The sequence below is a fragment of the Grampus griseus genome (assembly GCF_964374135.1).
Source record: "Grampus griseus genome assembly, chromosome: 7".
Lineage (NCBI taxonomy): Eukaryota > Metazoa > Chordata > Mammalia > Artiodactyla > Delphinidae > Grampus > Grampus griseus.
Genome location: NC_139001.1, coordinates 43760971 through 43905149, shown reverse-complemented (window position 1 = coordinate 43905149; position 144179 = coordinate 43760971). Strand labels below are relative to the sequence as shown.

The 144179-nt window shown below is 38.3% G+C and overlaps 3 protein-coding genes across 7 annotated transcripts in view; 2 read left to right on the top strand and 1 right to left on the bottom strand.

The window, feature by feature from the left end:
- Positions 1-22584: 22584 nt before the first annotated feature.
- LOC309824838 (small membrane A-kinase anchor protein) lies at positions 22585-23309 on the top strand. Its single transcript, XM_082658037.1, has one exon. It carries the CDS (start codon positions 22719-22721, stop codon positions 23004-23006), a length of 288 nt encoding a protein of 95 aa, XP_082514163.1. The 5' UTR covers positions 22585-22718; the 3' UTR covers positions 23007-23309.
- A 4500-nt stretch (positions 23310-27809) lies between these two features.
- Positions 27810-116770, bottom strand: HIBCH (3-hydroxyisobutyryl-CoA hydrolase). 4 transcript variants are annotated; one of them, XM_082657921.1, is made up of 14 exons: positions 116580-116770; positions 108587-108629; positions 95256-95396; positions 94581-94665; positions 91026-91106; positions 86681-86733; positions 66456-66534; positions 57904-58049; positions 55296-55382; positions 50670-50728; positions 49877-49958; positions 35339-35458; positions 31004-31037; positions 27810-28153 (listed from the first exon to the last, which is right to left on the bottom strand). In XM_082657921.1, exons 1-14 carry the CDS (start codon positions 116612-116614, stop codon positions 28038-28040), a joined length of 1161 nt encoding a protein of 386 aa, XP_082514047.1. In that variant the 5' UTR covers positions 116615-116770; the 3' UTR covers positions 27810-28037. The 4 variants fall into 4 exon arrangements, with proteins under 4 accessions (XP_082514047.1, XP_082514048.1, XP_082514049.1 ...); XM_082657922.1 differs by lacking the exon at positions 116580-116770 and adding an exon at positions 111953-112049; XM_082657923.1 differs by lacking the exon at positions 55296-55382.
- A 15936-nt stretch (positions 116771-132706) lies between these two features.
- Positions 132707-144179, top strand: part of INPP1 (inositol polyphosphate-1-phosphatase) — a 25182-nt gene continuing 13709 nt past the window's right edge. The window contains exon 1 of one of the 2 annotated variants that reach the window (XM_082658994.1): positions 132707-132758. The gene's annotated coding sequence lies outside the window, so the exon portion shown is untranslated. Of the gene's footprint in view, positions 132763-144179 lie in introns of both variants that reach the window. The other variant, XM_082658995.1, reaches the window with a different exon arrangement.

The following is a 144179-nucleotide window of genomic DNA, read 5'->3' as shown; positions in this document are numbered from 1 at the left end:
TTTTAAAAGAACCTTGTCAGGATCTTGGATGAATGACCTGTCTTGCACTCAGAGAAATGAGAAATGGCTTGACAAAAAATAATTTTGCTTACCAAATCCTAAAATCTGAAAAAACTTTTCCCTTCTTCCCGTACATATAGCTTTAATAAAAAGCATACTTTATACTGTATATAGAAAAACACGGCCCCCAAAGTTGATATGGGCTAGAATGTAAGGTTCAAGCATGTTTAGGTAGATCACAGATGATAAATATTGAGTTTATGAGAGATACAGGAGTTGCTCAGCTTTTTAATATTCTAATTTATTTGTAAACACTGACCTTCAGGAACCAGTGCTATGGAGCACATCTATCATATCCCCTCAGAAACTTGTTCTTGCTTCTGAATCCTGCATTAATTTAACTCTCATCTGACTCAGCATGAAGCCTTCTTCTTTAAAAAAAAAAAAGAATTAGATATACTATAGTTTTATTGACTTTTTACTTGCTAATTGAGTGCTATCGCCTAGATCTTGTTATGGGTCCAGTGCTATTCTGTCTCTTTGCAAAATGGTTGAGTCTCTTATTAGCATTAAATCTTGGTTTGAAGCAGTAAAATGTATTATATTGAGTTATTAGTTTGACTTTTTTGTAAAAGATATTTCTGATGATAAAAAATAATATATGCATTTGAAAAAAATTGGGAAACAGAGAAGAGCGTAAAGAAAAATTTAAATTACCTATAATCCCACCATCCAAAGAGAAACACTGTTGATGTCTTCCTGTTTTCTATTCTTTTTCAACCATATATATTTTAAAAATTGGAATCATACATGTATATTATAGTCTTATGCTTTTAAAAATTAACTATAAATTCTGAAGACTTGGAAGAATCTAATCTTTGTAAACTTTTCTACTATATTTTAGGAGGCAGATTGTAATATCGTCAATGTTTGGTGTCATTTCTTTAGCTAATGATAATTATACTTAAAATTGTATGATATTACAAGGCAGGCTTATAACAGTCTTGAAAATATTTTCAATGAATGGAAATGTTGTAGGAAATTATTAGTTCGAATAACAAATAGTGAGTACACAGTCTGTTTTTAAACAATATTTTTGTTATTAACAGGCTGAGTTTTTAAATTGTTTTGCTATGGATAAATAAACCATTTGACCAGTAATTTTAAAAGTTAACATGTGAACATTTCCTCATGTTACTAAATATTTTTTAAAGTTATTATTTATTTTTGTATCATGAACTACCCTAAAACTTAATTACTGGGTTTCCCTGGTGGCTCAGTGGTTGGGAGTCTGCCTGCCGATGCAGAGGACACGGCTTCCTGCCCCGGTCCGGGAAGATCCCACATGCCGCGGAGCGGCTGGGCCCGTGAGCCATGGCCGCCGAGCCTGCGCGTCCGGAGCCTGTGCTCCGCAACGGGAGAGGCCACAACAGTGAGAGGCCCGCGTATCGCAAAAAAAAAAAAAATTAATTACTTAAAATAACATAAAATTATTTCACAGTTCCTGTGGATCAGGAATCTGGGTACGGCTTAACTGAGTACCTCTGCTTCAAAGTCTTTCGCAATCATTTTGTCAGTTGGGGCTATAGTCTTTATCTGAAGGCTTAACTGAGGGACAATCCCTTCCTTGCACACTGCCATAGAGAGATTTCCTTCAATTTCTTGCTTTATGGGCCTCTCTGTAGGGCTGCTCACAACACAGCAGTTGGCTTCCATTACAGTGAGAGAATGAATGCAAGACAGAAGTCATGGTTTCTTTGAAACCCAGTCTTGGAAGTGACATCCCATGGCATTTGCTATATTCTTGGTAGAAGTGAGTCATTAGTCCTGTATTTAAGGGGAGGGGATTAAACAAGGCATGGGAATTCCAGCAGGCAGGGATTGTTGAAGGCCATTTTAGAGACTATCTGCTGTAGTTATTAATAGTTCCATAATATTCCAGGATATAGACATATGATAACAAACCTCTTATTGTTGGACATTCAGGTTATTTTCAACTTTTCTTATTATAAAAGGGCTTTCATGAAAATTTTTATGTATAAATATGTGTCTACAACTCTGATTGTTTCTTTAGGATAGATTTCTCAAAGTGCAATATTTGGGTTAGGGCTTTTAACATGAATTGTTATGCTACTGTTGAACCAATTTGCACTACTAACATCTGTATTTGAGTGTCCATTGCACCACGTCCACTTTAAGACAGTTTTTTTGAAGAATGGGTTTGTAAAATAAATTGTTCCATAATTAGGCAGTTTACTTGAATTAGCACATGTCATGAAATGTGGAAGGAAGGCACTGTGATACAGCAGCAAGATCCCTGAAACTAGAATCAAAAGATACGGATTTTAGAACAGGCAGTGCACTTGGTCTCTCATACAATGTCATCAAGGTCACATGCTTCCCCAGGCAGGATATTTAACCTGTTTACATATAGAGTTATACATCAATGTATTTTGTAAAATAAGGAAAAATAATTCCTTTCTGTTGTATAAATTAATTATAAGACACCAGGGAAACAGGAAAAGGGAAAATGCAAATGAGATATGCTCAACAGAAACAGAGGTAGATGGATAATTTACTCTGAAAAGCCCCAGACACTTGGTTATCATTTGTAACTTAGGGCTGTACACGCTGTGTTGCTCTCTTTCTAAGAGGACTGGAATTTTATTTAAAATATCTAGACTTAAATTATTTAAATCAATTAACATTTACTGAGGCCCTTCATTATGCTAGGCATATAGAAGTGAGATACAAAGATAAACAATTACTTATTACCCATCTTCTTTCAGAAAGAGTTTAAGTGGTATGGCCATATTCCTGCCTTTGAGAGTCTAGGCACAGACTTGTAAACAAGCAGAATGAGAAAAGTACAGTGATGGAGATAAATATGTTATGGAAACCCAAGAGAGGGACAGAGTAATATTAGGTAGTGGGAACGCCTTTACACAGAAGTGTACTTGAGATAGACACTTAAGAGTGGGTCAGTTTTTAAAGAGAAGATATCTGTGTGAATAAGGAGGGAAAAAATAAGAAAGCCCTTTTGAAAGAAAAAGCATTTTACAAATGTGATATAGGAGTTTATGGAGTAAGTAATTGGCTTAGTATATAAGGATGAGTGGATCATGATTTTCAAATTATAATGAATTGAGGACTGAGCATTCATTTTTATGTTTTATTAGTTTCATGTTCTGATTTGGGCTCAGATAACCTAGTTTCAGCTACAGGATCTAAAGAATAGTCCAGTTGTAACAAACTAAAAGCAACATTCTGACACCGTTACCCTGTTCCCTCCACCCCTCACTTCCATTTAACAACAGTTGCGTAAGGAACTGCCTTCAGAATTTTACAGAGCTTAATTCATGTGTCATGAGTACAGTTGTGTCATTTAGTTAGGACATGACGTGACTGAGAAATTAGTACAGAATATAATGTTTAAATGTTTTACAGTCTCAGTGGTGATCTAGATCAGGTTTTCTACAACTAGTTCATCAGAAGCTACTTTTCATTTCCTGCAAGTATTTAGATTACAGGGCTGGAGGAATTACTGCAGACTGAATTCAATATCTGTAGTCATAAATAGGAGTGGTCAGGTGAAGCCAGACTTGTACCCAGAGTTAAGCCTGTTTGTTTCCCTTCTCTACCTGGAGGACCTGGTAACTGAGATGAAGCACTGACCCCTGACTTAGATCTGGCGCCCAATTCTAACTCTTTAATTCCCAAATGACCATCAGCATTCTTAGGTTATAATTCTCTTTCCTTAATTATAATCCTAAAACATAATAACTGAAGCACTTAAAATAATAATTTGATGTTAGTAGGTTTAGGGGACAATCTAAGAGAGAGAAGGAAAGGAAATAATACTTACTGAACACTTGAACACCTTCCATGTTCCAAGGCGGTTCTAGGTGCTTCACGTGTAGAAGCTCACAGTTTTTATGATGAACGTCTGAGGTAGATTCCCAGTTTACGGATGAAGTCATACCACACAGCTCTGCTCAGGTTTATTAGAATCTCTTATATCGTCCTTTCATTTATCAATGTTATTTTCTCTGCCTCTCCATTGAGAAAATTTGGCCCCAAATGTGACTTCATGAAGAGGCTCCTGTGACTGCCCTGGTGTTGAGCAGCTGCACACAGCATGTGTTCTGTGTGCCTGAGGACGAAAGCAGCTACTAAGTTTCCAAAGACTGTACAGTGGTGCCCCTGAGGTGACCTTCAGACGGACCAAAATCACATTTGCTGTATTTTCTAGCTTTTACTTTTTTGTATTAAATTTGAGTTCATTTCTGTTTGCCAGTTTAACTGGTGTCATTTGATCCTGTTATGAATTTATAGTCTAGGTCAGTGACTGTCAGTATTACCATTACAAAGTCCTCTGTTTACTGTCCAATTTTCATGGACCCCTACAAGAAGGAAAATATACTCTTAGTATCCAATATTAGAGAACAAATAACGACAAAGCTTCTGTTAGGAACTTCGTTATTTTTATTTTTTTTAATTTTTTTTTATTATTTTTTTTTGCGGTATGCGGGCCTCGCACTGTTGTGGCCTCTCCCGTTGCAGAGCACAGGCTCCGGACGCGCAGGCTCAGCGGCCATGGCTCACGGGCCCAGCCGCTCCGCGGCATGTGGGATCTTCCCGAACCGGGGCACGAACCCGTGTCCCCTGCATCGGCAGGCGGACTCTCAACCACTGCGTCACCAGGGAAGCCCCGTTATTGTTTTTAAATGAACTCAGTTATATTTTTTAATGAATTTGCATTTTAATTAATTGCATCTACATTGAAATTTGAAAGACAGTATATTCATTATGCTTTTAAAGACTATAATGTGGTTTTTATCGATATTATATAGATATTTGCATTAATTCAGGGCTAGGGCCCATTTTAAGGTATAACTTGAGATATAAAATGTCTTAAAATCTGTTTAAAGGCTTAGAAGATTATCTGAAGTAGGACAACAGTAATAAGCATTTTTGTTAATCTAATATTTAAGAAAGACTTTCAGGGATTTAGCAGGCTGTTCATTTCCAGAGCAGATTTTGGAAGTTACTTTTTTTTGCTAGAACTGTATGGTCTGGCCCCCACTCATATTCAAGTTTTGGCTTTTTTTGTGGCACCTTCCCTGGCATATTCCCAGGGAGCTTACAAACCAGGCTCAATCTGATGACACTGTATGCAGGACGGTGGTCCACAGCTCCAAGATGAACTATGGACTGCAGTAAACTGCATCTTCTGTTTGAAAGATCTAATAGAAGACCCTGTAGTGGCTAGACCCATTCCTGAGGGAAGGGTCTATATACTCTTTATATACTCAGTGCTTTGAGACTTCAAAGTAACATTGAGGGAACCAAGTAACTGGGGCTGTCTTTTCTTTACGTATGACTCTGATGTGTATGTATATATGTATGTGTGTTGGGATTTGGGGGAGGGAGTGATGGGAGAAAAGGCATCTTTATATTTTATTTTTGCTGGCAGTGGCATGAATAAATGGCCACTTCACATATTAGGACAAGGGTAAAACTAAGGATCCTTTCTGGGCATCTGCACTAATTATAGCCTGAATAAGTTGTCATCTCATTCTCACTCTATCTCCCTTTGATTTTATTTTGTTAAATAAATTTTGAAAGCACTTATACTGATGGATATTGGTGTTGAACACATAGTAGAAACTCAATAAATACTGGCTAGATGGTTAAGGAACGTTCTCACTGACAGCTCTTTATGTATCTTAAGATTTTAAACTATAGTATAAAATAAATTGATTTTCAGTATTTTTCAAAAGTGTGTTTAAAAAATATTTTATACTTCTGTATCAGCTAGTTACATTGACAAGAGAGCCAAAATACTTTTTTTGGCTAATATCCAGCATTAATGTATCATACCTTCAACTGATAGCCATGGTAACTTTCCAACCTGACTGATGAATAATACAGTCTAAAAATTAACTTAGAAGAGGTCATCCCACATGCTGTCCTAAGAAAACCAATTATATAATCTGCTCAACTACTGACTTGCATTACTAGCTAACATTGTTGAAACTTTATTTCTTCATGATGAATCAACTATCTTATTAGGGGTAATGAAATTATACAAAGCTTATTCTTCAGTGCTATACAGGTTGGGATTATCGTTGCCTTTTTTTAAAGGTCATTTTATTCACATTTCCTTATTAGTTCACATCTATAATTTTATTTATTTATTATTTCCTTACTTATTTATGGCCACGCCACGCGGCTGGCAGGATCTCAGTTTCCCAACAAGGGATTGAACCTAGGCCACAGCAGTGAAAGCGCTGAATCCACCAGGCCACCAGGGAACTCCCTATCATTGCCTTTTAAGATGTCTGTCAAGTGTTTGAATAGCTGCTACCATGAACAGTAGTAGGATAAACTTTTTGTTTGTTTTTGTCTCTGACTTTCCTTTCAGGATCACTCTTCCTTACTCATGATAAATCTCAAGAGGCTTCTGTAGAACAGAAATCACAGAATTAAAATCTGATTAACAAAAATATGGGGTTACCAATGCTGTTCTATCAGGGAAACTGCATCTTTTCTAAGCATGTGATGATGAGTAATTCCATTAGACAGTTACTGGAGCAGTTGATTACATAATGGCATGAATGTATCAGTGTTGTTTTATCCAAGATAGGACCTGAAGGCCAGAGTTGACAGCTAGTCCTAGGTAGTGGTCTCTGGGAGCCTGGGAAGCTCCAAGCCATAATGTGCCTGCTGATGGAGACCAGGTCAAGGACTGGGACAATGAGCAGAGAGTAACAAGAGACCCTGGGAGGAAGCTACACTGGTCTTTGTTTGCCAGAATTAACATCAAAACTAGAAGTGGGGAGGGAGGTTCTATAAATTCAAGAGAGGGAGGATGTTTAACACTTAAATACTATAAGCCATGATCAGATAAAGTATTATTACAGCAACTGTTATTCCCAGAAGAACACTGAATTAGGAATGGGAGCTCCATGCTCACTTTTATGGATATATCCCCCATTTGCTTATCTATTCACCTATTGATAGACATTTGAGTTGTTTCCAGCTTTGGCTGTTGGGAGTAAAGCTGCTCTGGACATTGGTATACCAGTTTTTTGCAGACATGTTTGCATTTGTCTTAAATAAATACCTAGAAATAAAATGGTGGGTTCAGTTCTTTAAAGTGGTTGTACTGTTTTTCACTCACACCAGCAATATATGCATTCCACATCCTCGCCAACACTAGGCATTGCTGGGCTTTTTAATTTTAGCAATCCTAATGAGTGTATAATGGTATTGTTGTGTTTTGTTTTGTTTTTTGGCTGTGTTGGGTCTTCGTTGCTGTGCGCAGGCTTTCTCTAGTTGCAGCAAGCAGGGGCTACTTTTCGTTGCAATGCGTGGGCTTCTCATTGCAGTGGCTTCTCTTGTTGCGGAGCACAGGCTCTAGGCGCGTGGGCTTCAGTAGTTGCAGCATGTGGGCTCAGTAGTTGTGGCATGCGGGCCCTAGAGCACATGAGCTTCAGTAGTTGTGGTGCGTAGGCTCAGTAGTTGCAGTACACAGGCTCAGTCGTTGTGACTTGCAGGCTCTAGAACAGGGGTCCCCAACCCCCGGGCCGCACAGCAGAAGGTGAGCGGCAGGCGAGCGAGCAAAGCTTCATCTGCCGCTCGCCATCGCTCCCCAGTGCTCACATTACCGCCTGAACCTTCTCCCTCCGCCCCGTCCATGGAAAAATTGCCTTCCACGAAACTGGTCCCTGGTGCCAAAAAGGTTGAGGACCGCTGCTCTAGAGCGCAGGCTCAGTAGTTGTGGAGCACGGGCTTAGTTGCTCCACAGCATGTGGGATCTTCCCAGACCAGGGCTCGAACCCATGTCCCCTGCATTGGCAGGCGGATTCTTAACCACTGCACCACCAGGGAAGTCCTGGTATTGTTGTTTTGAAAATACCTTTTTAATTTTTAATTTACATACAGTAAAACTGACTTTATTTTGGTGACTAATTCTCTGAGTTTTGATATATGTATAGATTTGTATAGCCACTATGACAATCAGGATATATAATGGTTCTACCACCCAAAAAAATTCCCTTTTGCTGCCTCTTTGTAGTCACATTCTCCTCTTACCCTAACCCTTAAAAGCCACATGTTATCTGTCCCTATAGTTTTGCCTTTTCCAGAATCATGCATTATGCAATACATAGAATCATGCAACATGAAAGAGTTTTAAGACTGGCATCTTTCAATCAGCATAACACCTTTAAGAGTCATCGATGTTGGTATCAGTATCTTTATTGCTTTCAGCTTTTGGCAATTATGAATAAAACTGTGATAAATATCTGCATAAAGCTTTTTATGTGAACACAAATTTCATTTCTCTGAATACCTAGGTGGGTTGGGTTATATGGTAAGTGGATGTTCCAACTTTATAAGAAAATGCTAAGCTATTTTCCAGAGTGGCTTATTTTGCATTCCCACTAGCAATGTATGAAAGAAAGTTCCAGTTGCTCTGCATACTTACCAGCACTTGGTATTATTTTTTAAAAAATTTTACCCATTTTAATAGATGTACAGATGTACCATATCATGGTTTTACTTTGCATTTTTCTAAGGCCAGTATGTTGAGCATCTTTTCATGTACTTACTTGCCATCCATAGATGATGTCTTGGGTGAAAAGTCTGTACAAATCTTTTGCCCATTTTAAAAATTGGGTTGCTTTCTCACTGTTGACTTTTGATAGTTATTTATTCTAGATTGAAGTCATTTTTTGGGCAAATGATTTGCAAATATTTTTCTCCCCATCTGGGCCTCATCTTTTTATTTCCTTAACTGTGTTCTTCTCAGAGCAAAAGTTCTCAATTTTGATTTAGTCAAGGGTATCAATTTTTTTTTTATGGTTTATGCTTTTGGTGTCGTATCTAGAAACTCTTTGCCAAATCCAATATCATGAATATTTTCTGTATCGTCTTGTAAAAGTCTTATATTTTACATTTAGATCTATGACTCCTTTTGAGTTAATTTTTTGTATAAAGGGTAAGGTATAGATCTTTTTTGGCGGGGGGGGGGGGGGCATGTGGCTGTCCAGTTGTTCTAGTTCCATTTGTTGAAAAAATTACTTTTTCATTGAATTATTTTTGCACATTTGTCAAAAATCAATTGACCGGGCTTCCCTGGTGGTGCAGTGGTTGAGAGTCTGCCTGCTGATGCAGGGGACACGGGTTCATGCCATGGTCCAGGAAGATCCCACGTGCCGCGGAGCGGCTGGGCCTGTGAGCCATGGCCGCTGAGCCTGCGTGTCCGGAGCCTGTGCTCCGCAACGGGAGAGGCCACAACAGTAAGAGGCCCACGTACCGCAAAAAAAAAAAAAAAAAAAAATCAATTGACCATATTTTTGTGGGTCTGTTTTTGGACTCTTATATTCCATAGATTTGTGTGTCTGGCCTTTCACCAATATAGCACTGTCTTGGTTACTGTAGCTTTTAATCATTCTTAAAAGTGGTTAATGTGAGTCTTCCAACTTTGATCTTTCTCAAAATTGTTTTGGCTATTCTCATTTCTTTACATTTCCATATATAGTTTAGAATCAGCATGTTTATATCTATAACAAATCCTGCTGGGATTTTGAATGGAATTTTAGAATCAGTTTGTCAATGTCTACAAAAAAGCCTCCTGGAATTGTGCTCATATATATATATATACACACACACACACACACATATGCTTATATAATATATATAAAAATTGGGGGAGAATTGACATCTTAACAATATTATCTTCGAGATCATGAACACTATCTGTTTATTTAGTTTCTTTTTCTCAGTAACAATTTGTATTATTTACATACTGCATATACAACCTACAATGTAGTTTTCTTTCATTTTATTAAATGTATCCCTAAGTGTTCATATTTTTTATACTATTGCAAATGGCACTAACTTCATCTTTCAATTACTAAGTATACAGAAGTACAGTTGATTTTTATATATTAATTTTGTATCATGAGACCTTGCTAAAATTATTTATTAGTTCTAGTAATTTTTTCATATATAATCCTTAGGATTTTTTACATATACAGTCTTGTCATCTGCAAGTAAAGGCAGTTTTTTTTTTCTGACGACCTTTATACTCTGTATTTCTTTCTTCCCTCTAGAACAATATTAAATAAAAATTGTGAAATAGAAATTGTGAGAATAAACATTGTTGCCTAGTTCCTATCATAGAAAAAGTTGTTCAGTCTTTCACCATTACACTTAACATTAGTTTGAGGAAGTCTCTCCTATTGCTAGTTTGCTGAGAATTTTTATCATGAATGGTTGTTTTATCAAATTTTTTTTGCATCTATTGAGATGATCATCTGGTGTTCTTTTTTATATTAACAGTGAATTATATGTATTGAGTTTTGAATGTTACATTCAAAATTTACATTGCATTCTGGTATAAATCCCACTTGGTCATGATGTAGTAACCATTTTATATATGCCGGATTCAATTTGCCATTTAAAAAAATGATATCTGGGTCTGTGTTCACGAGGGATATTGGCTTGTAGAGTGTTCTTTTCTTGAACTGTCTTTGCTTGGGGAAATCCTGACTTCATATAGAATGGATTTGGAATCCTCTTCCTCTATTTTCTGGAGTTTGGGTAAGATTGGTATTATTTCTTTCTGAAAAGTTTGAAAGAATTTAGAGCTTTAGAGCTGCCATTTGAGCCTGGAGTTTTCTTCTTGGAAAGGTTTGGAAAGGTTTAAGGTACAAATCCAATTTCTTTCATTGATATACAGCTATCAGACTTTCTGTTTTCTCTTGTGCCAGTTTTGGTAATTTGGTATGTATAAAGTTGTTCATAATATTCCCTTCTTGGTCTTTTAATGTATATGGAATCTGTAGTAATGTCCTTTTTCCTACACACATCTTGGTTCTGTGTGTCCTCTCATTTTTCTTGATCAGACTAGATAGAGACTTATCTATTTTATTAGATCTTTTTAAGGAACCACCATTGGTTCCATTGATTTTTCTCCATTATTGGCCGTTTTCCTTTGCTTTGTTTTCTGCTCTCATCTACATTATTCCCTTCCTTCTACTTTGGGTTTAATTTACTTTTCTTTTTCTAGCTTTTTAAGGTGAAAGCTTAGATCACCGATTTAATCCTTTCTTCTTTTCTGTCACAAGAATTTAAATCTATCAATATCCCTCTAAACTTTAATGATGCATTTAAAAATTTTTGATATGTTGTGGTTTCTATTATTTGGTTGAAAATATATGTTAATTTCCTTGTGATTTCTTCTTTGCCCCATGGGTTATTTAAAGATGTGATATTTAGTTTCCAAGTATTTGGGGTGTTCCTGGATATTTTATTATTTTTATTATTTTTTATTTTTTATTTAATTCTGTGGTGGTTGGAAAATATAAGATTCCAAGCTTTTGAAATCTGTTGAGATCATCGTGTAGTCTGTCTTGGTGAATGTTCTATATGCATTTTATAAGAATATGTATCCTACAGTTGTTGGGAATAGTCTTCTATAAATGACATTTACCTCAAGTGACATCATAGTGTTGTTCAAAACTTGAATTCCTTATTTTTTCCTTTGAATATTCTATCCGTTACGGAGAGAGTAATGTTTATTTCTGCCTTTAATTCTGTCAGTTTTTCCTTAATGTATTTTGAAGCTCTGTTATTAGTTACATATACATTTATGATTATCATGTCTTCTCCTGACTGACACATAAAATGTCCCTATTTCTGGTAATACTAATGGTCTCTGAAGTCTGCGTTGTCTGATAGTCATACAGCCACAGCAACTTTTTATACTTCTTGTTTGCATTGTATGTCTTTTCCAACCCTCTTGTTTGCAACCTGTATATTTGTATTTAAAGTATATCTCTTATAGGTAGCATATAGCTGGATTTTTTTAATAGACTTTCTTTTTTAGAGCAGTTTTAGATTCACAGCAAAACTGAGCAGGGAGTACAGTTACCCCCTTCCCACTCCCCTCGCCCCCTCCAACACACAAGCCTCACCCACTATCAACATCCCACTCCAGAGTGTTATAGTCAATGAACCTACACTGACATATGATCACTCAAAGTCTGTAGTTTACATTAGGGTTCATTCTTGGTGTTGTACATTCTGTGGGTTTTGACAATTGTATAATGGCACGTATCCACCACTGTAGTATAATACAGAGTAGTTCACCACCCTAAAAATTCTATGTGTCCACCTATTCAACCTTCCCTCCTCTCTAACCCCTGGTAACCCCTGGGCTTTTTACTGTCTCCATAGTTTTGACTTTTCCAGAATGTCATACAGTTGTAAAGCTTGGCTTCTCTGGCTTAGTAATATGCATTTACGGTTCTTCCTTTTCTTTTCATGGCTTGATAACTCATTTCTTTTTAGCACTGAATAATATTCCATTGTCTGGATAGACCACTGTTCATCCATTCACCTCCTGAAGGACATCTTGGTTGCTTCCAATTTCTGCAATTATGAATAAAACTGCCATAAATATCCATATATAAGTTTTTGTGTGAACATAGTTTTTCAACTCATTTGGGTAAATACCAGGGAGTGTGATTGCTGGATCATATGGCAGGAGTATGTTTAGTTTTGTAAGAAACTGCCAAACTGTCTCTCACAGTGGCTGTACAATTTTGCATTCCCGCCAGCAATGAATGAGTTCTGTTGCTCCACATCCTCATTAGCATTTTGCGTTGTCAGTGTTTTGGATTTTTGCCATTCATATAGGTTGTAGTGGTATCGCAATGTCATTTAAAAATGCAACTCCCTAATGATATATGATGTTAAATATTTTTTTCACATGCTTATTTGCCATCAGTATGTCTTCTCTGGTGAGGTGTTTGTTCAGATCTGGTGTCCATTTTTTAACCAGGTTGTTTTCTTATTGTTGTTTTAAAGACTCCTTTGTGTATTTTGGATAAACAATCCTTTATCAGATATGCTTTTGCAAATATCTTTTCCCAGTCTGCCTCCCAGTCTGTGGCTTGTCTTTTCATTTTCTGGGCAGTGTCTTACACAGAGCAGAAGTTTTTAATTTTGACAAAGTCCAATTTATCAATTATTTCTTTCATGAATCATGCCTTTGATGTTGTATCTAAAAGGTCATTGCCAAACCCAAGGTCATTTAGATTTCTCTAGATTTAACTCCTGGGTGTTATCTTCTAAGAGTCTTATGGTCTGCTTTATATTTAGGTCTATGATTCACTTTAATTTCTGGGAAAGGTGTTAGGTCTGTCTAGATTTTTTTTTTTTAATATGTGAATGTCCAGCTGTTCCAGCACATATTGAAAAGGCTGTCTTTACTCCATTGTATTATCTTTGCTCCTTTGTCAAAGATCAGTTGACTGCATTTGTGTGGGTTGGATCTTATTTAACTAGTCTGCCTTTTTTTTTTTTTTTTTGCGGTACAGTCTGCCTTTTAATTGAAATTTTTAGTCCATTTTTTTTCAAGTAATTTTTGATATCTATGGGTTTAAGTCAGCCACTTTGCTGATTTCTAATTGTCCCATTTTTTTTTCCTTCCCATGTTCATCCTTTCCTGCCTTCTTCTGGGTTAAATGTATCTAATGCCTCATTGTTTTTAAGTCATACTTACATTATCTTTTTAGTTGTTTCTCTGTTAAGTTCTTTAAAATCATTTTCCCCCTTTTTCAGATTGGCTATGTCTATAGATGTTCAAGCTCACTAATCTTTCTTCTCCAATGCCAAACAGCCCACACAGTGAGTTTTTCATTTTAGTTCTTGAATTTACTTTTTGTGTGTTTTGTTACAATTTCCATTTCTCTGCTGAGATTCTCTATTTGTTCACTCTATGATTTTTCCTTTATGTCCTTGAACTTATTTAAATAGCTGCTTTACAGTTCTACTGAGTTCTCTTAACTACCAAGTGCTAGGTCATTTGGGGATCTGTTTCTAGTAACTTTTTTTTTTCTTGAACTTGGGGCACATTTTCCTGCTTCTTTGCATTATTAGTAATTTTTTATTGTATGACAGACATTGTGGATATTACTTCCCATAGGAATTTGGATTATGCCATCTTCCTTTGAATGGTATTGAATTTTATTCTTTGTTAGAATGGAACTGTTTGTTTGAACTTAGCCCAGTATGGCCTGTGGGCTGGCTGCCTGTTTTCGTAAATTAGGTTTTATTGGAACATAAAAACCATTGCCCATTTGTTTACGTATTAGCTATGGCTGGCTCTGCACTACAACAGACCTGAGTAGTATAACATAGACCATGTGGCTCAGAAACCTAAATTATATATTAGCTAGCCCATTAACAAAAAGTTTTGTCAACCTCTGCTCTAAAGTTCACTCCTAAAGTGGTCTCAAATTTCTTTTTTGTTGTTGGATATTGTCTTTTTTTAAAGTTTTTATTTTATATTGGAGTATAGTTAATTAACACTGTATTAGTTTCAGGTGTACAGCAGAGTGATTCAGTTATATATATACATGTATCTATTCAGTTGTACATATACATATATCTATATCCCTTGAAGAGGAACTAAAGGTCCTTGACTTTGTTTCATGGCTAAGCTATTATTATTTTGTCTTGCTTGACTGTTTTCCTTTGTTTCTGCATTTGCTCTTTGGCACTTGGGGAAGGCCTAGGAGGCTAAAGCTTTTCTATAAACTAGAGGCCAAGGACACACGGGTCTGTCCCTAGGAAGGCCCTGCAGGGTCCTGCTCGGCTTCAGTGAGACCCCATGCAAATTTCTGCCTCCCTTCCAGCTCCTTTTACTCTTGAACTCCTTTGCAATTTCACCTGCTTCAGTATCTCAGCCTCTTCCTCTGTAGCACAGCAGAATTGCCCCTCTGCTTGAATCAGATTCTCAGGCAGAATCTCAAGATGATCAGTTGTGGGGTTTAACATCATGTGTTTCCCTTCTTTTGGGGATCAGAATCCTGTGCTGTTGTTCAATGTCTGAAAATAGCTGCCCACATATATTTTGTCCAGGTTTAAAGTTATTTTTGGTGTGAGGGCAAATCTGGCACTACTTTTATCATGGTAAGATAAAGCTGCTTTTGCAAAACCAAAGATCTTAGAAAACACAGAATGTTCTCATGATTCTCCTCATGGACTTTTGTCTGACATTCATTGCATTCTAATCATTTTCAGGTTAACTAAGTCCAGTTCCCTTAACAATCCCTCATAGTACAAAACAGATACTACGTTAAGTCATTACATGTTAGAGGTGCACAACCAGGCCAGTTCCTGTCTTCTAGGAGTTCAGTCTAGTAAACCAGATACATCACACACATCTCTTATGCCCTTTTTGAAATGCATCTCTGGAGCATATAGCAAAGGCATATAGAACTTAAGGTAATCAGAAGCAGAGAGCTGGATTTCCTTTCCAACCCTCCATATCATCCTTATAAGTAGTAGAGGTGGGGAAGGAGTATATTATGGGAGAAATTGGATAAAACTTAAATCTAAAAAATACTTAGTACTGACTTGAACAAAGGTCACCTTTTTGGACTTCTTATCAACTATTAAGAAATAAATTAAATGCATGCTACTTTTTACCTTAAGATCAGTAGTTTCAGAAATAATCAATGGAGTTTCATTTCATGAATTTTTACAGCTGTTTTTGGTCCAAAAACTACGATATAGTCAGGGATCACAACCTCATTTATAGAGTCTTTGCCTGCACTTTCTTATGGCTAGGCCTCCCTCCAGTGAAGTTTGTACTGTTTTACTTACCCTTAAGTCTTATCTTAGATAAGTTCATTCAGTGACAACATTCCATTGGGAAGTTTGGAAGGTACATCACAAGCATTGTACCCTATTGACTGTCCAAACATCAAACAATAAGATATTTAGGGGGAGAAACTTTTAAGCTAATTTCAAATTAATCTAAGCTTTTCATAATATTTGGTTGGTTATCTATTTTATATATAGTAGTGTATATGTCAATCCCAAACTCCCAATTTATCCCCCCCCCACCTTTCCCTTTTGGTAACCATAAGTTTGTTTTCTGTGAGTTTGTTTCTGTTTTGTAAATAAGTTCATTTGTATCATTTTTCTTTTTTAGATTCCACATACAAGTGATGTCATATGATGTTTGTCTTTTTCTGTCTGACTTACCTCACTTAGTATGATAATCTCCAGGTCCATCCATGTTGCTGCAAATGGCATTATTTCATTCTTTTCAATGGCTGAGTAATATTCCATTGTATATATGTACCACATCTTTTTTATCCATTCATATGTCGATGAACATTTAGGTTGCTTCCATGTCTTGGCTACTGTAAACAGAGCTGTAGTGAACACTGGGGTGCATGTATCCTTTGGAACCATGTTTTTCTCCAGATATATGCCCAGGAGTAGAATTGCTGGATCACATGGTAGCTCTGTTTTTAGTTTTTTAAAGAAATGCCATACTGTTCTCTGTAGTGTCTGCACCAATTTACATTCCCACCAACAGCGTAGGAGTGTTCCTTTTTCTCCACACTCTCTCCAGCATCCGTTATTTGTAGACTTTTTGGTGATGGCCATTCTGACTGGTGTGAGAGACATCTCATTATAGTTTTGATTTGCATTTCTCTAATAATTAGCTATGTGGACCATCTTTTCATATGTCTCTTAGCCATCTGTATGTCTTCTTTGGAGGAATGTCTATTTAGGTCTTATGCCCATTTTTTGACTGGGTTGTCTGTTTCTTTGACATTGAGCTGCACGAGCAGTTTGTATATTTTGGAGAGTAATCCCTTGTCAGTTGCATTGTTTGCAAATATTTTCTCCCATTCTGAGGACTGTCTTTTTGTTTTGTTTATCGTTTCCTTTGCTGTGCAAAAGCTTGAGTTTAATTAGGTCCCATTTGTTTATTTTTGTTTTTATTTCTGTTATTCTAGGAGACAGATCAAAAAAGATCTTGCTTTAATTTATGTCAAAGACTGTTCTGCCTATGTTTTCCTCTAGGAGTTTTATATTATCAGGTCTTACATTTAGGTCTTTAATCCATTTTGAATTTATTTTTGTGTATGGTGTTAATGTTCTAATTTCATTCTTCTACATGTAACTGTCCAGTCTTCCCAGCACCACTTATTGAAGAGGATGTCTTTCCTCCACTGTATAGTCTTGCCTCCTTTGTTGTAGATTGATTGACCATAGGTGCATGGGTTTATTTCTAGGCTTTCTATCCTGTTCCATTGATCTATATTTCTGTTTTTCTGTCAGTACCATACTGTTTTGATGACTGTAGCTTTGTAGGATAGTCTGAAGTCAGGGAGCCTGATTTTCCTCCAGCTCCGTTTTTCTTTCTCAATTGCTTTGGCTATTCGGGGTCTTTTGTGTCCCATACAAATTGTGAAATTATTTGATCTGGTTCTATGAAAAATGCCATTTGTAATTTGATATGGATTGCACTAAATCTTTAGATTGCCTTGGAAAGTATAGTCATTTTTGACAATATTGATTCTTCCAATCCAAAAACATGGTCCATCTGTTTGTGTCATCTTCTATTTCTTTCATTAGTATCTTATAGTTTTCTGAGTACAGGTCTTCTGCCTCCTTAGGTAGGTTTACTCCTAGGTATTTTATTCTTTTGATGCAATGGCCAATGGGATTGTTTTCTTAATTTCTCCTTCTTGTCTTTTATTGTTAGTGTATAAGAATGCAAGAGATTTCTGCGTATTCATTTTGTAACCTGCAATTTAACCAGATTCATTGATGAGCTCTCGTAGTCTTCTGGTAGCATCTTTAGGATTTTCTATGTATAGTATCATGTCATCGGCTAACAGTGACAATTTTATTTCTTCTTTTCCAATTTGCATTCCTTTTATTTTCTTTTCCTTCTCTGACTGCTGTAGCTGGGACTTCCAAAATACTATGTTGAATAGAAGTGGCCAGAGTAGACATCCTTGTCTTGTTCCTGATCTTAGAGGAAATGCTTTCAGCTTTTCATGATTGAGTATGATGTTAGCTGTAGGTTTGTCATATACGGCCTTTATTATGTTGAGGTACATTCCCTCTATGCCCACTTTTTGGAGAGTTTTTATCATAACTGGGTTTTGAATTTTGTCAAAAGCTTTTTCTGCATCTGTTGAGATGATCATATGGTTTTTATTCTTCAGTTTGTTAATATGGTGTATCACATTGATTGATTAGCATATATTGAAGAATCCTTGCATCCCTGGGATAATCCCACTTGATTATGGTGTATGATCCTTTTAATGTGTTGTTGGATTCTGTTTGCTAGTATTTTGTTGCAGATTTTTGCATCAGTGATATTCACCTGTAATTTTCTTTTTTGTGTGATATCTTTGTCTGGTTTTGGTATCAGGGTGATGGTGGCCAAGTAGAATGAGCTTGGGAGTGTTCCTTCCTCTGCAGTTTTCTGGAAGAGTTACAGAAAGACAGGTGTTAACTCTTCTCTAAAAGTTTGATAGAATTCACCTGTGAAGCCACCTGGTTCTGGACTTTTTTGATTGTTGGGAGTTTTTTAATCACAGTTTCAATTTCAGTACTTGTGATTGGTCTATTCATATTTTCTGTTTCTTCCTGGTTCAGTCTTAGAAGATTGTTACCTTCTTAAGAATTTGTCCAGGGAACTTCCCTGGTGGTCCAGTGGTGAAGACTCCATGCTTCCAATGCAGCGGGGTACAGGTTCGATCCCTGGTCAGGGAACTAAGAGCCCACATGATGTGGGGCATGGCCAAAACTTTTTTAAAAAGAGAGAAAAAAAAATTGTCCAGTTCTTCTAGATTGTCCATTTTATTGGCATATAGTTACTTGTAGCAGTCACTTATTATCTATTGTATATCTGTGGTGTCTGTTGTAACCTCTCCTTTTTCATTTCTAATTTTATTGATTTGAGCTCTCTCCCTTTTTTTCTTGGTGAATCTGGCTAAAGGTTTATCAATTTTATCTTTTCAGAGAACCAGCTTTTAGTTTCATTGATTTTTTCATTGTTTTCTTTGTTTCTATTTATTTCTGCTCTTTGTTTCTATTTATTTCTGCTCTGATTTTTATTTCTTTCTTTCTACTAACTTTGGGTTTTGTTTATTCTTCTCTAGTTGCTTTATGTGTAAGGTTAGGTGGTTTATTTGTTTCCTGACATAAGATTGTATTGCTATATAAACTTCCCTCTTAGAACTGCTTTTGCTGCGTTCCATAGGTTTTGGATCGTTGTGCTTTTACTTTCATTTTTCTCTAGGTATTTTTTGATTTTCTCTTTGATTTCTTCAGTGATCCATTGATTGTTTAGTAGCATATTGTTTAGCCTCCGTGTGTTTGTGTTTTTTAAGGGTTTTTTCTTGTAGTTTATTTCTAATCTAATAGTGTTGTGGTTGGAAAGGATGCTTGATATGATTTCAGTTTTCCAAAATTTACTGAGGTTTGCTTTGTGGCCCAGCATGGATCAATCCTGGAGAATGATCCATGTGCACTGGGAAAGAATGTGTATTCTGCTGCTTTTGGATGGAATGCTCTATAAATATCAATTAAGTCCATCTGGTCTAATGTGTTATTTAAGGCATTTGTTTCCTTATTGATTTTCTGTCTGATCTGTCCATTGATGACAGTGGGGTATGAAAATTCCCCCACTATTATTGTGTTACTGTTGATTTCTTCTTTTATGGCTGTTCCTATTTGCCTTATATACTGAGGTGCTCCTATGTTGGGTGCATATATATTTACACTTGTTATATCTTCTTGGATTGATCCCTTGATCATTATGTAGTGTCCTTCCTTATCGTTTGTAAGTCTTTATTTTAAAGTCTATTTTGTCTGAGTATTGTTACTCCAGCTTTCTTTTGATTCCCATATGCATAGAATACCTTTTTCCATCTCCTCACTTTCAGTCTGTTTGTGTCCCTAGGTCTGAAGTGGGTCTCTTGTAGACAGCTTATATACAGGTCTTGTTTTTGTATCCATTCAGCCAGTCTATGTCTTTTGGTTGGAGCATTTAATCCATTTACATTTAAGGTAATTATCGATATGTGTGTTCTTATGGCCATTTTGTTAATTGTGTTGGATTTGTTTTTGTAGGTCTTTTTTTCTCCCCTTCTTTTGTTCTTTTGTGATTTGGTGACTATCTTTAATGTTGTGTTTGGATCTCTTTTTCTTTTTCTGTGTGTGTATATCTATCATAGATTTTCGGTTTGCGGTTACCATGAGGTTTTGATATAGCACTCTCTATATAAATAAGATTGTTTTAAGTTGCTGGTCTTTTAATATCAAATGCATTTTTAATATCCTGCATTTGTACTCTTCTCATGATTGCTGGTTTTGATATCATATTTGTGTTGGATGATTTCCTACCTTTACTGTGTGTTTGCCTTTACCGGTGAGCTTTTCCATTTGTAGTTTTCTTGTTTCTAGTTGTAGTCTTTTTTTTTTTTTTTCTGCCTTGATAAGTTCCTTTAGCATTTGTTGCAAAGCTGGTCTGACAGTGCTGAATTCTTTTAGCTTTTGCTTGTCTGTAAAGCTTTTGATTTCTCTGTCGAATCTGAATGAGAGCCTTGCTGGCTGTTCTTGGTTGTAGGTTCTTCCCTTTCATCAGTTTGAATATAATCATGCCACTCCCTTCTGTCCTGCAGAGTTTCTGCTGATAAATCAGCTTGTAGCCTTATGGGTATTGCCTTGTATGTTATTTGTTGCTTTTCACTTGTTTCAATATTTTATCTTTGATTTCCACCATTCTGTCTTCTAGCTCACTTATCCATTCTTCTGCCTCATTCTGCTACTGATTTCTTCTAGTGTATTTTTCCTCTCAGTTATTGTATTGTTCATCTCTGTTTGTTCTTTAGTAGATCTTCTAGCTCTTTATTATACATTTCTTGTATCTTCTTGTTCTGTGCCTCTATTCTTTTGCCAAGACTTTGGATCATCTTTACTATCATTACTCTGAATTCTTTTTTTGGGTAGATTGCCTATCTTCACTTCCTTTAGTTGTTCTTCTGGGCTTTTTTCTTGATCCTTTGTATGGGAATTTTCCTTTGTCATTGTGTCTTTCTGTGATTGCAGTTTCCACTCCACAAGCTGCAGGGTTGTAGTTCCTCTTGTTCCTGCTGTCTGCCCCCTGGTGGATGAGGCTGGTCTAAGAGGCTTGTGCAGGCTTCCTGGTGGGAGGAACTGGGTCTTGTCCCTCTGGTGGTCAGGGCCATGTCAAGGGGTGTGTCTGGCAGGCAGCTATGGGCTCAGGAAGACTTTAGGCAGCCCATCTGCTGATGGGCTGTCTTCCCATCCTGTTGGTTGTTTGGCCTGAGGCTTCCCCATACTGGAGCCTGCAGCCTGTTGAGTGGGGCCAGGTCTTGGTGAGAAAGTGGGGGCCTCCAGGAGGGCTCACACTGAGTACTCCCCAGAACTACCACCACCACCAGTGTCTTTGTCCCCACAGTGAGCCAGAGCCGCCCCCCCCCTTGCCTCCACAGGAGACCCTCCAATACCAGCAGGTAGGTCTGGTCCAGGATCCTGTGGGGCCACTGCTTTTTCCACTGGATCCTGGTGCACATGAGACCTTGTGTACACCCTTCCAAGAGTGGAGTTTCTTTTTCTGCCTGTCCTGTCGAATTCCTGTGATCACACCCCACTGGCCTTCAAAGCCAGATGCTCTGGGGGCTCCTCCTCCTGATGCCAGACCCCCAGGCTGGGGGTTCTGGTGTAGGGCTCATGACTTTCACTCCTGTGGGAGAACCTCTGCGAGATAATTATTTTCTAGTTCGTGGGTCACCCACCTGGCAGATATGGGAGTTGATTTTATTGCAAGTGCACCCTTTCTACCGTCTCATTGTGGCTTCTTCGTTTTTGTGTGTAAGATATCTTTTTTGGTAGCTTCCAGTGTTTTTCTGTTGATGGTCATTCAGCAATTGTGATTTTGGTGTTTTTGTGAGACGAGGTGAGCTCACGTCATTCTACTCCACCATCTTGTCCTTGCTTCATAATTTCGTAATATCTAATTTAGAAGGAAAAATAGGTGGCTTTGCCATGTCTAACTTGTGTTGTTTAGAGTTGGCCCTAGTGTAAAGAAAGACCATCATTCGGTCCTACTCTTTGAGTTTTAAATGTGTGACCAAGGGACGCAGGCTCATGATGTTTGAGGCAGGAGCAAATTTTGATATGCTTGTTTCCCTCAACAGTATAGATCAGAGTCAGTCAGTCAGAAAATATTTACTCCAAAGGGCCAGAGTAAATATTTTAGGCTTGCAAACCACACAGTCTCTGTCACAACTAAACTCTGCCACTAAAGCATGAAAGTAGCCATAGACAATACGTAACAAATGAGCATGCCTATGTTCAAATAAACTATATTTGAAAAAACAGGCAGCTAGAATTTGGCCCGAAGGCTACAGTTTGCTGAGCCCTGGTGTACATAAATAAATCCAAGGTAGCAAAAGTTTGTTGTCAGTTTTATAAAATTTGCCTGATCTTGAAAAGACATTTTCCTATTTCTAAATGCCATTTTTAGATGATTATCTTTTCTTTCTATTAAGATAAAGCTGTTGTTACCTTACATTTCCTCCAAGTGATGAAAGTGGTAAAGATTTGTTTCTACTTGCTACCTAATCGTACAGTAGTTTGCATTCTATGACTTCAAAATGAAACTTCCCTTCTCTTGACAGATAAACTATATGTGAAGATTGGTGAAAGGGAACATTGATTTCTGAAGTAGCCTGGAGAGGAAAAGCACTGCTCAATATCAAGTGGACAAATGCTTGGTGTTTTCCAAAGACGCTGTTGAAGTAGTCTTTGCTACTGCTTTCCTTGACTCAGTCAAAGCTCTTCATAACATGGGCTGCATGAAATCAAAGCAAACTTTCCCATTTCCCACCACACTCGAGAGTGAGAAGAGGCATGAAAGTGAAGAAAACTTTATGCCTGAAGAGAGACTTCTACTCAGGATGCCTTCTCTAGTTAATGTCAAAGAGGAAGTGAAGGCACCCCTAGGGCCTGAAATTGTGGTCTTTGAATTTGCACACCGCCTGTCCCAGGAAATCTTGAGTGATGCCTTGCAGCAGTGGGCTGGCAACCACCTCAAGTACTATGACATCCCATATATTGAGAGTGAGGGGCCTTGACGCTGTGTGTAGGATGATGACACTTTCTCCAACTGTGGATAAAGTTGGTGCTAGTTTAAATACATGAAACAACAGCAAAAACTGGTGTGAATAAATACAAATAACTCCATCTGGGTGTAAAGAAAAATATTTCGATAGCCATCAAGAGTCTAAGAATACTAAAATGAAGTGTTTTAAGCAGTTCTACATTAACAGCCATTTCTATCTGCTTGGTCTTGGATTTTAGTCATTAAAGGGTTAAATGTAAGTCCTCTGGTGCCACAGTAATCAGCTGTGTCACACCACTTCCAGAGGCAACAATGCCATCACCAAAGAAATAAGAATTTTTAAAATTCTTTAAAGAATTTAATTTATTTAAAACCTGTGTTTTCAAAATGGTCATTTTAAAGACATTCTTTTAAAATATTTGTCAATTTATACAAAAAAAAAACCAAGATCTGAAAAGGATTTTCTTGAAATGCCTGGGCAAGGGAATTGCCTGGGCACTCAAGCCATAGCTGTTAACAGTGGGTCTTGTTTGCCAAAATCTTTTGAGTCAAGGATCCCTCCCCTTCTTAACACAAATGACCAAGCATTAGAAAGCAACCCATGTGGAAGAGGTCCACCGTGAACTATGTCCTTAATAAGATATTTACTTTTGTAGATGAAAAGCATAACCATCACCTTGAACCTCAGCGCCCTAACTAATCACACCTGTTACTGGATGACTCAGGCTTTGCATATAAGCATCTTAACAATATACAATTTACAGAAGTCATGACAATGTTTATTGCATTGAATTAGGTAGCCCAGTGATATTACTATACAAGGAAACAAGCAGGGGAGCTTTTATAAACAGCAATCCAGAAAACTGTAAAGTAATAGAAGCCCTAGTTGGCAAGGTGGAAAGAAGAACCTGGTCTCAGTGCTGCGTGTATGTTAAGCTTTACTGTCTCACAGATGCAAGGGGCTGGTACATGGGCAATCACCATTCAGATTACTGTGGGACCAGATTCTGCATAAGAATTTATAGTTATTACAAAAGATCAAATACTCTTCCAAAGGGAATACTCATGTGTATTTTTAATGGTAACAAAGCCCATGGGGCATTTATAGCCATATACTATACTATTTTCATAAATTTGGCTACTTTTTTAGGAAGCCTTTTTTTTTTTTTTTAAGTACTGTTTAAGATCAATGGTAACAGAAAATTCAGGAAAGGGGGAAGAAGGTACTAGAAGATGTAACTTGTAAGATAATTGAGACTGAATCTTTACAAGTATCTTTTCATCAAGATTTGCCACACATTGAGTTTAACTGGAATAGGAATTATTTAAGCCCATGCAATTAGATCCTTTTATTAAGATACAACAGACCCTTGTCATTGAAATCTAAAGAAAGGCAGAAAAAGGCTTGTGACCTCTAATGACATAAATGTGTATGACCTTATAAGCAGGCAGAATTGCTACCTCTAATTTTAGCAGTTTTACTCTGAAACCCACAATCAAATAGACTGAATTCTCCAAGGTAAATTGGCAAAGAAAATTCTTTTGAAGTAAGTGGTGTGCCACTTTTCAGGTGCCTTTGGACAACTGGTCATTTAACTTTCACCTAATCCCAGGGTTTGTACTGTCCTGTTGTACTTACAATCTAGCAACTTTACAAAATAGAAAACCTACCACCCCTGTTTATACAAGGATCTGAAGTTACAAGGCTAAGAACAGAAAGTTTCCAAAAAGTGCAAAACATATTTCCAGCTCATGAAGAAAAATTTAGGTTTATGAGTGCTTATACTAATGACTCAGACAAAAGCCTAGATGTTGCCGTTTTTCATTCATTTTATATTTTACATCAGGTACTTTTGCTGCAAGGTCACTGCTGTTTAAAAGATATAAGTAAGTATATAAGATAATACATATTACGGTGAGAACACAAAGCCATATAAAAGCAGCGCATCACACTAAATTTTTCAGCATACATAGGGACATAGACTAGTAGGCTTTGATTATATCTAAATATTTTGATCTCAGGTTCCTCCTTTGCCCTGGGCCTCTATTTTCTAGGGGTAAAATACAGGCAGGCCTGCCAGACCCGTATCTAAGGGTCTAATCTCTGTTGCCACCCTCTCTGATACTATGGCAATAGGGTTTTGTCACTGAGCACCACCCCTTTGTCCCTGACTCACTTTAACAGTATAGTATCTTGTGACATACAGACACTTACGGAGACGTATGCTGTATAATATGTCAAACCATGGACACGGAACTACAAAGGCTTGCATAATCAGTGAGTTAGTGGATAAACCAAGTTGGGGGCAGGCAGGAAAGAGCTGGATCAACAAATATACTGCGTATGATTGTTATCAAGATATAGTTTGGCCTAGATGACAAGATAAATGAGAACATCTTTGATACGATAATTCAACTTCTTACATACCTTCATCTTTAAATATTGGATTTACTTCATTTTGAAGGTCTTTCATGAACAAAGAGTAGAAGGGCTGCTTGAGAAGGAAGGAGAACAGAAGACTGAAAGAATTATTAGCTACTGGAATGGGAAACATTTGTTCCAACTTAGATCACAAACACGGAAGAAATAAGAATAGTGGCCAAATTATAAGGGAAAAGAAAATGGGGAAAAGAGGGCCCAAGAAACAACACTCACGTCAGGCTCCAATAACAAGTTTCCAGTGTTTTCATCTGAGGGGAAGGACACAGTAGCCAAGTTCCGTTCCGTTCTTTACCACGCTCACATGTGCCCAACCACTGAATCTTCTCCCTCAAGAACATCCAGTAGAGGGGCAGATGAGTGCCACCAGCATGACAAAGAACCTGCAGGGGGCAACTCTGGAAGCAGCAGATTAGCAGAGAGAAATGTGCTGATTCCTCATTTAAGAAAACTCGCATAACCCCACACATGTGCTTCACTGCTCCCTTCCCAGTTCAGTGTCTTTTGAAAGCTAGTTATTACCTTTCAGTCACAGGCCTTTGACCTGACAGTTCTCCACTTTCCATTGCCTTATCAGTTCTTTGCAAACTACCTATGGTTATTAGCACTTAAAGCACAATTTTGAAGGGGATAAAAATTATCTTAGTCCCAAAGGAATCATTTGTGTCAAACTGCCTTATAAGTATTAAAAAGAGACATGTTGAATGAAGTAGATGACACTCATATATCTTACTCAGTATCACTGGCATTGTATGAGATGGGGGAACTATACTTTTGTAATTATATAGTTTGAGAAATCAAAAGTTAGAGACAAATTATAAATAATGTCAAGGAACAGTAATTTAAAAACAAAGTTCTAACAAATAAATTGTTTGCTTAATCATAATGCCCCCATCCTGTATTTGTGTGACCAAACTGGACATGTCTTCCTTGGAGCAGTGGGCACAGGCTCAGATGTATTCCCTACATCTTACTTGGCAAAACACAACTTTTGTTAGCAAATCTCTTCATTGTAAGACTTAGCTATGAAATGGTATATTTTTTCCCAAATATTTTTGTGAAAACATTTTTCCTAACTGTTCAATAAAAGTCTAGTTGCAATTAACTAGTTATGAGTCCTTATTTAATTGAAGCAAGCAAATGCTTTTCACCATTGTGTGATTTCAAATTTTTTAACATAAAGGACTTAACATTTTCTGCATTTCTAGCAAATACAAAGAAAATAAAAGTCCATTTACACAAGTATTTTCTTAGATCATTCACATTCACATTTAGAAGCTTTAAGAATATAAATGTAAACATGTTCATTATCATGGCATCTTTTTTCCAAATATGTTCCTAATTTTGGGGGGAAGAAAAATGCTTCATGTTAAGTATATTGAGAACAGAAAATTTAAAGCAATTCCTTCTGGACTGCAATTTCCTCATCTATGAGAAGGGTGCAGGATATAATCTTTGATGTCTTTTCCGGTTCTGCCTGCTTTTCATTCTTTCACAAAACTAAAGTTCTCTTAGTTTCTGAGGGGTTTGGAATTATGGAAAAATTGTACCAAGCTATAAAGTAAATCATAAGCTGATCTTTAATTTAAAAATAATTCTTACCTAGACATTAATGTTCCAAGTCTGGAACATCCACAGTTGTGTACCTTAAAAAAACTTATTTTGTCAACAGCACCAATTACTGAAGGTACTTCTATTTTGAACAGAAGTCCTCTTGTTTTCAAGTCCTTCTCCTGATTTGAACTGTGTAAGAACAAATTACTGTTATCACACAAAAGTCTGATGTAAATTGCAGAAGGCAGAGTGTCTCTATCTTAAGAGATTAGAGTTTTCTAATGCCTCATTCTGCCAGATTAGCAAATACTCTAAACAACAAGAAATAATGCTTTTACTTTCCCCATAGGAAGAGATTCTGGTTAACTTCAGAAAAAGCCAAGGCTGAGTCAATAATACTGGAAAGACAACCTCATAATAAGCTTTCCTCTTTGCCTGAGATTTCTATCATTATAAAAGGAACACTTCAGCTACAGAAACTCATAATTATTTTAAAACAGATTTATATATGGAGAAAATTCTATGAAGTGTTAACACAGTATCCAAAAAAATTTCAGTTTTTATTTTTTATAACCTATACATAAGTTTACTTAATCAACATTAAAAACCAATACCCTAAGCCAAAACATAAAGTTCCCATTTCCATTAGATATACTAACTCAAGAATCTAAGACCTTCAAATTTTCCCATCTTTTAAAATAGGGCTGGCAACATTTTTCTGAAAAGGACCAGACAGTAAATATTTTAGGCTTTGCAGGCCTTATAATCTCTACTGCAACTACTCAAAGCAGCCACAGATATGTCAACAGATGAGTAAAGCCATGTTCCCATAAAGTTTTATTTATGGACAATGATATTTGAATTTCATGTAATTTTCACATGCCACACAATACTGGTCTTTGATTTCTTTCTCCAACCATTTAAAAATGCAGAAACCATTCTTAGCTGAGGGATATATGAAAAAAAAAAAAAGGCAGCAGGTTGGCTTTGGCCCATGTGCCATAGTTTGCCAACTCTGCTCCAAAATAATACTTTAAAAATCCAGTCTCTTCAAAATTTCAAATCATTACTTCCCAGAGATTTGAAGTGATTATTCAAAGCTTCATCAGTAACTTCTTTTAGATCAGCTGGTTTCCACTTCGGACTCTGGTCTTTATCTATTAAAACTGTCAAGACATAAGAAACGTTAGTATTCTCTTTGGTTATTACCAGATTTTAATTACTGAATTGACACAAACTACCTTGGACTAGGCATATTTTTCTATAGCACATCTTTTTCTGCAAAGTTGAAATTTTTGTATGTGTCCCTTTTTCTTTTTCCCCTTAAATTAAGCCCTCACAGATTGGATGATGACCTCACCTGCTAAGCCTGATGTCTCTAGCTTGAATACAGTCTGCTGAACTAATCCAGTGGTTTAAGCCTTAGAACTCTTTTTTCTTTTTCTAATAATATAATAAATGAAATCTCTCTTTAGCTCTTTATAAAAGAGGTAAAACCAGAGTTGGTGTGGCTTAAAGGTAAGGCAGGAGAGTGGGTAGGGCCCAGATCTGTCTTCTAACCTCCTCCACATTGAACTGAGAGGAAACTTACTTGAGGTACAGGGAAAGGGACTTTATACATAATTAAATGTGGATACAACTGTTTTGCTGAATCTTCTAGTTCACACTGAATTAAAATACCAGACCACCTTCAGGTTATCATGAGAAGCTCTGCTTCTCTTATTTCAGTGTAGTCATCACTTGGTGTAGCCACACAGTATCCCCACAGGATTTTAAGTATGAGGCAATCAATCCATAACCTCCTTTAAAAAGGGAGGAGAATGTCAATTTCCTGGTTGTGATAGTATACTACAGTTATACAAATGTTACCATTTGGGAAACTGGGTGAGGGGTATGCAGGATCTCTCCATATTATTTTTTACACTGCATTTGAATCTACAATTATCTCAAAAAATTAAAAACAAAAAAGAAAGAGAACGGGGCTGTACCTAGTCTGGCTGTGGTAAGGAATTTCAGCCATGCTTAAAATGTGCGTAATTCTTGTGGGGAATTAAAGTATTTAAACATACAAAGCCTACACTGAATCTTAAAAAATGAGTTAATCACTAAAAGGCAAAATAGTTAAAGAAGCAATCTGGGAACCAAAGGCAGTAGGCTGCCTCAGAAGGTAGAGGGAAGGGGGCTTTATGCATAATTAAATGTGGATACTGGAGGTTCTCAAGGTTTGGCTGCCTAACTATAGGATTCCAGTGTCAGATCAGTGGTGATACTGAACACTGATGTTATGATCCCTGCCAGTTTGAAAGTTTTACATTCCCTGGACAAAGTAAATAAAAACAATCCTGGAACATTCTTTCTACAAGAATCTCTTCCCTAAAAGCCCTCTGGGTCAATGCTATCTACCTCCTTGACAGTCCACTGAAGGTCAAATGGAAGGAGAATATTAATCAAATTTGCATGTTATTTAATTTCAAACTAACAAAATTTTTATTCTAGCATAGATAAAACAAGTTCTTGCCGTGTAGACAACTCAGGTTTTTCAGGTTTCATGAGGCACCCACTCAAATTCCAGTTGGTAGCTCTCTAGCTCTTCTGAGATAATCCTTTAAAAATTTTTTTCCTGTAAATTCTTCTAAAGGAAGAAGTTTATTCTAGATGTTAAAAGTAAGAAGTTTTTACAGCCATTCTCCTAATTTGATAGTTTATTTTATCTAATTCGGTAACATACTTTATAATTAGTAAATTGTAGCAAACATTTGGTTATGTAAGAACATCTTGACAGTTTTACCCAGAATAGATACTGCTTTCTGAATAAAGAGGTTATGCTGAAAGATGAGGGTACATACTTTCTCTTCATTAAAAAGTAGCTTGATAAGCACCTGGGCTATGAATCAGAACTTTGGTGCTGCTTGGTTTCAGCTCTTTTTCCATAAAATAATTGACAGGATATCTAAAAGACAATACCTCTCTTTTCTAAGTTTAAGAAGGGCTGCTGTAACATATAATGAATGAATACTTTAGCAACATAATCCAAGTAGCACACAGGTCCTCCTAATATCAGAGGTCTAAGCTCTGATCCACATGCAGCAAGAATTTGCAGGGAATTAGTAGGATGAATGCATGTTTTCTATAAAACATAGCCATTTCCTCTGACTCAACTCCACGTGTCCTCTGAAAGGATTTGTTTCTTTCTTATACTATATCATGCCAGAAATGAAGAGAATTCTACCACAGTGACCAGTGTTTATTGAAGCTTACAGCTCAGAGAGCATAACCTTTTATTCAGATAAAGTATATCTAGAGTCTGTACTATATTAAAGTGATAAATAAAAACATAAGAAAATTAGATATGTAAAATACAAGCAGAGTGAAAGAACTCATTTTATACAACATAAATGACAGCTACTATTTATAGGCATATGGACTTATACACAAAAAGAAATGGTTGCAGATTTGCTAGGAACAAAAAAATCAACTACTTCACTAGCTTTTTCTTAATATTCTTACTTTGAAGATGATAAGCAAAAATAGAAATTAATAATAGTAGCATATGTTACTAATTATGCCATGTTTTTTTCTCAATGTCAATGTTTAACTGCTAGGTTCAGGCAAAGAGGTGGATGGTAGGGTCCAACACAGCTGGGATTTTAGAGGGGACTTCAGGCCTTTCTGCAGGAGAATAAACGTACCTTGCAAAGGCTTCAGCAGCAGAATTAATTTACAAACTCATGCTGCACTTAGCAGAGGGAGTCCATGTGACTGTAGGAGAATGATTACCTCTTATATATACATTAGGGAGCGGTGGCCACATTACTGGAATTTTTTAAACAATACTGGTTTCAAAGACTGGTCTTCCCTCATATGCCAGTTGGTAATATTCAAAAAAACACTTTGCAATTTTTATAAAAGTTTGATTTTCACTAATCAAACAACCATCATCTTTTTTTTTTCTTTAACAGTATCTGCTCAAAAATCCTATCTCCATAATAGCCAGGAAGGAAACAACTGTCACTTACCTGCCCTAACACCTTCATGAAAGTCATGGCCTCTCTGAAAGAAAATCAAGATTAAATGCAGAATTTCTGGGCATCTTCATTCCTGATCATCTCCTCTCTTCCAGCCACTTTAGCCCCCACTCCGTGGCCACACCCTGAGCCATGACATTCAGAGACTGGACCACCTCTGAGAACCCACTCTGATCACCTCCTCCTTTTCTTATTTGCTCAAATATCTCCGCTGCTACAAATCCCTGATTTAACTGAGCTCCACTGATCTACGCGACTTTCTCACCATTTGTTCTGGCTTCACTCTGCTCTTCATCCAGCCCAGTCTCCCCAGTTCATTAATGCGGTCATTTTTTTTTTCTTGAAAACGCCCTTATCTCCCTCAAGCCTTTCCCCCCACCCTTTATTCTATCTTGGCAAAATCTCAGCACCAGCTGAACCCTACTATTTACCTCTGCCTGTGTTCGAGCAGCTAAAATCTTATTGCAGAAAAATCATACAACTGTGACTGGCTTCGTTTAAAATTCATGATCACAAATCTCAAACAGGCATGAAAAACTGCCTCACAATCCATGTTCTCTTCCCCAATGCAAGATAATGACTTCAACTGTCTTCTGTCCCCTCAACCTCTTCCCCTAGCAAGTTCTACTCTTTACACTATATTCTCCAGCTAATGAGTTAACCTTCTACTTTATTTTAAAAGAAGAAAAAAAGATGCCCTAAGACAGAACATTCTCTTCTTCCCACCAAAACATCTGCAGCCCAACTACAGCCATCTGCACATGCCTTCCCTTTCCCGTCTAAGGAGGAAGGGACCCACCCCTGCCAAAGGCCAATCCTCCCCTGCCTTCCCATTCATATGCCCTCTTCTCAAGGACTAAGCCTGAGAAGGTCACCTGTCTCTCTTTTCCTGCCATCATCAATGTAGGCAGTATAACTTAGTGGTTGAGTGCATGCAGTTCAAACGTCCTGGGTTCACCTCCTGGCTCTACTACACAGTAACTATGTGACCTTGGGCTAGTAATTTCTCTAACTCCCAGTTTCCTTATATGAAATGGTAATATCAACACATCCATCCTAAGATTATCTTAATCCACATTCCAGCACAGCATCTGACACACAGTAAGTGTTCAGTAAATGTTAACTATTATTAGTATCATCAACATAATCCTTTTTCCCTATTGGCTCATTCCCAATCATTTACAAACATGTTCTAGTATCTTCCAAAGGAAATCTCACTTGATTCCACAGTCCCAGCTTCTACCCTATTTCTGTTTCAAGAAGAAAGGGTTGTGCACACAGTCTTCAATTCTTCACATCCCATTTACTCACTTCCCCTCCAGCTTACGACACTGCAACTTCTGCCTCCACACACCCCTGAGATGGCTTGCCAAAATCATCTGTAACTTCAGTATTGCCAAACGCAAAGCATGCCTTTATCCTCGTCTACTAGAGGCTCTGGCAGTGTTCCCTCCTCCTTGAAACACTCCTCTCCTGCTTTCATGACACCATGCTCTCCTGGTTCTCCCACCTCTGTCCATTTTCTCTTCCACTGCTCATTTTCCTTCTATATGATCTTATCCACTCGAAACTCAACACATCAGTGCCTGAGTGATCAATTCTGTTAAAAATAAGATCCTGTCCCTCCTCTGCTCAGAAAACATCCAGTGCCTTCCCATTTTACTCAGAACAAAAGCCAAAGTCTTATAAAGACCTCCACGGCCATGTATGCTCTGCACAGCCCTTCCCTATGCTGTCCGCTCTGACCTCCTTTCTTTCTCACTCCCCGACCACCCCTGCCCCACTCCATCAGCAAGGCCCCACTGCAGTTTCTAGAACAGGAAGGCCACCCCTCACCTCAGAGCTCTGTACGTCAGGTGCCCTCCAGATAGTGCATGGCTCGCTCCCGCACTTCTTTCAGGTTTTCACTCAAAGAACATCATCTCAGTGAGGTTTTCTCTGGTCTTCCTATCTACAAGTTCAACTCCTGTCCCCCTGTATTCCATACCCTCCTTCCTGATTTACTTGTGCTCCTTAGCACCTGTAATAATATACTACATATTTTACAAATTTATCTGTTTATAGTCTATCTCCCCCACTATAAAGTAAGTTCCAGGAGGGCAGGGATGTCTCTGTTTTGTTTACCTACATATTAGTGCCTAGCACATGGTAAGCACTCTTATTTGTTAAGTAAATAAATCTCCAAAGTGTTCTTTTTTTTAATTGGCGTTAATGTCTCTCAGACTTAAATCTCTAACCCACACCTCTAAGTTCCAACTCCTAAATGTGTTCTTTCCTTCATATCCATCAAGGCCTATCAATTCTATCTCCTACATTTGTCTCAAATCCATTTACTTCTCTCCACTGCCACTCTAGTCTAAGCCACTACTATTCTGCACCTGGATTACTGCAGTAAACTCATATCTGATCTCTACATCCACTCTGAATCCTCTCCCCAACTCCATCATCATTCAGTAGCAATAATTACCTTCCTAAAACCAAATCACCCCCTGCTGAAACCCACGAGGCTTTTCAACATTCTCATTTCTCACCCTTCAGGTCACTGATGAGCTGACATCTCAAAGATGTCTTCCTGGACCTACTTATTTAAAGCTTTCCCTTTGCTTCCCCCATTCCCTCTTGTCCTCACATCATTCTATCACCAACCCTGTAGGTTTCCTCTACAGCACTTACCACAATTTGTAATTATTTTACTTATTTTGTTTACTTGTTCTTTATAGTCTCAGGAGGCTATAAATCCCATGAGAACAAGGACATACAACAGCATAATACTTAGCACAGTGCCTGGCACATAGCGAAACATATTTGCTGAGAGAATGAAGGAAGGAGGGACTCAATCAATCCAGGCAGTACACTAAATGTACAGTGAAAAACAGGGACTGGGTGAAGTGTACTGGGTAGGGGTCAGGAGCGTGACCATCTGGTTTCACACGCCATGTCTCTGCCACTTAACAGATGCACCACCTTAGGCGGGTTACTTTACTTTTCTATGCCACTGTTTCCTCATCTGTAAAGTGGAAACAATAATAGTACCTGCCTTCTACAGACAGTGTAATATTTAACTGAGAGAATGCATGTAAAGTGCCTAGCATAGTACCTACTCATAATAAACAAAAGACCTCAGCTGCCATTTACATCCTATGGAGTGACCTCAATATATGACTAATAGAGCTTAATTTATGGTTGGATGAACTATTTTGAATATCTTCACTATTTCAGGACATCGAAGACCATTAGGTATGTCTGCTTTCCAGTTATTAAACATAATATTTCCTTTAGGCCATGAACGTATTAATCTAAGGGTCCTCTACACATAACACAAAAGAGATAATTCTGCTTTAAAAGAGTTTATCTGGGGACTCCCCTGGTGGTCCACCAGGTAAGACTCTGTGCTCCCAATGCAGGGGGCCTGTGTTTGATCCCTGGTGAGGGTACTAGATCCCACGTGCATGCTGCAACTGAAGAGTTTGCATGCCGCAACTGAGTGTCCACATGCTGCAACTAATAAGTCTGCATGCCGCAACTAAAAGATCCCACATGCCGCAACAAAGACCCGGCACAGCCTAAATAAATAAATAATTTTTTTTTTTTTTTTTTTTAGAGTTTATCTGGGGGGGCTTCCCTGGTGGCACAGTGGTTGACAGTCCACCTGCCGATGCAGGGGACATGGGTTTGTGCCCCCGTCCGGGAGGATCCCACATGCCGCGGAGTGGCTGGGCCCGTGGGCCATGGCCGCTGGGCCTGTGTGTCCGGAGCCTGTGCTCCACAACGGGAGAGACCGCAACAGTGAGAGGCCCACGTACCACAGAAAATAAAAAAAAAAATTAAAAAAAAGACTTCATCTGTAAGAATAAATCAGTATGGCTCTGAAATATTTCATGAAATCAATAATATTCTATGTGATTATTGCCTATTTTAAGTGTATCTATAATGGTATTTTCAATGCTAATCTATTAATTAAAACATATAAAAGACTAATAACTTCTCTTTGTGCATTTAGATTTAGAGAATTTATGCTTCTTGCCCAAGGTCAGAGACTATGCCTGTAAAATGGTTAAAATTTCTATTCTGAATTTCACATGAGGTTAGAGTCCTTCTTACAATTACATGCAAAAGTAACTGCTGTTTCATAAAAGCTTATTAACAATCTGTGAGCAATATTCCCACGTGCCTTAAGCTAACTGGCCTGTTGTATTTTCATAGAGTCGATTTATAGATAGTTTCAATTTTCTTGTTTATAAATTTTCTATATTTTACATGCTTTACAGTGAACATATATGACTTTCATAACTAGAAAATGACAATACTTCAAAGAAAAATTCTTACCATACAAGCTTGACTCAGCCGATATTCCATAGTTAATACTTCCTGCAAGGTCTTGGAAGACCCCTCCATGAGTTGCCTTAGTGTGATCTTTAGGGATGTTGGAGACATTTTATTAATTACCTATTAGAGAAAAAATTTACTAGTTTTAGCCCAATAGTTCCTTTCCTGCTTATGATAAACTAGCTGAGTTTTGATATAAATCATATTAAAATTTGCTCCTTAACAATACTTTCATACAACAAAGTCTCATAAAAATAAGATTATGCCTTAGCCTAATCCTGCCAAAGCACCAAACAAAATTTTCTAATCAGGTACAACAAAACAGATCATTCTGCAAGTGGAAGAAATCCTATATCCATAACTGAAGTAATAAAGTACATCGACATTTTGTAGCCTGCCTGACATAAATTATCATCTCAACTACGTAATAAGCAAGCAGTGATTAGGCCTAAATAAAACTAATACACATCTCACAAAGCACTAATGTATCAGAGGACAGACATTTCACTTTCTAATATAAAGAAAGTGAAAGAGTAGAAATACAGTAGCTCCTCCTTCCCACTTTGTGACTCTAGAAAAGTGTCTGAACTATAGTCTTCACCTAAACATAAATCCACTTACCTTGGAAGTAAAGAGAGAGACAATAATTCAAGGTATTGTGACGTGGTCTTCTCTAGTACTTAAATATTTGATAAAATAAGAAATATAGGCCTGACTCCTTGGCTACAGTGCTATGCCACCTCCTTCTGAATTTAAAGATGTTATTACTGATGTTCCAATACATGTGTATGGCTGTGAATGCAACAGCTGCTGCAGGAGGTCCCATTACACACGTATAAATCTGAGGCCTGCCCCTTCCTTTGTAATTGCAATATATAGTTTGCAGGCATGTTGTTGAGCGACTGTCTCAAAGGTATGAATTTCACTTTTTGAGTTCAAAGAACTCTCCCCACATCAAGATTCCAGGTTCTCTGTATCATCCTCAAGTCTGGCAACAGATTCAGAGAACAGACTGAGAGGGTAGGGCAGTATCTTACCAAGCAGTTGCCAGAGCTTAAATACATGACTACTGTACAGGAAAAGTTGAGGGAAGATCAGTACCCTACCTACAGCCACAATGCTGAAGAGAAGATGAGAAGGAGAGAGAAACAATTAAGTCTTTTATGAATCTAGTTCATATTCGCAGGAACTCATGCTTCTGCCCTCAGTGCTGTATGGACACGATCCCACTCAATGCCCTGACAGCGCTCCTACTCCATGTTCTCACCTTTCTGGGTGCAGGCCACGAGGATGATGGCACCCTGCAGCAGTCCACATACTGTGCTGGGGGCCCATCCTTTCCATAGCCAAGTAGGTAATGCGTCCATTTCATTTCCAAACCCAGTAGTTTTCTATGGTCAGAGCAATGCTCATGTTATCACAATGAAGATCTAGAAGAACTTCATTCACAATGCTAAAAGGTGTACTTCAGGGAGGGACACAGCTACCTTCTATCTTTTCTGGTCTGCAAAAACAATGAAGCTACAATTCCCTTTCCAACAGGGCTGCGGTGTGCAAGCTCACAATTACGCACCTCACTCAGTACTACTGTTATGATTAACTGCCTGTGTCCTCAATTCTTAGTTTGGTACTTTATGTGCCATCTAGACACAAAACTCTGTCTCTCACCATACTTCCTCACCTGGCTACCAACTAATTTCATAAGAAAGGCCACTTAAGGTCCCCAGTTGTGCTTGTGCCATATACACAAACTAGAAAAAAAAATGGGAAGAAAATTTCATTACAAAGGCTCCGTTGGTTCAGACATTTCATGAAATATTAAAAGATGTTTTCATAAGACAGATAATAGAAGAAGAAACTGTAGTCTCCAACCACTCAATATGCTGGCACTTCAGCACAGAGGCTAAGGTTTTGGACTCCAGAGTGAGACAGCTCTGAGGTGGAATCTCAGCTCCGCTGCCTCCTACATGATTTTTTTTTTTTTTTTTTTTTTTAATTTTGCGGTAAGCGGGCCTCTCACTGTTGTGGCCTCTCCCGTTGCAGAGCAAAGGCTCCGGACGCGCAGGCTCAGCGGCCATGGCTCACGGGCCCAGCCGCTCCGCGGCATGTGGGATCTTCCCAGACCGGGGCACGAACCCGTGTCCCCTGCATCAGCAGGCGGACTCTCAACCACTGCGCCACCAGGGAAGCCCCCTCCTACATGATTGACCTTAGTTTCCTCATTTGTGAAATGAAGATGATAAATATTACCCACTTCATAAATGGCATGGCAATACAGGATAGTGCAACGTGTCAGAAAGCAAGCAAATCAAGGAAGGGAAGGAATTGAGCACATTTTCCTTAGCTCTCAGGCAAGTATGTTCACACATATGCACATTTTACAAATGAGGAAACCAGACTCATGAATTTGTCCAAGGTCACACAGAGCAGGAATCCAAACCTAAGCCAGCCAGCTCCAAAGCCTACCTCCTCATACTATATGAGGCTATAAAAGTAGTCAAGAAGGTCAAAGGCTGAAGAAACGTCAAAAAGAACAAAGATGGAGGAGAGGACATTGTGTCAGGTGAAGAAGTGAATAAAAACTTTTTTGTGGGGACTTCCCTGGTGGCTCAGTGGTTAAGAATCTTCCTGCCAATGCAGGGGACATGGGTTCGAGCCTTGGTCCAGGAAGATCCCACATGCTGCGAAGCAACTAAGCCCGTGTGCCACAACTGCTGGGCCTGCACTCTAGAGCATGCGAGCCACAACTACTGAAGCCCACGAGCCACACTACTGAAGCCCACGCGCCTAGAGCCCATGCTCCACAACACGAGAAGCCACTGCAACGAAGAGGAGCCCCCGCTCTCAGCAACTAGAGAAAGCCCACGTGGCAACGAAGACCCAATGAAGCCAAAAATAAATAAATAAAAAATAAATAAATTTATTTATTAAAAAAACCTTGTTTGTGTAATTTCAATGGCAAAGAGGAAGACAAAGTCAGGAGAGTAGCTTGAGGAAAAACAGAGTCAAGGGAAGGCTTTTTTGTAAGGCTAGGAAAGCTTTGAAAATGATAGAAGAAAATATGCCACTAACTCAAGAAGGTAAAATTGAAGATACTGAAAGAGGGAGATGGCTGATGCAATTAGTTCCTAGAGTAGGCAGAAAAGGATGAAATAAGACCACAGATGGGGATGTTTCCCTTGACAAGGAAGTGGGACATATTAGAGCAGTGGTCCCCAACCCTTTTGGCACCAGGGACTGGCTTCGTGGAAGACAATTTTTCCACGACGGGGTGGGGGGGATGTTCAGGCAGTAACACCAAGGATGGGGGGATGATGGAAGGCGGCAGATGAAGCTTCGCTGGCTCGCCCGCCGCTCACCTCCTGCTGTGTGGCCCGGTTCCTAACAGGCCGAGGACTGGTACCAGTCAGCAGCCCAGGGCTTTGGGACCCCCGTGTTAGAGGAATCAAAGAAGGGATGATGGAAGAGCATTAAAGGAGCTAACATAGCTTCATTCATGATAAAGGGAACACAGACTGTTTTGGAAATTTTGATAATGATTAGGACTTGGATCTTTAGCTAAGCCAGAAATGTGTATGGATACAACCCTGCACCCACACATACAACTAACTGAATGGACACATTTCTGCGTATTAGAGGAACACTGGTCAGTGTTCTAACCAATTTATCTGACCCTTTGAAGATTAGTTGTCTCCTGTATATCAAATAGCCAACTTCTTTTTTCCTTTATTTTTATCAAATGATTCACATTCTCATCTCAATTCAACAATATTACTGAGCATGTATTATGCATTAGACACTTCAGGGGAGACAATAATCAACAGCACACGGTCCTTGCACTCTAAGCATTATAAGCACTATAATCACTGCCTTTTGGGTAAGAATCCTAGGAACCCTTCTTTTGGTTAAGTTTTATTTATTAAGTCCTAGGAAATTTGCCACAAAAGGAAAACTCAGGATAATGCCGCTCACCCTCTCCTCAGGAGTGCCAGAACACTCGACAATATACAGTCTGACATGAATTATCAAGAGAAAAACAGTATTCAGCAAGCCTACTGATTACAATTAGAAAACTTCTACCAAGTGGACTCAGAGTTGACTCAAGGGCTATAACAACTATTTCTCTGATTCACTAAGTGATCTTAGAAAATGATCTCTTGAGTTCTTTCCTTTATAAAAAAGGGTATCATGTATAACATTCTTTAAAAGTCTAGGCTCTGCCAGTTTTAATCTCAAAAGAAGGAACACTAACAGGAATTCAAGTAAATTTAGATCATTTTACTTTTTAAAAATGCAATAAAAGGGCTTCCCTGGTGGCGCAGTGGTTGAGCATCCGCCTGCCATTGCAGGGGACACGGGTTCGTGCCCCGGTCCAGGAAGATCCCACATGCCGCGGAGCGGCTGGGCCCGTGAGCCATGGCCGCTGAGCCTGCGTGTCTGGAGCCTGTGCTCCGCAACGGGAGAGGCCACAACAGTGAGAGGCCCACATACCGCAAAAAAAAAAAAAAAAAAAAAATGCAATAAAAAATAGAGCTGATACTGACTTACATTACATACAGGGTAAAGACAATGAACAGGAAATGAGAGCTTAAGAAGCTAATTAAAGGCAACAAATTAGCTTATTCTTCATCTAACTCAAAAGAATACATAAAGTATAGGAAAAATACAAATGGGTGTAATTTTACTCTCCTCTGAAAAATGGCTACAGCATATTTCCAATCTATTAATATATTATGAGATGAACTTTCTAATCATTCCATTAAAAAACCAAATTCACTATGTGTAAAAACTTCGTTGAACCGTTAAAAATGCCGTCAAGATAAAAGTTTAAGTAAGCCACAGACAGTAACCACTTAAGAAGTGTTCAATGTACATTACAGAGGTCAGAGGAGAAGGATAAATCATTTGCTCATATTATACTATAGAAAATTATTTAATTTGAATAGCTGATACTTTAAAATACTTGCAAGGCACAAGAGAAATAAATCAGTGCAAAACAGGTCAAAACAAATTATTTGAAAGCATGTAGAAAACAATTTTGAGTAGAAACAATGTTTTCTACGAGGGCAAATGACACTTAGAAAATAAAAAACTAAGGAATACTATAATCAGAAACACTTTATACGGTTGGATTTTTAACTTAAGAAAAATCTAAAATAGTATATCCAATCACTTTTTAAAAAGGCCGTTAAGAACATAAACATAGTTAAAACAACAGATCTCAAAAGCCCAAAATAACAAACTCCTGTTCTACATTATAGTTGGTTAATGTAAAGAGTTTGTAATGAAATCTCTCATTTATGGACCGTTATGGATCTGCCCCAGATCTTCAGGACATCTTCTCCACATTTTGAACAGAAAATTTCTGTTCAATAAATGCCACCATTAAGATAGAAAAAAGGCCAGTAACAGATAGGAGGAAGATATATGTAGTACATGTACTGGATAAAGGAATTAGCAGAAGATAGAAATAATTCCTACAAACTAACAGTAATAATAAAAAAGATTTAATAGGCACTTCGCAAGGAAGGATACCACAGCCAATAAAGGTATGAATTGATGCTCAACCCCATTAGTCATCATGGATGCAAATTAAAACCACTATGCAATGCTATTTTACATACACCAGAATGACGAATATGAAAAAGACAGATAATATCAAGTGCTGGTGAGAATGTAGAGCAACTTAGTATCCAATGTAAATTTGTACAACCATATTGGAAAACTTTTTGACAGTAACTACTAAGATCAATGTACATGTTTTAAATTAAACAGAGGCCATCTAACTGAGATGCCCTTAATGCTTTAGTAGACTGTAAGCAAATCAAAATCTAAGCCTGTAATGCCTCAAGGTTAAAAATCGAAACCTAAGGACAGCCAATCATAAATAGCCAATTAGCCTTTCCCAACTAAAGCAACTGCTTAAGCTACAGCCAATCAATATTTCCTTGCTTTGCTTCCACCTCCTCTGCATAAAAGGCTTCCCCTAAGCTCATATCAGTAGAGCTTTTCTTACCACTTCTGCTTTGGTGCTGCCTGATTTAGATCAATTTTTGCTCAAAAAAACTATCAAAATTTTTTTTTTTTTTTTTTGCGGTACACGGGCCTCTCACTGTTGTGGCCTCTCCCATTGCGGAGCACAGGCTCCGGACGCGCAGGCTCAGCGGCCATGGCTCACGGGCCCAGCCGCTCCATGTCATGCAGGATCTTCCCGGACCGGGGCACGAACCCGTGTCCCCTGCATCGGCAGGCGGACTCTCAACCACTGTGCCACCAAGGAAGCCCTATCAAAATTCTTAATATGCTTTAGTGTATCTTTTAACAACATGTGATGACTTTGCAGTACTACTCCTGGGTATATACAGAAATCCATATCTTTGTTAACAAAAGACACAGACAAAATTGTTCATAGCAGCATTATTTCTAACAGTAAAAACCTACAAACAACCCCAAATGTCCACGAACAGTAGAAATAAATAAATAAAATGTGATATATCACACCATGGAATAACTTAAAGCAATGAAAACAAACCACTGCTACATACAACACTGGTGAACCTCACAAATACAATGCTGAGCAAAAGACAGACAGACAGAAAACTGATTTTATATATAACTCAAAACAAAATCTATGGTGTTAAAAATCAGTATATGGTTAGCCTAGGGAGAGGTAGTGACTGGGATGGGACTCAATAAGACATATCGAGTGCCTAATTTATTCTGGGTGTTCCTTATGTTTATGTTGTAAAAATTTTTCAGCTATACATTATAACTTTCCTGTACTTCAAAAAACAATGAATTCTTAAAATACATACACACTCAGAAAAAAATTCACTGAATTCAAGCTCTTTAGTTTAACATAAGGCTCCTCACAGTCTGGTTGCAATCATCTTTTTGGCCGTATTTTCTGACACTTTACTCCTTGTTCCCAGCTCTGCATTCTCCTAACATTTGTCCTTTGAGTATGTGCTTTGTTCTGTCTGATATACCCTTTGCCACTTGACAACTCATTCCCATCTTTAATTCTCTGCTCAGAGGTCTCCTCTGTGAAGCCTTTAAGACTCCTTCCTTCATTTTCTGGACACCCACAATAATTTGTGCAAGCCTCTAGCTTAGTAGCACTTACCGTATTTTGTTTATGTGTCTATTCCACTGGATTGTGAACTCCCTCTGAGAACAGGTACTGAATTTTCACTTTTGAAACTCAGTGGCAGCACAGCACCTTACCCATTCATTCATCATACCTACCATGTGAAATGCTCTGTGACAGGTGTCTGGAAATACAGGAGTAAGCAAGCTTCTCAGCAGCTTATAGTCTGCTGTAGATGGCACTCAATAGAGCAAAAAGACAGGAGCAGTAGAGAGAAAAGGACACATAATGGGGATAGGGACAAGCAGGTAGAGGTCTTTATGGAATAACACTGTCATTTCTATGGTGTTCAACACTGCCACTAAATACCCGAAGCTTTGTTGTGCTGTTTTAAGGCTTAAAAGGGAACTATTTCTTAGCATTTGTCCTTGGGATTGAATGAAATTAAGTAGAAGGTAGAATTTAAGCCACAGTAAATCACATCATCTGTTATTTTAAAACCAAGCGGCATAAGCCCCTGTTATATCCTGTCTGTTAAACAGGTCTTTGATTTTTTTAACTAGTTTATATCAACTGTAGTTAAGAGTTATGTTTTGCTATGAATTGTGAATATTTTTCTAAATAATCATCTTATACATTATGCACTTATATCTATAAATCTTTTCCAGAAATGTTCAGATTGACCAAAAATACAATAGAAACACAAAATACCTAAACGAGTTGGTCTACTTCACCGAATACTGCAGCTTCACAGACATATTTTTGTTTTTAAATATTTTTTCACCATTCTGGAGGGTCATATTGTTTTAAAGAAATGTGCACTAATATTTCTTTCCTCTTATAAAAGGCTTAGAACCAGTCCAAGAAGAGTGCTTTTTGCAACCTTAAGATTTTCCCGGTAATTTCTTAAAAGCATTAACAATTAAAAAAAAATGTAAAGACAGTATCTAAAGATGCAGGTACTCCTGTTTGATGATATCCTAAATGTTCATGATAGCACTTAAGGGTCACTAAGCTCCATCAGTGGACTGGAAACTGTTTTCTCTTCCTGTCTACATAGATGGATGTATTTTCCCCTTAAGGTTTATTGTACTCTTTCCCAAAGGAACAATGCATCCATCAACACTGCCATTCAGTTACTCTTATTAATAGCAATTAACTGCACAGTGTAATAGGTACCTTCAGCAAATATAATGCCCACTTCTACAGGTCAAACTGTTTTTTAAACATAATTTGGCATATCATTTTATTTTTTAAATAATTAGTTTTACTGAGATGTAATTTACATATGATAAAATTCACTCATTTTAAGTGCATAGGTCCATAAATTTTGATAGATGTATACAGTTGTACAACTACCCCACAATCAAGATCTAGAACATTTCCATCACCCCAAAGAGTTCTACTTCCCTCAGTTCTATCCCTGGGCAGCTGATTTGTTTTCTGGGCCTACAGTTTCGCCTTTTCCAGAATTTCATAAAAATAAAATCACACAGTAGGTAGTCCTTGTGTCTGCCTTCTTTCACTTGGCATAATGCTTCTGAGATTCATCCAAGCTGTTTAATGTATCAGCTCATCCCTTCTTATAGCTGAGTATAATATTCTACTGTATGAATATACCACAATCTGTTTACTCATTCAATTAGGGATCAGATTGTTTCCAGTTTGGGGCTATTATAAAGTTACTATGGACATGTGAGTAAAGCACCTGTGTGGACAAAAGTTTACATTTTTCTTGGGTAAATCCCTAGAAGTGGGATTGTTGGATCTTACAGTAAGTGTACATTTAACTTTATAAGAAACTGCCAAACTGCGTTCCTGCCAGCAATATGCAAGTTGTAAGTGCTACACATCTTTACCAACATTTGGTGTTGGTACTGTCAACCTTTTAAATCTCAGCCACTCTAATGGATGCACAGCAACATCTCACTGTGGTTTTAATTTGCCTTTTCCTAAAGATTAAAGATCTTGAGCATTTTTTCATGTGCTTCCTGGCCATTCATGTATCTTCTTCGGTGACATGTCTAGATTTCCCATTTTTAGTTGTGCTGTTTACATTCTTATATTGTATATGTGGTGGATTAAAGTCCTGTTATCAGATACATGTTTTACAAATACTTCCTCCCAATCTGTTGCTTCCTCATTTTTCTGATAGTGTCTTTCAAAGAGGAAAAGTGTTTAATTATAATAAAGATTTATCAATTTTTTTCTTCTGCAGTTCCAGCTTTTTGCATTAAAAAGAAAATCTTAGTTAGCCCAAGGTCACCAAGATTTTCTCCTATGTTTTCCTTTAGAGTGGTATAGTTTTAGTGCTTACATTTAAGTTCATAATACATTTTGAATTGCATATAGTGTGAAGGAGCTCAAAGCATGTCACCCCAAGATAACGCCATGTTGTCATATTGATTATTTTGAGTTAAAGGCACCTGGGAAACAATAGGTGTAAGAAGGGCACTCTGACCCTCCTTTTCTTCCTGAAAGCAGGAGATACAACCCCCATGTGAAAGGTACCCTCCCTGTGCCAGGAGGAAGGAAGCCATTCTGATCACCAGAGATAGGGAATTTGGGGCCAAGAAATCTGTACAAACTAACCTTCTTAAATTAACCCTTATCTTCCTAGTTACTTCTTCACCATTTACTACTCCTAGCCAAAAGTTATTTGCCTTGTCAATTCTTAACAAATTTATTGTTTCTTTGTCTAAAAGGTATACAAGCTTCCTGCTCTGGTCATTCTTCAGGTTTTCATTCTCTTGCACAGACAGCCATATACATGTAAAAATTTAATAAAATTTGTATACTCTTCTCCTGTTAATCTATGTCAGTTTGATTCTTAGGCCCAGCCAGAGAACCTAAGAGAAGAGAGAATTTTTTTCTCTCCTACAAGGGCAAGGTAAGAGTCAATAACTTTTTTTTTCCTTGCATATGGATATCCAATTGTTCCAGAACCATTTGTTGGAAAGACTATCTTTTCCCCACTGAATTACCTTGGGAGTTCAGAGCAAGTATTACTCTAGTATTAATTTACGCCCACTACTAAAATGTAAATCTTCTGGCTGATGGGAATATGAACACTTCCCAGACCTGTGTGAGACTTGCTAACTGTTCAGACTATTGCTTTCCTGTGACTCTTTCCCTGCTCTTGCGGAGTTTTACCCATAACACGTACAGATCAATATTCTGGAAACTCCTGCAGGAAGAAAGCTGAGTCAATCTTAGGGCTCTCTTGTTTGTTTCCCTTCTCTCAGGAATCACATGTGCTGCCTGCATTGTCCAATGTCTACAAATACTTGTTTCATACGTTTTGTCCAGTTTTCTAGTCGTTTACAGCAGAACAATTCCTGTAGCAATTTTCTTGAATATCGGTCACTTTATTTTTAAATAGTACAGTATACAGGTAATTCTCAAAGCTTACAGAAAGATTAGTAATCTTTTAAGTTTAATTTCTCGTTTTAATACTTTGCTGCTCCTCTTTCTTAAAATCTATGCCCTGGTTATCTTTCTTAGTTTTCCTATTTTTCCTCCAATTTTTCAGTGCATGAATTCTTTATAGAGGCCTGTCATAGTCTTGTATGTTAACTTCTTCAAGTAAAAACTGAGTTTCATTTACTCTTCATGAAATGAGCATTTTAAAATAAAAAAATACATAAATCTCACATTAGTGATTAGAAAGAAGAAATCCCAAAAAATCTAATAAGAGTTTTCTAGTACTGGAAAAGCAAAGTATACACCCTCTCTCTAAGCCTTTAACACAGCAGGATATCCTACATCAATAACAAGAAAACACCTAAAAGACAAGTCAAAAGCAGCACTGGTTTCCCTGGCCATTTGCTCAGGACCACCTCCCTGGACACTAATTTGACTCACTGCTCTCTGCTCTTGTTTCTCTGCCTCTCTGGGCCGTGGACTTCATTCCCCAGCCCTCCTAAGGACTGGTGACCCATTTAAATTCCTTCCTTGGATTAGTATCCTTGCTGAGAGTTGAGGCAAGGGAGGTCGTCTCAACCGCTTCTAACCATGATTCCTTTGATTACTGACATCACTTGTAATTCTGGAAAAGAAATACTTCTCTCATTGGCCCTGAAGAACCTTCTGTACTTTGGCAAGCTTGCTAGTCTCATTACCAGAAAAGGGAGATTGAAACAGGAGAGCACTTCCTACAAGTCAACAACAACAACAAAAAACTCAATTAAAAAATGAGCAAAGAACTTAAACATATCTCCAAAGAAAATATAAATGGCCAATCAGCATATGCAAAGATGTTTAATATCACCAACCATTAGGGAAATGAAAATTAAAACCACAATGAGGGAATTCCCTGGTGGTCCAGTGGTTAGGACTCCACGCTTTCACTGCCAAGGGCACGGGTTCAATCTCTGGTAAGGGAACTAAGATCCTGCAAGCCGCGTGGCGTGGCCAAAAAACAAAAACAAAAAAAACCCACAATGAGCTATCACCCCCCCAGCCATTAGGATGGCTTTTTTTTTTTTCTTTTAAAGACAGAAAATAACAAGTTCCAGAAAAACTGGAACCTCTGTGCACTGCTGTCAGTGGGAACATAAAATGGTGCATCTGCTATGGAAAAGAGTGTGGAAGTCCTCAACACATTACAAATAGAATTACCATGTGATGCAGCAATTCCACTTCTGAGTATGTATTCAAAGAATGAAAGCAGATATTTGTAAACCCATGTTCATAGCAGTGATATTAACAAGACCTAAAAGGTAGAAGCAACCCAAATGCCCATCAACAGATGGATGGATAAATAAAATGTGGCATAAACATACAATGGAATATTATTGAGCCTTAAAAAAAATGAAATTCTGGTACCTGCTACAACATGGGTGAAACCTGAAACATCATGGTTAAGTGAAATAAGCTAGTCACAATAGGAAAAATGCTGTATGATTCCACCTATGCAAGCTGTCCATTGTAGTCAAATCTACAGAAAAGGAAAGCAGAATGGTGGTTGCCAGAGACTGGGAGGAGAAGGAAATAGGGAGTTACTGTTTAATGGGTATAAAGTTTCAGTTATGCAAGTTGAAAATATTCTGGAGACTGATTGCACAACAACGTGAATATACTTAACAATACTGAAATATACACTTTAAAATGGTTCGGATGTTGTTTTACATTACATGTATTTGACCACAATACACACACACACACACACACACACACACACACACACACACACACACACACACACACACACACGAATACCGCAGTGGGAGTCTTTGGTTAAGGTTTCTCTAATACAGGCTACCCATCAGGGCATTTAAATAGCCCATTAGTTTACATGGATTGCTTGGCACCATGAACAACCTACACCAAAAGAGTGATTAAAAGGAGATTTGATGAATTCCAACCCACAGCATTATTTAAAAAAAGAAAAAAAAAAGTGTATTGGAACTTAGGAGGAAAATCTAAGAAAGGACATTAGAAGCCATAAAATAAGGTATTACGAAAATTCCATCAGTTGTAAAGATGGAACTTCTTTACAACTTCCCCATATTTGTCAGTATTTTTAGCCCGTATGTTATCCTATAGTGACTGGCAGTTAAAAATCTAAAGAAAGGATTAAAGAAAAACTGTATGTTTTTATTTAATGATAAGCAAGTATGTTGAAAAGATTAGGTCCTTCCCGATGGACAATCCTAGAGAGAAAGGAACCCCTAAGACATGGAGTAGATGGTTGCAACTTCAAACATCAATACAGACTAGATCATTGGGACCTGCAGAAGGAAGACAGGAATCCCTGAAGAGTCCACAGGGTCAGGAGCAATCCTTGAGGTTTACTGACACAAGTGTTAGAATCTTCTTTAAAAGTTGTTCAAACATGTGATCTGCAAACCTGTCACTGAAGCACTAACAACTGTCTTCTCCTTCAGGGTTGTTTCTTGGTGTGTGTTTCTGGCTGACATAATTAAAAGAAGCCCTATTTCTAAGTCTCTGTCAGGGAAGCCTCAGTGGGAATTTCTGATCCCCACATCACGTTACTCCCAGCAGATACTAATACTGTGGAGCCACGTTCATTCAACAGAGCAGGTCAACTGAATAAAAATGAAAATCGGTCCTTCCACTGAGGGTGCTTATGCTGGTCCTAGCTGTGATGGGTGGCTTGCCAAGTACCCTCTTCTGAATGCAGAATAAACATATCGCCAGAGAAATGGGAGGAAAACTGCAAGACCATCTGAGTCCTATCCCTCAGTTTTGGGGTAGGCCAGTGGTTTTAAAATAATATGGTTAGTTGCTTATCTGTACTGCTTTTATCGTATTCAATATATAGCCTATGAGGTAATGTGCTGCATGACTATTTTCAAATGAAATTGCTAAGTGCATACTTAACCCTATTGCTGAAAAAACAAACAAACAAACAAACAGGAATGCTGGTTTCTATATTGCTCTGAAAACAAGAGAACCAACTTTCAAGTCAGAATCCTTGAAATATAAAATGGTTATCTACATTTATGCAAACATTCCTGAAACAGTAACATTACTTTTGTGAGTTAGGGAAATATATGGCTGGTCTACTTACTCTAATTTATGCCTATCCTTGAAAGTTAACAGAATTCCAATACTAAATAAGATCCTAAGAGACAAATTAATATTCCCTTAAGAATGAGGAAATGTTTCCATCTTCACAGGTAAGATTTAATTTAAATTTTTTGTCAGTAAGTTACCTGACAACTGAAATGCTATAACTATACCTGTAAATTGAAAAATACTACCAGATAAAGAGAAACCACCTTTTCTTTCTAGTAAAAGGAAACATACATTTTCTTTCCTTTGTCTAGAAGTCTAAAGTACCCCAAGTTTCACAGTCACATGATAGTTCCATGAATGTCAGTATCCAATATGCACTCATTTACACAAAAACCGCTTTTCTTCCACTGTTACCAGTTGAGTCATGTTGAAGAAAGATCAAAGTGTACCTAACACTGAGAAACACTGCTTAGGACTTGGCTATGGCTGTAGATGGAGCCTCTTGTTAGTTTAGAAAGGATCACTTTCTTATTAAACCTACTGCTAAAAAGACCATATACTGATGTGTTGCACATTAAATAGAACTTACAGACTAATGTCACAACTGCAATATATTATAAGGTGACTGTTCTCCATTGATCCAACCCTTCTAATAAAAACACCCCTGAACATTTCTCCCTCAAGACAAGGAGGACTACTGGAGATGAAGCATGCTTATGAAGTCCTTCTCTGTTATAGTCAAAAAGACCTAAAAACAGCTTAGCTTTGTTATCAATATCCAGCAGGTAGACAAGGCATTTGGGTTTAGGTAAAGGTTTTGTGGAACTACTTTCTGGAGCTCAACTGAGTTCAAAAAAAAAACTGTGCAGTGGGCTATGTCACCATCACGGAGCTCTGACACCCCTCAGAGGCTTCCCTATCACAAGAATTCACCACTCTCATGGCGGAAACAATCTATACATTACCTTCAACTGCTCTAGGGCAAAAGATGAACCATCTTGCTGTAAATTTTCAATAATCTGTTCCACAGTATTGGCTGAGAACCAACTATGAAAGAAAAGGAAACATAAGATTTCAACAATGTGTAAGTGATTTCTTCTTTCCATGATAGCAATGAGTCTAAACACAGGCTTCCCCTAAACCCTATTTCAAGAATGAAAAAATTTCCAACCTATATTACAGGATTATGAAATAGAATATTGTTTCTCTGGGTATTTGCAGTCTACCTTCACTAATGGGAAATAAAGCTTACATTTTCTCTTCTGCTTTCTTGCATCTATCATACATAAGTAAATGATGTCTTAACTGTCAAAAACTGATGCTTCTAAAACGTAATGATAGTTGCCTTATTTTCCAACAGTTTTTCTCCTCTTGTTGTGTTTAAGTCAGTCTGTCAGTCTCTCAAATCATTGCACAAAACCTTTTGCTGATCAGCTTGATAAGACCTTCAGAGAAGATGACTTTACAATGATAAAAGATAAGTTAACTCAATTGTTATTTTCTACACTCTCTTCCCCATTAACGAAATGTTTTGCACTAAAATGAATCAGCATGATAGATTACTTAAATTTAATGAGTTTATTTCCCCCTGAAGGAGTGGGCAGGAAGCTTTCAAAGGTAACTAAAAAAAAACACTGCGTTATCTGATCTCAGAATTTGGTGCATTCTCAAACACAGCACAATTACAGCGTCAGTAGTAAATTCAATTTAATATAGTCTTTCCAAAGGAACATATAATTGACACCTCTCTTTAAGTACCTGTTTATTTTGTCCATGTGTTCCTCAAGTATAAAAGACTTGTCTTGATCAATCTTGGACTGTTTGAAAATAAAAACCTTTAATTAATTTGATGCAACTCAAATCTTAAAAATTCTTAAAATTTTCACCATATTTAATGATGTATTTTGTGGCAGATTGCAACTTTCACTCAAATTACATCCAGTCTCATAAATAACTACTACCATATGTTCAAAATTCAGACACTATGTATTATTCCAGAATAGCTCTTAAAACTATCAACAGCAAAAAATGTTCTTGTATTTTTATTTGTATGCCATTATATATTATTATGTCATCATTAAAGTGTGTCAATGAATTTAAGGATTTCAAGGTGTTAGACCTGCGCGGTCTCCTAGGAGTTTCGACTCGCCCAGGAAACAACAAGAGTCGGAAGTCGATGCAAAACGCAAGAGGTTTATTGAAGGCCGGTGCACCGGGGTTCCTTGGTCCTCACGCAGGAGGTCGAAGAAGGAACCCTTTTGGGCGCGAATATGTCAGTTTTATAGGTTCCCACTTCCCCGTATGTAAATTATAGATTTGGTTGTGTTCTCCTGCTGATTGGTCCCGGCTTAGGCTCGGACCAGAGAGGGAACTTGTCCCCAGCTGCCTGATTGGTCTTTGACAGACACCTTTTTTACATTTTGTTATCTCCCTCCTTCTCGGAAGGGGGCCGGACATCCTGGAAATTCACCCATTGTCTAAGAAGCCCCTATTGTCTGGAGAGTTCTTAATCATTAGCTGGAACAATGTCCCTCGAGTCCCACAAAGGGACCTAAGAAGTCATCCTGCCCCAATTTCTGTCTGATATAGAAATCCCGACCACATCCCCGATATCCCCGCAGCACTGATCTCCAGGGGGAAAAAAAAACACTACAATGTGTAAGCGATTTCTTCTTTCCATGACAGCAATGAGTCTAAACACAGGCTTATATCCCCGATATCCCCACAGCACTGACCTCCAGGGGAAAAAAAACACTACCTCAGAAAAGAACTCATAAGTGCTTGAACAACTATAATTAGGATTAAAAAAAAATTTTTTTGAACCAAAAATCAGCCCTCTCGTGTTTATAGTTCTAGCTAATCCCCCTTGAGTTAATCTCTTCTCACACAGTGCAGTTTTGAGTCCCCTCACAATCCAGGTCCTTCTTATGTACAAATTCCAGTTTATCAAGGTCATTCTTAAAGTGTGGTACATGTACCTTAGCTGCAGACGTGGCTGAATCATAGCAAAGTACAACAAGGTTCCGCATACCCTTGTTTTGGATACAATGCTTTTAATAACAGGCCTAACTCTAGGTTAGTTTGGGGGCAGTCCTATTATGCTGTGATTGACACTGGGCAGTTAAAACTTTTTTAAAACTGGTGCCATTGTAGGCTACATTTCTCCCCTCCTGTACTTATGAATTTGGTACCTTGGACTGAAATACAATTACCTCTATTGTGATACTGTGATTTAAAATAAAAAATATGTATTTGGTCTCCGTCCATATATTTGGCCTTTTGTTCCAGGCTCACAGCTCCCAAAAACCCATGAAAATCTCTAAGTAGATCACCTTTTGTTATAATATATGGTCTTTCGTCTTTGGTTCCTGAAATAAAGGTGAAATGGCTGTCTTTTGTTATTCACAACAAGCCCCTTTCAATCACACCTTTGTTTGTTACTGAGGTGACTATAGGAAAGCCCTAAGGATGGGGGCTGGTTGCCAGGGGAACCAACCAAGGGAAGTTGCAGTGCCATACTCCACTATCTAATCCCACACCTCCCCCATCTCCACCTCCAGTGAGGCGGAAAGGGCTGGAGGTTGAGTTCGATCACCAATGTCAATGATTTAATCAATCGTGCCTACATAATGAAGCTGTCATAAAAACTCCGAAGGATGGGGTTTGGAGAGTTTCTAGGTTAATGAACATGCAGGGAGAGTGAGTGGCTCACCCCAACTTCATGGGGACAGAAGCTCCTGGGCTTGAGGGCCCTCTGGACCCCACCCTATGTATCTCTTCATCAAGCTGTGCATTCGTATCCTTCATAATAAACCAATGAATGTTAAGTGTTTCCCTGAGATCTGTGAGTCATTCTAGCAAATTATCAAACCCAAGGAGGGGGTCATGAGAACCTCAATTTATTGCCAGTCAGTGAGAAGTACAGGTGACAACCTGGGATTTGTGACTGGTGTGTAAAGCAGGGTCCAACTTGTGGGACTGGGCCCGTTAAGTTGTGGGATCTGATGCAAACCTCAGGTAGACAGTGTCAGCATTGAAAGGAATCACAAGACACCCAGCTTGTGTCGTGGAGAACTGCCTGATGTGTGGAAAACCAACAACGTCTGGAGTCAGGAGTGTTGTGAATGTGGTAGTAGTGAGAAGGAAAGGAAAACACATGGAGGGTTTCCCAACACATCTATCAAATTTCACATTTTTACTATTAAACAGATCACTCTGAACTTGGTTTTTTTTTTCACAAACATGTTTACCTAATTTAACTTAGTTTCTTAGTTTCAAATCAGTCTGATCAAAACACCATCAACATTCTCATCCAAATCACTGAGGAAAACACTGACTAAGAGAAGGCCAAGACGGCTTCACTTACAGCCTAATACCCAAACATTTAACAGAACTCCTTGGGAAGGCGCCTCAACCCCCCCACGCTATAATCCATCCCACGTTTACCCAATTTGACAACGTAAGAGACTGTCAGATGCTTTGACAAAATCTGATGAAATGCTCACATGCTCTGTATTCATATTCATACACTAACTATTCAGGGCCCATGAATCTGTACTCACGTTCTTCTGTTCTGGGTAATTTTGTCAGGGGGCGGTTACCATTTCTCTAAATATTTCCTCTCCTCTGTTACAAATTCCTAACAGGTTTGGACGTCCTGGAATAATACCAAGTTTTCTTTTCTCTCCATTTTCCACCTTATTATCCTCTTAGAGTCTTCCTCATCCATCAATTTTAATCTAAGCTGTTGTGAGGTTTTCCCCCATTTCGCTGTCACATTTTAAATTTCTTTTTAGTCTTTAACTATTTCTCTTTGTAACATCTGTTCTTATTTCACAGATGAAATATTTTCCTCTTATCTGAAGATAAAAAAAAAAACCAAACCTATAATTGTTAGGGTTCCTTCTTCTCCTTGCACTGCCTACTTCCTTCAAGTACATTCTTTATTTTAGCCAATCTCCGGTTTTTAATGCCTGGCAATCCTTGTTATTCTATGTGAAGCACTAAAATTAGGAAGCTTTGTGTGTAATGTCAATTGCAGTTATGGGACTATCAATTGTCTGATGCATTATGAGATGATCAGGCCTGGATGTTTTTTTCATAGAGGGGTGCTCGAATGTCAATAGCTACAGGTTTTCTTTTGCTTCTAATGAACTGCTTGGGAGTAGGATGGTGCTACTGACTCAATGTTTGTGCCCCCACAAAATTCATGTTGAAATCTTAATCCCAATGTGATAGTATCTGGGGGTGAGGCCTTTGGGAGGTAATTTAGTCAAAAGGATGGAGCCCTCAGGATGGGATTAGCACCCTTATAAGCAGAGACCTGAGAGAGCTCACTTTCTCTCTCTGCTATGTGAGGACACAGCAGGAAGGCATTCATCTGCAAAACAGGAAGAGGTTCCTCACCAGGAACCTAATAGGCTGGCACCTTGATCTTGGACCTTCCAGCCTCCAGAACTGTGAGAAATTTCTGCTGTTTAAGCCACCAAGCCTACGGTATTTTTGTTATGGCTGCCCAAACTTAGATAGATGGTACGTAAGAGTTCTGGAAACCAACTAGGAAAAGAGGCCAAAATTCTTCCCATTTAATATGTTCTGCCTCTTTTCAGTAGAGCACCTCACCTATCCCTGCCCTTAGCCAGCGAGGCCTGTCAAAGGGAGCTGACACCCTACAAAGAGTCTACAGAAAGAACTGGCTTATTTCTTATTGGCTTCCCCCACTGAGTTCGGTGTTCTCAGGTCTAAAGTAGTTGCCCTCATCATTCCACTTTCAAGCTTCCAAAATCCTGACATCTCATGCCTGCCACTGTCTCCTTTTCTGTTCTATTTCTCTTTGTGGATTCCTGCCTTTCTTATTCCTTTCCTACAATTTTAGTGGGGTTTCAGGAGGGAGCATATATGGCATCTAACATGTTTAACTAGAAGCCATGTAGCATTTTTATAGATTCTTGGCTCTTAAAAGAGAATTTAAGTTAGACAACAAAAGGAATTAAAAGAAAACACTGCATTGTATGTTATTATATTTTGATATAGACCAGAGTTTCACTTTAGCAGCTCCACAAATAGCATCAACACTGAACCTCCATTACACAAATGTCACAGTGTGTTGTAAAAAGCCCTTGCAAGGGCCAACCACAAGGCTATGCACTGAAATTCACCAGCAATGAGAAAACAAGCTGTGTAGTTGCATGTAAAGAAGTCATCTTCTCAGATGGCCATCCTAATGATTGTGAAGCACTGATACTCCCAACAAGCTTTAAAGTAAATAAATCCCAGTACATTTATTTATATCCACAAACTATAATATTCACCAACTGCTAATTTTTCAGTCACTTCCCCTTCCCCATGAATTAAAATCTGAGGTTAGAATACTGACAAGATTACCTTTGCATGGTAAGTTTCTAAGACATCTGCAATATTTTCTTTCGAAGGAGATTTCAGGGCTAACAAATCTTCTTCTAACATGCCCAACTATGGGGGGGGAAAAGGAAAACATTTAAAACACCACAGCAACACAGAATTTTTTTTCTTTAGAAATCTTATATTCTTTTTAAAAATCCTTGTCTTAAAATTATGATGCTCTCCCTTCAGCTGAATCAATGAAGGCAATTTTCACTGAAGTTGAAGGCACACACATTCCCATAAAGTAAATGCTGCCTTACAAGGAATGGATAAATACAAAAGAAATTGAAGAGGAGAAATAGAGACATTCATCTTTGTTTCCCTCTAGCTATTGAGCACTTGAAATGTAGTGCTGCAACTAAAGATCCCAATTATAAATTTTATTTTAATTAACTTTAACGAAAATTGCCACATGTGACTAATGGCTACTATAGTCAATGCACAGGTCTATAATATAGCCACACTTAACTCTTGTATGGCTATTAGCATAACTGACACCATCTTGGGCCCATACAGTTCCTCCTGTCCTTCCACTAACCCTTCCCAGGACTGTACTGTGTGGTAAATCACTTCTCTGTCATCAAGGGCTTTGTATCAATAGTTAATAGACATTGTTTAATATTCATTAGGACCAAGTGGCCTCCATGCTCTGTTAGTCCCCAAACAATGATGAAGACTCTCACTGACGTATGTATTCCCAGTGCCCAAGAGACGAGTTACCCATTCATAAATCCCAATTTAGGAATGCATGTCCTGTTTCCAAGCACATATCCCCATACCCGAAGGTCAACTATAAAACTATCCCAGTGGCCCCTCAGCAGTGCAGAGTGCAGTTGCGAATGCTGCCAGATCACTGTGCACCCAATGCCACCCTGAGCATAAGTGACCCTCTAACAGACTGATCCACTGATTATATGGAGCCGCCTGCCTCATTTTTTGGTCTCAAGATACCTTCTCAGTTCAGTGGGTACTTTTCGTTCCCTCTGTCCTCCAACAGCTTTTCCCTATATCCCTCATATACCTCTTCCTACACTCAGCCAATTGGACTTTTTACTGTTTCTAAAACACAGCTAATGCTTTCCTACCCCTATGGGGCTTGCTCATTAAAGTCTCCTCTATCCAGAAAAACTTCTCCTGACAATACTTATCTTAAGGCCCAGCTGAACTGCAACCTCTATGAGAAAACTTCCAGTCCTTTCTTATAAGCAAGCTCTTCCTTCAATGGATTCAATGCGTTGAATCCTTTCTTTGTATTCTGTTTGTACACTTTCCATACTTTACTCTGTCAGATGATACAGATGGTTTTTTATCTTTTGTACCCACCTCTAGCCCCATTCCCAATGTGTATTATTCATTTCTGTTATGCACTACAGGCCCTGTAAATGGTAGGCTATGCACTGCATGTATTACTGGGCAATCTGACTAAGAGAGGAAAGGGCTGTGGATCAGCTCTCTCGCCCATCCTTAACCAAATTCCACTATAATCAAGGGCAAATAATGGAGTGCCCATGTTTGCTTCCTGTTACAGCTCAAGGGAAGAATGAGACAGCCACCTACTCAATGTGACCAAGGATGACCATAAAGATCTAAAAAAGAGAAATATCTGAAAATTCAGGCAAATGTGATGGAAGGCCCTCGTAACAGTGTTAAGGGGACAACTTTCAACTTTGTATACTTTATACATTTTAATAGCATTCCTTCCCCTATCCCATAACACCCCTACCTCAAGATCAGAAATCCATGGGTTTCCTGGGAAACTGACTTTATCCCACAGTTCCAGGGATGGAGCACATTAGCTAGGATAGATTAGCCAGTGTATTCCACCCACCCATGTGGTTCAGGCACAAGCCAGTCCAATAAGACTGAGCTAAGCCAGCTGAAGCAGAAAAATCCCAAATCTCTTGCTGGGAGTTCTAAGGCAAAACCACCTTGAACTGGCCCTTCTGTTACATTTAACACAATGACTTTCAACTGCTATGATAAAACTGCCGTCCTCAACGTGGATATGAGAAAACTGGGGCTAAAGAGGATAAATTCAAGCTAAGATTTAAAACCAGGCTGTCCATCTGCACATCCTTTGCCACTGTGCTATCCTGGGCTAAGAAAACTGACCGTGCTGTTTAAGAAAAATGTTTTAAGACCAAGGTAAGTAATATGTGTCCCTTACAACAGATACCCTTCAGAAGAGTTTTTAAGACCATATTTTACAAACTTTTAAATGCACTAGGGAAACTAACAAAAGAATCTTTCAAAAATATCTTTATAAAAGCCTATTTTTTTATACATAAATTCAGATTTTTATATATTAGACTTTCTTAAAATATTACTTTTTTTTTTACACAGACTATAATTATTCATTAAAAAATATTCACTGAAGGTACCAGGCAAAACAGCCCTGGATCCAGATATAATTATTTCCATTTTGCATATGAGGAAATGAGGATTGGAGAGCTTACCCAGGGTCACACAGCTTTAAGGTTACATGTAGGGTTCAGACCCATGTAGACCAAAGCCTGTAATCTCAACCACTCATACTGCCTCCCCATGAGCTATTCCAAACAACACAAAATGCAATCATCCAGGTAATTACCTTTTCAGAATCTACAAAGTGTGTAGCAATTCCTGCTGCATACACATCTCTTCCTTTCAGCCTGAATCCTGTTAATGCAAGGAAGCACCCAAGTTTTCCTTGAAGACGTGGCAAGAAATAACCTCCACCCACATCAGGGAATAGCCCTGTAATTAAAAACAAAAAGAGACAATGATTCAAATGAAAAAGATAAATTCAGCTCTCTTTACTTGAGATCAAAGAGCCATTTTTCTCTGGAGTCTGACTCTACAGTAAAAATATTATTACTATACCACAGTACTACAACGTACTACACAATGCAATCAATGTCACAAAAGACTTGCTATAAATCGTGCTAACTTAATTGGGGTACTTTTCAAATTTTTCATGTTTCATTTCTATAGAACTCAATAAAGGATATGATGGCACAATGTTCTGGATATAACTACTTGATAAATATTACTTAAATTACTCATCTCTACTACTACTTTTTAAGAGTCTCCAATGTAGGTAAAGACTGAAACAATATTTTCTTTCCAAATGATAAGCACAGGAAAAAATATATGTAATCTAAGGCTATTATGTGATAAATTATTATTACCATTTAATCAATGTCCAAACAGTCAATTATCTAATATTCAAGATACTTAAAGTGATGTGATAACCATTAGTCCTACTAAATGAACAAGTTTGTACCTAATTAAATCACTTGCACTTACTCTTAACCATGAGTATTTTTTAAATTCCCTTATTCTCTCTACCGGCAACAACTAAAAATAGCATATATGCAAATACTTGCCAGTACACTACTTTTTGGTGTTCAAGAGCTCCTTAAACAATTGTGACCCTCTAGGTTTATAATCCACCTATCTATTTGAAAATTGCTTCAATTAATTCAGATAAAAATAGAAGCATTCAAATTCTTCCCAGTTCTACTTGTCAAAAAGTTCCTAGGGGGCTCCCCTGGTGGTGCAGTGGTTGAGAGTCCGCCTGCCGATGCAGGGGACGCAGGTTCGTGCCCCGGTCCAGGAAGATCCCACATGCCGTGGAGCGGCTGGGCCCGTGAGCCATGGCCGCTGAGCCTGCGCGTCTGGAGCCTGTGCTTCGCAACGGGAGAGGCCACAACAGTGAGAGGCCCGCATACCGAAAAAAATAAATAAATTAATTAATTAATTAAAAAAAAAAAACTAACACCCTAACTAAAATAAATAAATAAAATTAATAAATAAATAAAATAAATTAATTAATTAATTAAAAAAAAAACTAACACACTAACTAACATCAAGGCCCCTGAGCCTGCGCGTCTGGAGCCTGTGCTCCGCAACGGGAGAGGCCACAACAGTGAGAGGCCCGCATACCGAAAAAAATAAATAAATTAATTAATTAATTAAAAAAAAAAAACTAACACACTAACTAACATCAAGGCCCCTGACCACTTTTTCAATTACATCTCTTACTACTCACTCACTATACTCCAGCCACTCTGGTCATCTTTCTGTTCCTCAATATCCATTCCTACCTGCTGCTGAACCTCAGGAGCACTCTGCCCAAGTGAAAACACTTCTGTGTGTTCCAGGGCCCCACATTCTCCCTCTTCGCCCTTTGCCTCAATGGCTGCTTCTTTCCAGTTCCCCTTACTGGCTCCACCTCCCTTGCTGGACCTGTGCCCACTGCTGTGCCTAGGCCTCATCTGAGGCTCTCCGATACCCCACACACGCATTTCCTTAGCTCTTATAGCTTTAGATAATATCTATATGCAGATCAGTCCCGGTTAGGGATGGAATTGTGTCCCAAATGGTGTCCCAAAATTCTTAAGCTGAAGTCCTAACCCCACAATGTGACAATTTGGAGAAAAGGACCTCTAAAGAGGTAATTAAGGTTAAGTGAGGTTATAAGAGTGGGGGCCTTATCTAATAGGACTGGTGTCCTTGTAAGAGGAAGAGACACTGAGGGCACACACAGAGGAAAGGCCATGTGAGTACAGAGAGAAGGCAGCTGTCTACAAGCCAAGGACAGGGGCCCTGGGTGAAACCAAACCTGCCAATACCTTGATGTTGGACTTCCAGCTTCCAGGACTGGGAGAAATAAATGTTGTTTAAGCTACCCAGTCTTGGTATTTTGTTATGGCAGCCCTAGCAGACCAATACAGTCCCAAATCTGTCTATCTAGTTATGCCTTTTTCCCTTGAATACAAACTCTCAAATCTGCATTCTAGATTTAGCCACATAGATAATAAGCATCCCAGATACACCATGGCAAAAACACAACTCCTGATTCTCATCCCTCCAACCATACTGTTCCTTCCCTAATTGGCCTCATCCACCTAGTAGCACTACCTAAACACCTTGGAGTTATTCCTGATTCATTATATCAGCAAGCAAGTTAACTCCAAAACATTTTCTAAATCTATCCACTCTATTCCAACTCTATAGCTCCATATTACTCCAAGCTTAAAATTATCTCTCTCTAGACCTGTGCTATCCAACAGAATTTTCTATGATGATGAAAATGTTCTATAATCTATGCTGCCACTAACCAGATGTGGCTATTAAACACTGTGCAACTGAGGAACTGAATTTATTTAAATTTAATTTATATTAAGTAGCCATCTGTGGTTAGTGGCTACAGTATCAGACAGCAGAGCTCTAGATTAATGTAATGACCTCCTAACAAGCCTCTCTACTCTTGCACCCCCTACAATCCATTATCCTTAAAGCAGCCAGAATGATGGCATTAAAATGTAAACCAGACCATGCCACTCCCTGCTTTAAACTCTCCCACAGTTTCCCATAATGTTTAGGTTTAAATCCAAACTCTTCACCAGAGGTCCCTGTGTACCTCTTGAAGAGCACAGTATAACACTCCTGCCCTTGATTCAGATAGTTGACTCTATGTGGTTTCTTGAACCGGTAAAGCTTTATTCTTGCTTTAGACTAACTTCTTAACACCACAGTGTTCTGTTCTAAGATATTAATATAGCTCCTTCCCTCTTGTCATTCAAATCTCAACCTAAAGGACATCTCCTTGGAAAACCTCTTTAACCATCTAATCTAAAGTAGCCATCCAGGAGAATTACACTTTGGGTAAGATGGAGTAAGAGGGACTAAATTTACTCTCCTACTTGAAATAACTATAGAAAATATACGAAATATCAGTTTTCAACAAACTGGACCATCAGGGAATAAAGGTAATTGATCTGTGACTATCTGAAAACAAGTGAGGTAAACTCTACAAAGGTCCAGCTTAAAGCCTTGAGAGAATGTCCAGGCCCAGAACAGCCCTTGATTTGAGGGGAATAAAGCTAAGAATCCAGGGAGACTGAGGCAGACAGAATTCCCACAAGAGAGTACCAGAGAGGAGAGAGCTGCGCGGACAGGAAACTCTGGAGATCTGCAGAGTGTCTCCCTTAAGTCCTCAGCTTGGTACTGATCAGTACACGTGTATGAAGAAACTGCCTGAGGTTATGGAAAGAACCACAGGAAAGGATTATAGAGAACAGTACTGGGAACCTACACGGGGCTGAGAATAGTGCCTGTTCCCACCAATCAGACTGTGAGAACTCAGGATTCGTGGGGGCACTGAGTAGAAGGCAAAGAAGGGTCTCATTTCAGTAGTAGGAAATAATTAGCCCTAGCCTGAGCACTGCTCCAACATTGCATCTAAAAAAAATAATAATAATAAATAAAAAAAAAACCTAAAAGACCTGAAAGGAACAAACTGTTTCCAAGTAACATAACCTCATCCCAGAAGCAAGCTCAAGAATATTTATAAGAATATAGATCTTCCTCAATTTACATTGGGGTTACATCCTGATAAATCCATCACAAATCATAAGTTGAAAATACCATAAGACAAAAATGCATTTAATACACCTAACTTCCAAACATCATAGCTTAGCCTAGCCTATCTTAAATGTGCTCAGAACACTTACATTAGCCTAAAGTTGGGCAAGATCATCTAACACAAGGCCTATTTTATAATAAAGTGCTGAATATCTCATATAATTTATTGACTGTTATGCTAAAAGTGAAAAACAAAAAGGTTCTAAGTATCAGTTATTTACCCTTGTGATTGTGTGGCTGCATAGGAGCTATGGCTTGCTGCCACTGCCCAGCATCACATGAGAGTATGGTACCGGATATGGCCAGCCAAAGAAAAGGTCAAAATTCAAAGTACAGTTTCTACTACATGTATATTGCTTTTGCACCATTGTAAAATCATAAAATCAAAAAATTGTAAGTCAGACCACCATAAGTTGGGAACCATCTATACAAAAATATCCAGCACTCAACAAAGTAAAACTTAAACAATGTCTAGAATCCAGTTAAAAATTACCAGAAATCTAAAAAAGCAAGAAATTGCCACCCATGATGACATGATAAAACAATCAATCAAAATTGATCCAGAACTGTTGCAGAGACGTGGAAAAACCTAGAGACTGTCATTCGGAGTAAAGTAAGTCAGAAAGAGAAAAACAAATATCGTATATCAACACATATATGTGGAATCTAGAAAAATGGTATAGATGATCTTACTTGCAAAGCAGAAATAGAGACACAGATGTAGAGAACAAACGTATGGACACCAAGGCGGAAAAGGTGGGGGGGATGAATTGGGAGATTGGGATTGACATATATACACTATTATGTATAAAATAGATAACTAATGAGGACCTACTGTATAGCACAGGGAACTCTACTCAGTGCTCTGTGGTGACAGAAATGGGCAGGAAATACAAACAAGAAGGGTCATATATATACATATGGCTGATTCACTTTGCTGTACAGCAGAAATTGACACAGCAGTGTAAAGCAACTATACGCCAGTAAAAAAAAAAAAATAACAAAAAAACCCGAAAGTGACAGCAAGGTGTGGGGAAGGCAGGGACCAACAGGCTCTCTCGAGCTCCTTCCTGGCCTTTGATCCTGGCGTTAGCAATCGTGCCTGTCACTTGTTTGTGCTCTTTGCCACCACTGGTGTGTTTGAATAAAGTTTGAAATGTTGTAACATTATCTATAAAGACAAATAAAACAAAACAAAAAAACAAAATGAGAAAAACTGACCCAGAACTGACATAAACATAAAAATTAGCAAACAAGGACATCAACATATACCATATGTTCAAAAAGTTAAGTAAAAGCAAATAAGAGGGGTTTCCCTGGTGGCGCAGTGGTTAAGAATCCGCCTGCCAATGCAAGGGACACATGTTCGAGCCCTGGCCTGGGAAGATCCACATGCCGAGGAGCAACTAAGCCCATGAGCCACAACTACTGAGCCTGCACTCTAGAGCCCACAAGCCACAAACTCTGAGCCCACATGCCACAACTACTGAAGTCCATGTGCCTAGAGCCCGTGCTCCACAACAAGAGAAGCCACTGCAATGAGAAGCCCACACACCGCAATGAAGAGTAGCCTCCACTCTCTGCAACTAGAGAAAGCTGACGCGCAGCAACAAAGACCCAAACACAGCCAAAAATAAATCAATAAAATAAATAAATTTTTAAAAATAAAAAATAATATATATTTTTAAAAAGACCCAAATGATACTACTATAGATGAAAACTAAGATGAATGTATAAGCTAAAAAATACCTGAATGGGATTAAGGGCAGTTTTGACTTTGCAAAAGAAAGGATTAGCAAACTTGAAAACACATGAATAGCAAATATCTAAAATAAAAAAAAGAAATAAAAAAAATCAACAATACATGAGTGAGCTTAACAAAAGTTTAAATGGAGTTCCTGAAAAGGAAATGGGGGGGACAGAAAAATATCTGAAGAAATCATGTCAAAATTTCCAAATCTGACAAAAACTATAAACCTAACTAGCCCAATAAACACAATCGTAAGAAACAGGAAGAAAGCTACAAAAAGGTACGTCATAATCAAGGGATCAAGGCACACCAAAACAAGTGATCAGCAGAAAATCTTAAGAGCAGCCAGAGAAAGTAAAAAAGAAAAAAAAAAAAAAAAAGACACTTATTTACAGAGGAACGAAGATAAGGGTAAGAGCAGATTTCTCATGGAAAACAACATAAATGAGATGGTGTAGCAAAATCTTTAAAGTACTGACATTTAAACATCAGAATAGAATTCTATACCTGGGTCTCATATCAATGACCTCAGGTTTCACCTTAGGAGACTAGAGAAAGGAGATAAAACTTCAAGTAAGTAGAAGGAAGTAATAAATATCAGAGCAGAAATCAATAAAACAGAAAATCAAAAAACTTCTTTTGAGATCAATTAATAAACCTCTAATTAGAGTGATCAGAAAAAAAAAGAGAAGACAAATTACTAATATCAAGAATGAGAGGGCTTCCCTGGTGGCGCAGTGGTTGAGAGTCCGCCTGCCGATGCAGGGGACATGGGCTCATGCCCCGGTCCAGGAAGATCCCACATACCGCGGAGCGGCTGGGCCCATAAGCCATGGCCGCTGAGCCTGCGCATCCGGAGCCTGTGCTCCGCAACGGGAGAGGCCACAACAGTGAGAGGCCCGCATACCGCAAAAAAAAAAAAAGAATGAGAGAGGGACTTTCCTGGCAGTCCAGTGGTTAAAACTCCACGCTCCCAATGCAGGGGGCACAGGTTTGATCCCTGGTCAGGGAACTAAGATCCCAAATGCTGCATGGCATGACCAAAAAAAAAGGATGAGAGAGCCAGGTATTACTATAGATTCTACAGATACTAAAAAGATAATAAGGAAATGAATTTTATGCTAATAAATGGACAAACTCCTTAAAAGACCCAAATTACTAAAGTTTGTGCAAAAAAACCCAGATAACTTGAATAGCCTACATCTATTAAAGATTTTGAATTTGTAGTTAAAAACCTCTCCACAAAGAAAACTCTAGGCCTAGATGGCTTCACTGGTGAATTCTACCAAACACATGAAAAAAAAGAAAAAAAAGAATCAATTCTACCTGAACTTTTCCAGAAATGAACCCAGCATTACCCAGATACCAAAATGAAGCAATCAAAATGATGTTACCAGAAAACTACGGACCAATATCCCTCATGAACATAGATGCAAAAATTCCAAATAAAATTTTTGTGTATCAAACCCAACACCATATAAAAAGTAGGACACATCATACTAGAGTGAGATTTATTCCAGCAAAGCAGGGTTACTTTAATGTTAAAAAACCAATCAAAGTAATCCTCACTTAACAAACTAAAAAAGAAAAACCAATGATCATCTCAACACATGCTTAAAAAAATTACAAAATCCAAAGTCCATTCCTAATAAAACCCCTCAGAAATCTAGGAACAGAAGGAAAGTTCCTCATCCTGATAAGGAGCACCTATGAAAAACTTATACCTAATATCGTACTTAATTGGTGAAGGACTGAATGTTTTCCCCCTAAGATCCCAAACAAGGCAAGAAGGCCCACTCTCAACGTATCTGTTCAACATTGTATTGGAGGTTCTACCCAGTGGAATAAGGCAAGAAAAAATAAAAAGTATCCAGATGGGAAAGAAAAAAGTAAAATGTACTTTATTTGTAAACAACATAATTATCTATTTAGAAAATCCAATTCAATCTACAAAAAATCTACTAGAACTAATAAGTTAGTTTATCAAGTTTGCAGGATACAAAGTTCAAAACTCAATTATATTTCTATATATTGATAACCAACATCAGAACTAGATTTTAAAAATATCATTTATAATATCATTGAATAATATGAAATACTTAAGGAAAAATCTGACAAAAGATGTATAAGAAACTGAAAACTACAAAACATGGCTTAGGGAAATTAAAGAAGACCTAAATAAATGGAAAGATATACCTTGCTCACAGGTGTGAAGACTCAACATTGTTAAGATATCAATTCTCCCTAAATTGATAGATCCTAGACAATCCAAATAAAAATTCTAACAGGCCTTTTTGTTGAAACTTACAAAATCACTCTAAAATTCACATAGAAATACAAAGGATCTATAGAGCCAAAACAACTTGAAAGTAAAAAAAAGAACAAAATTAGAGGATTATCATTACTTGAACAAGACTTACTATAAAGCAACAGTAATCAAGACAGTGTGGTGTTGGCACCAAGATCAGCACATACAAAGGTGCAAAGGCAATCAGTGGAGAAATAGTAGCTTTTTCCAAAAAATGATGTGGGAATGATTTTATCTCCCTATGCAAAAAACTTTGATCTATACCTTTGATCCATACCTCTCACCACATACAAAAGTTAACTCAAAATGGAGCATAGATCTGAATGCAAGATATTTCCTCTAATAATCTTTCATCTAAAATTAAAGACATGTACAGCAGAAATTAACACAACATTGTAAATCAACTATACTTCAATAAGAATAAATAAATAAAATCGACTACAGTGCGCTAGTGTCTCCAGTTTAAATATGCTTGCCTTTGTGTTTTCAGATACAAGTATGAACTAATATAAACTTTTAGGTATCTTCCTATTATAATTTATTTTTAAAAGTTCTTTCATACAAGATTCCATCAATTCCTTCACTAACTGTAATCTGAAATGTATCAAAAGACGATAATTGTAAAAGTAATTATGAAAAATTTGGTTTTTTTTTTTTTTTTTTTTTTTTTTACCTATTGCTGTTTCTGGCATTGCAAAAAGAGACTTTTCAGTAGCCACTCGGAATAGCCCATGAACTGAGAGACCAACTCCCTAGGGAAAAGGCAAAAAATTGTTTTAAAAATACTGCGGGCATTAAAAAAAAAACCTCACATTCACAAACATTATAAACCAAGTAAATTATATCATATACAAAGATATACATAATATATATTATATATAATTCTTCATAAAGAATTTCTTTAAAGGAATTTCAGGAGATAGACGGGAGGGAAACCCTAAACCACACAATTTCAGAAGAACTTTCTGGGTGAAAAGTACATGGGTATCCCTGATATCTGGAACAGATTTGTTTTAGCTAAAATGTTTTTGATTAGTATCCTGTGTTATGCTTCAGGTCCTCTTCCCCAATTACCTCTTATTTCAAACTAGATGCAGCATTATAGAATACTGACTCTTCCCAGAACCACTGAGTATTCTTAGTGGAACCAATCATCAAAAAAGCATAACCAAGCTATTCTAGCAAATTTAAGTAGCCTTAAATAGAATATTAACACATTTTATTTATTCACATAGTTCATCAAATAAAATTAGCAACATCATTTTTCTCAGATACAACACTTAGTAACTATTCAACTCTTAAAAATCCATTACTAAACACAAGTTACAAAATAAAAAAATTTGGCTGAAAGTCTGTTTCTGACTTGTTGAATGTCACTGAAAATGACAAACTTAACAGTCATCTCTGAATCAACAGATACATTTGAATAAAATAAGAGGTATACATGTGTTTACAAAGTATCCAAGTTTGTCTGCGCTCACATTGTGACATACATTTCCTATGTTATGTTTTTCACATTATTCAGAACTTCTATTAGATTGTTTAGTGCATGTAGCCTGTACAACACAGAGAACAAAGCAAACAGAAATAGCTGGAGAGAGAAAAACAGGCAAATGCACTACTCAAACTTGCCTTAAGCCCACACTTGCAGTTCAATTTTCAGGAAGACAAGCTATGTTGCGTTTTTGTCTTTGGAATCCCATTTGTTCCCTGCACTTGTCTCTTAACTGCTCCCTTCTCTTTTCTGGATCTGTTTGGGTGAGTGCCTGTTCTTTTCAATTAAAAATGTCTCTTCACCACATTTTCAGTTAGAACCAGACCCAGATTCTGTCATGATTCAGCATCACACAATAGCTGTCTTAGGCCTTTGGCCTCTAATAAATTCATCCCAATACTGCTGTGTGCTTTTTCCTAACACTGCTCTCCCTGATAGTCATTCCCATTCTATCTTCTGGAACCCTCATTCCTTTGCAAAAGAACCACTAACAGCCCAAATTCTCTACAGAGGGCCCTCCCTACCCCCTAAATTCAAGAAAGAAAGAAATTTATAAGCCCTGTACTCTTTCATGTAGAAGCTATAGATCCCATATTCATTGATTCAGTTATTTTGTTTCAGCCATGGCTGATAAAATAATGAACAAAGTCAAAGACTTCAAAATTTTAGTAAGAAGTTATTAATGAAAAGCTTTCCAAATAAGAGGTCATTGACACCAGTACCATTAGGAGCCAATTTAAAATGCCTTTCAATTAAGATGAAATGAAGACCGGGAAAATTCAAGCCACCTGACTTGGAGATACTAAGGACATAAATACTGATCCACGTTGAAAGGGGTGTAGCACTCTCATGGCAGATTCATATCTAATTTTTGTATCTTATATAAAAGAATCCATTATAGGTTGCTTATATTAAATCCCCCTTGAAATTTCCAAAATTTACCATTACATACTATTAACCATTAATCATAGCAGATACTCCTTTGCTAGACTAAAAAGGCTTCAGTCTTCAAGTTTTATTATATTAACAACCGGTTATACAGATTCATTCCCCAAATGTAAAATTTATTCCAATTCCTAACTCTCCTCAAATACTCTCCCTGCATCCTACCCAACCCAGCAGTCAAATTTCATTTATCACATAATTATAAATCTCTGTAGCATTTGACACTGGCTCACTCTCTACTTCAGGAAACACCTGACTTGGCTTTGAGACACTACACTCTCCTGGTTTTCCTTCTAACTCATTAGTTGTTCTTTCTCTTCTCCCTGACATCAAAATGTTGATCCGCCCCAATGATCAGATATCATCCCTCTACTCCACTTCACCTGTACTCTGTTCTTTCTATACATTCCCCAGGTGATCTCTTCCAAGAGCCCCAAGATTTTAAGCACTGTAACATTAACGACAAATTATTTTCCCACCCCTGATTTCTCTAGAATTTTATATCTAGCTGTTTACTTAACATCTCCACCTAAACATCTAATATGTATCTCAATGTTCATGCATCACAAGTAAACCTCTTGATTTCTCTTTGAACATACTGCTCCCTCAGTCTTTTCCATCTCAGCAAATAGCACCATCATTCACCCAGCTGCTCAGGTCAAAAATTTCAGCATCATCCTTTCTTTCTGATCTTACAATCTAATCTATGAACCTTTTTTTCCTTTTTTTGCACAAGCTCCAGACGCACAGGCTCAGCGGCCATGGCTCACGGACCTAGCCGCTCCGCGGCATGTGGGATCCTCCCGGACCGGGGCACGAACCCGTGTCTCCTGCATCGGCAGGCGGACTCTCAACCACTGCGCCACCAGGGAAGCCCTATGAATCTGTCTTGATAGCACTAACTTCAAAATATATCTTGGATTGAGCCACTTCATCACCACGGTTGCAACCCTAGGTGAAGTCACTATCATCTCTTGCCTGGGTTAGTCTCTCTTGCTTCTGTTTTTGCCACATCCATCCTCTGCACAACAGCCAAGTAAACTTATTAAATGTAAATCAGTTCATGTCATTCTCCTGCCCAAAACTCTCCAGTGACTCCCCATCCCATTAAAATATTACTGAAATTCCTCATCCTGGCTGATAAGGCCCTACGTGATCTGGTCCCTTTCTATCTCCCTGATCTTATGGTCTACCATTCTCCACTTTCCTCACTTTCACTCTTGTCAGCCACACTGGCTTTTTTTTTTTTTTTTCCTCTTAACTGACATATAATATACAATTGAAAGTACACAAATATTACAAACAGCTAGCACACAGGTCCAGTGAATTATCCCAAAATGAACACATCCTTGTAACCAAAACCCAGATAAAAATTATCAGAAATTCTTTTACGCACCCTGTCAGCCACTACTCCCTCACCATCCTTCAGGTAACTACTATCCTGACTTCTAACAAAATGAGATTAACTTTTTCAGGTTTTGATCTTGATATAAATAGAGCCATAGAGTATTATTTATTTGACTTCAGTCAATATTACGTTTGCAAGATTTATTCATGTGTGTAGCAATAATTTCTTTCATTGTACAGCATTGCTTTGTATGAATAAACTATTTTCATTCTACTGTGAATAGCTAGTTAGGTTTTTCAGTTTGGGGCTACTGCAAATAACGATTCAATGACCATTCTTACACATGTCTTTTGGGGCATAAGTACATACATTTTGGTTGGGTTGTAAAACTGTTGGGTCAGAGTATTAATTCAATCAACTTTAAAAGATGAGATCAAACAATTTTCCAAAGCAGTCATACCAATTTCTACTCCAGCAGCAATATGAGTTTGTATTCCATATCTTCACCAATGCTTGAAATTGTCTTTCACATTTTAGCCATTCTATACAGATGGCCAACAGGCGCATGAAAATATGCTCAACATCACTAATTATTAGAGAAATGAAATCAAAACTACCATGAGGTATCACCTCACACCAGTCAGAATGGCCATCATGAAAAAGTCTATGAATAATAAATGCTGGAGAGGGTGTGGAGAAAATGGAACCCTTATACACTGTTGGTGGGAATGTAAATTGGTTCAAACACTACAGAGAACAGATGGAGGTTCCTTAAAAAACTAAAAATAGAGTTACCATATGATCCAGCAATTCCACTTCTGGGCATATATCCGGAAAAGACAAAAACTCTAATTCAAAAAGGTACATACACCCCAATGTTCAAAGCAGCATTATTTACAATAGCCAAGACATGGTAGCAACCTGAATGTCCATCAACAGATGAATGGATAAAGATGTGGTATATATATATACAATAGAATACTACCCAGCCATAAAAAAGAATGAAATGCCATTTGTAGAAACATGGATGGACCTAGAGATTATCATTCTAAGTGAAGTGAGACAGAGAAAGACAAATATCATACATCACTTACATATGAAATCTAAAAAAAAATACGAATAAATTTATTTACAAAACAGAAACAGACTCACATAGAAAACATTTTAGCCATTCTAGTGAGTATATGTTAGTATTTCATTGTGGTTTCAGTTTTCCTTTTCTTGCTGATTAATGCAATTGAGTGCTTTGTCATGTTTTGGTCATCTGCATATTCTCTTTATGAAATGTCTAATCTATTGCTCATTTTTCCATTGGACTTTCTTATTGATAGGTAGAAATTCTTTCTACATCCTTCATATGGTTTCTTGTCAAATATATGTATAGTCAGCCCTCCATATTCATGGCTCCTCATCTGCAGATTCAACTAACCACAGACCAAAAATATTTTCTAAAAAGTTCCAAAAAACAAAACTGGAATATGCCGCATACCAACACCTATTTACATAGCATTTACACCGTTTACAACTACTTACATAGCATTTACACTGTGTTAGATATTGTAAGTAATCTAGGGATGATTGAAAATATATGGGAGGATGTGCGTATGTTACATGCAAATACTATGCTATTTTATACAATGGACTTGAGCATCCTTGGGTTTTAACATCGGATGGGGGTCCTGGAACTAATCCCCTGCTGAGAACGAGGGACTGTATTCCAAATACCTATTTTCCAGTCTGTGGCTCGCCTTTTCACTCTCTTAATGATGTCTTGGAATGAATAGAGCTTCTTAATTTTAGCACAATCGAATCGGTTATTTTTGTTTATGGTACATTTAGTGTAATCCATTTAGTGTAATTTAAGTAATCCTTCCATACCCACAAAGCGTAGCAGAAACATGTTCCAAACATTCAGGATTTTCTGTCTATTATTGATTACTAGCTTAATTCCATTGGGGCCAGAGAACAGTCTGTAAGATTAATCCTTTGGAATATGCTGAGACTAACTCTATGGCCAATTTTGGTAAATGTTCCATGCACACATGAATTGAACATGAAATCTACAGTTACTGAGTCCATGTTAATTGGATTGTTTATTGGACCATGTTCAAACCATGTGCATGCATGTAAAATGTATGTGTATATATGTACATATACTGTTTATGTCTCTGCTTCATCTGTCATTGAAAGAAGTATGTTCAAATCTTCTCCTAGGATTGTGGTTTTGTCTATTTCCCCTTTAAGGGCTTTCTACTTTTTTGCAAGATTAAACATTTTTAAATGTTTGAAAATATCACACCAGTAGAGTTATTTCACAGAGGCAGAGGTTTGTTCCCATTGTTTCTCAGTGTAATACTGTACATTATGAAACTCATTAAGCAATTCTGTTCAGCTTCATATTGCTATAAATTGAGAGTTTTAGACAAGCATTTATAAAATATCTTTCTATAGCTGATTAGAGTCAATAAAATTACTTTCAGGATCTGACTACACTGAACTTAAGAAGGTGAAAAGCTGAATAGCTTTCAACAGACTGAACTAAGCCCTATCTGCTAAGAGAATAAGAACCGAAATTGAGGGCTTGCTGAACTGGGCCCCAAAATGTTACACATTAGAAGTTAGGGTGGCCTGGATTCAAATGCTCAGCTTCAAATACTCCCATTCCTGACGGGATTGAGATGATCTGGGATTGCTAGTGCCCTTAGCCTAGGTTCCTACTAGAAACGATGGTAGGAAGATTACGCCATATCAGGGCTCAAATAATACTCAAGTAGAAATAACTCAATTAGAAATAACCAGTGCTCAATTAGAAATAATCTGACATAAGACCACATGACTAAAGCCTAAGAGAAAAAATACACAACAGAAAGATTCACAGGACATACAAATTTTGATTTGTCATATCTGTTTATTATAACTATGAAATGTCCTATATCAAGTAAAAGCTTTTGCCATAGTACCTTATTTGATATTAAAATAGCTGCATCAGTTATTTTAGCGTTGATAAACACTTTTTCTATTATCTTACATTTAATCCTTCTGTGCCTTATAGTTATGGTGTCTCAAGCATTCCGACATTGTTTTTTACTTGGATTATTATTAAACAATCTTCATTGCAGTACTGTACTGATACTGTGAAGATAAAGTAAAATGAATCTGACCCATATTTATAATCTAGTACAGAGAATATTAATATGGATAAGCATAAGTAACTGAACATATGAATGCAGTCAAACTCGTATCCTACTTGTTTAAAGTTTGGCATTCTTAAATGCAAAACTCAGGCGATCTAAGACTTTTTTTTTTTAATTAAGAGACTAGAGCCAGATGAGTTTTCACTGTTCAACAAAGGAAAAAGGCTGGTATAGCTTTAAGGCTTTTAAAGAAGATCTCATTATAATTACTTAAAAAGCACAATTAAATCCTTCAAAATGCAAATATGCTTATCAGTAACTAGAAATGAGTATCACTTCTATATTTCCAGATAATATTACTATTCTAGACAAAAAGCACATTTTAAAAAATTGATAATTATACAGATTTTTAAAGTTAATTTAATATATAGTCCATTACTCCATGATTTATACTAATGGCAAGATTAATCCCCCAACACAAAAACAAAAACACATGTAGAACAATTTAATTTGGTGCCTGAAAAAGAAATGTTCCAGATAATAATACATCAGTGTTAAATTCCCTGATTTTGGTGTCTTATTCTTAAGTAATACACACTGAAAAATTTAGCAATAAAGAATTATCATGTCTTCAACTTTCAAATGGTTCAGAAAAAAATTATCCATAGACACATGTGGGAGAGAAGAAGAGAAAATAAAACAAATCGGAAATAATAGGGAATGTGGATGAAGGATACACTGGAGTTCTCTGTACTATATTACTAATTGAAATTGTTTCACAATAGTCTTTTTGAGCCAAATGAAAATAAAAATAAATGTTCCAGAGTAACCAGCGCCAACAACCACAGTAAAGAAAACAAACTCAGAAAGGCATACAATGGGGTGATGTGACAAATGCTCACACAAAGAGTCATGAATTTAAATTCTAATCAGAGAGAATGAGTAAGCGCCTGTCCAGAATGAACACTGCATCTCAGTATCAGTGAGTACATGAGAGTCTTCTCTCACCATCATTCAAGATTATAAATGGTTCTTTGAAATTAGGTATATATTTCTGTTAGAAATTCAAATAGATTTTCATCACACATTATGTCACTATGGTATAAAAGTTAATATCATAATCATAAAATAAGTTTCATAATGTATCTCTGGGACCACATGCCTTAGATTAGCAGCCTACCCAGTAAAAACAGTTATTTTTATTATGCTTCTCACATTAATATTAACAGACTAATATTGCATATTAATAGTATTAACATACCGATTACATAATATTAATGTTTTTTGTTTTTTCGGTACGCGGGCCTCTCACTGTCATGGCCTCTCCCGTTGCGGAGCACAGGCTCCGGACACGCAGGCCCAGCAGCCATGGCTCACAGGCCTAGCTGTTCCGCGGCATGTGGGATCTTCCCAGACCGGGGCACGAACCCGTGTCCCCTGCATCAGCAGGCGGACTCTCAACCACTGCGCCACCAGGGAAGCCCTATTAATGTATTCTGATAGACTACAGAGAGCATTTACATTATCCTGCTTTGGATTCATATAATTCATGTTATTTTTGGACAAAAATTATATTCAGCAGAAACAAATAATTGCAGTAGAAATATTTAATTTATTTATGAATTAACAGTCTACCATCCTTGGAGGTACAGTTTTACTTTAAACAGAAATATCAGAGAGATATTTGAAAACTGCTGAGAGTAAATCTTAAAAGTTATATGAAAAAAATTGTTTTCAAATATGTGTAGTGATGAGTGTTAACTTATGGTTTCACAACATATACATACATCAAATCATTATGTTGTCACCTAAAACATTATATGTCAATTATACCTCAATTTTTAAAAAAGCCAGTGAGCAGAAATATAATTCTGGTACATCATACATTAAAACATAAATTAGAGGGCTTCCCTGGTGGCGCAGTGGTTAAGAATCCGCCTGCCAATGCAGGGGACACGGGTTCGAGCCCTGGCCCAGGAAAATCCCACAGGCTGTGGAGCAACGAAGCCCGTGCGCCACAACTACTGAGCCTGTGCTCTAGAGCCCGCAAGGCACAACTACTGAAGCCCACACACTGCAACTACTGAGCCCACGTGCCTAGAGCCCGTGCTCTGCAACAAAGAAGCCACCGCAATAAGAAGCCAGTGCACCACAACGAGAGTAGCCCGCGCAGCAATAAAGACCCAACACAGCCCGAACGCAGCCATAAATTAATTAATTAATTAAAAAAACAAAACATAAATTAGAAATAACTCTTACGTACCTCCTGGATTCCTGCTCAAGGTTTTTGCCTAAATAAGCACATTCCCCCAATATATTATAACATACCACATATTATATTTTAAATGTCTATTATATTTATTTTTTTGAATTTTATTTTTATACAGCAGGTTCTTATTAGTTACCTATTTTATACAGATTAGTGTGTATGTCAATCCCAATCATATTTAATAGATGTTTAAAAAGAGAAGTTCTAAGAAACCACTGCCTTATATCATATATTCAAACAAGAAGAACTATTATAACAGGAGTACTCTTAATTGACCTCAGATTTACCAACAATTTCCCTTAACTCTGTAAAACTAATATCTATATTAACTAGCATCCTGAAAGCTACTCTCTGGCTACTTTTTTTATATATAAATTTATTTATTTTATTTTTGGCTGCATTGGGTCTTTGGGCAAGCAGGGGCTACTCTTCGTTGCGGTGCCCACGGGCTTCTCATTGCAGTGGCTTCTCTTGTTACGGAGCATGGGCTCTAGAGCACAGGCTCAGTAGTTGTGGCACACGGGCTTAGTCACATTGCATGGCATGTGGGATCTTCCCGGACCAGGGCTCAAACCCGTGTCCCCTGCATTGGCAGGTGGATTCTCAACCACTGTGCCACCAGGGAAGCCTTCTGGCTACTTTTTGATATACCTGATACTTCTCTGATCTGTTGAGTTCAGAGTTTACCAAACGTCAGTCATAAATAAAGAGTTATTTCATGAGAACCAAGTTGAATACTCTGGAAAAGTATGAAAAAGCTAAGTTACTAAAAAATTTTGGTATAGGGCAAAGACAGTATTTCAAGTGACTATTCTTCATAATAACATTTATTGTTATTCTGAAACTATTATACACATTAGGACAAAGCAAATTTGTCACAATCTTAATATTATTTTTTTTAAATAAAGATTTTCAACATACATGAGAAGAAAGTTACAAATATCAAAGAAGTAAGAATCTAAATTTGAATAGGAAGTACTGAACTCAGGATCTAGGACCTATTTTCTCTTAAAAATAAAACACATATTCTTAGTTCTCTTCAAAAAGGCCTATAAACAATTACCAACTTAACTAGTGCCCAGGTTATTATTGCTAACCATCATTTCCTACTAAAAGTAACCAGGGCTGCCTTGGAAAAACACCCTATTTTAGGTCTGTTGAATAAAATGTACAAAACAAACCTGGAATATGGTTCTTTGCCACAAAGCAAAGAAACTCTCAAAGATTTCTGGGGCACAAAAGCCAACTTGAAGGTTCCCATGACAAGTCCACTCTTCTGGTTTGCCCCTCTGGGCCCCCCTTTTTCAATGTCTTTTATAGGTTCCTTGTTCTGCCTCTGGCCAATAAACATTTTTGTGTATTCCATTCTGGACTTACTTTGGTTGTCACTCTATTTCTGTCACATTTCCTTGCATTATCTTTTCTACTGACCAATTTTCAATACAAGTTTCTCTGCTATAACATGATGAGTTACTGAAAAAAATCCTCAGGCTCTACAAAATTGCACAGAGCTTATAAGAAAAATAGAGTTTCGGCAGTCCGCTCAAAACCTATGCAACTTTGTATTCTGAGTGCTAACAGAAAGAATAAATGGTCGCAGGCCAGGGACTTGATTAGGAGCACCAGCTCAATATGAACAGAGAATGCCAGTGCAGATATTTAAAATGCACAACAATAAAGTGGAAAGAATGGCAATACTTTAATCAGAGCAGAACTGGCACATGCTGAGACAAAGCAGTGTAAGTGCAGCTATAAGCCAGTGGGACCGCCATTAAACACCAAGTGCCAAGAGCTGAGGGTTCACCTTACGGTGGAGGTCCACCCAGAAACAGGCATTTGTTTGTGTGGGTTTTTTTTTTTTAATTTTCTTAAAATACAGACAAGAGAATGCCTATTCACAGTACAGCAACTGAGGTAATTAAGCACTCTTTTCCTGTCTAGATGATTATATATCTACTGCCACTATCCTATCTCCCCTTGCCTAGAAAAAAACTGTATATGAATCAATATAATTTTTGCATTATCTTAACATCATTTTCCCATTTACCAATCACTTATGAGCTAATTCATGTTGCAGAAGCACACACTTTGGAGCATACTGTGCCTCTGTAAGTCCTAAAGTTATACTTCCTGCCCAAGCAGCACCCTGAGTTCCAGATGTGCATAACCGACAAAACACTTTTGTTCAGACAAAACACTCCCACGTGGATAAGGCCACAGGTATTTCACACCTAACAAATTAAACTCATCTCCCTTCACTCTCCCCAACCCACTCCCCAGCCACACTTTCTCCCGAATCTTAAGTAAACAGTCCACCATTCATCCCACTGCCCAGTCTAGAAACCTGGAAGTCATCCTTGCCTCCTTCTCCCCTTTCTCTCTCACATCCAATACATCATCAAATCCCACCAAGTCTCCTCCTAAGTAACTCCGTTAAATCTATCTAATTTCCGCCCCCCTTCATAATCTCCATGCTAGTTCAAAATCACCATAATCTCCCACCTGGAACCCTGCAAGAGCTTCCTGAATAATCTCTTTACAACCAATCCTAACCTCCCTACAACCTGTTCCTCCCACAAGGGAGTTCTCTGTCTAAAATGCACCATTCAAGCCATTTTCCTGGCTAAAAGCACTTTAAAATGGCTCTCCCTGGGCTTCCCTGGTGGCGCAGTGGTTGGGAGTCCACCTGCCAATGCAGGGGACACGGGTTCGTGCCCCGGTCCGGGAAGATCCCACATGCCGCGGAGAGGCTAGGCCCGTGAGTCATGGCCGCTGAGTCTGCATGTCCGGAGCCTGTGCTCCGCAACAGGAGAGGCCACAACAGTGAGAGGCCTGCGTACCGCAAAAAAAAAAGGCTCTCCCTCTTGATCTCAGGATAAACAACTTATGTCTAAGAGGACTGATCTGGCTTCTTGCTTACCTCTCTAACCTCAGAACTGAACCGCTATCTCCTTCATACTCCCAAATCTAGGCACACTTAACTTTCCCAAACATGAATTCTCTCATCTTCACATAGACTATTATCTTCTCACTCACACACTATTCTTCTACACTGCATCAACCCCTTAACACGCCTGTACCAACCATAGCGCATTCCTCCACTATCCCACCTTGTTTGTCCCTGGCTGATTCCTCTTTAAGTCTCAGCTTAAATAAAACTTCCTCCAGGGTGCTTTCCCTACACCATCTCCATCACTAAAGTACTCAGACATACCCACACAGTTGAGGCCGGTACTCTTATGTATTCCCAGACAACTCTGTACCTGCCTCACAAGACAGTAAGGTCCATAAGGAAAGAAAATATATCTATCTTGCTCACTATTCTATCCCTAGAGCCTAACCAGTATCTAGTACATAGCAGACATCCAGTACTTTTTGCTGGTTGGGTGAAATAGCTGATAACAACCTCATATTATTGCTAAAATCATAATGAACGTCTAGTTAGTCTCAAATCTCCTACCTCCATATATCCTTAAGAGAATGAGCTCATTTTATGGGCAAAAGGAGCTCCTCTGCCCCTTTCTTCTCTGTGAAATAATCTGATGCCTCCTCAATAAGACACAGAGCCCTCTAGACCACAAATCATCCAACCCAACATAGTGGGGATAAAATGGAGGCAGGATGAGAATGGCACAGAGGAAAGGTGCCTGTCACTTGACCAAGAACCTAGGGTGCTTTCACATTTAAAAAGGAAATGAACCAAAAACCTGACCAATATGCCCACAGGAAATGGCCAAGGAAATGGAAAAGAACTCCCTGTAGATCTGAGAATCTGCAAGTCTGTGAAAGTTGCCCAGAATACCCACACTCCTGGAAAGTAAACGTTCTACTTCCCAGAAATCAATACCTTAAAATGGGGATGGAGGTGGGGCAGGGGCAGGCAGTAAAGCCAAGTTCCTGGTTAGTAAATGGAAGCACTTTCCGATTCTCTACTTAGATATGTTTGGGCTAAAAGCCAGGGTTAAAATAGTAGAGGCAAGGAGAGAATAAAGGGCTCTATCTAGTAAGACAGACAAGAGATGAGATGCAGTTAAACAGCATAGGAACATTTGTTAAAGGGTAATCCACTGTGTACTGAAAAATAGAACCCAATGCTTACCTATGAAAAAGGCTCACTGAGAAACTAAATAACCCTAAAAATCTATTATGAGAAATTCTGCAACTAAAAGCAACCCTTACTCTCCCCTAATAAAGCAGAAGGAAATCTAAGTAGAGAGAATCCCATGGGGGAAAGGGAGGCACCTTCCTTTCTCTATCAAGAAAAAGATCTCCATCCAGGCTTGGAGAAATGCCAACAGTGAACACAACTGAAAATGAATGCACATAAGTACATATTCTGAACACTTAGAAATCCAAGGGAAATTTCTTCTCTATTCTTCCTTTCACAGATCCTGCCGTGTTATTAATCTTCAGTCTTAAAGGAGGCTCTTTTTCATATCTTATTTTTTGGCCACGCCACGGGATCTTAGTTCCCTGACCAGGGATCTAACCTGGACCCTGGCAGTGAAAGCACCAAGTCCTAACCACTGTAACCGCCAGGGAATTCCCCATATCCTTTTTTATTTGATTATTCTTCCTCTCTTAATATATTTTATTGCTTTCTCCACAACACAACTTTGCCTGTCAGTATAGTCCTTTTATTTTTAGTTCCCAGGGCAACTGCACTGCAGTACCTTCCTTTAGTCTCTGACTGATCAACCTTTTTATTTTCTTTTTTTTTTTTTAAGATTTTTTTGATGTGGATCATTTTTAAAGTCTTCATTGAATTTGTTGCAATATTGCTTCTGTTTTACGTTTTGGTTTTTTGACTGGGTGGCACGTGGGATCCTAGCTCCCCGACCAGGGATCAAACCCGCACCCCCTGCATTGGAAGGCAAATTCTTAATCACTAGACTGCCAGGGAAGTCCCTGACTGATCATCCTTTATCTTTGCACATTTGCTTCAGGTCTAGTTTCATCACAGTTAACAACTGGCTGCTTCCACCTTAAACCGACAAAGAACAAATAAGAATCAGAGGTTCAATGCATACCTGTCTCATATTCATGTATCTGAAATCAAGTAACCTTGATCTACACAAGCAGCCTTAGCAGTAAGAATGTCTACCATTCTTATTAGACAAAAACACTGTAAGGAAAGAAAATTACAGGACAATATTCCTGATGAACACAGATGGAAAAATCCTTAACAACATATCAGGAAACTGAATTCAACAATACATTAAAAGGATCATATACCATGATCAAGTAGGATTTACTCCTGAGATGCAAGAATGGTTCAACGTATGTGAAATCAACGTGATGCACCACATTAACAAAATGAAGGATAAAAATCATATGATCATCTCAATAGATGCAGAAAAAGCATTTGATGAAATTCAACATTCTTTTATGATAAAAATCCTCAACAAACTAGGTATAGATGGAATGTACCTCAACATAATAAAGTCCATATATGACAAGCCCACAGCTAACATCATACTCAACAGTGAAAAGCTGAATGCTTTTCCTCTATGATCAGAAGTAAGACAAGGATGCCCACTCTCACCACTTTTATTCACCACAGAAAGTCCTAGCCAGAGCAATTTGGCAAGAAGAATAAATAAAAGGATCAAAATCAGAAAGGAAGTAAAACTATCTGAAGATGACATGATATTATATATAGGAAACCCTAAAGATGCCACAAAAAAAGTGTTAAAAACTAGTAAACAAATTCAGTAAAGTTGCAGGATACAAAATTAATACACAAAAATCAGTTGTGTTTCTGTACACAAATAACTTTCAGAGAGAGAAATTAAGAAAACAATCCCATTTACAACTGGATCAAAAAGAATAAAATACCTAAGAATAAATTTAACCAAGGAGGTGAAAGAGCTATACACTCACAACTCTAAGACATTGATGAAAGAAACTGAAGAAGACACATATTATGGAAAGATATTCTGTGCTCACTGATCGGATGAATATTGTTTAAATGTCCATATTACCCAAAGCAATCTACAAACTCAATGTAATCTCTGTCAAAATTCCAATGGCATTTTTCACAGATACAGAATAATCAAGACCTCAAATAGCCAAAGAAACTTTGAGAAAGAAAAACAAAGCTGGAAGCATCAAACTTCCTGACTTCAAATCATATTATAAAGCTACAGTCATCAAAACACTATGGTATTGGCATAAAAACAGACACATAGACCAGTGGAACCAAAAAAAAAAAATAGAGAGAGAGAATGCACCCCAAAATAAAACTACACAATACAGTCAATTAATTTTCAACAAAGGAGTCAAGAATATACAATGGGGAAAGGACTATCTCTTCAATAAATGGTGTTGGGAAAACCAGATATCCACACGGAAAAAAATGAAACTAAACCTCACTTTATACACAAAAACCAGCTCAAAATGGATTAGACTTGAATGTAAGACCTGAAATCATAAAACTCCTAGAAGAAAACATAAGGAATAAGCTCCTTCATACTGGTCTTGGCAATGATTTGGGGGATTGACACCAAATGCAAAGGCAAAAAAGCAAAAATAAACGTGAACTGTATCAAATAGAAGCTTCTACACAGCAAAGGAAATCATCAACAAATGAAAAGGCAACCTATGACATGGGAGAAAATATCTGCAAACCATATAACTGATCAGGGGTTAATATCCAAAATACACTCAGCCCTCCATACCCACAGATTTAACCAACTGTGAATTCAAAATATTGAGAAAAAAACTCCAGAAAGTTCCGAAAAGCAAGATTTGAATTTTGCTGTGCAACAGCAACTATTTACATTGTATTTTCACAGCATTTACACCGTATAAGTAACCTAGAGATGATTTAAAGTATATTGGAGGATATGCATAGGTTATATGCAAATACTACATCATTTTGTAGTAATTCTTCTCATAAGAACATGTCTCAGTGACATTAATTGTGGCTAAACTCAATCTGATTCAGTAGCTCCCATGTAACTGAGCACTAGTCAGTTTTCCACGTGGCTGGTTTGTATCCCAAAAAGTCGTTTGGAGATTGTATATGCTCACTGTTTCCAATCCAGTTCCCACTCCTTCTCTATTCATTAGAGTATACCCCTTCTAAAGTATGCCTTAAAACTTTTAATTTTCCATTATATTGATCATAAAACCCTTTTGCTTGCAGCATCTTTAGGACACTTTGAGAAACACAAAAACAATACCATATTGTAAACGTATTTTGAGTTGGCTTGGGGGAGCTAATTTTGTTTCTACTGTAAAATGCATTGGTGGGAAGAGAAAAGGGAGGAAGGGAGAGAGGAAGGGACAAAGAAAGGGAAGAAGGAAAAGGAAAGAAACGTAAAAGTTTTTTAAATCCAATTCAATTGGGAGGGAAATGTAGGCAGTACTACACATACAGAATAAAAATAAGGATTTTTTCTGTTCTATATCTACTTAAAATTAATTTTAACTTTTAAAGCAAATTTGCCTTTCCGTTATATATTAACTTGAGAAAATATGACTAGATTTTTAAAATAAAGGGTAAAGGAAATTAAAATTCTTCCTTTTTAGGAAACAATGAACTATTCTTTCAAATTGCTATTCAAAAAATTTTTCGTCTCTTTCAAAAACATTGTAATGACATAATCTTACATACTTTTAATTAACCAAGTGGACAACAACTCAGAAACATTTTTATTTTACTGTATACCAAAATATCAAGTAAACATTTGAATTTCTGAAATCTAAAACATAATAGAATTTAGTTATCCCCTCTACAAAGTGCTGTGTTACTCTTCATGGTAAACAACAAGAGACAGTAAAACTGTCATTTTCATTGCTGGAAAAATATTTTTTTCCATAATAAAAAAGAAAAAATAAAATTAAATAAAAATCAAGCTCTATGGCGCCATCTTTTGGATTGTTCAAGTTTTCTTATAATTCTTTCTTATAAGAAACAATTCATTGATCAGAATCAAGATAAAGACAGAGACAAAACTATTTGGCTACCTTTTCGTAAGCTATATTTGCCCTATTTTAGTCTCATACTTTTATATTAGGATTTAAAACGTATCCATAAAACAATTACCTATAATACTAAAATTCTACTAAAAATTCTGAAAATAAAGGCCTTTTGAATTAACAAACTGCATGTTCTCAACACTTTATGGCAGTGGTTCCTAAAGTGAGGCACCCCCACTATCATGAGCATCATCAACATCATCTGGGAACTTTTAGAAATGCAAATTCTTAGGCCACAATTCAAACTGACTAAACTGGAACTGGGGGGGTGAGAGGAGTCAGCCTTTTTTTTTTAAGTCCATCTTTATTTATTTATTTATTTTTTATATTTATTTTTGGCTGTGTTGGGTCTTTGTTGCTGCGCACGGGCTTTCTCTAGTTGCGGTGAGCGAGAGCTACTCTTCATTGTGGTGCGCGGGGTTCTCATTGAAGTGTCTTCTCTTGTTGTGGAGCGTGGGCTCTAGGCACGTGGGCTTCAGTAGTTGCAGCATGTGGGCCCTAGAGCACACAGCTTCAGTAGTTGCAGCGCGTGGGCTCTAGAGCGCAGGCTCCGCAATTGTGGTGCACGTGCTTAGTTGCTCTGCGGCATGTGGGATCTTCCCGGCCCAGGGATCAAACCCGTGTCCCCAGCATTAGCAAGTGGATTCTTAACCACTGCACCACCAGCGAAGTCCCGACTCTGCCTTTTAACAAGCTCTTGGATTCTGATACAAACTAACCTGGGAGAACCACTGCCTTCCAGCCCTTGGATTTTGATATGAGCTAACCTGTGAGAACCACTGCCTTTTTGAAAAAGGTCCACAGCTAACACTGAACTATACACTAGTTGGGAATTGCTAGTAAGTTCAGCAGTTCCTAACCTTAGTTTCATATTGGGATTACAAGGGAGCTTTAAAAATACCCGAGTCCTGCTCTAATATGTGGTTAATGGTTCAGGAGGTAAGTAAAGCCTGGGCACCAGGATTTCTGAAAGACTCTCAAATGATTCTAAAATGCAGCCAAGGTTGAGAGCCAAAGATCTAGAGGCTTACATTTTCAAAAGCTAGAGTTCACTGAGTCTTATATTAAGCAACGTTTGTAAATGAGACATGAAAAGTTAGTCTTCAAAACCAAGATACATATAAAATCCCATTACAAGGGGCTTCCCTGGTGGCACAGTGGTTGAGAGTCCGCCTGACGATGCAGGGGACACGGGTTCGTGCCCCGGTCCGGGAAGATCCCACATGCTGCGGAGCGGCTGGGCCTGTGAGCCACGGCTGCTGAGCCTGCGCTTCCGGAGCCTGTGCTCCGCAATGGGAGAGGCCACAACAGTGAGAGGCCCGCGTTCCGCAAAAAAAAAAAAAAAAAAAAAAAAATTAAAAATAAAAAAAAAAAATAATAAAAAAAATCCCATTACAAGAAAAAAGAACTGATTCACTTCCAGTCTGTAAATTTTACTCCTTCAAAGGCTACAAAAATGTTTTTTAAAGCAGAGTTTTTTAAATAAACAATTTATTAAATATATACTGTGCATTCCCTAGTTGTTATGAGCATGCTAAAAAAAGAGTAGTCCTCACCTTTATAGACCATCTAATATACTTGGGCATATTTCATAATAACTGACAATAAAGAATAAATGCCAAATTTGGAGTAAAGATTGAATGCACTGAGTCAATGAAGGAAAAAAATCACACCTAATCATAGTGGTATTTAAGACTGTTAAAAAATATAGGGTAGAACTTTCAGTCTTTAAAGATGAATTAGATGTAGAGTACATATGGGGAGTTGCAGGTGGCAGACCTGATAGAAGAAAAGACACATAGGTTTTTTTTTTTTTTTTTTTTTTTTTTAGGGGCAGGGCTGACAAGGTAATATAAAAGAACCTTTCTCACTGAGGGGCTCGTCATCTGAACCAGAGATCACTGCAAAAGACTTAACTATTTTCTCAGTTTTTCCAAGCATGGTATATAACTGGTACCACTCTAGAATCACAGGGCAGAAATATGAATGCAGTTAATTCATTACATACAATCGATGTCTTGGGCACTAGTTCCCACTTAACATGACTCAATCACTTGGAGGACTTATTAAAACACATACTACTGGGCTCCACCCTTAGAGTTTGACTAATGTTTGTTCTCATCATTTTTATCCTTGTCCTTTCTTGGTGAGAGTTTCTCAAGTTTGTCCTCCACAGACACAAGTTCATTAACTGTAATATGAAATTCAACTCCTTCTTATCTATGACCTTCAAAGTGGAATGTCAGGTTCTGCTATTGCATTTTAGTTGCCAGTCATCCTTCCTATGTTGCCTGTTCCCCCTTGTAACCTGCTGCCCTTTCATCTAAGCTTGTTGTCTACTTATGGGCTGTCTTTCCTATTTCATTGGAGCCACATCATTTTACATGTTATTAAGTATGCCCAATGTTTTTTTGTTTGTTTTCATTTTTTTCTGGTTCCTTTCACATTCACAGGGGGCTCTTCCTTCAAAGCTTCAGATTATGTTCCTTCCTTTCGTTCTGCAGAATTTTTTCAGGGAGCTCTTATTTTTCCCATCTTAGCACTTCATTGACAAAGAAAGCACAATCAACTCACGCTCAGTACCTGCCACAAGCTGAGAGGTACAGACTGCCCTTGATCCTGCTCCTAACCACAGGTGCTCATGGAAGCCCTTTCCCAAAATGATGTGCAGGATCTAAGCAGTTCTGATGGATAGGGTGTGTGGGATTAACAGATGCAAACTATTATGTGCAGAATGGATAAACAACAAGGTCCCACTGTATAGCACAGGGAACTGTATTCAATATCCTGTCATAAACCGTAAGGGAAAAGAATATGAAAAAGAATATATATATATATGTATAACTGAATCACTTCGCTGTATAGCAGAAATTAACACAATATTGTAAATCAACTATACTTCAATAAAACAAACTCAAAAAGAAAGATCTAAGCAATTCCAAGTGCCCAAGAGACTTCATCTAGTGTGTGGTTTTCCTAGAAAGAGGGGGACATCTCCCAATGACTAAATGTTTGAAATACTTAACAAGTTCAATCTTTGAAATTCCACCCTTCAGCTTCCTACTACCTTCTTCAATCCTACCTCTTCCTGCCATGAAGACCTATTCTGACCTCTCACTTCTTTAAAGGCTTGTCTTTGTTGTAGCCAGTGCCACACATTGGAACACTTTTTCTGTAATTATTTCACGTTCTCTCCAACTCCCTATAAAACTATTCAAAGCCAGTGAAATCTAAGATTTATTTATTTTGCATCTGTGCTATTACAAAGATTTGTCAACTGATAGAAATGCACTTTCAGAGAACTTCAAAAAGTATCCAAACACTTTCACTAAAGTGAGATTTTGTGCAGTAGATATAACTTAGGAACCACATCTCCACTATTCAGAGTCTAAAAAACCCTCAACATTCCAGTTTCTTTTCTGAAGCTGTTGAAAGCAATCTGTTTACTTATAAGTAGAAAAAGGGCTCTACATAAGAAAAAAAAGAATCAGTTTTGTTAGTTAAGAAAGCTTACTAATTCAAGAAGCTGAAATAGCATAGAATATAATTAAGAACGTATTTTTTTGGGTGAAGCAAATATTATATCCCAAACCTGCAAAGCTCCAAACATGATTTGTTGCAACTGCTATTGTATTACATTCATTGTCTCACTTCTGTTTAATAATTAACTTATTTTTAATATAGCTCACATAACAATGATAAGAGTAAACAGTCTACTTACCCCACCCATTGTAATTCCATGAATAAGTGCAATATATGGTTTCTGGCAAGAATCTAAAAGAAACAGAGCTATAATTAGTTACAATGCTTAAAATACATTTTATTTTTCCAAAAATAACATGTTACATGAACTCTGAGTATTTTCCCTAAGAAATTTTTGCAAGAAATATCAAAGTAGACTAAATATATGGCTTATAAAATATGTTCTTTTTAAAACATCAGTCCATACACAATCCTGATCATCTATTCATTATTATGAAAAACTCAACACCTCAATTTGAAACAGATGAAAGCCTATATAACTCAACTATTGAGAAAAACAATATTTGCCTTATAAGCCACTGATGTTTATGTAACACAGTTGTATTTTAAAGAACATAATTTGTCTTCTATACATCTAAAGAAGTATCTGGATACAAAGAGAAGTGCAGCATACAGGAAAAAGCAAGGACTGGGAGTTAAAAGACCCAAATTTTAGTCTCAGGTTTGTCATTAACTGGCAATTCAACTATATTTAATATATATACTGGCATTAGATGCTTATATACTGGCAATTCAATATATATACGTGTATACACATATACGCATGTAAGTTATACGTATATATGCCTATCATACATGTGTATATCATGTATATAATATATAGATAAGTTTCCCTATCTATTAAATGATGAGACTTGCCTCGGAAGTTCCTTCCAGCTCAAAAATCCTGTAAACTTTTACTCAGTTCCTTTCCCTCTGAAGAGGAAGTTGCGCACAACATAATATAAATCACCGTACTTCTATTACAGCTTGTTGCAAATATAACTTCCTTACCAAAAACCAATATAAAAGTACAGTTTTGATCCATCTAGCAATTCTATAAATATTCCCAATCTGCCAAATGAGCCACTGAAGTACAATTCTAATTTAACATTCACAAGGACTTCCACAGCCCTCAATTTTTAACTATAATTCCCTAGAAACAATGGAAACAAATATCTCTATTGATTGGAGTAGACATGCATACAAATATACCATTTCAGCTACAGATACATATATTTTAGATATGAAATATCAGAAGCTAATTGATGCAGGAACACAAAGCCAGAATCTGTCAAATTCCTTAACGACTAAAATATGTCATTACAATGTATAGAGATTATATCTGGAAGGCTTTCTCTCTGTATATTAACATTTTACCAAACTCTTCTCAAACTGCTTAGAGGTTTTCGCCCCTCTCCTTTTATTTAGTATAGAACTGCACTAATATAGTAGCCAATAGCCAAATGTAGTTATTTAGATTATAATTAATTACCATTAAACAAAGGTAAAATTCAGTTTACTGATCACAGTAGCCCCATTTCAAATGCTCATGAGCCATGTGTGGCTAGTAGTGATCATATTGCACAGCACAGAAACAGAATACTTTTATCATTACAGAAAGTACTATTGGACAGCGCTGGTATGAATTTTTAGAATGAATAAAACATCCTAAGTAAAACCTGATCTGTAGAATTATGGACTCAAAGAAATGAGAGCTCTCCATTCAATGTGGCTCACTGAGTTAAACTGGGAAACAGCCTCGTCTCCCCACTCCTACCTCAAAGACATAAAAATTCTAGAGAAAAATTTTTTTGTCAACGTATATCCAAGTTCAAAGCCAAACAAGGGAAATCCTCAGGTGCCAGAAACAAATAAACTCAGAGGTAATAGCTGTGTGGAAGCTACAGCCAAAGATTATGAGTGAGTGTGTGTGTGTGTATCTGTTCTGAGTCAGGAATAACATGGGCCACACATAACATGCTATGAGTTAATACCTGCATAAAGCCTCACAGTAGGAAGAGCTATATGATTTGTAAAACATAGCTAGGAAAACTCTATCTGCTGATCCTAAAACTCAGTAAGCTCCTACCCATGAGAGGAAGAGAAAAAGTCAGAAAAGTGGATGCTTAAGCACTGGACCACTACAACTGAACAAACAAAAGAAAATACCCCTAACAAATTTGGAATAGAAGTAACATCTGTAACTTGGTAAAAAGTGTCTATAAAATGATTATATACTAAAGAATGAAATTTTAAAAGCTCCCATGGACATCAGAAATAAGACAACACCACAATCATTCAGCATTATAATAGAGGTCCTAGCCAAAATATAACAAGAAAAGTCATAAGTATACAGACTGGAAAGAGATGAAAAAAATTACGTGTAGATGGTAGAATTACCAATGTAGAAAAGCCAAGAGAACCTACAGAAACATCATTAGAACTGATAATAAATTTCAGCAGGGTTGCTGGATGTAAGAACAAAATACTAAAATCAAAAGCATTTCTACATGCTAGAAATAGTCAATTAGAAAATGTAATAAGAAAAATTACTATTAAATGTAGTAACAAAAAAATAAGCTGTCTAAAAATAACACTTAAAAAATCTTTCTTTTTCTTTATGGAGAAAATTATAAAACATTATGAAAGGACATGAAAGTCAATCTGATGAAAATGTTCTAAAACAGATTAATGGCGATGACTGCATAAGCTTATTAAATATCAAAATAATTTTAAAATTCATTTGAATTTTTAAAAACCAAAAAAAAAATTCATTTGAAAAATCGAAAGTCCAAGAGTAGCCAAGAAAATCTTGAAAGAAAACAAGGGTAACTTGTCCTATCAGAGAGAGACATATCTTAAAGCTATAATAATTTTGACACTGTAGTTTTACCATATGTACAGACAAATAGGCCAATGAACAAAGTTGCCCAGAAACAGACCCGGTCACATATAAGAACTTGATATATGATAGAAGTATCATTAAAACCAGTGAGGAAAACAAGGACTATTCAATCAAAGGCATTACAACTTCTGGCTTTCTAGCTGAAAAGTAAAAGTTAGATGATGTCACATGCAAAAAAATTCCAAGCACTTTAAAGACGTAGAGTATAAAGAAACAAACTATTAAAAGAAAATATAAAAGAACATCTTAAAACCCTTCATGTTATTAAGCATTTTTAAAATGCAAATAGCAGAAATCATAAAGGAAAAGAATACATTTCATCTCAAACAAAAACTTGTATATACCAAAAGATAAAGTAGCAGACTGAGAGACGTGTATTTATAATATATATGATCTACAAAAGTGAAGAATCAGAATACATAAAGACCTATAAAATCAGTAAGAAAAAGACAATCCAAAAGAAAGATAAACAAAGGATGAAACTGAAAAGAAAATATAAATGATTAACATAAACACCTTCTACTTTACCTGCGTCCAATGAAGTACAAATTAAAACCACAATAAGATATAAAGCATGCAAAGTTTAAAAACAAAAAATGATAGAAAGGACATGTAGAAAATAAAGTCTTATACTTTAGAGAAGAATTTGGAAACACACTGAAGATACATAAACTCTATGATCCATCCATTCGACTTCTATTATTTCTAGAAATTTTTGCACATGGGCACTAAGGGTGTACATATAAGGGTGTAAGAATCTGTATTAGTAAAAAGCTGAAATAATCTAAAATAACCACTAATATAGAACAGATTAAGTAATATGGGATAATTGAATAATATAAGAACAGTTACATTCCATGTTATCAAAAACTTATGGAATGGTATATACAGTAAGAAAGTACTTATGCAACTTTCAAAAACATAAAGTAATACTACTTTTGTTCATAAATATGTAGTAAAAATATAAAGTACAGTCTAACTGGATGTGCTAAAAACTAATGACAATGGTTGCTTCTGAGGAGGGATACTGGTTGCTTCTGGAGAGAGAAAGAAATGGCACTGAAGCAAGCAATGAAGTAGACTGAACAATAATTTTAAAACTCATAGTATTCTATTTAATTTAAATAAATTTCAAAACATCAAGCAAAAATAAAATATAGTGGTCTATTCATTCCGGGCTGGTGGGTACACAAGTATTTATTATATTATTCCCTGTAATTTAACATTTGAAACACATGCTTGATAAATGTAACTACTGTGTCACTTCCAATGAAATCTGGAATGATGACAATAAAGAAATTTCATCCCAGAGTTCCTCAAGAATTCAGAAATGACACTTCATTTTATAGAGAAAACTGGCACCCAAGCTTTTTGTTTTCCAAGAAAGCCAACCATATGATCAGAATCCATGTTTCCATATTGATTATATGGCAAATAGTAGTTAAGTATACCCTATTTAATAATCAAGTATGAATTGTTCTGGAATGAGCAGTCAGACTACTTTAATCAAGTTTATTCCTGGCACAAAGTATATAAAAGATTAAACAAGAGTGTCTGTTGATTACATTTTAACAATTCATACTGTGCAGCTTATGCCTTGATTCTATTTTCAAAGCTCTCAGCAGAGCACACATACCAATAGCATTGTTCAGCATATATTCTTCTCTGAAGAAATCTTGAGCTATCTTCTGATTTGCCTTTCTAGCTTCTGAGATCACTACAATAAAAAAAGAAAAAAGAAGGATTACAAATCACAAAAAGTGTTTTCCAGTCAATACAGTCAAATAGAAAAATTTTAAATAATGTGATAGTAAGTACCAGGGGGAAAGTCTAGAATGGTTTGTTAAGGTTCTGAAGTCACCTATGCCACGGACATACTATAGTTAGCCTCAAATCCATAGTCCAATGTCAAAACTTCAAGGCAAAAATTCTTATTCAGAACTTCTTACAAAGTGTTATACTTAACTTATAAGTTACATATTGGTACAAAATGCATTTTCTTTTGACTATTTTCTGTAGCACCTAAATGAATGTTTGCTGGATACATGTTTCCTTTGGTAATATATCTTAACACAAAGTACATTATACATATACACACAAAGAAATATATGCACATGTGCATGCACACACACACAGAGTTCTATATATTCCATCTAGTTAAATACTTCTGCCACATTCATTTCACCATGGAACATTTGCTGAGCATCTACCAGGTACCACACACTGTTTTCAGTGCTGTAGATAACAAGACAGCAATATAAGACGGCTGCCCTGGAGTTCAGACTATAAGACAGACTACTGAGCTACACTCCTTGTGTCATGCCCACTCTAAGGTTGGGGTGCCGTGGGAATGTGAGCATAAGAGATGTAATTAAAAGAAGCCTTCCCAGGGACTTCCCTGGCAGTCCAGTGGTTAGGACTCTATGCTTCCACTGCAGGGGCCACAGGTTCGATCTCTGGTCAGGGAACTAAGATCCTGCATGGCACACGATGCACCCCCAAAAAAAATAATTAAAAAAAAAAAAAGGCTTCCCAGAAGAGAGAACTCTGAGCCAAATGTGAACAACAGGTAAGGATTTCCTAAATGTGAAAAGTTCTGAAAAGTGAAAAGTTCTGAGTAGAGAAAGGAGTACCTACAAAGGCACACAGGCAAGAAAGAATAAAATTAAAAAATAAGTAGTTTTAAAAGACTAAAGGCGAATGGTAAAAGGTGAGGCTAAAAAGGTAAATGAGACAGTAATATCCTTATTTATTAATATCAATGGAAATATAACCTCTCAAAGATATTGCTACAGCATACAAATGCCTGTCTTCATAAGCAGGTGCTCAGTAAATATCTTGATAATAAATAACAATCAAATGGTTTCATTTCTGTTGCAATTTTCTATTATCCAGAGTTCCACAGTCCAATCTACTATACTCCTACTATAGTCAATGTCAAAACCACCATCAAACCTCTCTTCCATACACTTCAAGCTCATATGCTTTTCTTGTCTAAGTCCTATGACAATTACCTACTAAAATACAAATTAAATATATAATATATACATTTACTTCTTTTATGGGAAAGAGTTACATAAAAATTGTTGACTATTAATAGATTTTTAGACTGACTTCAGAACTCTGATATAGCTTCCTTCAAAATGTTCCAACCAAATATTGACTTTTTTTCTTGGTTTTTAAAAAAAAAGGTTTGGGGAATTCCTGGGTGGTCCAGTGGTTAGGACTCAGTGCTTTCACTGCCGTGGCCCAGGTTCAGGCCCTGGTTGGGGAACTAAGATCCTGCAAGCCACATGGGGTGGCCAAATAAATAAATATTTTAAAAATAAAAAAAGGTTTGATATCTAGTTTTGTCATTCTGAGGCTTTCACCGATAAAACCCCTAAAACCCTCATCTATTATCTTTCATTTCTCCCCAATACTAAAAGAAAAGGAGCGTAAATTGCACTGCCTGTGGAATAAATCTCTTTTATCTCAGAAATCTTCTGAGATTTCCTTCTAATCTTATTCTAACCAATCAGTTCCATATAAATTAAATGATGTTTAGTAACATCATTTAAAAATTTTTTGTCAGGGCTTCCCTGGTGGCGCAGTGGTTGGGAATCTGCCTGGCAATGCAGGGGACATGGGTTTGGGCCCTGGTCTGGGAAGATCCCACATGCAGCTAATCCCATGTGCCACAACTACTGAGCCTGCGCTATAAAGCCCATGAGCCACAATTACTGGAGCCCTTGAGCCTAGAGCCTGTTCTCTGCAACAAGGGAAGCCACCACGATGAGGAGCCCGCGCACTGCAACGAAGAGTAGCCCCCCGCTCACCACAACTAGAGAAAGCCCGTGGGCAGCACTGAAGACCCAAGACAGCCAAAAATAAAATAAATAAATTACAAAAAAAATTTTATTTTTCAGAGTGCCCACTTACTGTCTTGGACTATGATGTTTAAAAGAAACTAAATTTCCTAGAATTGAAATCTGTTGCTTATACATGTGAACTAGAATAATTCTAGAATTTTTAACTGTATTTCCAAACAGTAATGTAAAGTTAGGCCTATATGCAAAAATAGCTCACAGTCAGAAGAAGCTAAAATCAATACATAAGGCTCTGCCCATCTGCAAACTGACAAGATCAAAAGCCCAGCTCTTGAGGAAAGATTAATTCCAGGCTGAAAAACAATGTTTTAAAAATATTTAAGTAGTGGGCAAAACAAATTCATAAAACGATTCAGTTAACAAGTCAGTCGAAGCAACTGAAAATTTTAAAGTGAAATTTTAAAACTCAGTTATTTTAAATTTAATAGATATTTGAAATTATGTCCTGAATCAAGTTTGTTTCTTCCTATTTCAAATGTAATGGTTTACATAAGATTATAAATATGGTAAATAGATCAACCTGAACATTATCATCTTAACACAATACAAAAAATATAAAAAAAAAAAAACACAAAGAAAAAAACCATCCCAGGAACCTACCAATTCCATAAGAAACAAAACTCAAAATGTTTTCAGTATATATAAATACTGAAAAGTTTTCAGTATATATAAAATACTGACAACCAGTGGTAATAACATTTCTTCTCTCTTTTACCTTGTTTTTAATAGTTAAATATGTACAGATTGACCTAAATAATTAGAAAGATAAGGAGAATTAATCTTTTTATTTATCTCAGCATGTTAATTTAAACACACAAAAAATATTGATAATATAATAGGATAAATACTACAATTAAGTGCATTCTTGCTTTGGGATGATGAACAATAGGAAAGCACAAAGTCATGGAAATACGTGAGAGCATGTCATGTTTGGAGAATGGCAAGTCACTCAACATGGCCAGGTTGTCAGGCTTATGTGATAAACAATTGCTTAATAACAGCTATTCTAAAATAAAAAGCAGAATCACATACCATAACTGGACATTTTGTTCAGGATGATTCAGGGAAAGAGACAAGATACCTGAAGGGCACGTATGTAGTTAAAAAAAAAAAACAGCTGCTATTCTCATTTTTCTATTAACTACAAGAGGTAAGTCTTTAAATGTTTTCTTTTTCTAAGCTAACCACACTAAAAATGTATTAACAGTTTAACAAAAAACAATTCTAGAAAGTAAAGCAAAGTACCACAAAAATTTGCTAATACCTTATCAGTTTTATTGGGGGACAAAAGCATTTAGGTGAGAAGGGAAAAAAGTTTTTACCTCTGATATCACCTCCAGCACAGAAAGCCTTTCCACCAGCTCCCTTTATGATGATCAGGAAAGTTTCCGGATCTTGTTCCCACTTCTATCCAAATGTAAAAGAAGATGGTATAAGCATATCATAAATACAAACTCATTAATGATATATCCACATGCACATAAACACATGTGTATATATAGACGTATGTGGATATGTACAAAGCATAAGGCATAAGCTTTATAAAACATATCCAGAAGAATGGATCCCAACTTCATTTTCTTTTCTGACATAAATTAGAGGCTATCCCAACAAAGTTGCTACATGAGTGCATTCTGTGATCCAAGTTTGATGAGGGCAACTGAAATCTTTGCCACGACAACTTTGAGACCAAGGTGAAAAAATATGGGCCTAATATATCGTCAGGTTGGAAAAATAAAATAAAGAGGGGCAGAACATAAGAAGAAACTTGGAGCCTTGTGAAAGTGGAAGAGGCTGTCTTCTGAGGCAGTGAACTCCCTGTCAGTAGGGGTGCTCCAGGAAAACCACTTAGGAAAGCGCTGAGGACTCTATAAGCGATGGGGCTTGGGCGCTGATCCCAGACAGCCAAGTGAGTCTATGGGAGAGCATATCAGAAATATTCTCTAAGGACGTACTTTCAGAAGGATCCATGTGATTGCTTTAAGAAAATTACAAACCTTCAGCTGTGGATAAATCTGCCGAATCATGCTGAGATTCAGTGCATTTAGGAACTTTGGTCTGTTTAGTGTTATCACTCCTGCACAACCTTTTCTTTCCAATAGGACTTCTGCTGCTGCATCTGTGTGCTTAGACATTCTCTGTGTAAACAAAGAATAAACTTTAGGAAAAAATTCATTAAGTTTTTGTCACAAGTCAACAACAAAACATATATTAAATGCAAATCTTTCACACAATGTTAAGGTTGGCTAATCGAATGGATAACTCAGCACATCTGACAAAGTTTTCTAAAGTTATTTGGACTCTGTAGATAGACAATTCCAAAGCAAACTACATATACCTCTTAAATCTCTTAATTTTTATTTCTGAGTGAACTTAGTCAACTGATTTAAAATAGAACCCAGTCCATGGGACTTCCCTGGTGGCGCAGTGGTTCAGAATCCATCTGCCAATGCAGGGGACATGGGTTCGATCCCTGGTCTGGGAAGATCCCACATGCCACGGAGCAACTAAGCCCGTATGCCACAACTACTGAGCCCGTGTGCCACAACTACTGAAGCCCGGGCGTGCCTAGAACCCGTGCTCCGCTACAAGTAAAGCCACCGCAATGAGAAGCCCGCACACTGCAACAAAGAGTAGCCCTCGCTCGCCACAACTAGAGAAGGCCCTCGCACAGCAACGAAGACCCAACGCAGCCAAAAATAAATTAATTTAAAAATTTGTTTCTAAAAAAATAAAAATAACATAGAACCCAGTCCTAGAATTTCTTGGACTATGAAATACTCCTAAATCTTTATTACTGTATACCAAGCTTATGTTAGGTACTTGGAAATCAAAGATGAATAGAGAGGGCAAATAATTCTGACTACAATAGCTACCAACAACTTGGGGGAAAGAAAGGTGATATTTGAGCTAGGCCTTGATATATGCCAAGAAAAAGAGGGGTGAAAATCCTGGAGAGTAACACATTCTAAAACATGAACAGTGAATATCTGGAAATGTTAAGATGTTAAACATGAGTGGAATAAAGGCTGATTGAGAAAATGAGTGATAGGAAAGTAGGCAGAATAAGTAGTTTAAGGCCAGATTATAGAATGAGCTTACAAAAGCATATACTTGTGAAGAACTTGTCTATACAGTTCTTAGGGCCTCACGCACCATGGTGAGTGAGGCAAGGGGCATATTTTGGAGTGGCTTATTTTGCTCCCCTTCAATACTCAGTGGTTCTACTTCCTTGATTAAACCCTTACTCATATGAAAAGACAGATGATAGACTAAAAAGCTGTACTTTTCAGATACCTACATCATTCTAAATTTTAAAGTAAAACAGATTTCATATTATACAAACATGTTACACACAAGTATTAATAAACTTTCATCTCTCCATACTAACTAAATTTCTTTTTTGCTTGAACCAAGTCAGATTTGCCAGCCCCCCCAAAAAAACCACAAAAAGTTTCATGACTGTTTCCACTGAACAACTTCACATAAATTATCACCTAATATCAGAGACAATCCTTTAAAACTCTATTATTTGGTTTCAGCTCAGAGATGTTGAGAGCTGAAAAGATGCGTCTCCTGACCTTGTAACAAGAAAAAAAGGTGAACAGACTGAAAATTAATGGCTTTGGTGAACTCAGAGACAGGAGGTCACAGGGCAAACAACCCCGTAATAAAATCTGGAGAGACAGGTGCCTTCAGGGAGATGGAGGACCAGTATATTTGCTTAGCTCAGGCAGAAGCCCTAAGGAAGATTAACTAGAATGTTTAATGACTTGCTAGAGGTCAAGTGTGGGCAAGTGTGATAGTGTGGAGCTCCTGGGGGTGGCAGGTGTCACAGTCATGGGGGAAGCTCCCATTCTTGCTGGCTTTTCCTCCTGGAACCCAAGCAGGTTCTCCCAGGGAAGACTGGAGAAAGCTCCCCCGTGTGGTGCTGGCTGGGGGAGGGAAACAGCAGGCACAACTAAAGCCTTTCCCCTCATCTTCCACACAGAACAAAAGGCTAAATCTTCATGGGAGAGAGAGCCTTCAAAGCTGGTAGCATAGGGTTCTGGTGGAGGCCCAACACAGTGGGGAAATGGGATGGAGGCCTATAAAAGAAGACCCTTAATCCCAAGGGAGAAGCACTTCAAAACCATAGCCTACTGACCTTAGTGTTTACCAATCACAGCTGGAGAAAAGGAACAGGGGACAAAGGAAAAGGGGGGAAAAAAGGCAGCCCACCCCCAGAGAAGGGACAGGAACACTTATGAGGGCCACACCCCTGGACTCTGGTTCACAGTGCCTTCCATACATTAAGGATTAATGGGATACAACACCAAAAGCATGATCCACAAAAGAAAACATTGATAAACTGAATTTCATCATATTTAAAACTTCTGCTCTGCAAAAGATAAAGTGAACGAAAAGACAAACCAGAAATTAGAAGAAAATACTTGCCTATCACATATCTGATAAAGAATTTGCATACAAAATATACAGCTGACACTTGAACAACACAGATTTGAACTGTGCAGGTCCACTTACACTCAAATGTTTTTCAATAGTAAATACTATAGTACTACATGATCCCCAGCTGGTTAAATCCACAGGTGCAGAGAAGGAACCTCAGTTGTAGAGGGCTGATTATAAAATTATACTCGGATTTTTCAACTCCACAGAAAATCAGTGACCCTAACCCCCACCTTGCTCAAGGGTCAACTGTATAAAAAACTCTTAAAACTCAATAAGAAAACAAACAACCCAATATTAAAATGGGCAAAAAAAAAACTGAAGAGCTTCAAGGAAAATATAGGAATGGCAAAAAAACACATGAAATGCTCAACATCATTTCTCATTAGGAAAATGCAATTTAAAACCACAATAAGCTACCACTACATACATATTAAAATGGCTAAAATCCAAAAACAGACAATAACACGTTGCCAAGGATGCAGAACAACAGGAACACTCGTTCTTCGTTGGTGGAATTGCAAAATGGTACAGCCACTACAGAAGATAATTTGGTAAACTTGTATAAAGTTACACATGGACTTACCATAAAACCCAGCTATCATACCCTTAGATATTTACCCAAGTGAATTAAAAACTTATGTTCACACAAAAACCTGTACACAAACAGGTGTAGCAGTTTTATTCTTACTCACTAAAACCTGAAGGCAACCAAGATGCTCTTCAACAGGGAAATGAATAAACTGTGGTATATCCAAACAATGGAATACTATTCAGTGATAAGGACTACGTTATCAGTTCATGCAACAGCACAGGTGAATCTTAAATGCGTTTTGCCAAGTGAAAGAATGCAGACACAAAAGCCTATATATTGTATGATTCCATTCATATGATGTTCTGTAGAAAACAAAACTATAGGGGCATAACAAAGGTCAGTGTTGGGGAGCAGGCGAAGTGACTGCCTACAGAGGGGAAGGACAGCAGAAGTTTTAGGGGGATGGGGCTGTTCTGCATGGACTTTGGGTAATGAATGCATGATTTATGCATCTGTCAAAACCCAAAGAAATGTACAGAGAGTGAATCTGAATGTATACAAACTATATATATTTTTTAAAAATCACCCAGTGTCAGGGGATTCCAACATGGAATGCAGACTGTGGCAAATAAATGTAACCAAACCACACACGTATGACAAGCACACTGAAGTGAAATCGTGAGGATGGTGGCAGGAAAGCTGACCTAAGTAACTTTAGAAAACAGTCATTTGATTGCAAGCTGTAAGGAAATATACAAAAAAACCTGTATGTCAACCAATGCTCTAGTTAGTAAATTTGTTCGAAACTGCTTTGCATGTATACTGAGGTTAAGCAAGTAATGTGGACTTCCCTGGTGGTCCAGTGGTTAAGAATCTGCCTGCCAATGCAGGGGACACAGGTTCAAGCCCTGGTCTGGGAAGATCCCACATGCCGTGGAGCAACTAAGCCTGTGTGCCACAACTACTGACCCTGTACTCTAGAGCCCACGAGCCACAGCTACTGATGCCCGTGCGCCCTAGAGCCCACGCACTGCAACTACTGAGCCCACGCTCCGCAACTACTTAAGCCCATGCCCTCTAGGGCCCGCGTGCCGCAACTACTGAGCCCGTGTGCTGCAACTACCGAGCCCATGTGCTGCAACTACCGAGCCCGTGTGCTGCAACTACCGAAGCCCATGCACCTAGAACCCCGTGCTCCACAACAAGAGAAGCCACCACAATGAGAAGCCCGTGCACCGCAACAAAGAGTAGCCCCCACTCGCCGCAACTAGAGAAAGCCCACGCGCAGCAATGAAGACCCAACACAGCCAAAGATAAATAATTTTTTTTTAAAAAGGTACATACTGTATTTTAAAAATTTAAAAAAAAACAAGTAATGGAGGGTGGTCAGTGAGAACCAGGCTCTCACTGGTCAGGAGGAGAGTTAGAGACAAGCAAGAAGGGAAGGCTAGAATGAAGCCTGCCCTGTGGTACTGGATTAAAGTCAGAGACAGCAGTATGAACATGTTTTCTTAATATATATTGAGGATATATATTAATATAACAGAGGATAAACACAGAAACACATCGCTATTTATGTATACATTATCGCTATTTATGTATACATTATCGCTATTTATGTATACATGGGACAGTAAACAGTATACAGCATATGTATTCTACTACAGATATATACATTACTGTAGTTCTATCCCCAAGAGAAAACCGTGACACTCCAGTAGCAAGGGGCATTCCCAGACTCAGATCTTGATTTCTAAATGCAATTTTCCAATAAAGGCAACCAGAGCTCCTTGGAGAAATGGCTGATTCCAGAGCCAGAGATCATCTTCCAGTATCAGAAAGTAGTAATTTTCAATTTATAAAAAATTGAAAATTAAAAGGAAAAGGTCATATCAAAGGGACACAAGAAGCCAAAATGAAGGAATTCCTAATGGTCAAAGTTGAAACAATGTGAGTAACAGAATAAGTAATGTGCTGTTCAATTATAACCCAAAGAATAAAATAAATATCCACGAGTCCACACGATATATACAACTGAATAAATCAATGGGGGAGATGAGATGATCTTACCCACAAAAGAATTCAAAATAATTTATGTAGAAATCCCCCTTCCAGGAGGTAAAGCTTAGCCCCCTCACCGTCTGACTGTGGGCTGAACTTACTGACATGCTTCCAAAGAACAGAGTAGAAAAGGGAAAAATGGTAACTTTAGAGAGGAGAAACCCAACAAACACCACCTTAACCACATGATAAAGGTCAGCATCACCAGCTGTGTCATGAGGATGTCATGTACTCCCTAAGGCATATGTCAAAACCCACAGATACTCCCTGATATGCGATGAGAAGGGGCTTTTCCTTTGTGATATTCTCTCCAGAAACCTTTTAACCACAGGCTAGTCATCAAAAAAAAAAAGAAAAAACAGAACAACAACAACAAAAAACAGACACAAGCCCAGATTAGAGGCTATTCTGCAGGCTACTTGGCCAGTGTTCCTCCAAACTGCCAAGGTCATGAAAAATAAGGAAAGACTGATAAACTGTCACAGACCAGAAGAAACTAAGAAGACATGACAAAGAAATGCCATGTGGTATCCTGGATTGGATTTTGGAACAGAAAATTGATGGAAAAACTGGTGAAATCCAAAAAGTATAAAGTTAATACTAATATAGCAATGTTCTTAATTTTGACAAATGTAACATGATAACTGTATTTCTTTGCTAGGGCTATCACAACAAAGTACCACAAACTACGCTTAGGCTTAAACAGAAAGTTATTGTCTCAGTTCTGGAGGCTAGAAGTCTGAGATCAAGGTGTCAGCAGGACCACACTCTCTCTGAAGGCGCTAGGGGAGGGTTCTGTTTCAGGCCTCTCTCCTAGCTTCTGATAATTCCTTGACTTGTTGCAGCATAACTGCAATATTCACACGGCATTCTCCATGTATATATGTCTCCAAATTTTCCCTTTATATAAGGATAAATTATATTGAATTACCCCAGTAATTCCTACTTCAGTACGACCTCATCTTAACTAATTACATCTGCAATGAGCTGACTGGCTGTAGGGAGAAACCATCTACCATGGGTCCTGAGGCTTCCCTGCACTTTACTGCTGTGTATTTCATGGATCCAAGGGCCTGAATGCTCTTCACCTGGGTCATTTTTCAGGACTGTATTTGCTGCGAGAAACTTTGAAGAAAATGTAAAGTCTCCCTCCGAGACAGAGAGCAGGCTTGCTTACAGTGTGTTACAAACCGGCAGGTTCCCCATTCAGTACTGCTGTCCTGTAGTGCAACCCACTGCATATGAATGCATTCATTTGGGCCTTCTGTCACCCCTGTGGGAGCAAGGGAACCAATACAAACCTGAAGCTCAATGCTGCTAATTGGGTAACTAATAATGATGTCCTTTGTCTCTAACTCAAGGGTTGCATATCTTTTGCCAGCATCCATGGAATAGTAACAAGCTAACTACTAACTTGTTATTGGGGTAAAATCCTATCCCAGACCCAACGTTGTCTAGCCAGACCGAAAGCCCTTCACTTGCCCCATTCCGATCATAGCCCTCACCCTCCCTTCAAAAGTAACAACTGTCTTGGTTTTTATGATAAACACAAAGTGTACATCCATAAACATCATCTATCCATTTTTTTTAAATGGATATATCTTTCAAGTCTTTTAAAATCTAAAGGTTCTGCCTCCATTCCTTTCTTTTCTTCACAATTCGTTGAAAAAAACCAGGCCTTTTAACCTATAGAGTTTCCTAGTACGGATTTTGCCGATTGCACACTCATCCTACCCACTTATTTTTAACAGCTGTTCATTCTTAGATATCAATTTAATCAGTCCCCTACTGATTAGCACTGGGTAATTTACAATTTTTGCTATTACAATGGATGCAGGAATATCTTTAAGCATCGACTTTCCAGCACTTAGGTGAAGTATTTTTGCAGGACATTTACAGAGGGTCAGACTTTGAGCAAAGAATATTACATAATCGTCTGTTAAAAGCCACTAGAGGGACTACCCTGGCAGTTCAGTGGTTAAGATGCCACACTTCCACTCCAAGGGGTGCGGGTTCCATCCCTGGTGTGGAACTAGGATCCCTCATGCCACCCAGCATGGCCAAAAAAAAAGCCACTAGAATGGTAAAATTAATGAACAAAGGATCTTTTTTCCCCCACCTGAAAAGTTCATGGCCTTCTTAAAACCTGAAAACAACTATTGGTGCATTAATCAAAAACATTCACGCAGGGCTTCCCTGGTGGCGCAGTGGTTGGGAGTCCGCCTGCCGATGCGGGGGGCACGGGTTCGTGCCCCGGTCTGGGAGGACCCCACGTGCCACGGAGCGGCTGGGCCCGTGAGCCATGGTCGCTGGGCCTGCGCGTCCGGAGCCTGTGCTCTGCGGCGGGAGAGGCCGCAGCAGTGAGAGGCCCGCGTACCGCAAAAAAAAAAAAAAAAAAAAAAAATTCACGCAAAAGAGCAGAAGGGAAAAAGATGAAGTCTGCAGTATTAGTGTCATTTATGTATGTTAATTAATTCTGCAGAAAAAAATCTCTTTTCCAAAAATATCATGAACATTTAGTTAAAACCTAGAAAAGGCTTCTATGAAGAGAAATTTCTCATATTAGGAAAGATTACAGAGACTAGAGTCAGAAATGAACTTCTCATACAACCCAAATTTGGAGGTGGGGGGGTGGGACAGAAGGGGTAAGGAGAACATCCATTCAATGCATATATGTGAAGGAAACTTGCTAAAATGCATGGACACCATCAACACACAGCCCTGTGCTGAATTGAATGCATGAAGTCTGCCAAAATAATATCCCTGAGACAAAAATAACTTAGAGGACTTCCCTGGTGGTGCAGTGGTTAAGAATCCACCTGCCAATGCAGGGGACACGGGTTCGAGCCCTGATCCGGGAAGATTCCACATGCCACAGAGCAACTAAGCCCATGCGCCACAACTACTGAGCCTGCCCTCTAGACTCCATGAGCCACAACTACTGAGCCCGCGAGCCACAACTACTGAAGCCCGCATGCTCTAGGGCCCGTGCTCTGCAACAGAAGCCACCGCAATGAGAAGCCCATGCACTACAACAAAGAGTAGCCCCCACTCACCGCAACTAGAGAAAGCCCGCACACAGCAACGAAGACCCAACGCAGCCAAAAATAAATAAATTTTAAAAATAAATAAAATAACTTAGAACATCCACTCTGCTGGAATATGGAACTATTCTGGCAAAATCCATAGTAGCAATATTTCCTAAAGTGTGCAAAGAGATGTTTATTGCATCTATGTTGAAGGAGAAAATGGCCCATGGTTAAATAAGCTTGGGAAAAACTTAAACCAATATAAAGTTTAATTCCTATAAGACTTTTCAGTCTTTAATAGGCAAATACGCAATGTAAACTTTTAAAATACAATGAGCAGCATAGTTCTCACTTGATTAAAGAACTTTTTATTTTTCATGGAACAGCTATCTCTTGGGACTTGTATTTTTCAGGTTACATTTTGGAAAACACAGTCAGAGACTTCACAAACATTGAGAGAAATAAGCCTTTCCTCTGAGGAAAATCAAGTGCGTGACACATAGCAGGTATCCAAAAAATGTTTAATAAGCTGAATGAATAATCCTTCATTCTACTAATGCAGTCCTGCTGTAACACAAGCCTAAAATAAGCTTCACACTGTGGATACCCAAATCCCAATCTCAAGCACATACCTTTCACTATATGTGACATTCACTGCCACTGAACTAAGTAACAACTGAAAGACATACCCAGGGAAATATCCTAACTTTTGCAGAATATGATTTATTTTGACATGTCATCCATTTCCAGCCAATATTAAAGAATGCCATTAAATTTAAATTATTATAACACAAATATGACACCAAAGCACAATATAAGTACGATTCATAGGATCAAAAACCATTTAATAAATGCTGATTACTCAAGCTTCACTCAATCCTTCCTGATTTCAAACTGGGTCAGTAAATTCGTCCATATGGAAATGGTTTATAGAGAATCTCTCAAACTGTCCTCAGCTGTGCTCTAGCTCCCACATTCTGTGATATCAGCTACTTCCCATCTTCAATTATTACCTCTAAACAGCTGGCTCAAACCTGCATCTATACCTTTATTTTCCAGAAGCCCAGGCCCTTATTCCAAATGCCTGCTACAATTACAGGAGTACCTACGTGGCACCCCAAACTCAACTTGTTAAAAACCAAATTTACCAAGAAATTTCTCTCCAACAAATCTGTCTCTCCTCCTCTGTTCCCTACATCAGGTAAAGGTATCACCATTTTCTCAGTCAACCAAGCACAAAATGTTGGTGTTGATTCCTAACTGTTCTCCTCACGTCTCTGCCAACAACTTGAAGTAGTTACCAAATACCAGAGAAACTAGTTCTAAAATGATTCTATCCATTACTTTCTACTCTCATTGCCCTAGCCATATGGCATTATTATAATTTTCCTTTTCGGCAGATTTCCAGAATTTTTGCCAGACGGTTTATCCTTCACACCGCGTTCAGAGAAATTTTGCTAAAGCCCAATTCTAATCTTGTTAATCCCATTCAAAAATGTTCCATGACTCGCCATTAATTTCAAAAACATCCAACTTTTCTTGACATGGCCTTCAAGTCTCTCCACATCTGATCCCAGGTAAACTCTCCAGACCCACCATTGCACAGCACTCCTTACAATGGAGACTCAGAAAGCCGAGTGTAGCCTCCATTCTCCTATCTCACAGCTCTTGCCACAGGAATAAACATATTGCATAATACAAAGAAAACAGATTTTGGAGTCAGATGGACTCAAACATTAGTTTTGCCACTCACTACTACTATACACCCTCAGACAAGCTAGTCTCAGAGCCTCAACTACTGTGTTTACAAAATGGAGATAAAAGAATCACATTTAGCGTTACTATATGAACTCTCACTACTTCCCATCTCTACCTATTGAAACCCTAATCATGCTTCAAGGCCCAGATCAAATAAATGACTGTGCTCCAGTAAGCTTTCACTGGTTACAAAGTCGACATCAGTCAAGTTCTTTGCATATACAAAGCAAGCACTTAATGTATGTCTGTTCAAAAGGCATAGATTATAAATTGGTTGATATTGATTCTAGATCATCTGCACATACAGAATATGAATATGATTGCTGTCATGAAATGACATGTGCAGTTTCAGTTCATGCAGTCCAACCAGTATACCTTCATACTGAAAAGAACTACTTTCTGATGGAAAAAAGTCTTCTCCATGTCCAGGTCAAAATTATATGGAAAAAATGAGCTTCTGCATATTAAATTAAACGCTGTGTAAGAGTTTTAAACATTATGGAAAAAGAAAAAAAATTTTTCTATGAATATTTTTGTTGTAAAAATATGTCATGTAAAAATATGTCATGTAAAAATATGTCAGCCTATGACATATAAAATCAGCCTATGAATATAAAGGAGACTTCATTAATAGGTCCTACTAGCTTGCATTAGCTTGACAAACTATCTGCAGAAATGCAGAACTTTTGCCTCCTTTCCAGGTTCAGGTCCATCTAATATCTTTGAAGGGTCACAAGGAATGTCACACTACTATCACAAGTCAGTCCTATCCATTTCTCATAACGCTGCCTACAGTTCTGCCATCAATGGCATATTTCCATCACTCCGCTATGAAGTAAAAAAGTCTCTTGCTCTATCAGCTCTCTTAGAAGGGTCACAGGAGGAATTCTTGGGGTACAACTTCTCAATCTCTGAAGCACATGTAAAAGCCAACATTGGGAGCTAGAACCATTCAGTCTTCAGGCCCTGATGAGAGTCCAGTTTACCTTCCTTTCTTCAATGTGGTTTATGCCCCAGGTCACACAGCCCCATGGAATCTGGACTGTCATGTCTTTCTATTCCACTTGTGCGCATATCTAAATATGAATCTAAATATGAACAATAACATTGTTCTAAGTTCTTTTTCCAGGAAATTCCTCAGCTCCCATGTATATCAGCTGACTAAAATAAATAAGGGTAAGATATTCCAGTTTTCATATGCCCATCTCTGTGTAGGCTGAACTGAGAAACACTATGCAATAGTTACTTAGTGTTCACTCTGCCACAGGATGTAGAGTGCAGTAGGTAGTCTATGGAGCCAGATAACCTGGATTCAAATCCCACCTCCTGTTTACCAGATGTGTGACACTGGGGCATACTACTTAGCCTCTCTGTCCCTTAAATTCTGATCCATTAAATAGGGATAAGACCATAACCCCCTTACCCAAACCCCTTGGGTCCAGATGCATTTCAGAATTCAGAAAATTTTCTAGATTTTGGAAAGGTAACACAGTACATATTACAAAGTATATAAAACATCCTAAGTGGAGGCTGGTTCAGTACACTGTAACCAAATGCTTTACTACTTCTGCACCAAACCATGAGTATTAAACACTAGTTAGGATATGGACAAAAAGAGTTTCACAAGTATGTTCAGATCATATTTTGCCATCAAATGCATTTACCACAAACTAACCCCAAACCAAACACAAACTTATGATTTTGAGGTTTCAGAATTGCAGATAAAGGACCTGTAGTATCTGCTCTGTAAGACTATGAGAATCAACTGAGCTAATACTTAGAATAGCACCTGGCATAATACCATAAGTGCTGTATCTGAGTGACTTGTCCTTTTTACATGCAAGGTACTTGTCAGGCTGCATGAGAGTGTCTTTTTTTTTGACTATACAACTCTTTTATTGAAAGCACTTAACAGAAACACTGTTGAGAAACGCTAAACCAAGAAATTTCTGAATTATCGTACAATAACATGATTCTATAATGATATCCAGGCCATTGTTCTAATCCTTTAGGGACCACATTCACATCTCGGTATCAGACTTTAAGTCTACTGTCTCAGAAATTTGCCCAGGGAGTAAGAGATGCAGGTAAATGCTTACAAATTTTTAGTATTGTAGACTTGAATTCTAAAATATATAAGAAGAGACACAGAGAGACTTATGCTGTTACTGACATTATTACCATTTATGGGTAAAATACAATTTTTCTGACCATAGGAATGAAAAATTTTAGACTTTACGTTAATATTTTGCTCTGACTTTACTGAAGTTTTGAAATAAAAGTAAGTTGTTTGGCAAACTTACGGTTACCAGGGGGTACGGGGGGGAGGGATAGATTGGGAGATTGGGATTGACACATATACACCACTATATATAAACTAGATAAGTAATAAGGACCTACTGCATAGATGAGGGTGTCTTAGTCCGTTCAGGCTGCTATAACAAAAATACCACAGACTGGGTAACTTATACAACATTTAATTCTGGAGGCTGGGAAGTCAAGATCAAGACGTCTGCAGAGGGCTTCCCTGACGGCACAGTGGTTGAGAGTCCGCCTGCCGATGCAGGGACACAGGTTCGTGCCCCAGTCCGGGAAGATCCCACATACCGCGGAGCGGCTGGGCCCATAAGCCATGGCCGCTGAGCCTGCGCATCCGGAGCCTGTGCTCCGCAATGGGAGAGGCCACAACAGTGAGAGGCCCGCGTACCGCAAAAAAAAAAAAAGAAAAGAAAAGAAAAGAAAAGAAAAAAACACGTCTGCAGATTCAGTGTCTGGTTAAGTCCAATTTCCCAGTTCATAGATGGCTGTCTACTCGCTGCATCCTCCCTCAGAAGGCAGAAAAGGTGAGGGATTTCTCTGGTGTCTCTTTTATAAAGGCACTGATCCCACTCATGAGAGCTCTGCCTTCCTGACCCAATCACCTCTTAAAGGCCCCACCTCCAAATATCAACACACTGGCAATTAGATTTCAACATATGAATTTCAGGGGGACACATTCAATCTGTAGCAAAGATACAGAAAAATGAATAAAAATCATTTCTTCCTTGCAGTGTGATCAACTAATACCATCTAAGCTTTGGAATGGTACTACTAGTACAATAGTAGCTAACATGTATAAGATGATTATTATATGCCAAGCACTATGCTAGATTTTTTAATGAATTATTTATTATTCATAAGCACTCTAAGATGGATACTATTATCCCCATTTTTTATATATCAAAAAAGGAGGCTGAAAGAGACCAAGTAATCTGCCCAAGATTAAGTAGCGGACCCATTATTTAAACCCAGGCATTCTGACTTGAAGATCCATCCTCTTATCCATAACCTATGCCACCTCCAACAAGTTGTATGAGTCAAGTTTTGACACTATAAAATTGGAAACCAAAGTGTACCAAGATCAATGAAATCTGCCAGTATTTCTCTACTTCCCTAAGAACATTTTAAATTGCACATTACAATCTAATAATGCCAGCAAAACAAAGTCCAAACTTACCAAATGCTGCAGTATGATATTAGTCCTTTTGGATGAATTAAACCTGAAACAAATGTAGAATACAATGAACACAGTAATGTGGGTAGTCATGTTTCACTGTATAAATACTACATTCCCTTTTGTTTGCTTTAGCTTCTTTGAAAAGTTATTAAAACAAAAAGTATTTTTTAAAAAAGTTTAATTCTCATGCATTGTGGTAGGAACACAGAATGGTACAGCCACTTTGAAAGAAAATCTGGCAGTTTCTTACAAAACTAAACATACGCTTCTACCATATGACCCAGCAACTGCACTCCTTGGTATTTACCCAAAGTAGTTGAAAACTTATGTCCACCTACACATGAATGTTTATGGTAGCTTTATTCATAATAGCCCAAATGTGGAAGTAACCAAGAGGTCCTTCAATAGCTGAATGGATAAACAAACTGTGGTACATCTATACAATGAAATATTACTCAGCAATAAAAAGAAACAAGCTATCTTTCCACAAAAAAAAAAAAAAAAAAAAGAGGAACCTTAAATGCACACTGCTAAGCAAAAGCAGTCAATCTGAAAAGGCTATATACTGTATGATTCCAACCACAGAACATTGTGAAAACTATGGAGACAGGAAAAAGATCAGTGGATATCACAGGTTTAGGGGAGGGAGGAAGAAAGGAAAGAACAAGTGGAGCACGTGGGATGTTTAGGGCAGTAAAACTAATCTGTACGGTTGTAATCGCAGAGACTTGTCATTATACATTGGTCAAAATTTTCTGCTAATTTTCTCTGTAAACCTAAAACTGCTTTTTTTAAAAAAGTTAAGGGCTTCCCTGGTGGCGCAGTGGTTAAGAATCCGCCTGCCAATGCAGGGGACATGGGTTCAAGCCCTGGTCCGGGAAGATCTCACATGCCACAGAGCAACTAAGCCCGTGTGCCACAAATACTGAGCCTGCACTCTAGAACCCGTGAGCCACAACTACTGAAGCCTGTGCACCTAGAGCCTGTGCTCCACAACAAGAGAAGCCACCGCAATGAGAAGCCTGCACACCACAACGAACAGTAGCCCCCACTCGCCGCAACTAGAGAAAGCCCACGCACAGCAACGAAGACCCAACGCAGCCAAAAATAAAATAAATAATTTAAAAAAATAAAAATAAAAGAAGTTAAAGAAAACTGCTAGTTTAAAAAAAGTTTGATAAGGATGCAATAGGTATTCTCAGACATTGCTGTGAGACATATAAATCGGTAATGCCTTTCCAGTAGGCACACTGGAAATACGGACCCACAATCTTTAAAATGATCATACCCTTAGACCTAGTAATTTCACAGGCATTTGTATTAAGGAAACTTCAGACACGATCAAAGTTTGATTTACAAAGATGTCTGCAACAATTATTTACATAAGGAAAAAACTGGAAACAAAGTATCTAACAATTTAGTAATATTTTTAAAACTGTCATCTATACAAAACCATTACATAGCCAAAAATATATATGTATTTAAAAATATTTAAATAATAGTTATGACATAGAAAAACAGTCATGACAGAAGTTACGAAAAGAAAACTGGCTACAAAACAAATACAATACAACTCTAAGTCTGTTATTTTAAAAGTGTTTGCTAGGCTAGGAATACAAAGCTTAAGATACCACTTAGCAAAAGTGATCGATAATAACAGAAGTATGGTGGAGGGTGGGGGAAGCTGGGAAGGGGCATGAGGAAACATGGAGTGTTGGAAGTTGTCTCTATCATGATGGTTACAGGACTGTTCACATATATAAAAGTTCACTTTAAACTTCAAAATATAGTACATTTAAGTACTTCGTGTATTGATACTTTCTAATTAAAGTAAAAGTAAAGCAACATGGGGGAGGGTAGTGACTGGAGAGGGCATAAAGAGGGCTTCTAGATGCTGGTACTATCTTGTTTCTTGATCCAGGTGCCACTGAAATGAGTATGTTCATGAAAATCCATCAAATTGTATCTTTAAGCTTTGGGTCTTTAAAAAAGTTCCCCAAAAGTCATTGTTCTTGCCTTTGAGGAACTCAAAGTTTAGTGAGAGAGATGCATATAAAAATACCATAATTAGGAAGATACAGGCATCTCCTGCTTTTCAAAAGTTCGCTTTACAAGGCTTCCCTGGTGGCGCAGTGGTTGAGAGTCCGCCTGCCGATACAGGGGACGTGGGTTCGTGCCCCGGTCCAGGAAGATCCCACATGCCGCGGAGCGGCTGGGCCCATGAGCCATGGCCACTGGGCCTGCGCGTCCAGAGCCTGTGCTCCGCAGCGGGAGAGGGCGCAACAGTGAAAGGCCCACATACAGAAGAAAAAAAAAAGTTCGCTTTACACCACTTTGCTTTTTCCAAAGACCTACATCAGCACCTGTTTTCACTAATCCAAAGAAATCCAAAGAGGATTATCACTTTTATGAAAAAAGGTGAAGAGCAAAAAGAGCGTTCAGTGTTTGTTTTGAAGCGAGATGTTACAGAGGCAGCATGCACCCCGAGCAGTGAGAATGGCACCACTGAGCTCCTTCCGCAGTAACTGCACTCTGCATCTCAGCACCAAGTGACCAAAGACTTGAACTGTGGGAGCCTCTGTGCTTTATCTCAATTTGTTTTGTACATCCATTAGCAAGATGTGTCATAAGATAACTGCTTTTCACTTTACACCTTTTCAGCTTATGCGAGGTTTCACAGAAATGCTCTACTTTCAGATAACAGGGGAAACCTGTACTGGGATACAAGAAGTTAGATTTAAGATATCTGGAGAGAGGTCAAAGCTGAGATCAGTAGTAGCAGCAGCAGCCTGACAGGAGCTGTACATATGCAAAGACACAGATACTATCTGATGGACCTGATAAACTGCCAACTTATTAATTCTATTAATTTTTCAAGGATACCTTGAGATTATTTGAAGGACAAAAGTTTAGCTGAGACATTAGGAAAAAGGGCAATATGACCAGTGTTACCACTTGTAACCACATTCTAGTTGACTGAATTCATAAAAATATTTGTAATCTAACTTACTTTTCAGAATTTGTATTACTTTCATTTTCTATTACATTCAAATTGAATACTACTACAAAAAAAGAGGAAAATCACTAATTTAAGTCAGTCACACTTCACATTCCTGGACTAGCGTATTTTGAATTTGCGTTACCACAAGTAAAATATTCTTATCCTAAGCCAGTAATTCCACAACTAGTCTGCACAGTAGAATCACTTGGGACTACTGTAAACATTCCAAAGCCCCAGTCACATCCAAGACCAATTATCAAACTCTGGAGATGGGACACAGACATAGATATTTTGTTTGAAGCTCCCCAAAAGATTCCAAAGTTCAGACAAGTTGTCATTAAAATCAATACTTTATAAAAATTAACCTGGAGGGCTTCCCTGGTGGTCCAGTGGTTAAGACTTCGCCTTCCAAAGCAGCGGGTGTGGGTTCAATTTCTGGTCAGGGAGCTAAGATCCCACATGCTTCTCGGCCAAAAAACCAAAACATAAAACAGAAGCAATATTGTAACAAATTCAATAAAGACTTTAAAAATGATCCACTTCAAAAAGAAAAAGTTAACCTGAAGTGACAGATTCTTATTTAGGGGTATTTTTAAAATAGAGATTTCATATAGACTTTTAAAATCTGCACTATACTTACCCTAAAGCACCACTTCTAAAATTTTTTTCAACTTAACTCAAAAAACTTCCTAAAAGAAAAATTAAGTATCAAAAAATTTAAGCACTAATTTCTTTAGATCCAGAATAACTTTGAATTCCTTAATGGCCAATACCCAAATGCCAGTTCAAGGCTAATGAGGATGCTGCCAGATTGGCAGGTTTCATGTAACAGTTTAAGTACTACCTGCAGCATAAAGAATAAATAAAGAGAAACACAAGGCCTGGCTTCAAGTCCCAGTTTTATATATGAGATAGAATTTTATTTCACTCAGAAAAGTTAATGTAAACCTACCAAACGCAAGTTTGAACCACTGTGTATGGCATTTACAGGTCAAAAAAAACCTCTGGACCAGTTACTATAAAGCAAAATAGAAAACAAACCTAAGTACAACTAAGTTCCCTGCCAGATTCTATACAATCATATTCCTTCTATATGTTCCGATTTATGCTCAGCTATTATTTAAAATCTGGTATTAACTTTTATATCTCAGAAATGTATTTGCATGTTCAGAGTCTCTAAGTAATTCTGAATTTATGGTCTCTTTCCTTCCTTTTGACTCCCAAAGTGCCATCTGGTGGAAGGGAAGAGACATGCACATTACAGCTACTACTAATTTACTAATTCACTTTATCAGGCTTATTTCCTTCAGGTGATGGTCAACTTGGCTGCTTGCAGCAGTTGTTCTGAAAGTGTGGTTCCTGGACCTACACAATCAGTTTACCTGGGAACCTGTCAGAAATGCAAATGCTTTGCCCCATTCCACACCTACTGAATCAGACACTGTGGGGTAAGGCTCATAAATCTATTTTTAACAAACCCTCCAGGTGATCCTCATACTTGCTAAAAACGACTGTCTTAGAAGGATGAGAACCTTACCGTTTAGAAGATTTCTGATTATCCAATAAAGCACACATGGGCTTACAAAATTAACTTTTCATGAAACTGTTTCAGATGAGGATATAATAAAAATAGTACTTAATGAAGATTATTACAGCAGAACTAGGCATGGTAGAATGTGAATAGAACAGAAAATCAAGTCCAAGGCCAAGTAACTCAGGCATGAACTGATGAACACCAGCTGTGGAAACAAGGCAATGATTTACTGAGTTATTAAGAAGTAAAAATTCAATGGAAAAGAAAAAGAATTATGCCAAAAACGACTACAAGATTTCATGCCAGGGGAGCTAGGAGAAATAGGTACTGAAAAGCTTGGGAAGGAAACTAGCTGGTTTGTAGGATGAAATATGAATTCCATTTTGAATTTGAGGTTGTAATGACCTAAGTAGAAATATTCAACAGTGAGTAGAGAAGAAAGACTGGAGTTTGAAAGAAAAGTTAGAACTAAAGACATTTCAGGAAGTCACATGTATAGACAATCACTGAGGCCTAAGAACCTTTAAGCTCTCTATGAGGAATAAGTGAGAAAGCTACAGTTGAAAACTATGGCCTGAAGGCTGCTTGAGCCTACAAATGTGTTTGGTTAGCAGTGTTTTAAAATGACAGACACTTTAAAATCAAGAGATTTCACTTAAAAACGCAGCTTTCCAGCTTTTCCAGACAAACTGGTAGTTCTGGAAACCCTGGGTCTACACTCTACAACGACACACAGGCTGAAAAGCTGCCTTTAGAGAGAGCGTTCTCTATTGCTCACTAGCTCCCCACTAATCCCCACTGCTGCCACCTAGCCAGCACCATTCCTTCTGGGCATCTGCATTTGGGTTTGTGACTGTTCGACTAAAAAATAATAAAAATAACAGAGAATCAAATATTGAGCCTTCAGAAACAACTACACAGAAGTAAAAGAAAGAGAAGACAGGCAGCCCAAGAAGCAAACCAAAACAATATAGTTCAGCACAACACAGAGGAGATGAAGAAGGGAATAAACACTATTAACAGCTTAAAGATCAGTCTCTTTGAAGAGGCTCCCTGAGCCCCTCTTCCTTTCTAAACCTGGCTCTCTTTTCCTTTAAGACACTTAACAGACTTGATAACTAGGTATTACTTTTGTTTAAATATTTGTTTCTCATCTGATCTCCTCGAACTTCAATGACCTGAAGTTAAAAACAATAAGAACAAGTAGTCCAGGGACTTCCCTGGCAGTCCAGTGGTTAAGAATTCGCCTTCCAATGCAGGGGGTGTGGGTTCGACCCTTGGGATCCCTGGTGGGGGAGCTAAGATCCCACATGCCTCACAGCCAAAAAATCAAAACATAAAACAGAAGCAATATTGTAACAAATTCAATAAAGACTTTAAAAATGGTCTACATCAAAAAAATCTTTTTTAAAAAAAAAAAAGAACAAGTAGTCCAGGTTGGCTACAGGATAACAGATGTGCCTAGAACACTATCTCCCAGGAGCTATAACAGGACAGTAAGTATTGTTGAATTCATGAACTAAACTGGGGCCTAATCTTTGAAACCCAGGCTGGGAACTTTTTATTTAATTCCATAGGTAGGAGAACACCTCTAAGAGCTTTTGAGCAGAGGAATGGAAGGCACTGAAGTAAACTTCAGCAAGATTAATCTGGCAGTCATGTGCAGAACCTATTCAAATTGGGAAGAGATAAGTCCATTAATCAAGTTTCTGCAAAAAGAACAAGTGATAAATGAGAGGAATGTTCAAATTCAAATCAGCAGGAAGAGATAAGGATTGGGAGTGTGGGAGAACTTAGATAACTTTAGGAATCTAGAAGAATAGATAATGCTATGAAGTTGAAAGTGCAGAGGAGGAATAAGGGTTGCACTTATGTGCAAATGTATATTTGAGGTGCAAAAGAGACATTCAGGTGGTTGTGACTAGTACTAGAGCTCAGGATAAATCAAGGTTAGACATACAAATTTGAGAGCTATCTTCAGAGAGAGGTACTTTACTGGGGAACTACAACAATAAGAAAAAATTCCAAGGGCTGTATTGGCACTAGGGCAAGATAAGTAGTGGGGAGTGGTAGTAGGAAAGCAAGACAGTGACAGAAAAGCCAAGGGAAGCCAGGGTTCAAGGACTGCCCAACAATGTCAACCACAGCACAGGGGCCCTAGTTCCTCTCAGAAAACTGTGGCACCCTGTTCCTTAGTACATTTGTAATTAGGCTGTCAAGACTGGATGATACTGGCCTCAGGTCTCTGCTTTGCCAGGGTAATACCCACTCCAGGGCTGGCCCTGGAAAAGGCAGCTCCGATCAAAGCCCCCAAACCAGTCCAGGACTCACCTAATCAGTCTGCACCTTGCAACTGCGCGTGCAACAAAGCCAATCTGAACTCTGGGAATGACAGATTCTTTCCCAAGTCAGTTAATTTTGTTAACTTTGTTAACAAAGTTAACATGTCTTCCCAATTTGTTTCTCAATTAACGCGGTATTTGCTCACAGCTTCAAAAAAGCATCAGCACTGATTATATGTACCGATTTTCTTTATATCTGCCAAGTTCCTCTGTGAGCTGGTTAGAGGCACAGAGACAACTAATTTCAAGGTATTAAAAAAAAAAAAAACGAAGAAGGAAAGCAACTCTTCGATTTTTCTTCAAATACTGAATAACCAAGTGCATGGATACAAGGTTAAAACAACTAGACACATTGCCCTAAAACTGAAAGTATTCTTAAATCAAAAAACCACTCCCATCCCTTTGCCCTAAAGAAAAATCCAAGACTAAAACCCCCCAGGAATTTCAGCTGTGAGGCAATTAGCCGGTTCTCCCTTCAAGCAGCCTGAGCTGAAACCTGGTAATGCACGGGGGCAGGCGGTAGGCCTCAAGACTGCTCCAGCCTAACTTCCTACAGTGATTGATACCAGATTGCCTCAGCTGAGCTCAAGCTGCATTGAGTAGCACTTTCAAAAGTTAAACACGTTTGCACGCATACTCCCCCAAGCCAAGCTGTGCGGCCGCAACACTCGCCTCAAAGTTCCAGACAGCTGCACTAACGCTGGAACTACGCGACACAGCTGAACAACAATCACACCACAAGCACAGATAACAACTGGCAAAGCACGAGCGTTTGTTAGCAGCACAAAACATGCCACAAAATTCCCCCAAGGTGAAACCCTGCGTGTCCCCCAAACTTACTCAACTTTGAAAAAGGAAAGAAACGGGGGTCAAGTCTGCATTAAGGGCCAGAGAGGCAGAAAACGAAGGTGATGCTGCAAAGAAGGTGCTAGAAGGAGTGACACCGAGACCCAGAAGAGGGCTGAGGGTGGTCCAGGCGGGTCGGGACTCGGGTCTGAGAGCTGCGCCTCCAAGGGCGACTCGAAACGTCAAGGCCAGCCAGTCCCCACCGCCCTGACCTTTTCCACCCGGGCGAGCGCAGCCGATGAACCTGCCCTAGACCGCTTGCTCACTCACCTCGACATGAGGCTCCACATCTCCCGCAGCCCCATCGCCAAAACACTCGAGCCTAAAACAACCCCGACCTGGCAGCCCGCTCGCTTGGCTCTTCACGCCACACGTCAGACCCGCCCACCGCCGCCCGGCGCCGCCGGACACAGACTGCAAGTCCTCCAGAGGGCTAGAGAGGCCTAGGGCACGACTTTACCGCGGCGCGTCGCTGAGGGGCGGGGCGAGAGCCACCTACTGAGGAAATGGTTGCGGGAGATGGGAGGTGGGAAGGGGCGTGGCCTGGGGAGGGGCGGGGCCGGGGTGCAGGCGGTGGGCGAGGCGGGGCAGGGCTGAAGGAGAGGTCAGAGAGCAGAGGCGGGCTGAACCGGAGGGAAGAGTTTGCTCGCTTGGGGCTCTCCTGGGAAAAACTCAAGTGACCTAGACAGCTTAGTTTGACTAGCAGAGACTGACAGGAAATACTTTTCTGGAATCTTAAGATTTTTTTAAAACTGAAAATGTAAACTTGGGACTTCCCTGGCGGTCCAGTGGTTAAGACTCCGCTCTTCCACTGCAAGGGGCAGGGGTTGCATCCCTGGTTGAGGAACTAAGATCCCGCATGCCCTACGGTGCGGCCAAACAACATTTAAAAAGTAAACTTAGTATTCTTTTTTTTTTTTGGCTGTGGTGTGCGGCTTTCGGGATCTTAGTTCCCCAACCAGGGATCGAACCACTGGACCGCCAGGGAAGTCCCTAAGATTAGTATTCTATTCTGAGAATCAAGCAGATGAAATACACGTGATAAGAGGAGGACATTTACTGTAATTTATTCCTAGCCTAACATAGCAGAATTTCTTTCATATTAGTATTGAGATATTTCCGGTTTTTTGGAAAAGTTATAGTTCCCCAATCTTCCTTAATGACAGACAAGAATTGTCTCCTTAAGAGGTGATATATATGTCTTCAACTAAACTAAAAATTACTGTTATCAGCAAAAGCATAAAATTGCATCTAGAAAGTAGCCTACTCTTTAATGAAACTAAAATTTAACTCAACCACTAGTATCAACTATTATGTAGATACAGAAGAATGTTCCTCTGCGTCCAGATACACCCAGATGTCCAGCAGCAAACATTTCATCACCACTGAACCACTGACACATTTATCAGGAAGGAGGAATTCAGGGAAGAATTTCAGAGAGAGGGAATTTAAAGGAGTTAGCCTTAGCAAGTTAACATCTGAGAATATACTGTCAAGCCTTTGGTCAAAAATTACCTTTCTACCTAGTCAAATATAATTATCCAAATACCCATTGAACAGAGGGCAAACTGGCATCACAGAAAGAACTCCTGACCTACAATTCAGTTTTTAACCTGCTGTGGGAAATTGTTTTTTGACATCACCCTCATTCAGTGTGCACAAAAAATGAACAATCATCAGCATGGTTTACTGGAAAGACCAAGGGCTTTCCTGCAAGCCCAAGATTCAAATCTTCCCTGTGCCCCTAGCTTCATGTGTGTGTAACCTGTGTCTCACAAGGCCCCATGCTTAGACGGAATCTGCCTTTGGTTTAATGCTCTGCTTGTAATAAATTTTGAACAAGGGACTCTGCATTTTCATTTTGCACTAAGCCCCACAAGTTATGTCGGTCCTGACCTGCCTTTAGCACACTCATTTAGTGTGCTAGTTTAGTGAATAGTTTAGTGAATTTGGGCAAATTATGTAACCCAGGACCTTTCTCAAAAATGTTTGTATTATTTTGGACTAAGGATTCTAGTTGCAGACAATCCATAGAATGGGAAACAAATCTGCAAATGATATATTTGATAAGGAGCCAGTATCTACAATATGTAAAGAACTATTACAACTCAATAATAAAAAACGGCAAATAGCCCTATTTTTTAGATGGACGATGGATTGAAAAGACAGTTCTCCTGGGACTTCCCTGGTGGCACATTGGGTAAGAATCTGCCTGCCAATGCTGGGGCACGTGTTCAATCCCTGGTCTGGGGAGATCCCACATGCTGCAGAGCAACTAAGCCCCTGCACCACAACTACTGAAGCCCGTGCGCCTAGAGCCTGTGCTCCGCAGCAAGAGAAGCCACCGCAACGAGAAGCCCGTGCACCGCAACGAAGAGTAGCCCCCACTCGCCACAACTAGAGAAAGCCCACGTGCAGCAACAAAGACGCAACACAGCCAAAAATAAATAAATAAATTTATGAAAAAAAAATGACAGTTCTCCAAAGAAGATGTACAAATGATCAATAATCATATGACAAGGTGCTCAACATGCTTGGCCATCAGGGAAGTGCAAATCAAGACCAAGATAAGATATGACTTCGCACCTACTAGGATGGCTATCAAAAAGACAGAGAATAACAGGTGTTGGTGGAGAATTTGGAATCCTGAATACACTGCTGGTAGGAATGTAAAATGCTATGGCCATTTCAGAAAAAAAGTCTGACAGTCCCTCAAATGGTTAAACATAGAGTTACTATGAGACCTAGCAATTCCTCTCCTGGATATACACCCAAGAGAAATGAAGACATAATCCACACAAATCTTTATAGAAGCATTATTCATAATCACTAAAAAGTTGGCCCATATGTCTAACTGGTGGATTTTTTTAAGTGATATAGCCACACAATAAAATATTATTTGACAATAAAAAGAAATGAACTGCTGATACAAGCTACCACATGGATGAACTTTGAAAACCCTGCAAAGTGAAAAGAAGCTAGCCACAATCAACCATATTTTGTATGATTCCATTAATATGAGAGTCTAGAATAAGCAAATGTATAGAGACAGTTTTGTGCTGTCAGTCTTTTTAATTTTATCCTGCTGGTGTGTGTATAGTATTATCTCATTGTGGTTTTCATTTACATTTCCCTTGTATCTAATGATATTGAGCACTTTTTCGTATACTTATTATCTTCTTTTGTAAAGTGGCTGTTCAAATCTCTTGCTCATTTTTAAATTGGGTCATCTTTTTATTAAGGTTTGATGCAATAATTATCAATTGCTGTTACAAATTACCCCAAGTTTAGCAGCTTAAAACAACAAACATTTCTTATCTCTCTGATTCTGAGACTCAGGAATCAGAGAGAGGCTTAGCTTGGTGGTTCTGGCTTAGAGTCTTTGCTGAGGTTGCAGTCAAGGTGTTGGCTGGGACCATGGTCATCTGAATGCTCAACTGGGGCAGAAGGACCCAGTTCCAAACTCACTGACAAGCTTGTTGGCAGCCTTCAGTCCCTCGCCATAGGGGCTTCTCCATAGGGCTGCTCACAATATAGCAGCTGGCTTCTTCCAGAGTAAGTGATCCAAAAGAGAGAACCACCAAGATGGAAGCCACCATATCTCTTATAACTTAATCTTGGAAGTGATGTACCATCACTACTGCCTTATTCTATAGGTCACACATACTACCCCAGTACAGTGTGGGAGGGGACTACACCCACCAGGGTGTGAATACTAGGAGGCAAGGATCATTGAGGGCAGTTCGGAGGCTGGCTACCACTCTTTTTTTTTTTTTTTGGCTGCATTGGGTCTTTGTTGCTGCACACGGGCTTTCTCTAGTTGAGGCAAGCGGGGGCTACTCTTCGTTGTGGTGTGCAGGTTTATTGCGGTGGCTTCTCTTTTTGTGGAGCACGGGCTCTAGGGTAAGCGGGCTCAGTAGTTGTAGCTCGTGGGCTCTAGAGTGCAGGCTCAGAAGTTGTGGTGTGTGGGCTTTGTTGCTCCACAGCATGTGGGATCTTCCCAGACCAGGGATTGAACCTGTGTCCCCTGCATTGGCACACGGATTCTCAACCACTGTGCCACCAGGGAAGTCCCTGGCTACCACTCTTGAATAGTTTTTTCTTCTCTCATTGCCAATCAGTCATCGAGGCATACCAATTATTTCTTTGAAACATCTCTCAGATTTGCCCACTCCTCTTAACACCCCGCTGCTACCATTCTAGTACCCACATGTAATTCATTCCAGATCTAGCCTCTCTCTCTCTTCTCTCTCACATCCTTCAATTCACTCTGTATTTTACTGATAACAAATCTTCCTAGGATGCCACTTTTGACTTTTTATTTAGCTGCTAAAAACTCTCACAGTTGTCTATAGCTATATTGTTCAACATCAGACACAAGTGACTATCGAGCACTTCAAATGTGTCTAGTACAACTGAGGAACTGAATTATTTTTAATTTAAATTTAACAACTGAACCAGTACTTTTAAAAAAATTTTCTTTTAAATATTGATTACATATGAGCCACATCTGGGTGCTCTTTCTTTTCATTGCCTTCTTTCTTTGGTCACATGGAATCTCACACAGACTTGTGGAATGTCTGCTTCTCTCTTGGTGCTTTATATAGTCACTGAAGGCCTATTATGATCCAGGTGCTATGTTAGGTGTTGGGCCCTGCAGCCTTGGAGGTTACATGGTGCTATGGAAGCACATAGCAGGACCACCTGTCATCGTCTAGGAATCAGAGAAGGCTACTCAGAAGAACTGACTGTTCTAGATATAGGAAAACTCTGCACAGATGAAACAAAACATGACTCCAGCATTCTGATAGTGGCAAGGAGTGACAGGATGGTATCAGATCACAAAGGGTCTATGAAGCTACCTTACGGGTATTTAAGCAGAAACATGACAAAATCAGATTTTAATTCTATCAGTATCACTTTGAAACGTGGCCAGTTTGTCTGGCTCCCCACATCCTTTCCTATATCTTTTCTACACCTTCCTACTAACTTGACTTTTAAGAGGTTTTGACTTGCCTTGGTTTGTTTGAGCCCAACTCTACTTCGTGACAGCATCTCACAATATCGCTTTTAAATCATTATTTATTTACTTATTCATTTTGCTTTTGTCAAACTTACTAACTGGCCCATCTGTTTCTCATTTTCTGAACTCAGCATAACAATCTGATTAGCCTGGTTTAACTTTTTTGAGCTATAAATGGGTCACCTTGGATCATGAGGTCTTGGGGTTTAACCATCTATTTGGATACTGGGGATGTTTATGAGTTCCAAGATTAGGTGGGTTTGGCAGGCAATGATGGGTTCTTTCTCAGATCATCAACCAGTATCCATGCCCAGTGTACTGATTCAAAGAACAGTTGATAAAGATAGGAGCATTAATAAAATAGGAAATTTCAAAAACAAAGATGGTTTCTGTTAGAAAAAAATGTGTATGTGTATGCATAGAAACATTCTAAAAGAATATATACCCCAAATGTTAGCAGCAGTTATCCTTGGCTGGTGGTGGAAATAGGGGGAGACTCATTACTTCTCTATTATTATTTATATTTTCTATTGTTTCTCTTGAGAGTAAATAATTGTTTTGTAACAAAAATAAAAGTGATTTTTAAGGACATAAAAAATATTACAGGGCTTCCCTGGTGGCGCAGTGGTTAAGAATTGCCTGCCAATGCAGGCACACAGGTTCGATCCCTGGTCAGGGAAGATCACACATGCTGCGGAGCAACTAAGCCCACGCGCCACAACTACTGAGCCTGCGTGCCACAACTACTGAAGCCTGTGCACCTAGAGCCTGTGCTCCACAAGAGAAGCCACTGCAATGAGAAGCCCACGCACCGCAACAAAGAGTAGCCCCCGCTCGCCACAACTAGAGAAATCCTGCGCACAGCAACAAAGACCCAACGCAGCCAAAAATAAATAAATAAAATAAGTTTATTTTTTAAAAAATTACACAAAACCTACCACATTTTTCTTTATAGATAATTCTCAAAATACTTTTGGGGTGAGTTTTTTCTTTACTACATGCACTGGGTTTCTAGTAAGTTGCCACCAGGTGATGAATGTATTGCATCAAAGAAGATTGAAAGGCTTACGTTTTTCCATAAGGTAGTGCCTCCAAAACAGATTTCTTACAAAAAAACTTTCATACATTGCTTGATTTTGCATGCAAAACTGTGTCCTTAATAATTAAAATTAAAATACATGCATAACTCTTACATACACAGCATAAGATACAACATTGATATTATAAAGCTCTGTATTTTCAAAAAATGTAAACCTTGGTACATAATAATAGTACAAATGTCTATTTGCATGTCTATTTCTTTGGAGGAGGAGAAATAAAATCAAATGACTGTCGAAATAGTATGCTTTTCCACTCATATGGGAAGACTTTGAGTCCTTTTCAGAGTCACTTTTGTATTGTTCTGGTGTTTGGTTGGTGAGGCTTGCTACTATGCTTAATGCTATGTTCACTTTCCCAATGGAAGATAAAGATAGAGGGTAAGGAAAGAGAAAATGTGAATATCAGTGTTCTGTGCAGCTGCAATGCTCAGTAACCCTCCTTTGAGACCCTGGCCTCCAAATCCTAAATTAAAAAACCAAAACAACACATCCTATGTTATTAGTGGTAAGATCAATCGAAATTTGTAAAATTTCTGCCTATATTTAGGAGCAAAATACTCACTTAAAACGAAAAGACAGTGCAAGGCAAGCCAACAATGTTTCATATGTGTTTTTAAGATTCAGGGATGAGGTAGGAAATAATTTGCAGCTGACGAAAAATTTATGGTAAATGGTAACATCAAAGATTGCTTTTTTTCAAGTTGTGACTTCAACAACAACAAATGAGAGACAGCTGCTGCTGTACACTCATCTCCTCCTAGACCCTGGAGTATGTTGCGGACAAAACCTCCGTAATCACCCAGGAGATAAGACTATCTAAAGGGATGGTGGGCAGGAGACCAGAAATGTCAGTGGAGAAGTGCATGGTGACTGGGAATTAGCATCCTTTTCCTCATCTTGGTGTCAAGCAATAGTCTGCAACTTTCATTTAACTCATTGGTCCTCACAGAAGCATCAGCTGAACCACATTTGTTGCTATTTCCAAGATAAAATTTAACTGTATATGTCAGGTAATATATTTAACTTTTCTTGTGAAAAAAGGAGAGGAAAAATATCTATGACGAAAAGAACTGGGACTTCCCTGGTGGTCCAGTAGTTAAGACCCCTCACTCCCAATGCAGGGGACCCGGGTTCGATCCATGGTCAGGGAACTAGATCCTGCAAGCATGCCGAAATTAAGAAGTCCGCATGCCACAACAAAGACCCGGGCAGCCAAAATAAATAAATAAATATGTATTTTTTTTAAATGTTTAAAAAAAAAAAGAACTATGTGAACAACAACAACAAAAACAGGAGACAAGTATATGTTCTTTCTAATTTTCCAATGTTTTCTTCCCATTTATAACATTTCATTTGTGGAAACTCGAAATTAATCACAATAAGCAAACATTTCAGTAAACATTTCAGTGTCAGTACATTCTGTAAGAAAAAACTTGTGAAAAGCATTTAGGATCAAAAGTTCAATATCTGTGAAGACATTATGAAAGCTAAAATTATTTTTAAGTTGTGAGGTGTTAGGAGTAATAGTACAACCCCATTAGCAAAATATATTTGTCTCCTAAGATTACCTAAATAATGATGAACTTTATGTATCATAGAAGAAAGTTACTTAACTAAATAAAAACACAGTATAATTTGCATATGAGAAACCTACTTCTTGTCTCCTCTTGCCTTTCCAGTCTCTTGCTGGCTTAAGTTTTGTGGGGTTTTTAATATTTATTTATTTATTTTTGGCTGCGTTGGATCTTTGTTGCTGCACGTGGCCTTTCTCTAGTTGTGACAAGCAGGGGCTACTCTTTGTTGCAGTGTGCGGGTTTCTCATTGTGGTGGCTTCTCTTGTTGCAGAGCATGGACTCTAGGCACGCGGGCTTCAGTAGTTGTGGCACGTGGGCTCTAGACCGCAGGCTCAGTAGTTGTGGCGTACGGGCTTAGTTGCTCCACGGCACATGGGATCTTCCCCGACCAGGGCTCGAACCCGTGTCCCCTGCATTGGCAGGAGATTCCTAACCACTGCGCCACCAGGGAAGCCCTGGCTTAAGTTTTTACCAGAATAATTTGATAACATGAGGTATGGAGGGTGTGGTTTGGGGAAAGAATTTGATTCTGCATATTAGATGTTTTAAACAAGCTTCTTAAAGTTCTATTTTTGAATGCCTAAGAAGTTTAAAGAATTTTAATGCACTTTTCCCTATGAAATTAGTGTCATATTCACACTTACCATGTAATATCCAAAAGATAGATTACAAAATTAGCAGTTCTAAAAATAAACTAGGCAAATGTATTCCAAAGCAAAATACACAAAAGGAATAAGCAATGAGGATATAAATATTCAAGATAACAAAATATGCAGGAAATTGTTTTACAAACTAAAGAGTATCAGGGAGTCTCCAACATAAGTTGATTTTAGGGTCTTCCATGGATGGCTTAAGTAAACAAGAAAATATTGAGGAAAGTCTAACAATTGGAGGAAATGACTCATTGATAATATGCTTGTTCCAGAGGAAAAACTTTGTACTGAATGGCAGAGAATTCTACACCTAATCAGTAGGGGCTGGGCTGGGCAGTTTACTAAAAAATTGTTCAGATGAAGCACAGGGGAAGTCCATCCAGAGTCCCTTCCCTGAGCTTTTTGCTCTCAGATTCCAGCTTTTAATTCCCTTGAAACAGAGGGAAACTCAGATCCTAAGTAACCATATACTTCAAGGCTTTGGCATTTATTATATTTTACATCTTGGAATTCAGTAAGCAACCCTTCTGTGGAAAGGTAAGTGAAAAAAAAAGATAATTCCTATTTTATGAAGTTTTAAGTATATGTACTACGTGTGTATGTGTTTGTGTGTATAGGGTGTGAGAGAGTAAAGATAAACACTCAGGCCTGGTGAAACTTTGTTAGAGATAAGCCTATGTTCCCATACCTTGGAAAGTGCTTATAAATATGTCTGCATGACTTGTTCTAGAAATTTACCCTTTGCTTTCTTGGGATCTCAGCTACATGTAGCCCTCAATACCACGCTCAAAGCTCCCTAGTTTATATAGTTTAGTAAATTTGCACTGCAATTTAAGAAAAACTCAAGGAGTTTTAAATATTCTATCACAAATGTTAAGGATTCTTCCCCCAAATCTTTAAGAAAATCATGGATATGCTTTGTTTTCATGAGAGTTGTTCAGCCTTTTCTAAGGAAAGTATAAACGAGTTATATTAGTTAATGATTTTTAAAAATTTATTTATTTATTTATTTTTGGCTGCATTGGGTCTTTGTTGCTGCACGCAGGCTTTCTCTAGTTGTGTCAAGCTGGGGCTACTCTTCGTTGCGGTGCACGCATTTATTGTGGTGGCTTCTCTTTTTGCAGAGCACGGGCTCTAGGGCATGTGGGCTCAGTAGTTGTGGCGCACGGGCTTAGTTGCTCCACAGCATGTGGGATCTTCCCGGACGAGGGCTCGAACTTGTGTCTCCTGCATTGGCAGGCAGGTTCTTAACCACTGCGCCACTGGGGAAGCCCTAGTTAGTGAGTTTTAAAGGAACACAAAAATAAGATTGTGCAATATGGTGCTAGGAATCTCTTACAACTAAATCAATTCAAATTTAGTTCTTGTATGAGTAACCTACATTTTTGCCTATCTGTTAGCTACCTAATATCTTATGGTTGAGTCATTTTTACACATGCTTAATAGATGAGGTATAGGTGGCAAATGCTCCAAAACTCATAATCCAGTGAATTACAGTCAAAACCAATTTCAAGTTTCCAACAGCTGATATCAAGCTGGGAGGTATGACAGTGGCAGGCATGCAATGTTGATCCATGTGACAACAATTGGTGACCTCAATGCTAGTTTGCTATGACTGAGTAAAGGATATGACTGAGTCTAGGAGGTTGTGAGAGCTGCCTGCTGACACTCTGCCATCGACCCTTATGCTAGAAGCCTCGGCTAATGTGTCATTAAAAATCATATTTCAAAGGAATATTTAATGACATGGTGAAATGCTCATATATGATGATTAAACAGCAGTTTACAAAACAGTATGCTTAGTAATATTTGTAGAAATAATATATACATAAACACACAGAGAAGATGGGAAGTTATACTCCAAAATGTTAATGGTCATAGAATTTGGTATGGGTTTTGTTTCATTCTTTATATTTTTTCATGTTTTCTCAAAGTTTCCACAACTTGTCTTCATAATGCATTACTTTTATAATAAGTAGTTAATAAATTTCATCTGAAAACATAAATATTTTGAATATTTGGAAAGAGTGAATTTTGGTGGAGAATTACCCATTTGCTATTAAAAATCCAAAGGCAAAGGTAATCCAATGGCAGATGAATGAAAGAAAATAGAGGACCCAATATAGCCTAGGTTATAAAAGAGCTTAATACATAATGTATTTGTCATCAGAGATTAGTGGGAAAAGGATATCTGTTCAGTAATGATGTCAGGAAAATTGGCTATTTGGATATTAGAAAAAAAAGTTAGGTATTTGGGTGGGGGGAAATCAGTTTAGAGCTTCTCAAAATAACTTCCAGATTATTAAAGACTTAAATCTAAAAATTCAAATAGTAAAAAATATCAGGAGAAATGTAAGTGAATATTGATCTGATCTTTGGTTTTAAAAGGATTTTCCAGGCATAAAAACAAAGATCCATAGATTTGACTACATTAAAAATTTTTAAATTTGTAAATAATAAACACCCTTCAATAAAAGGCAAACTAAGAAAATTATTCATAACAAAAGTGACAAAGGGCTGCCATACTACTATACTGTTAATTGAATTAAACAAGATAAATAGTAAGTCTCAAATATTGCTAGTTTGTGAGCTCCGTGAGGCAGAGGCATAACTGTATTGTTTGTCATTTAAATTTATTAGCATAATACCCAGATATAAGGAATTAATATGTATTGAATGAATAGAGGAATGGTCGAACATGAAAAGGCAGCTAAAAAAAGGTGGGAAGGAAGAGGAGAAAAGGAAATACAAATGACAAATAGACAAGGAAAGAAAAACTCTCAAAAATAATAAAAATGCAATTAAAACTATGATGAGAAATTAGGAAATGTTTTTTGTTTGTGTGTATTTGATAATAGATGCAGTAATGAGGAAAGCAACATCATTCACAGTGAAGAGTGTTTTGAAGGGCAATTGGCAAAGTCATATGGTTGACCATGTAATTCTAGGAATCTAACCTAGAGAAATATAATAGACACTTGATATTTATGAAGGATATATCTTCCAGACTCTTGGACTCTCCAAATCTGTATTTTCAAAATGTGCTCCAAGGGGCCCGGGAATTCTGCAGGGATGTCCTAAGTCTGCCTCAAAGATGAGAAAGAAGGTTCCCCCAAATCTGTATGTGACTTTTATCTCATTTATATGTTAGTCTTGATATTTACGAATATTTCCTTATGGATTCCACTGAAAACATCAAAATTTGAACACCACTATATTGTAGTATATGATTTCTTCAATAAAATGCAATGGAGTCTTACTTCTCAAAATGTGTTTGGAGAAGTGGAGAACAATAGTCAAAATGTTACATTCCCAAACACTGGCCTCACCGTAATTCAAATTCCTGCTTCAGGAAACTTGTAAATCATTCTATAATTACCTTGCAAATAGTCAAAAGCTCAGATGTAAAATGTGAGGATACAGGGCCTGTTGCATAAGAAATAAAAGATTTGTGATCCATGATGTTCACCAGCGTTGTTGTTTTTTTTTTTTGTCTGCGTTGGGTCTTCTTTGCGGCATGCAGGATCTTTCGTTGTGGCACGCGAGCTCTCTAGTTGGTGCGGGTTTTCTCTCTCTAGTTGTGGCGCACAGGCTCCAGAGCACGTGGGCTCTGTAGTTTGCAGCACTCGGACTCTCTAGTTGAGGCACAGGGGCTTAGTTGCCCCGCTGCAATGTGGGATCTTAGGTCCCCAATCAGGAATGGGACCTGCATCCCCTGCATTGGAAGGCGGATTCTTTATCACTGGACCACCAGGAAAGTCCCTCACCAGTGTTCTTTAATACATCAGTCTGTCCTAACAGGAACCAACTTTCACTTAGGTGTTTCGACAGAAGAGATTTTATTGAACTGACTATTTACATAAGTTTTGGGTTAGGTTTAGGGCTGGGTGAAGGGAAACAATTCGATGTGAAGGTACTCAGCCTCTTGCAACAGTAAGAAGCTGTTACCACTGCTAGGACTGAAGGGATAAGGGGAGGAGATCAAATTAGCAAAGCGGTAGGGGCTGCCTTACAGGAGCCTTAGAGGCCCACAGCAGCAAAAGAGGTGGGAAGAAATACCCCAACCTTTTTCCATTATCCACTCTCCAACCTGCTTTTGGTATCACCCACTGGTCAATCTAACGGGAAGCCAGCCGGCAAGAGAACCCAGAGAAAATAGTCTATGAAAGTGCTGCCTTCTGAGGCACAGAGTCCGGCAGAGAAGGAAGGAAAATGGATCTGGCAGACAGCAAGTAGAAAATAACCAGCATACTTACAATAGTGAAATGCTGGGAACCCAGATGTCCAATAATAGAGGAATGCATAACTAAACGAAGGTATTAACCATTCTTCAATTAAGTAAATAATGGTAGTCAAAAGATCATTATGAAAAAAAAATAGCAATAAAAGAATCATTTTGTTAGGAAAAAAAGAAGGATCATGATGTGTTCAGGGAGCACACAGAGAAAGGGGAAGTAAATTTGGGGAAGATTTTCTCAAACTGACAACTAAGGGCCTTGTTGCTGCCCAAGCAAAATTTCTTGTATTTTTACTTATTACAAAAACAATACATACTCACTATTGGAAACACATACATACAACCAAAAAAACCAAATATTTACAATCTCATTCCCACCCCAAGACCACTATCAACATCTTAGGGTGTTTATATCTTTCCAGTCCTTCTTCTATGCATATATACACATGATTATGTTGTATTGGGGATAACATAGATATTCTTTGGTAAACTATTATTTTTCCACTTAACAAATCATGAATACTATCTCATGCAATAAATATCATTCTGAAAATTTTTTAAACATTTAAAACTTTAAAAAAACTTGTTTCACACCTGGTTGTAACTAATTTCTATCCTCAGACGTTTAGTTGCTTTATCCTTTTGACTATTACCAAATCCACTGTGATGAACTTTCTTGCAGTCAACATTGCACACATTACTAACCTCAGGCCAATTTCAGGCCACAACCAGTTTTTCTACAGCCCTCAAGCTAATAGCTTTCACATTTTTTCAGGGTTAAAGAAAAAAAGCACACACACGAAGAAGAAAAGCAAGAAAGACATATGTGGCCTGCAAAGCCTAAAGTATTTACTATCTGGACTTTTATAGAAAATATTTGTCAATCCCTGCATTATGAATTCCCAGAAATGTAATTTTTGAGTCAAAGGGTGTGAGCATTTTTGAGGCTTTTACTGCATTCTGCCAAATTGCCCTCCAGAAACACTGAAGCAATTTATGCCCTTCTCAGCACTGAGCTTGCTCATCTGCCATACATCCTGCCTCAAGGGTCGCTGGCCCAAATCACTAGCTCTATTCTTTTATTCTCAGTCAACTTGAAGGTGCATTATCATTTTACATTTTCACTTCCCTTAAAAATGTTTGGCCATTTGCATTCTACTTTCATGATTTAACTAATTTACATTTTTGCCCATTTTTAAAAACAAGGTATTTATATTTTCTTTGTAAGACCTTTTTATTAAATGAGGATGTTACTCTCTTATCTTTCATATATATTGCACATTATTGGATAATTTTTACTTGTCTTTTAATTTTACTCTATGGGCCTTTTTGATGAAAGCAGTTAAAAATTCTATAGTCAAATCTGTCACTTTTCCTTTGTAATTTTGTCCTTTGTTCCATGCTTACTCTGAGATGAAAAGCAATTCACTTATATTTTCTCCTTGTACTTTGAAGACTTTTAAAACATTTTACAATTTAAATCCTGCTCAAATTTAGTGTCTGAGAAAAGTTTTTAAAGTATGAACAGGTAAAATAATGTGAGTCCTGAAGTCATATAGCTGGGTTCAAATTTGGCCTCACCATATGCTACATATTTGAGTAAATTACTTAACCTCTCTAAGTCACAGTTTTATTCTTTATTGAGGTAATAGTAATCCTACCACAGAGTTGATATAAGAATGAACAGCTATAAAACACAAAAAGCACTTAGCCTCATGCCATTAGCTATCATCACAGCAGCATGAGAATACTCCAGGCAAAAGAAATAACATGTATAAAGGCACAAAGGAATGAAACTAGTTTGTGCATTTAGGAAACTAGATGTGGTGTGGTAAAATGGCATGTCACGTGTGAGAGGGCAGGATTGACAGATGCGAGGGGGAGAGAGCCCTTGAAAGCCATGCCCAGGAGCTTGCTCTCGATAGGACCCAGGAGCCAGTGAAAGCTTTTAAGCAAGCAACCTATTGAGAGGTGTGATGTAGGATCATCTCCGTGGCAGCAAAGTGGAAAGTGGACCAGATTTAGCTCGTAGAGGCATATTGCTGTGTCACAGAAACAGCGGTCTCTTGTGCCACCCCCCTCTCACCCAATTCCTGCTCCCTAGGGGCAAATTCTTTGTGCGTTCTAACTCTTCTGGTATCTGCTATCTCTTTACTTCCAAATATCAAACTGCTTCTTTTGTTTTTTTTTTTTAACTTTTTAATTTTATATTGGAGTATAGTTGATTATGTTCAAACTGTTTCTTGATCTTTCCATCATAGATAGAAATGAGACTAGATACAATTATTAGACTGATTAATAAACAATAATACAGGGGATGGACCAAAAAAATGAATCTGAGAGAGAAGACAGAATGGATCAGCTGGACTTGCTAGTGAGTGAAAGCCCGATAATGGGGTGGGGTGGGATGTGAAGGAGGCGTTGTCTCAGTCAGAGACCATAGAAGCAGGCTGGGAGCAGAAAGATGAGTTCCGCCCGGGAGATGCAAAGTTTTAAGCACCATTTCCTGGACTATGACAAGTTGAGTATTACCCCCAGGCCCCTGTCCTGGTGGTTCCCCACTGCCCTGAGGAGCAAGACTTGACAACTCAGGAGGTTTGGGGAAATGTAGATAAGAAAACCTGCTAGCTAGAACATTAAAACAGAGCTTCCTAATTTCACACCACGGAATGAGTTATAGATATGTACATAGTGGTCTCCTCTGCCCTCCAAGGTGGAAGGGCCCAGTCCCTCCTGCATGAGCAGCCTCCTCTGTTTGCCCCACTTGGGGTCCTGCAGAAAAGATTATTTCCTAGGTGTGCCATGAAGTGAAAGGATGTGTGAAAGACTTTAGAAGGCCCGGTGTGCTCACAAACAACATCCAGCCTACTGGGTCACCGGCCAGACCCCTCCTGTTCAACACTCTGTTGCCCTTTAAAAATGTCTACCTATTCCCCCATCATCACCCATTCCTATCACTACCCACCCCATTCAAAGCCATCTTTAAGATATACTGAATCCCACAGTTTAGAGGGTTGAAGCACTACCCACGGTGTGTTTCCGGTCAAGGTGGCTCTAGGCCCACACCTTGTAAGTCAAGCTCCCAGGAGACACTGCTAGGGTTTGCAGCACAACCAGCACGCTTGACATTTCTATTAGAACAATGGGACCCGATTGCCACCGGCAGGAAGTCCATCGTCACTGCTGCCAACCCGTGTATCAAAACGATAATCCTCAAAAAAGAGTACGGAAGAATGGAGGAGAAAGATATTAAAAGCGAATTTGCGGGCGGCTACAAGAAGAAAACAAAAACAGTGGATGAGGTGACCTTGGAACCCTTTGCTTCCCGGCACTCCCCTCTGAATCATCACGCTCCACTTGCGACGCTGCAGACTCCGGGCTCCTGCAGGCAGGCGTGGGATGCCCCCGTTCGCCCCGGGAGCCTCGAGGCGTCACCGCGCGTTTCCAAGCAGTGGTCCGGGGGAAAACAAGAGGGCGGCGGCCTGGCGAATGCTGCGGTCTGCGATCCCGGGAGAGCGTGGCCGGGCGCCACACGGCTGCGCCTCGCCCTCCGATGACCACCGCCCTGCTCCCAGCCCCTCGCCCTCTGGTTGAGCCTGCGGCCAGACGCCCGGCGCCCCTCGGTTAACCTCCCACGCCCGGCCACCTCCTCCTCCGCCTTTTCTCCTCCTCCTCCCCCGCCTCTTCCGTTTTCTGGAGGGAAAGGCTGCAGCCTCCTTCTGGGCTCCGCATCCCGGCTTAGGTAATACGCTTTCCTCTTTATCTTTACGCCCCCCTCTCCTCGGCGCCACAGCCTCCCTTCCTGCTCGGATCCGGGTCCCCGGGCTGGGCGACCAGCACGCACCCATCGCCTCTCCGGAAGGTAGGTGAGTAAATCTGGGCCAGCAGGGCTGTTGCCTCTCCGCCCGGCCTGTGATGACCTCTGTCCGCTGCAGCGAGGCTGCCACCCGGCCCGGCCCACATCGTTGCTGCAACCAGCCGGGCGGAGGAGCTCTCGAGTCCTGCGGCTCTCTGGGCTCCGCAGAAACGACCCGAAAGAAGTAGACGGTGGGAAGAAAGATTGGCAAACACTTTTTTTTTAAAAATTCGATCAGCATTTTTAGGTCGAAGAAGCTGATCTGACAGTTGTCGAGAGCAGTGGCCCGGGTTCAAAGTGTAGATGGCATAGCTGTCAAGCGCCCCTTGGTTTTTGCTTTGAGAGATGCTTGTTAGTGTCCATTGCTGCTGGCTGCCACTAGTGACCTACTAGATGAGCGTAAAATAACATGAAGGGACTATATTTAGAAAAGTCTTTGCCTCCTTGCTTTTAATTCACTGCATTTGAAAGGCGGTCTGGTGAGACGTGCAGAGTTAGTTGGTGTGGCCAGAGTCGAGTAGTGGGGCTGGGGGATGCAGATATTTAACATGGGTTTGGCCGGATCGTGTATACCGTTAGACACGAAGAGCTTGAAAAAAATCCCTAGATTATTTAGTACATTCATGAAGAATACACACAAACAATCAAGGTGTGTACTTTGGAGATTTTCCGTTTTAAAGCAAATTTTAAGGCGTTGAATAAGCAGAAGTTTGACCACTGTGTGAATGGCGTTCACTTCAAAAGAACAGTGGGTTAAGGACTGTGTGGATAGACCACTTGAGTGCATCCCACATGTTGAATAAAACATTTTTTGCGTTTTGCTGTGATTCCTAGCTTTGAAACCAAAGAAGTTGGTAAGGATCAGCCCTGCTCAGCCTGATAATAGTCTAACGATGAAAATAATCCACCGAACTACTATTGACTGAATGAATTATCTAAGTGACCTCATTTTTTACCTTTAAAATAGGTTATAGAAGGGGGTAAAAGGGGAAATAGAAGAGTTCATTTTTTCAAGGCAGATATTTGTTTGCATTCTTATTTAGAATCTATTTTTAAGCTTTGTGTATTTTTATACTACTCTTGCAGTTAGTTCTTAGTCATGAAGAAATTATGTAAAAGGCATGAAGTTACATTTTATTTTTCATAGAGAAAGCTACCGTTTCTTTTCAAGTTATTGGACTAAATCACCACCTGGTTGGAAACTGCAGCTTGGACTCATGCCATTTAATGTGGAATATCTTATTATAGATTTAAATTACAGCTATACTTGTGGTAGTTCTGAAAAAAAAAAAGATCATGTCTTATTTGACATATAAGGCCTGTGAAACAAAAGTTATAAAGTTATTCATTATATATTTACTTCTGCTTTTTTTTGTGGCTGCATTGGGTCTTCGTTGCTGTGCATGGGCTTTTCTCTAGTTGTGGCGAGCGGGGGCTACTCTTCGTTGCGGTGCTCTGGCTTCTCATTGCGGTGGCTTCTCTTGTTGCGGAGCACGGGCTCTGGGCGTAGGGGCTTCAGTAGTTGTGGCTCGTGGGCTCAGCAGTTGTGGCTAGGGCTCTAGTGCACAGGCTCAGTAGTTGTGGTGCACGGGCTTAGTTGCTCCGCAGTGTGTGGGATCTTCCCAGACCAGGGCTCAAACCCATGTATGTCCCCTGCATTGGCAGGCGGATTCTCAACCACTGCGCCATCAGGGAAGCCCAGCAAACATTTTTACATGTTCAGTCTCTTTTTGTGGTAGGCAATCTTAATTCAAGTCCTTTAATGTTATAAGAGCATTTTATTAATGGATTTTTAGTGCAGATTACTGTGATAGTAATCTACAGCAAAATATTGTGCTGATCATTTCTCTTTCATGTAACAGACTTATTTGTTACTTTTTCTGTGTTCCTAATCAGGGAAGACCAGAATGCAAATTTCAGTAACTTATTTATAACTTTTATTAAAATGACCCAACACCATCTAAAAAAGAAAAAACTTTATTTCAGCATTAAATGTGGTCAATTATATATAAAAACAAATTGACAAAATAAAGTATTAATCTATAAAATAATTCATTAAGATGAATTACCACAATGGAAAGTATCAGTTTCTTTCTCTCTCCATTCCTTTTCTTTCTCTTTTATTTTGCTTTTTTTTTTTCTTTTCTTTTGTTTTAGGGGTGGAGAAAGGTTGTTTTGCTTTCTTGTTTTTATTTTTAATCAACTAAATGTTAAAAAAAATTTAACTTAATTATCCAAGTTTAAATTAATGTAAATATTTACTAACTTTTTTAATAGATACTTAAATTTGTCTTCTTTACAGAGTGATGATGGTTAGGTTTCCCTCGATGCAAATGAGAGTTGTAACAAATTGCACAGGATTAAATTCAAATGACTAAAGGAAAATGTTATTTAATATTGCTTAAGGTAATCCTAATGTACTTAAAAAGATTTTTTTTATCATCAGTAGTTTTAAAAATAGGATCTTATCTTCCAAGTTCTAGAAAACCCCTCTAGTTAATTCCTGAGAATTTGCAAGAATCACATATAACCACATATAATCCCAGTTTGATCTGGGAATCATGAAAGGTCTGTTTTAAAAATTGGTTGATTGTAAGCTTCATGAATAGCAAAGAATGGGGGAAATAGAAATGAAAACTCAGATCAAAAAGGTAAATATTAACTAGCTTAGACATTAATCTATGGTTGCAGCATTAGCAAGAATGCAAGAGCATTGAGTATATTTGTATATTGAAGTGGCTTTAATGAGCCATTTATATCGTTTTAGTACTTAGACCTTTTCAAGTAAAAGGTACTATAAATATTTTTCTATCACTTTATGTTCCTTTGAAGGCATATGTTACATTCAGTATTATGTATTGTTGTATTCAACATTTGTCAATATCTGTTAAAAATAAACATTTACCTCTACAAAATGGAAGTAGAATGATAAAAGATATGCTGCCATAAACCCAGCCTGCCAAAATGATACACAATGTGATCGCTGACCTTTACTTTCTTGCTATAATATTCAGAGAATATATTTTAGGTCATGTAATTTATCACTGCAGAAATAAATAATAATAACCATCTTCTAAGAAGTTCTGTAAAGAACTCGTTTGAATCATGTTTCCTAACAGTTATCATCCTAAAATTTGCATAATGAATAATCCCTTACAGATTAATTTTAGTGCAAGAAAATCCTTTTAAACATGTTTATCTCTAATGGAATGAAAATCAGTCAGTTAAGTTACAGAACTCCCACTGTGTATCATGAGGAGATGGAAAAATTGTGTATCCTGCTCCCAGGGAACCTACAGCCTATTAGAGAGAGAACAATGGTGCCCCAAGGGCAGGCATGGGGGGGTGGGGCTTAGGCCTACCTAATAATGTTCATTAACCCAAACTGCTGTAGCCGATAAACACACTAAAGTATAAAAACCAGCGTGATTGCAGTGCAAAATCAACTACAAGGCAAAGAGCCTAGTGCCCTCTTTCAACTTAATTTTCATGACCCCGCCCCAACTTTTTTTTTTCATTCAACCAACAAATTAGGTAGATGATAAACATCAAAAGCCTTAAAAATGTACATTTTTTTGAACCTGTAATTTTATTTGTATTTTACCCTTTAAAAAATTGTAGTAAAAAATATATATATGACATAAAATTTACCATTTTGACCATTTCCAAGTGTGCAATTCACTTGCATTAAGTACGTTACCATTGTTATGCAACCATCACCACTATCCATCTCCAGAGCTTTTTTATCATCCCAAACTGAAACTCTGGATCCTTTAAACAATAACTCCCCATAACCTCCTCCCAGCCCTGGTAACCACCGTCCTACCTTCTGTCTCTATGAATTTGACTATTCTGAGTACCCCATATAAGTGGAATTATACAATATTTGTTCTTTTAAGTCTGGCTTCTTTCACTTAGCATAATGTTTCCAAGGTTGATCCATGTTGAGGCAGGTACCGGAATCTCATTCCTTTTTAAGGCTGAATAATAGTCCCCAACCTCTTTTTTTTTTTTTTTTTTTTTGCGGAATGCGGGCCTCTCACCGTCGTGGCCTCTCCCATTGCGGAGCACAGTCTCCGGACGTGCAGGCTCAACGGCCATGGCTCACGGGCCCAGCCGCTCCGCGGCATGTGGGATCCTCCCGGACTGGGGCACGAACCCATGTCCCCTGCATCGGCAGGTGGACTCTCAACCACTGCACCACCAGGGGAGCCCCCCAACCTCTTTTATATGGAAAGTGGATGTAAAAAAATAGAGAAGTTTTGAACTGGGACAGACCATAGAAATCATTCCCTCCAACCTCTCTGTCCCTTCTTTCTTTTCCTTTTTTATGTTTACAGAAATGAGGAAAACAAGTCCCTGAGAGCTTACACATGTGGCCAGGGTTTTACACCTGGTTGGTTAAAGGCCAAGCAGAGCCTAAGAACCAGCTCCCCTGTGGCCTAAACAAGGCTCTTTCTACCACACACCCACGGTGGCCCACGTAGACCATAAAAGGCAAGTGTTAAATGAGTTGGTACGGAAAGTAAGTGTTGCAAAAGTTCAAAAGAAAAGATAAAATGACTGAAAAACGTTACATGCAAAAGGAAACGTTCAAAATGGATTTGAAGACTAATACAATTAACGATAAGATTAACAATTATCAAAGCTATAAATAATATTCTGCTGGAAAAGTTTCTACAAGCCATACATCTTTCTTTTTGCCTTGAATTAGGCATTAAATCTGTATTTTTAAAAATATTTATTCTTTCCCACAGTTAAGATAGCTACACTGAATCTTCTTCCATTTTTTTTATTTTCTATGTGATTTCAGATTTCGTTTGTGACACCTCGGTTGTATGCTAAAAAATATCTCTTAGCATATAAAAGTTTAAGCATATAGTTGGAAGACAGCAGATAGAAAAGAGTTTCTATTTAGTGAAAGTGTTTCTCACTCCCGAGAAGAGGATAAAAAAGGGCCACTAACAAATTTAAAAGTATTTCTAAATGGAATATTTTTTCATACTTTTCAAATGCATTCTGGGAAGACATTGAAATGTATACTTTAGGCAAGTATTATGCTAATGTGGAATACTTATTATGTAGGTCAACTTGCATTTTTTTTCCAGCATTTAATTTTTGTTACAAAAAAGACAATATAGTTAACCCTTAGCCGACCAAGGCCATTATTCTTAGGCGCAGTAGCTATAGCTTTCCCTGTTCTGCTCCTGAATAACTAGTGAGAGACAGAGCTGACTGTTGCACCTGGTGTTCCCTTAAATTGTCAGATAAAAATTAGATGAGTGACGTTGCCTGTCCTCAACCCAGATTTACTGGATCAATATCTCCAGGGGAAAAGTCTAAAAATCTGTATTTTTAATGAGTGTTTCAATTGATTCTTGATCTTACTAATTAGGGAGACACTACTTTAGCACAAGCTCCCATTTACAAGCTACCAGAACAACATTTGAGGATAGAGGACTTCTTTGTGGTCTATTGCTTTGAGCAGCAGCAGTGAGCAAAAATGTGGGCTAATGTGGTACAACAGTAGCCTTACTAGGGTGAGGTAGACTGATCAGCTTAGAAATGGGCATGTTATGTCAACACTGTTTGAAGAATGGGAAGAAGGGAGGGAGAAATGTGAAGGTTAAATAGATGGATTTACATATCCCATATTTAATGTCTTCTCTAACAAAACCAAATTAAACTTACCATTTTTGGCTATTTAATCAACAAAATTAATCAAGATAGGTCACCTCCAGATGTCAGAGCATAATATCAGATTCCAATTTGGTGCTCAAAAATGTGGTTCAGTTGCTAGTCATCCAGATACAGCTTTGTTTTTTTTTGTAAATGAATGTAGAATATATGTAGACTTCGATATAAATAAATATGGGCCCACGTGCCTAATGGCACCTGGGTAATGCTGTTAAAATACACGTATAATAAACAATATGACAAAGATGAATTCTATATTTACAAAGCTAAGAGAAAATTCATAAGCCAACATTTATTGAACACCCCTGAGGTATGCGCTAAGAGTCATAAGAAACCATGCACATTTAAATCTCCTGCCAGACAAGGGCATAGATAAGCAAACCAATGTACAGTGTGTTGGAGAGCTGGGATAGAGATTTGTCCTGCCTCCATTCTCCTATGGTCCAGGTACCCAAGATGGAGGGTCAGGCATGGCTCCTGGAGGAGCCAACTCTCTCTCCACATACACACCCTTTAAAAAACTTTCTATCTAAATAGAAATACATACAGAAAAGTATGCAAGTCCTAAGGGTGTAGCTTGATGAATGTACACAAAGTCAACCCACCCATGTAACCATCACTCAGATCTAGAACATTCCCAGTGCCTAAAAGCCCCATCATTTACCCCCATCAATAATCCCTCCTTCTCCAAGGGTAACCACCACTGCAACTTCTAACACCATAGGTTAGTTTTGCCTTTTTTTGAACTTCAACTAAATTAAATTGCTCCACGTATATTTTTTGTGTCTGACTTCTTTCACTCAACAGTATGTTTTTGTGAGATGCATCCGCATTGCTGCCTATAGCAATAATTCATTAATTCTCACTGCTGTATAGTATTTTCTTTTGCAAGTATGCCACAGTTTATTTCATTTTAGTGTTGATGGTCACTCGGGTTATTTCTAGTGTGAGGTTACTGCAACAAATTATGCTGGTCATAAATATTCTTGTACATGTCTTTTAATGTATATGTGCAGGAATTTCTGTTGAGTAGAAGTCTATAAGAGAAATTGCTAGGTCATAGGTTATGCTTGTATTCAACAAATTATAAACAGTTTTCCAACAGGGTTGTACCAATTTCATTCACACCAGCAGTATGAGTCTCATTGCTCTACATCCTCATCAAACCTTGACATTTTCAATCTTTACTTTTAGCTATTCGGTTGGACATGCAGTGATACCCTGTTGCAACTTTTAAGTTGCATTTTCCTGATTATTAACAAGTTACACTATCTTTCCATATATTTATTGGCCATTTGAACATCTTATTTTATGAAGTATCTGTTCAAGTTTCTTGCCCTTGAACTGATTCTGAGAAGGTGAGTAGACATTAGGCATAAGGCAGGAGGAAGGGCATGTCAGCCAGAGGGAACAGCATGTGCAAATTAATGATCTGCCCAGAGCATGGGAGTAAATGGACAGATGGTGGGAAATCAGCCACTAAAATGCTAAACTTAATCAGAGACTATGAAGTGATGACAGCAACATCGCAGAGATCAAAGTGAAACAGCACTAAAGAAGTACAGGCAGTCCCATGCTGTACTACTTAGTGGATTCTGAGAAATGTGTGATGATCAAATATCTGAAAGTTGAGCAAAGCTCATACACTGGAAGGACAATTCAGTTTCCAATGACCTAAAAGGTAGTGTTTGTAAATGCCTGTTAATGCTTGTGGTACAGTTTTCCTTCTGGCCTAGATAACCAAGTGGGTAGATGAGTGTCTCCTAGGGATGTCAGGGGAGGCTATTGTTAGCAAGTTGCACTTTAGCCATCGTTGGTTACTCCAGTTGAGCCCATTACATACTTCGTGTGGGCCCACTTCTGTTCCCCATCCTTTCTGGCAGCTTCCATTCTTTAAACTACTCCCTAAAGCAGCCCTAACCTGGAAGGGGAAGAGGAACAAGGTCTCTGTTTCCCCTACAATAGCAATGTGAGCTAATTTAGAGCCTTGGCCAGCCCTGCAGCATGTGCCCACCTAGGGAGAGTCCTGGCCAGCTGCACCCCTTTGAGAGAGGTCACCAAAAACACTTCTTGTAAAGCACCCAGGTATTTCATGGAAGTTGGACCCCAACAGCAATAGCAGTCAGGCAGGGCCACCACACAGTCATTTCAAATTGCCAGTCTTCAGAGGATGAGTGACAGACTGAATTCAGTTTATGAATTGTGAGGATGGGGTGGAGTCATTGTCTAATGGGCAAAAATGTGGGCTCTGTAAAAGTAGTAGGTTATCTGCAGGAAGAAATGAATGTCAACAGAAATGCTTTGACCTACTTGCCTATTCATTAGTGAGCAGTTCTGTTTTGTTGAGGGCCCTTATCTATGTTGTCACATTTCTGTCACCGTGAGCAACACAAGGGCATGGCCAGGTTCTGGTACAAGCAGGCTCATCACACAAAAACAGACACCCTTGGCTCTAGAATCTCCACAAATTTCCCGACAAAATATCCCCCTTGACGGAATAGTGACCCTCCTGAGCCATCTGTAGATGGTCTACCATGAAGCCAGAGTAGTCTTCAGCCTCCGGGAGCCAAAGTTTCCACCCAGACACCCAGAAACTGAAGCAATCAGATCTGGCCTGCATAAAGGAACTTTTTTCTGGGTCATTCAAAGAATTACAAGTAGTTTCCAGGCTTTTAGATTTAATGGAGTAGTAAATTTTCAGAAAAGATTTCAGTGACCCCTATAAAGTTGCCAACTTCTTATTTTTCAAGTAAGGACTGTGATTGTGGGTTCTGTGAAGTTGTATTTAATAGTCATAGCTGTCATTTGTCATCTACTATACGCAAGGCTCTGTGCTTGGTACTTTTCCAGAAATACCTCTTTTGATCTTCACAATGTCCCTGCAAGATTTGTATTATCTTCATATTACAGATGAAGAGAGAGGCTCAGAGAGGGTAGGTAAATTACCAGATGCCACACAGCTAGTTGATGGCAGAGCCCTGGTTTTCAACCCAGGTCTATCTGATTCTGAAGCCTATGTCTTTCCCATTTTACTGTTTATCACGTCTGAAATATGTGTATATTATTCAGATATAATTTTTAATATCTGGTGTTCTGATGAGATGATAAGATGGTCAGAAATTAAAATTGAGTTTTGTCTTTGTAGAGAGATTTGGGCTTCCAGGAAAAGTCTTAAAAGCTTTTTTTTTTTCTAATTGGCCTACTTCAGTTTACTCAGTGTTTCTCTAATAGATGTGAAAATTCCCTAAAAGCTAAAGAGACTGTTTCTATCTGACACTGTGACACGATCTTATGTAAACATGTAGATATACATTTGGTATGAGATGGTGAGGAATGTAACTTCTTTAAACCTGTTCTGCTCAAATGTGACTTGAAATGGGTTGTCACAAAATAAGGCTTATAAGAGTATTTCAATGTTCACTGATCATTAATGATTTGGCTGTTAAAGTGAGTAGCTCCTAGTGGGAAAGACTGTCTTACAGAATTAAACTTATTGACCACATAAACAGGAAAGAGAACCCTACCCCAGTTCCCTGTTTGGCCAGAAAAAAAGAAGACAAAGGAATAGATTGGGTTGGCATTTGCTAAGTTTAGCAAGGTCTCTTTGGGCTAAATTGTATTCTCTCTAAATTTGTACGTTGAAGCCCTAACTCTCCAGTACCTCATAATGTGACTGTATTTGGAGATAGGGCCTTTAACTTAACTCAGTTCAAGGTTAAGTGAGGTCATATGGGTGGGCCCTAATCCAATCTGAATGGAGTCTTTATAAAAGAGGAAGAGACTCCCACGGATCCTCGTCCACAGAGGAAAGTCTGTCTGCAAGCCAAGGAGAAACCAGCCCTGCTGACACCTTGGTCTTGGACTTCCAGTGTGCAGAACTGTGAGAAAATAAATTTGTTGTTTAAGCCACCCAGACTGTGGCAGTTAGTTATGGCAGCCCTAGCAAACAAATACAAGAGGAATGAGGTATTCGGCATGAGCTGACCCCCTCCCCGCCCCTCATGCCAAGACAGCCAGTTAAGAGAGATATCAGTAGAACATAGATGAGCTTTTATTATCCAGCAAAGATGGTTTACACTGAGACTGAGGATCAGCTAGGGGAAAGGTTTTCCTGAGAGCAGAAGAAAAGTGAGTATCAAATAGTGATTTTTTAATAATCAAACTACTGACAGCTATCAGGGAGGTGTGTGTGTTTCTCTCCTTTTTGCTATATAATATACCTTATAATAATAATATTCTTGCGATTATTTATCCAGTGATTGCTCATTTCTTCCCTTAGTTAACAGCTAACAATTTATGAAAGGATTTTATTGGCTAGAGCACTGGCTAACAGTGTGCTCTAGTCAATAAAACTGGGTTTCTGCTGTTTCATCTGGGCTTGAATCTTGTCCCAGCCACTTCCTAGCTGTGTGATTTTGGGCAAATTATTTACCCTCCTGTGCCTCAGTTTCTTTATCAGTAAAATAGAGGTAATAGTACCTTCTCCGTAGGGTTGTGTGAGAATTAAACGAATTAACATATGTAAAAACATATGTAAAGTGCTTGGAAGGATGCCTGCCATATAGTAAGTACCTAATAAATGTTAGCGATTATTATTTTAACTTGGGCTTTTTCTCTGCATATGAATAACTGTTAGCACATGGTTTCACCAAGATATCTGGCCACCAGGTGCCAGCCCCCCTGAAATTACCAGCATAGTATTAAAGATGAATGAACAGCCTAAAGAACAGTAGCTACTAAATCTCAGTGTTTAGCATCATCTAGGAGGCTGACAAAACTACAGATTTCTGGACCCTGTCCCCAGCAATTCTGATTCACTAAGTTGGGATGGAGCCCCAGAAATCTGTCTTTTTAATAGGCGCCTTAGGTAATTCTAACACGTGGTTGCCAGAATACCTATTAAATACTAATCCAAAGGAATTTCTTCTATATTCAAAGCTATTAAATTATGGTAAATGTCATAACTTACTAATCATGAATCTATAATAATTTTCATTTAAAGTATTTGAAATGTTTAAATAAAGCCAACTTAGGTCAATAACGCATATATAAATTTTTTAAAAATTTTATTTATTTATATTTATTTATTATTATTTTTGGCTGTGTTGGATCTTCACTGCTGTGCACGGCTTTCTCTAGTTGCAGCGAGCGTGGGCTTCTCATTGCTGTGGCTTCTCTCGTTGCGGAGCACAGGCTCTAGAGCACACGGGCTTCAGTAGATGTGGCGCATGGGCTCTAGAGTGCAGGCTCAGTAGTTGTGGCTCACAGGCTTAGTTGCTCCCCCACATGTGGGATCGTCCCGGACCAGGGCTCGAACCCGTGTCCCCTGCATTGGCAGGCGGATTCTTAACCACTGTGCCACCAGGGAAGCCCAATAACGCATATATAAACTTGCTTTTAAAAATCATCTGAATGATAATTTCCATGAGTGTTAATACAAGCTATTAATAAACTCGAAGAAATTCTGTATTGGATGTAGCCCTCAGTTTCTCTCAAGTTGAGTCCTTCAAAGTGAGGACAAATTGTCCATTATGCCCTTGAGTGTTGTGGCCTGGCTGAGTGAATTGAATTGAGGACAGATGGAGAAAGAGATACGGAAGCAGCTTACAGAGAGAAGCACAGAGGACCGTGGCTCATTCATTTGGAGGAAATAGTCCATTCAGCCAGAAAGTAGCAGGCTAGCTATGCAAATTAGTTAGAAAGTCTTGCATGTACATGTTGATAGCTGTG

Excerpts from the sequence above, each read along its gene's own strand:
- LOC309824838 (XM_082658037.1), top strand. The coding sequence starts at position 22,719 with ATGGGCTGCATGAAATCAAAGCAAACTTTCCCATTTCCCACCACACTC.
- HIBCH (XM_082657921.1), bottom strand. The coding sequence starts at position 116,614 with ATGGGGCTGCGGGAGATGTGGAGCCTCATGTCGAG. Across the intron at positions 86,734-91,025 it reads TATGCTGAACAATGCTATTG|ATTCTTGCCAGAAACCATAT; the intron begins GTATGTGTGCTC and ends TGTTTCTTTTAG. Across the intron at positions 35,459-49,876 it reads TTGCCCTAGAGCAGTTGAAG|GTAATTAATAAAATGTCTCC; the intron begins GTAATGTATAGA and ends TTTCTCTAATAG.